The following is a 144,179-nucleotide window of genomic DNA, read 5'->3' as shown; positions in this document are numbered from 1 at the left end:
CCCCAATTTCCCAAATTCTTCCATTAGAGAAGAATTGTAAAGTTTTAAATTGAAATAAGGGTTGGCATTCAGCCTTCAAAGTCTAGAACTAGCTCCATTAGGACAAAAAATTATAGAGTCTAGATGTATCTATAAACATAACAGCAAAGACAAAGATATTAAACAAAGATCATATCTACATTGCATACAATTCAAGAAGTCTTAAACATGATCCTCAGCCCGAGTATGACCCCTACCTCTGAGACAGCCACAACCCTTGTTTTGCATTGGAAGATTTTCGCGACCATGACCCCTTACGTTCATAGTTCTTCGACCATTAGCAACCCTCCCATTTCATTCTAATTTTGGAGGGATAAGGCCATTCAACCAGGAAAAGTCAAGGAATTCATCTTCTCTGTTTGCATTGTCTTGTTCATCCCCCAGAAATCTCCATTCTAAAAACCTAGTTGTCATTGTTGTGTACACCCTGTGACGTCCAAGAGCAGGGCCCTTTAAGTCCAATAAAAAGGGGTAGTAGTTAATGGTCTCACTCGGGACCGAAAACAATATTAGATCACCCAGGCGAGGCATTCATGTGCCAATAATGGCACGATTTAGGGCAGTATCCAATCCCACTAGAACATTTTGGTCAAAAAGATGCGTGGTGAGAGCATGCACCTTCTCTTTGGAATACTGGCAGTCTAACATAGAGGCAAAAAATCATGAAGATATGTTGGAATTACCCCTAGGATACTCTATCCTTCTCAGAAAACCAGACCCTAAGATTAGCTTAATTGACAAAATGACTAAAAGCTCATAATTACAGAGCAACCTTTTGAGCCTTAGGTCTGAAATATCATGGAAAGAGACTTGACGATAGTTGCAGGAAAGAGAGATGGGCGTATCCGCCCCAATACAAAAAATTGGTTCATAATGCTTTTTGATAATAAAGCTAAACAGAGCTTCCTCCATCCTTTGGCTAACTAGGGAAAACAAATTCTCTACAATTTTGAGCAGATGACCTTCAACCTTCAAGATGAACAAGCGATAATGCAAGGACAAGACTTAGATTTTCTTTCTTTTAAAATTCTTCCAACATTCTTGTGCATATCTTCGCTCTTAAACATGCAAAGTGCCTGGAGTTGTTAAGCCTAGAGAAGAGGTGGCGAAAGGAATTGCTTCCAACATCATAGTATTAACTAATTGGAATTTAGAGTGTTGCTAACACATCACCACAAGCCTCGACCACCAAATACAGTATACTTTTCCACCTATGTAATGCCTCGCTAGGAACCCTAAAGGAAAACAACACAACTAGGCAACTAAAGGGTGAAATAAATTTTTTTTTTTAAAAGACTAAGTGCACTAACTATAACCATTGCATGTTTAATAACACAGCGAAAGTCTAACATATGATTTCCTAAGGGTTACCAACAAAGATTAATTCGTAGATTATATTAACACCTCAGTTAATCCAATTTGTCCATTTAATTAGATAAATTAAATGCTTAACTTTAAAACTACACATACATCTAAATTCCATAATGAAGAAATGAAAGTATTCTAATGTATCCAATTTCCATAAAACATTTATACATAAGATCAAAGCAACTGAATTAACATACATTCCACTGACATACTATTACAATATCCATAAATACATGGCTTCCAATAATACCACAGATTACAAAGTTACAATATCAAGGTTACATAAAAGTCTGATACAATGACCACAATGTCTCAACTGAACAATGATCTTGAACAAGAGCTGGTACATGAACCACGAACCAAGAACACCAGCGAAGCCTTTCCTTGCTTGAAGATACAATCCAGAACATCCAATGGGAAGTGGCACTACCACCCAACCATGTGATCCCGAAATGGAACCACCCCACTGTGCTAGGAGATAGTAGAAAACCCTCAAGCAAGCAAAGTAAGACAAGCACGAAAGGGCTACAAGACCCACAAACATCCATGTGACTCAACTCACAAAACAATAGTGACCCTAAGGAGAGAGTGTCATCGCATGTCTTATGGTGGATACCATGGTACAGCCTCCATAGGTCCCAGCCCCCATCCTGGGTTTCTCCTGGTAACCTCTCCCGAGCCTCTGGTTCCAACTAAGTCTCATGCGGACCCTACCAATCCTTTCGTGATGAAGACAAGGTGGTAAGTTTGCCATTCCAGGCCTTCTCGTAACATTATGAGCCCTGTACAAGCACTCACCTATGCACGAGGTACATTATCTTAATTAATATTTATTCTACCCAACCCCTAATCAATTATTAGGTTATCACTTTTTAACTGACTTCCGATGGGTTATCCTGTCATCCACTTCGGGCACGGCCCCCACTCGAAAGCCACTCTCTCTCATAGGACACTAACAGAAAATGTCTCTCTATGAGAACTCTATGGCAAAACAGACAACCATAACCAATCCTGACAAAGTACAGGTGAAGGATACACAATCACTAACCCAAGATTGACCATTTGGACAAAACACACAACGGTTCATATCAACAAGGTTATACAACAACACCTGACCAAGGAGAAATAATAACATAGGACACAATGACAATTCAACCAAAATTGCAATGAAATTAAGCTTGACTACAAATACCATTTACACAAGATCCTAATACAGGCAATCTTTTCTTAAAATAGCCAAAAGCATAAATAACTTGCAATTTAAGAATTTCCAGATAATAAGGATTTACAACTATTTTAATACAAAGAAATCAAACTTGTCATTTGTCCAATAAAGTTAAATAAATTCACATATGAATTAATCTCCTGATGTGTTTACAAACATAAATATGGCAACAACCGCTACCGTTAGGTAACTGTTGCATGGGTAGAGGCATTGCCTCCCCACAATTTTTTTTATAAATTTTTATTTTTTAGAACATAGAAAAATAAATTCCAGCAAAATAAATACCCTATTCAATAAAATTCTTTCACAGAATTTTATTCCAAATTTAAAAAAAAAAATTAAAAAAAATTAGATATTCCAATAAATTTAATTCACAATTAAATTTATTTCTAACATGATCAACAATTTTCATAGAGATACCATTATTTGAAAAAACTATCAGAACAAATCAAACAAGAGGGATAATTACCTTTTTTCACAAATCTTGCAATTTCCATGCATCATAAAATCTTGACAAATTTTCCATAATAATTTTTCTAATTTTCTCAAAATTAAATTCTTCCCATGAACTAGAAATAATCATCAGGCATGAATTTTAAATCAAAACCTGAATTAACCAGAAGAGGGTTTTGAATCTGACAAATAATTCACACACACGTCATTCAGAGAAAAATAGAATATTTTCTAAAAACCCACAATTAAGAAGTCATCCAACCTGGTATAGCTTTCCTAGAAGAAATCCGTAGAAGAGCCCTAATCTTTTCAATAAGCTTCCAATAAATTTCTTCACCTAAATTCTTGACCTATTTCCTGTGTATCTAAAATAAAGACCTATTCCCCTATTTAAACTAAAATTCCAGCTTCAATAGTTTTTTCTCAAAAACCTAAATTTAGAATAAAAGTAATTTAATTTAATTTTCTAATTTTATAACAAAAGATAAGCTAATATGCAATAATTAAAAATCATTATTCTTTCTTTACTTTTCTCATGCAAATTAATTAATTTTCTAAATAAATAATTAAAACAATACTTTAATTCTAATTAATTCCTTTATTCATTTATTTATTTAAAATTCTAGGAAACAATAAATATAATTAATCTAATTCATTTTTCCACTAAAATTTAAATAAAAATATATTTCTAATATCATGCAGCTTGCAACTTAATTTAATAATTTTTTTTAATTAACTAAATTTATAATCTCAATGCATAAACAATTCAACTATGAGATAATTCCATAAACTTAATTAATTAATTAAATCCACTAAAACACTCAAATTGAACAAATCTCAAGCAAATACTCATAAAAAGATCAAACGACAAAATACGAAGGCCGAACAAACTGACAAGACGACCAACTGACGACACTCACACGAGTGTAACTGAGTAAAATAGGGTCAACTACTATCTCCTCCACTTCCATCAGAAAATATAAGGCACGCTCAGACCTATGAAGCCAGGTGGAGATGATACCCCGTACCTACTCGGTACTTGTACTTGCAATATCCTGCATCACCAAACCACACATGCATATATATACAAAATAGAAAACACGACATACACATCAATGAAGGAGAATCATGACGTTCCCTGTCTCACTGAAATGAGTGAAGGAAAATCGTCCCCTTGCATCCAATACACTCGCAAACACACAACATATAATTACACATTGCATAGATAAAGTAAAATGTCAGTACATAGCAATAATCCATCAAATGCCATAAATCACAAGTACTAAAATATTGCAAATAAATTATACATCTCATCTCCAGATAAAGCATAATGTCATACAAATCTGAATAACATATCATGGTAATGTATCCACTGAAAACAAACAATAATAAAATATGAGTCTAATGAGTTCAAACAAGTAGGGGTACTACAACCTGCTTGAAGATTTGACGGGTTTGCTAACTTCAACAACCTTTCTAAGCAAGGTGCAAAGAATGAGAAAGTTGTTACTCATCTAGTACTCCGCAACCAAGAAACGGTCATTTATGACATGGCATTATTTCAAGATTGAAGGCATCCAAATTAGCTACCTTAGTGGAGGCTGTAGTTATCTATTCCTATTCAGCATACAATAGAATGAAGGGCCCACAAAATCAAAAACACGATTACTTAGCAAACTTACTTGTCGAGAGAAAAGAAGACCATTGACAATTAACTGCCTCTCTTCATTTGAATTCCAAGGTAGCCCAACTATTTTCACATATCAATTTAATTATTTTTTATTAAAAAAGCAACGTTAACTAGGGTGTTGACCCTTAACAAAAAGCAACATCAAGAGACATGATGTTGGAAGAGAACCACAACCCAAAGGCGGAAAGGAACAAACACGAGAACCTAACCAACTAGGGATCAAACCCCACTCAAGGTGGGGATGAGCCACCCAAACCCCTGTGAGGGGGGGTATGGGGAGAATATTTCCCCTTGTGCCTACGAGCAAGCACAGAGCAGGCAATGCTAAGATTCACCGGAAGGGCCCTCGCAGGGTCAACAACAGAGGAGACAACAAAAGGCTGGAAGAGGGTCGTAGGGGGCTGTAGAACATCAACAACAACAGGTTGTGACAGAACAACAGTAGCAGGAGCAGATCTAGCAGTAGGGGAGGGTTGTAGGACAGGAGAAGCAGAAGTGGGGGCTTCCGAAGATGAGGGCACAAAAACATCAGTAGGAGCAACAAGAGTTGTGGGGAGCATGACATCATCCCCATGGGAGGAGCCAGCAGACGCAGAATCCGTAACATGTACTGTTAAGTGGTTAGTAGTTGCATTCATCCACCAGGTAGAAACCCCTTTATGTTGTGGAGAAGAGCAACCCGAAGGAAGATGGCCAGTAGAGAAGCATCTTCTGTAGTGAAAGGGGAGGCCTTCAAAATCTAGCGGTTGTGACCAAGGCCTATCCCCCACCATAAGAACCACATCACCCGAGAGAGGAGCAGAGATGTCGATATCAACAAGAATTCGGGAAAAGGTAGTGTGTTCCATTTCAATTTAATTGTTATTAATTAAATTCACATTTATTTATTAGGTCATTTCATCTTTGATGATTTAATGAAGTCACAATTGTAATCCAAATTTAAATCTGAAAATGTGACTATCAACAACCTTTCTTATTTCATATTGTAAATTATTCTTAAACACTCTTTATTCTATATAATTATAAATGACAATAAAGTATAGTGTAATGATATAAACATGCCAACGAAAACTAAAATTCTAAAATCACTCATAAATAGATAAAACAAAATAAAATATCATTTTAGTCTCTTCAAACGTAAATAAACAGTATAAATAAAATAAAAATAAAATAATTTTAAAACAATTTTAAAGTTGATGGAAATAACTTTTAAATGTGCATAATCACTTAAGATCGATCTCTCTCTAAAATCTTATAAATAGATGTATTCAAGATATCTCAGGAATATAATTAATAATAGTTAATTAAAAAATAGGAAATTGTCATAATGTTTTGTCCATACGGTAACTCAAAATTAAACATCCTATTAATAGATGTGTTTAAGATATCTCGCAAACAAAATTGACAATAATTCATTAGGAAATAGATTACAATAGTATTTATAGGTACTGTAAAGAATATGGGCTGAAGCTATTCTGGCTCCAAAACAGACCTTCCGTACAGCGTGTTAGCGACAGGTTAGTCAATCGTAGCTGTTTATTGCAAAACCGACGGTGTAAAACACGCGACTAACACGTGTGTTAGTTAATCCATACTGCCGTTTTGAAACCAGAATAGATGCGTCCAAGAATATGTGGCTCTTCTTATATGCTGTTCCTGCCACCATTAACAACTTGTATTCGGCTAAGTTAAAATATGAAAGAAACAGACCTTCCGTACAGCTTGTTAGCGACAGGTTAGTCAATCGTAGCTGTTTATTGCAAAACCGACGGTGTAAAACGCGCGACTAACACGTGTGTTAGTTAATCCGTACTGCCGTTTTGAAACCAGAATAGACACGTCCAAGAATATGTGGCTCTTCTTATATGCTGTTCCTGCCACCATTAACAACTTGTACTCGGCTAAGTTAAAATATGAAAGAAATGGTACTGTTGCATTTATTGGAGGTGACCAAAATCTTACAATATGATGTTAACGGCTATCATAAACTCAAATGAATAAAACAGATGAAGTCCTGCAGAAGAGCCAGAGGCACAAACGTTAAAATTAGAATGGTCCATGCCACAAGAACACAAGGACCCACAAACCATTGTCAACCGTATCATGTGCTTTTCATTAGTTTATAAAATGTAGACCTGAAATGAATCACACCCACATGAAAAAAAAATTCAAACAATGGCTGGCCACCAGTGAAATCCAATGGAGGGCCATTATAGAAAAGGGCATGGTATAAGGATCTAGGCACCCAAGCAACAAAACATGGTATAAGGTTTGAGAACTTGTGGAGACAACTAGCAAATCACTTAGACAAATTTGACCACATGAACACTTCCAACTAAATTTCACTGATGATCATTTGAAAAAACACATTAATTTAGCATCTCTAGGCAAGATTTAGCAGGGAGAAACTAATTGAAGATTTCTAATACCAATTATGGATGATGAAAAAATGGGTTTAAAATGCACAAGAAGGATGGCAATCATTGGTATTGTAGGATTGAATCTCAAAACTTCTATCATTATGTCATTTTTATTTAATCTTTTACATAACTACTATACACATTTCATTTCTAGAGCTTATTTTTCATCTTATTTTTCAGTTGGCAACATTTTCTATCATAAGAATTATGTAATAATATTTTATTAAAATTTGGAGAAAGTAATTTAACAATCGATGAAAGTCACAACATCTAAATGTCGTAATATAAACATCATGCTTCACATATAGCATGGAATATTATTGTCATACCATGAAAACAAAATCATGATACAATGAGTGAATGATTTATTTATCAAATTGAAATATTAATGATTTATTTTTTAATATATATTTTTAAAAACTTACAAAACTTTACAAAATATATACTTTGAAATGTGGTGACTACCTCTCCTCTCCACCAAGTTGAGGTGTAATCTACACCAAGTCTATCATGATACAATGAGTGAATGATTTTATACAAATAACTTCAAACGACACTATAGAATCTTAAATTTTAAAGATGAAATGAAATTATCACTTATTTCAAATATTGATTTTTCTTTTACACCTAAAAGAATCTCACATTTGTTTATGCTTTCCAATTCAATGAACAAATTAGATATAAGATTAAGTTAAAAATGTAAAAGCTAATTATTGTGTGATATACAAAACCTTCAATATGATGTGAAAATTATTATTGTTCCAAAAAATTTAATTATAATTACTACAAGATATAAAATATAATAACATGAACCTATTAACAAAAACAAAACCTATTCTTTAACTAACTAAAATAATTTTCAAATCTCTTCAAATTATAAATAAAATAATTCTTAAATAAAAATAACTCCAAGTTTAATATCTCCTTAAATATATTTTAAGATATCATATAGTGTTTGCACGTAAAGCACTAATATTTTGTTCTTCATTATGTGCTGTTTCAATCGACCATTAAACATGGCCACCATATCTACGAAAAAACATTTTTTTTTCAGTTTTGCTGTAAAAGGATCTGCAATAACAGTCAATAGACATTATTCCATAAGTTTTAGATAGCTCAAATAACTGCTCTTCAAATTCCTACTTTACTTAAAATCACAAAATAAAAAACAGTAAAGTTTTCAGCAGTCCTGCAACATTGGAGAGAGTATGGAAGCTTGAAGCTCACATTGGAACATTGGAGAGAGTATGGAAGCTTGAAGCTCACACCAATCCAATGTGTAGGTTTGCAGGTTACAATTATTGTGACTTGTACAAAAGACTAATAACTATTTTCTAATAAGGGAGGCAACAGTACAGGTGACAAATCTTGAAGGTGGACAAGTGTGGAAAAGTGCTTCAGCTCTCTGGTGAAACCTCTTAAATAAGTCATCTGCACACTTGATGCCAATATGGGCCTCAACTAAACACCCTATAAAACTTTTAACCAGATTAACCTTATCCTTTGCAAACATAGCTGGATCTTTAGTCCACTCTACAAATTCCTCCTCAGACATGCATGGCACCCCTTCACACACTTCCAATCTCTCAATATCAAAACTGCCACTTTTCTCTACTGCTTCTCTCAACTCAATTGCATTTGGGAAATACCATGGAAGATTGAAGGAGTCTCTCAAATCCATACTGATAATGCCCTGCATATAAACAAAACCAGATTAGTCACCACTGCTATACAAATCTATCATAGCATTATAATATCAATAATAAGATGGGCATGTAGAATATATGCCTCTTTGACAAGATCATCCCATGCATCTTCAAAGTCCTGACCACAAAACTCACTGCCCATTGAAACTTGTTGTGCAGGGTGGGAAGTGTCTGGTCTTCCCATCAAGCATAAAAACAGCACACCTCCTGCTGCCATCTCCTCTGCTCTGCATCTCATGAAAGCTGAGAGATCTTTCTGAGATTGCTTATAATAGATATCTGCAACCTCCTCTCTCCCTCTGTTGATCCACACTCTTCCTCTGTTGTAAAAGGGAGAATCTTTAAGCAGCACAGCCTCAGGAACCTGCAACAACAATCATAATCAACTCTTGCCTTAAAAATTGAACCATGCCATAAGAATCCATTGACTCAAGGACCCACAAACCTTTGTCAACAGTACCACCAACTTCCCATGAGTTTATAGCATATAGACCTCAAATGAATTGCACCCACATGCAAAAAAACATAAGACAGTAGCTACCTGTGAAATCCAATGGAGGGCCATTATAGAGAAGCATACATGAATGCTTGAGCTGGGAAAAAGGACATGGTAGAAGGATCCAGGCACCCCAGCAACAAAATATGGTTGTTTGGGTCCTTCCATCAGATTGAACAGCCCATTGAAATCATTGGATGGCAAATCAGAGAAGAAAGCTTGGAATTCTGGCACTGTTGTTCCATTGCAGAGATTTCTCAGTGTCCTCACAACAAAATTTACATTTAATATGGTGTTGAGACCAGTAGCACACCCAAGATCTGCAATCCTAATAGGACCCTCCTTGGGGAATGTGAGCTTCTCAGTGGCTGCTTGAAACAATGGTTGCAGTACATGGAAAACATACCTCTGTCTTGTAGAGTTTGCTGCATAACTTTCATCACCATTTCCTGGATACATATGGAGAATTTCATGTTGTTGGGCAAAAGAATTCTCATTTTCTCTCTCACCTGGCTTGACCTCATTCTCCATTGTAAGAAACACTAGCACAGAATAAGCTCTTTATAAAAGAGAATAGAAATGGAAGTAGCTCAAGAATCTTGGAGCTATTAAACCTTCAGCTCAGCCAGTAATATTTTTATTTCTTCTTACAATGAAGTTGTTTTGGGCACTCATAGGATTGATGGATACGCACCCTTACATTATCTACATCCACTAACGTTTGTGGCCACAATATCACATTCACCTACATAATACGCTAGTGTTGGTGTGCAATTAATTTCACAATAATATGCATGTGACGATTTTGTGACAATAATTAACAAGGACGCAAAGCGTCAAGTTCCTGCCAATAGTGTTACATATGTATTTAGAGTTAGGAATAGTGTTACGATATGTATTTAGAGTTAAGATTAGGTGAGATTAGTAGTTTGATATTGAATTGTGAATTGATATATTTTGATATTAAACTAAAATAATAGTTAATTGAGATTAGTAGTTTGATATTGAATTGTGAATTGATATATTTTGATATTAAACTAAAATAATAGTTAATTAGTAAAAAGTTATAGTGTTACGCAGTTTGTAAACTCAATAGTTGAAAGATAAATTCAATTTTAGAAAATTATAACTAATAGAAAGTTGAACCTAATTAAATAAAATAGTAAAAATAAAATTAAACTATATTAAATATGTTAATAGTAAAATATTAACTCTTACATTAAAACTTACAAATAGAATCAAATTTAAAAAGTTAAAAATAAAATAAAACCTATTAAAAATGTAAAAAGTAAATTTTCAATTCTTTTGAAATTTTAAATTTATTAAAAATAAACAAATATTTATATTTATCAAATTTATATTTTCTATTTTAATGATAATTATAAAAAATACTCAATCATTAATATTTTAATATTCATCAAAAAATTATTTGTGATTGTATTGTATGCATAAATAAAATACTATGAGAGATGAGGTTAGAATCATTGGTCAAATGACATTGATTGAATAATTTTTTCCATTTCAACTTCTTAATCAAAGAAATATTAGCTTACACTTATATTTCTAAGTTTAAAATAAAAATAATTTAAATTTATTGAACCTGTGATATTAAAAATAAAAAATAATAATTCCACTACTATATAATATACATTAAATTTGATTTTACATTAACTTTAATTTCACCTAAAATTTATTTCTAATTATTTTTATATTCTTTCACTATTAAAATTATTGTATAAATTTTCTTCATTTTTCATATAATAAAATTAAAAAATTCTCTTCAGTAATATAATTAATTAAATTTTAATCAAATTAAAACTATCAACATTTTCAAGGAACATATTGTTCAATTTGTCTATTTTTAATTTAAAAATAATAATGTTTGAAATGGTTAAGATATTAAAAATTTATTTAATTAATATTTGAATTTTATTATCTCCTATTACGCATAATAGAAAATATCATAGAACAATGAAGAAATTAAGAGAACATTATCAAAATTTTGAATCCACAGCATAGTGTTTAATGAATTTAATATTGGCTCTTAAATTCAAAAATAGTTGAAAAATATCATAAAGTTTTTCAGATTTTGTACATATAAGCTATTGAATCCGCTCGTGTGAGAATGATTATCTATTTTAATCATCGAGTAAGTAAATTTCCTTAGCTTAGCCTTTGTAAAAGAGGGAAAATATACTTATATAAACAAACTGACCCTAAATAAAATCTCTCTTTAGTTTTATGGTGATTTAAATGGGTTCTCCTTAAATTCTTAAAGTAAAACTAGTTTAGTTCCTTATGTTTAATTTCCTTCTTTCTTACACAGAAACTACGACACTCTTATTTTCTTAGCTTTTTCTTTGTAAACAAGCATATTCTAAGCTCCTTAATTATCTCCTCAGGAAGAGCGCCTTCATAAAAATAACTTTTTTATTTCCTTTTCAAGACAAGAATTTAATCCACCAACTTTTAAGTAAACGTTCATTCTAAAAATATCAATGACACATAAGAGGGCCTTCTTGAACATGAAATAAATGGAAAATAAATCTAAATCTATGGTAATTAAAGTATGGATGGGAAATGCGAGTATGGAATAGTACGTCCAACTAGGACAGAATTCTTTTAACCCTAGGTGTAGTTGTTTTTCTCACATGGCCCACCAAATGAGGCATTAAAACTGAATAGATTTTTGCGTCCGTGTTTTGAAAAGAAAATCCAAAACCTTAATCGCTCTGAGTTGGGTCGGAGAGCACGGAAGAGAATAGCTCTCTGATGTGCAATTAAATCCACTGATATGATGACATTGCGGTTTAATTTTTGCGCATGAATGATAGTTGTTGCGGTTTAATTTTTTCGTACGAATGATAGTTGTAATAAAACTCATTTTTTGTTTTAAGAAAATTATTTTTCTACTTACACAAATTGATATTGACCAATCACATAATCAATAAATCTTATTTTACATAACTTTTGTTAAAAGTTGTGCATGTTAACTTTTGAAAAAACAATAATTTATTTTAGTTTCAAAAATTTGAAAAGCTCATTGGTTGTCAAGGACAATAATTAATAACCATTTAACACCATGGTGGATGCATAAGTATTCCTGCCATGGGCAGGAACTAATAATTGATAGCAATTGAAGTCAACAATAACATCATTGTTCATTATAAACAAGTAGAGAAACCATAATGAAATAAAATTAGAACAGACATAAAAACATAATAATGCATAAATCGATAGTTTATTGTGGTTTATTAATTAATGGACATGATTTGGAATGTGAAGTCAATTAGGACGTTGCTTCCATGTGTCCTACAAGTTATCTTCAATTAGGACTTTTCTCTTGTATGTGTCATACATGTAGTTGTGTGAGTCGTACTTACTATATTTAGTAAGTTGTCTCAAACTAGGAATCTGCAACTCAGTTGTGTTGACTTAGTAAATTATTAAGTGATTCATAGGATAATCAAGTTGGATTCTATATGTGTCAATCTTGTAGACAATTGAGAGCCACATATAGGCTTAGTCAATAATATGGCTCTAGTGGTGGCATTTGAAGACTTAGAGGTGGCAAATTTGAGAACTTAATTATTGCATTAAGTTTCTCAAATTTGTATATATATAGAGTAGCTCTTCCTCCTTTGAAATAAAAGGTGAGAATGGCTTTGAGATTGTTGTAACTCTGTAATTCCTGAGAATCAATATGAAAGACAAAATTTGTCCGTGGTTTTTTACTGGTATATTTTTACCAGGTTTTTCCACGTAAATCTGTGAGTTATGTGCTATTGTTCTTCTTTGCAAAATTCCTGCACTTGTTATTTTTCTCACAATTGGTATCAGAGCTTAGGTTATTTGTGTAGAAGTTGTTTGTTTTTTGAAGTGAGCAATGGCTGGAAATAGTGTTACCAGATTTGAGGTACATAAGTTTGATGGTTCAAATTTTTCTCTATGGAAGCTTAAGTTTCAAGCTTTGTTGGTAAATGATTGATGTGATAGAGCTCTTAAAGGAGTATCATCAAAACCTACAAATATGAGCATAGCAGATTGGAATACCATGGATAGCATGGCTAGAGCAACAATCCAATTATCTCTAGCAGATCTAGTTCCGTTCAATGTTGCAAAGGAGAAATTTTCTCATGACTTGTGGAATAAGCTTGCAAAGCTATATGAGACGAAGTCATTAGCAAACATAATTCTTCTAAGGAGACAGGTGTATAATTTGAGGATGCATGACAATTCATCTATCACAGATCATCTGAATGATTTCAACACACTGACAAGCAAATTGGTTTCAGTGGGTGTGAAAATCGATGAAGAAGATAAGGCAACAATATTACTTTGCTCCTTGCCAGATAGTTGGGATTAGTTGGTTATGGCTCTCAGTAATTCTGCACTGAGTGAGAAGCTGGTCTTTGAGGATGTGGTGGCTTCTTTAATCTCTGAAGATTCAAGATGGAAGACATCTCAAGGATCTTCTTCTAATGAAGCCCTTGTTGCAAGAGGCAGAACTTAGGAAAGAGCAAATACTGAGCATGGACAAACCAGGTTCAAATCAAAGGGGCGGAAAAGGGTGAAATGTTGGAACTGTGGAAAGAATGGACATGTCAAGAAGGATTGCAAGTTGCCAAAAGCAACCAAGGAGAATCCTAGTACACCTACATTTGAGGCAAACACTGCTGAAGTTCAGAAACCATTAGAAGATGGAGAGGTATTAACTGCTAATTTGAGAAGTTCTTTACTTCATGTTTGGATTCTTGATTCTGGTGCTTCTTTTCATATGAAACCACATAGAGATTTGTTTACTACTTATCAGTCTTGTGATGGTGGTATGGTCTACATGGGAAATGACAACCCATGTGAAGTTGTTGGTGAAGGAGAGGTAAGAATCAAGATGTTTGATGGAGTAATTAGAACTATTCAGTATGTTAGGCATGTACCTAGTTTTAAAAAAAATTACTTTCACTTGGAGTGTTTGATGAACAAGGTTATAGATTCAATGGTGAAAATAGGTGTCTCAAGGTAACAAAGAGAGTTTTGGTTGTGCTGAAGGGAGAGAAGATAGACAATCTCTATAGGTTTGTTGGACAAACTAACATTGGAGAGACTAATGTGGTATCTGATGTAGAGATGGACTCATTATCAACCTGGCATCAAAGGCTAGGCCATATGAGTGAACGAGGTCTCAAGGTACTGCTAGATAGAAATCTTCTCCCAGGTGCAAAATCTAAAGATTTAAGTTTTTGTGAACATTGTTTGTTTGGAAAACAGAATAGATTGAGTTTTTCTAGAAGTACTACCAGAAGCAAAGATGTATTAAATCTAATTCATTCAGATACTTGGGAAGCTCCTATAACATCTATTGGAGGTTCATCATATTGTGTTTCATTTATAGATGATTATTCTCGCAAGGTGTGGATTTATCTTCTCAAGAAGAGATCTAAAGTGTTTTCTTGTTTTAAGAGATTTAGAGCTCTGGTAGAGAATCAGAAAGGTAAGACAATAAAATGTCTTAGAACTGACAACAGAGGTGAGTTTTGTTTAGCAAAATTTAATCAATTTCGTAGTGAGTATGGAATTGCGAGGTAGTTGATGGTTGCTGAAACACCACAACAAAATGGTGTTGCTGAATGCATGAACCACACAATCATGGAGCGAGCCAGATGCATGTTGAGTACTACTAGTTTGGAGCAGAAATTTTGGGGTGAGGCTATAAATACAACTTGTTACCTGATCAATATATCTCCCACTACTGTTCTTGATAATATAATTCTAAAAGAAATGTGGAAAGGTAAACTAGTTGATTACTCATTCCTCTATATTTTTGGTTGCAATGCTTATGTACATATTCCTAAAGAGAATAGAAATAAGCTGGACAAGAAATCAACAAAATGTATTTTTCTTGGCTGTGTAGAAGGTACAAAGGGGTACAGATTGTGGGATACTACTACTCACAAGATTATTGTTAGTCGAGATGTGTATTTTAATGAAAATTCAATGCAAAGAGGTAAAGAACAACAAGGTATGAAAGTTATTACAGTAGAGGATGAAAAACATGATGATCATCTAGATGTGCTTGATGAAGAACAACTAAATGGAGAGAAACTAGATGAGGATCAACCAGAAGAACAACAACTAGTTGAGCCACAGGGTGAATCATCGCCTGTTTTAAGAAGATCCAATAGAGTAATCAAACCACCAATAAGGCATTCTCTTACTTGCAATTCTCTTTATGCATTACTTACTGATGTTGGTGAACCTAGTTCATATCAGGAGGCTTGTGAAGTTGAATGTGCAAGCAAATGGAGAGTTGCTATGGAAGAGGATATGGAAGCTCTGCATAAGAACAAAACATGGGAGATTGTGCCATTTCCTAAGGGGGGAAAAGCTATTGGGAACAAGTGGGTCTTCAAGTTGAAGAGAGATTTAAATGATAATTTGGAGAGATAAAAATCTCAGTTGGTGGCCAAGGGGTATGCATAGAAATTTGGTATAATACTGTTAGAGTTGTTTTAGCTCTTGTTGCTAATCATGATTTGGAGTTAGAACAATTAGATGTCAAAACAACCTTCCTGCATGGTGATCTCTTTGATGAGATTTATATGCAACAATTAGAAGGTTTTGAGGAAAGAGGCAATGAGAATCTTGTTTGCAGGCTGAGAAAATTGTTGTATGGTTTGAAATAGGCGCCAAGGTGTTGGTACAAGCAGTTTGATTCCTTCATGTTGATTTTGGGTTTTAGTAGATGTGAGGTTGATCATTGTGCCTATTTTCAAAGGTATGGTGATGGTAGTTTTATTATTATACTACTGTATTTTGATGAAATGTTGGTAGTAGGGTCCCAACATGTATAAAATCATCCATTTGAAAACCCAGCTTGCTAGGGAATTTGAGATGAAGGACTTAGGCAATGCAAATCAGATTCTTGGATTGAGGATACATAGAGATAGAAAAACCAGGAAATTATGGTTGTCACAAAAAACTTATGTGGAGAAGGTTCTATATCGCTTCAATATGTAGAAAGCACAACTAGTTTGTACTCCATTTCCTGTTCATAGTAAATTGTCTTCTGAACAGTGCCCTAGCATAGAAGCAGAGAAGACACGGATGTCTCATCTACCATACTCATCAGTAGTAGGATGTCTTATGTTCGCCATGGTGTGCACCAGACTAGATAATGCACAAGTAGTGAGAGTTGTCAGTAGGTACATGGCGAATCCTAGTACTGATCATTTAACAACTGTGAAGTGGGTTCTCAGATATTAGAGAGGCACTTCACATGCTGCTATTTGTTACAGTTGGAGTAGTCTTCAAGTTAATGGGTATGTGGATGCAGATTTTGGTGGAGATAGAGATAAGAGAAAGTCTACAATAGGTTATTTTTTCTCTTTAGCTGGAGGTGTTCTTAGTTGGTACAAGCAGTTTGATTCCTTCATGTTGATTTTGGGTTTTAGTAGATGTGAGGTTGATCATTGTGCCTATTTTCAAAGGTATGGTGATGGTAGTTTTATTATTCTACTACTATATTTTGATGAAATGTTGGTAGTAGGGTCCCAACATGTATAAAATCATCCATTTGAAAACCCAGCTTGCTAGGGAATTTGAGATGAAGGACTTAGGCAGTGCAAATCAGATTCTTGGATTGAGGATACATAGAGATAGAAACAACAGGAAATTATGGTTGTCACAAAAAACTTATGTGGAGAAGGTTCTGTATCGCTTCAATATGCAGAAAGCACAACCAGTTTGTACTCCATTTCCTATTCATAGTAAATTGTCTTCTGAACAGTGCCCTAGCATAGAAGCAGAGAAGACATGGATGTCTCATGTACCATACTCATCAGTAGTAGGATGTCTTATGTTCTCCATGGTGTGCACCAGACTAGATAATGCACAAGCAGTGAGAGTTGTTAGTAGGTACATGGCGAATCCTAGTACTGATCATTTAACAACTGTGAAGTGGGCTCTCAGATATTAGAGAGGCACTTCACATGCTGCTATCTGTTACAGTTGGAGTAGTCTTCAAGTTAATGGTTATGTGGATGCAGATTTTGGTGGAGACAGAGATAAGAGAAAGTCTACAATAGGTTATTCATTCAGATACTTGGGAAGCTCCTATAACATCTATTGGAGGTTCATCATATTGTGTTTCATTTATAGATGATTATTCTCGCAAGGTGTGGATTTATGGCGAATCCTAGTACTGATCATTTAACAACTGTGAAGTGGGTTCTCAGATATTAGAGAGGCACTTCATATGCTGCTATCTGTTACAGTTGGAGTAGTCTTCAAGTTAATGGGTATGTGGATGCAGATTTTGGTGGAGACAGAGATAAGAGAAAGTCTACAATAATGCACAAGCAGTGAGAGTTGTCATGTACCATACTGATCAGTAGTAGGATGTCTTATGTTCACCATGGTGTGCACTAGACTAGATAATGCACAAGCAGTGAGAGTTGTCAGTAGGTACATGGCGAATCCTAGTACTGATCATTTAACAACTGTGAAGTGGGTTCTCAGATATTAGAGAGGCACTTCACATGTTGCTATCTGTTACAGTTGGAGTAGTCTTCAAGTTAATGGGTATGTGGATGCAGATTTTGGTGGAGACAGAGATAAGAGAAAGTCTACAATAGGTTATTTTTTCTCTTTAGCTGGAGGTGTTCTTAGTTGGTACAAGTGGTTTGATTCCTTCATGTTGATTTTGGGTTTTAGTAGATGTGAGGTTGATCATTGTGCCAATTTTAAAAGGTATGGTGATGGTAGTTTTATTATTCTACTACTGTATTTTGATGAAATGTTGGTAGTAGGGTCCCAACATGTATAAAATCATCCATTTGAAAACCCAGCTTGCTAGGGAATTTGAGATGAAGGACTTAGGCAGTGCAAATCAGATTCTTGGATTGAGGATACATAGAGATAGAAATAACAGGAAATTATGGTTGTCACAAAAATCTTATGTGGAGAAGGTTCTGTATCGCTTCAATATGCAGAAAGCACAACCATAAGAGAGGCACTTCATATGGATGATTTCAAATAATCCTAGTACTGATCATTTAACAACTATGAAGTGGGTTCTCAGATATTAGAGTGGCACTTCACATGCTGCTATCTGTTATAGTTGGAGTAGTCTTCAAGTTAATGGGTATGTGGATGCAGATTTTGGTGGAGACAGAGATAAGAGAAAGTCTACAATAGGTTATTTTTTCTCTTTAGCTGGAGGTGTTCTTAGTACATGGCGAATCCTAGTACTGATCATTTAACAACTGTGAAGTGGGTTCTCAGATATTAAAGAGGCACTTCACATGTTGCTATCTGTTACAGTTGGAGTAGTCTTCAAGTTAATGGGTATGTGGATGCAGATTTTGGTGGAGACAGAGATAAGAGAAAGTCCACAATAATGCACAAGTAGTGAGAGTTGTCATGTACCATACTCATCAGTAGTAGGATTTCTTATGTTCGCCATGGTGTGCACCAGACTAGATAATGCACAAGCAGTGAGAGTTGTCAGTAGGTACATGGCGAATCCTAGTACTGATCATTTAACAACTGTGAAGTGGGTTCTCAGATATTAGAGAGGCACTTCACATGCTGCTATCTGTTACAGTTGGAGTAGTCTTCAACTGTATAAAATCATCCATTTGAAAACCCAGCTTGCTAGGGAATTTGAGATGAAGGACTTAGGCAGTGCAAATTAGATTCTTGGATCGAGGATACATAGAGATAGAAACAACAGGAAATTATGGTTGTCACAAAAAACTTATGTGGAGAAGGTTATGTATCGCTTCAATATGCAGAAAGCACAACCATTAGTTAAATGTTATTGAAGCGATACAGAACCTTCTCCACATAAGATTTTTGTGACAACCATAATTTCCTGTTGTTTCTATCTCTATGTATCCTCAATCCAAGAATCTGATTTGCACTGCCTAAGTCCTTCATCTCAAATTCCCTAGCAAGCTAGGTTTTCAAATGGATGATTTTATACATGTTGGGACCCTACTACCAACATTTCATCAAAATACAGTAGTAGAATAATAAAACTACCATCACCATACCTTTGAAAATAGGCACAATGATCAACCTCACATCTACTAAAACCCAAAATGAACATGAAGGAATCAAACCACTTGTACCAACTAAGAACACCTCCAGCTAAAAAGAAAAAATAACCTATTGTAGACTTTCTCTTATCTCTGTCTCCACCAAGATCTGCATCCACATACCCATTAACTTGAAGACTACTCCAACTGTAACAGATAGCAGCATGTGAAGTGCCTCTCTAATATCTAAGAACCCACTTCACAGTTGTTAAATGATCAGTACTAGGATTCGCCATGTACCTACTGACAACTCTCACTGCTTGTGCATTATCTAGTCTGGTGCACACCATGGCGAACATAAGACATCCTACTACTGATGAGTATGGTACATGACAACTCTCACTACTTGTGCATTATCTGTCCCAACATGTATAAAATCATCCATTTGAAAACCCAGCTTGCTAGGGAATTTGAGATGAAGGACATAGGCAGTGCAAATCAGATTCTTGGATTGAGGATACATAGAGATAGAAACAATAGGAAATTATGGTTGTCACAAAAAACTTATGTGGAGAAGGTTCTGTATCACTTCAATATGCAGAAAGCACAACCATTAGTTAAATGTTATTGAAGCGATACAGAACCTTCTCCACATAAGTTTTTTGTGACAACCATAATTTCCTGTTGTTTCTATCTCTATGTATCCTCAATCCAAGAATCTGATTTGCACTGCCTAAGTCCTTCATCTCAAATTCCCTAGCAAGCTGGGTTTTCAATAGTAAATTATCTTCTGAACAGTGCCCTAGCATAGAAGCAGAGAAGACATAGATGTCTCATGTACCATACTCATCAGTAGTAGGATGTCTTATGTTCACCATGGTGTGCACCAAACTAGATAATGCACAAGCAGTGAGAGTTGTCAGTAGGTACATGGCGAATCCTAGTACTGATCATTTAACAACTGTGAAGTGGGTTCTCAGATATTAGAAAGGCACTTCACATGCTGCTATCTATTACAGTTGGAGTAGTCTTCAAGTTAATGGGTATGTGGATGCAGATTTTGGTGGAGACAGAGATAAGAGAAAGTCTACAATAGGTTATTTTTTCTCTTTAGTTGGAGGTGTTCTTAGTTGGGTGTCAAAGCTACAGGTAGTGGTGGCATTGCCTACTACTGAGGCTGAATATATTGCAGCTACACAAGCTAGCAAGGAGGCGATTTGGCTTCATATACTTTTGGGTGAATTGCAAGTGAAGCAAGATAACATGGTACTACATTGTGATAGTCAAAGTGCTTTACACTTTGCATGAAACTTAGCTTACCATTCCAGAACAAAGCATATTGATATACAATATCACTTTTTTTGTGAAGTGGTGGAAGGAGGACAAATCTCTTTAGCCAAGATTCACACTAATGTAAACCCCACAAATATTATGACGAAACCTATTAGTAGAGAGTTCATTTGGTGCAGAACTTCTCTTGGTCTATAGATTATGTGATGATATGCAACATTGGCAATGGTCTTTCAGTAGAGGAATTATTCAGAGATTGAAATTTGACTTCAAGTGGGAGAATGTTGGAATGTGAAGTCAATTAGGACTTGTCTTCCATATGTGCCCTACAAGTTATCTTCAATTAGGACTTTTCTTTTGTATGTGTCATACATGTAGTTGTGTGAGTTGTACTTACTATATTTAGTAAGCTATCTCAAACTAGGACTCTGCAACTCGGTTGTGTTGACTTAGTAAATTATTAAGTTATTCATAGGAGAATCAAGTTGGACTCTACATGTGTCAGCCTTGTAGACGATTGAGAGCCACATACAGACTTAGTCAATAATATGACTCTAGTGGTGGCATTCGAAGAGTTAGAGGTGGCAAATTTGAGAACTTAATTATTGCATTAAGTTTCTCAAATTTGTATATATATAGAGTATCTCTTCCTCCTTTGAAATAAAAGGTGAGGATGGCTTTGAGATTGTTGTAACTCTATAATTCCTGAGAATCAATACGAAAGAAAAAAATTTCCCGTGATTTTTTGCTAGTATGTTTTTACCAGGTTTTTCCACGTAAATATGTGTGTTATGTGATATTGTTCTTCTTTGCAAAATTTTTACACTTGTTATTTTTCTCACATGGAACACACTGTAACACTGGTGATCACTATCTTTCTTACTAGCAACTGGACCAAACAAGGGATGATTTGAAACTTCTTCACTTTGAGTCGATTTCTATGGAATAGCATTGTTCTTTGTACAATATTCAAATTATTTAAATTGCTTCAGCAAGCGTGTTAGCTATTGTAAGAGCTATGCTTCTGGTTTGCAACTGATTTTAACTACTTTTATTTCTGGTTTTTCTTATAGGAGTGTACTATTGGTGTTACAACTACACAACAAACTTGTTGCTACTATAATGGCTACTTCTTTGTTTCTTGTAAATTATATTTTATACTTTACTTCTTTCAATAAAAAAATAACAACAACAACAAGTATATTAGAAAATATCAATCCACAACTAGACTTCCTAGCGAAGATTACTTTCTTAAATCAAGACAAGAAGATAACGAAACTTTTCCAGCCTACCTTTCAATAACATTCTAGACATTACAACATGCAATAATTGTAACTATAATTTTTAAGGACTGGTCTTGAATTTAAGAAAATTAAATACGTTACAATATAATAATTGAAATTACAAATTATAAATTTTATAAGAGGTACTACTTTCTTAATAAAAATAAGGAGATAGTGAACTTTTAAAATATTGTACATTAATTATTTTTAGTTTTAAGATTGTAGAGGTTCTATAAAGGTTTTGTAGAATTAAAAATTATACTACTAACAAGAACACAATGTCCATAGATATATTAAGGGCAAAGATAAAGAGTATATTCTATAAGAGAAATAGAATTAAATGAGACATCACACAAAATTCAACATCATAATAATAGAGAAGAACCATCCACTATCACCCAAATAGCCACAATCAACCATAGAAAATGAGAATATGATCTATAATTCTTCTACTCTGAAACACTTCATACCAACATCCCAAGGAAAAGTCTTCTATCACTTGTATGCATTAGGTGGAACCTTTGAGCTAGAGATATTGGCCATCTAAACCAATAACATTTGAGGTCTTATTATATTCTTTACCCATACAACCATGATATCTTTATGAATCCATGTGTATTGCAGTGCCTTCATGGTTTGATTATTCTATAATATTAAAAGAGCATACCCTTTGTTTACTTCTAAATTCCTTTTATGGTGGGAGATGAATAGTCACCTTGACATAGAAATAATATATTTTTATATTCTCATCCCACATACATGTTAAAGTAATACAATTATTCTTGGGTTCATAAGATATATATCAATTCCCTTTCAGTCAATAAATAAATATTTGCTACGCTCCCAAAACATAATCTATGGTGTGCAATCCTTCACTAGTTCCTCTAACTCATCACTAATCAAAATGAACTTAGTCATTAGGCTCTCCTAGCCTTTGGCTCATGAACAAGGGTGAAAGTTCAAATTCTTATCACACTTTAATAAGGAAATGGTCAATACTATGTCACGTGTACTCAAAGATCCACTTAAACCACCTTTAGCATCTAATTTAACTTGTTGATTTTTTTTTATGGACTATAATTTGAGATGCTTTCTTGATTATTTTGGTATATCTATTGACATGAACTAACCATTGTATTTAAAGGTAGCTTTGAGATGATGCCACTATAAGTAGTATAGAAAATTTCTAACCAAGTCTAGAAGCATCATAACACCTATTAGCCATCTCCATCTACAAGATAAAGACCATTTGGCTATCCTTTCACACATAGTGAAAATGATGACTATGAAGAAGGATGGGAAATATATAGACCTAATATGCGAAATATTGGTTAAGGGTTTATGTTGTAGCAGAGCTTAAACCGGTACTGAATCTAGCATAGCAGATGTTGATCTAAAGTAGTACAAGACATTCGATTAGTATAATCCATATTTGTAAGTCAGTGTGACTTCTTTTGTAATTGAGCAGTCAGCTCTAGGCACTTGGCCTTCCTGCATGTGCAGGCCCCTTTTGTAAGAGTAATATTCCCTAATTGGCCAGTAAGTGAATATTGTGGGTCAAAAATCCCACTGAGGTTTTTCCCACACCGAGTTTCCTCATTAAAACACTATGTTATGGTGTGCTTCTCATGTTTTTGTTATTGTTCTTAGTTACTACATTATTTCTGGTTTACCGGTACACAGTTTTAATATGCTTTTCATGTTTTAAGTCAAGTAAATTTATATACCAGTTAGATACTAATTCACCCCCCTCCCTCCCCCCCCCTCTCAGTATCTTTGGGAATCCTAACAATTGGTATCAGAGCCTGGTCCTCTATTTTCAAAAGCCTAACAACTCGAGGAAGATCTTGTCACCGGTAGAGATGGAAAACTTGAGAAAGCAATTGGAAACAGCTCATATAGACTATGATGCAGAAAAAGTGAAGAATATCAAACTTGAGGATGATCTGAAGGCTGCTCAGGATATTATTCAAGCACTTGAAGAGAATTTTACTATTGCAAGGAACAAGAGGAAAGAACTTTGTGAAAAGATGTAGAATGAGGAAAATGAAAAGGAAAATCTTAATGATTTGGTAAACAAGCTAAGACAAGAAATCAATACAACAAAGAATGAGATGCAAGATATGACTATGAGATTTTGTAAAGAAATTGAAGACATAAAGAAGAATGAAGAAGACTTGGTTAGAAGACTAAATGATGCTGAAAATGAAAACAGAAGACTCAGTCATGAAAATGATATGTTGAAGACAGATCTTATGCACACACAAAATGACTAAACTAAACTCATGAGACAGAAAGGAATCTTGGAGAATGAACTGATTGTTGCAAATCAACACAAGGAGAAATTCAAGAAAAGTTTAGAAGAACTTGGTGACATGCTGAAGAATCAGAAACCTAATGGTGATACAAATGGCCTTGGCTTTGAAGTTGGTGAAATCTTTGGTACTGCAAACAATCATGATCATAACAAACCAGTAAGTCAACCTACTGCTTACAAATTTAATGGAAAATGCTTTAACTATAACAAGTATGGTCATAGAGAAAATCAGTGTAGATCTAGAAATCATCAGAATACTAATACACCCACCGGTCAATGTTCTAAATGCAACAAAGTTGATCATAATTCAGAAAATTGTAGAATGAATGTAAGGTCTTATGTTTGTGGAAGATTTGGACACTTATCTAATCAATGCAGAACACATACCGGCATAGGATATGGGAAAGCTATTCAGAAGAACAATGTGACTTGTTTGCCTGTAACAAAATTGGACATATTGCAAAATTTTGTAGAAGTAAGGCATCATCGGCAAATAACAAAGGTCCTAGTTTGAAAGGTAAAGAAAATGTTGAAAAGGTAAAGCAAGAATTCTCAAAACAATGGATCAGAAAGTCAGATTTGAATGTTGATAGGAATACTCCTCCACCGGTAGAACATAGTAACACTCCACCGGAAGGAGACTCTTCATCTAACTAAAGAAAAATCCTTTGGGGGTTTAGCAACAAAATAAAAAACTTGCTATTATTCCCTCGGTTGATGGTGATAAGTTGAAATTAGTTCTATAGCGGCAGATGAGTTAAGTTGTGACTTAACCGATGAACATTAAATATGGTAGTTGGAGAAAATAACATTATAAAGCAAGTGTTTTGGCTCCTTTTTCATTCACCGAGCATTCAAATCTTCAAGAGCGTGAAAATTCCCGAGTGAAGGCAATCAAGGAAGATGTTTTGAGACAAACTAGTATAAGTGAAAGTGAGTTGGAAGCACCTCAACCAGAAACTCATCTTTCACCGGTTGGAACTTCTTCTGAGAGTGATATATCGGCACTATTTAAAAGGGTTGAAAGAAAAAGAAAACCCTCACCGATATGCTCTCCTACACCAAAAAGAACCAGACAAAAACAACAAGTAGTAAGGCCTCCAGCAAAGAAAATGACTCCTAAGAAGAAGAAGTTGAAACAGACTATTGCTCCTCTAGACAAACTTCTTAGCAAAATTGCAGAGGATGGTAAGCTGAAGAACATAAACAAAATATACAATACACTATCAGTTGATGATAAGGAAAGCATAGAGAACAGTGTAATTCTACACTTAGATATATACAGGAAATTTTTGATGCAAATTGTTGATGAAATTCCAAATGATTTGTATAGGAGACTTGAAGCTATAAGATTAGTCATTGTTGAGCTGGATAAGAAATGTAAGATTGAAAAACTACTTGCAGTGCATCCAATTAACTCACCTGATGAAATAGATAAATTAATCAGTGAGGCTAACCAGACAGTATTCTCCATTGCTCACTGACATTTAGCACTAATGGTTGGTAGATTAAATGAAGTATCTGAGGAAACAACAGATGGATGAGATATATTCTTTGTGGAAAAGGAAAAAGAGGAAGAATTACTTAGGCCAAAAAATATCAAAGTATACCAAAAGGATAGAGATAAGGGGAAAGGTAAGGTAGGTGGATCACCAAGCCTGAAAATAACTGACAATGTGTCCCCACCTCTTTCAGATACTCCATCGGTAGACACTACTGATAGACAACTAGCCACAAAGAGTATGGAAACTCTGGTAGAGGATACAAATCCTATTTCTGAAATTTTGTATATGGTAAATGTAGACACATAGGAAGTTAATGTTGTGGTTGACAGAGAAACCACTGAGGATAAGGTGAAAAATGTGACTACTGAGTCACTGGCTGTAGAGGTTGAGATGAACATAGAAAAACCTACACAAACATAGCAACCGACAGAGGATACCACAAAGAAACTAATAGATACAATAGAAAAACCATATGAAGAACTGGCAAAAGAGAGTTCAGAGGTACAAACTGAGATTACATCTGAGAAACCAATAGTTAAAATCTCAGAGAAACCCTCTGAGACACAGATAGAGAAACCAAAATAGGTATAGGTTGATCAGACAGACACAATGCCACCAGCCCAAACTGAAAAGCAAAAACCTTTGTTTGTAGAAATGCAAACATAGACTAACCTACCAGAGGTCGAATCAAGTAAAATAATTACCACAACTAGTAGCATGGCTATTATACAGACTATTGGAAAAACATCTAGTACATCTATGGCAAAATTCAGACCTACAAATGTAACAGAGGTCTTGTTAGATTCAATAAAGAAGATCACAGAATGCAATGCACAAGCCTATAAGGCTATTGATGATACAATTCCAATTTTTAAATTGATTGCACCAAAGTGCATAGTTGATAATAAGGCTATTGTCTAAGTTTATCACCGGTAACTTATTGACTATTGATCAAATAAATGAGGATACATTTAAGGAAAGGATGATAAAGGAAAAAGAGAAATTCTTTGAGGATATTGTAAATAAGAACATGGAGGAAATGGATACCCTATTACCGGAACTTGGAGAAATAATTCTTGACTCCAAGAAACTGTACAGGGAAACTTGTAAAACAAATATTTTGACAGAGGATCTTGACAAGGAGATCAGCAAAGCACAAGATAAGATAAACAAGATTGCTGACAATCTGATATGTGCATTGGATTCATTTTTGGAGTTAGAGAAAAAGATTGCAAAACAAGAAGAGAAAATCAAGAAGCTAGAAAATGACAAACAGGGAATAAAGGATAAAGCAAAGGACTTGAAATGCAGACTTAGTCCAAGACTAGAATACCTTATTTCTTTGAGAAAAGAAATATCTGAGGCTCTGGTTCCCAGACTAAAGACACCAGAAGAGAAAATGCACATACTCACCAGTACAGTGTAGAGAACACAAGAGGTAATAAACGACAGCAAAACATTCAGTAACGGTATAAATTTTATTTTGATAGATATCTTTCAGATTGTAACCCACTGGTTACAAGAATCCAGAAAGGACTCCACTAACACCGAATGACAAGCTTTGTCATTGATGTCAAAGGGGGAGTAGTGGGATGAGAAAAATGGTCAAAAGAAAGGACATCATCTGCTCAGGGGGAGCATACTTTTTTTGGCACATAGTTTTGGTAAGACAATTTTGGCAGACTATTTTTGGATATCATTTTGGACACTTTTGATTTTTCTCATGAGTGTTGCCATCAATGCCAAAGGGGGAGATTGTTGGCAAATGCACACTCCAATGACAAATTGTAGGTGATTGAAGGTTTTGTCATTGATGGCAACCTTGCAATCATATGACCCTAGCAAGACAAAGATACCGGCACCGACACCGACAGACTCTACACCAACATATAGAACACCGGCAGTGAAAGGAAGGATACCGACAGCTTGGCTGACTTCAATTTTGTTTAGAATATATTTTGTAATTAATTGTAAAATCATTGTAAGCTGACATGGTGAGTTGTAATATGACTCATATATGTATGAGATCATTTTATAATAGGAAATGTGTGAAGAAGGATGCGAAATATACAAACCTAATATGCAAAATATTGGTTAAGGGTTTATGTTGTAGCAGAGCTTAAACTGGTACTGAATCTGGCATAGCAAATGCTGATTTGAAGCAGTACAAGACATTGGATTAGTATAATCCATTTTTGTAAGTTAGTGTGACTTCTTTTGTAATTGAGTAGTAAGCTCTAAGCACTTGGCCTTCCCCTATTGTAAGAGTAATATTCCCTTATTGGCCAGTAAGAGAATATTGTGGGTCACAAATCCCACCGAGGTTTTTCCCACACCAGGTTTCCTCGTTAAAACACTGTGTTATGGTGTTCTTCTCATGTTTTTGTTATTGTTCTTAGTTACTGCATTATTTATGGTTTACCGGTACACATTTTTAATATGCTTTTCATGTTTTAAGTCAAGTAAATTTATATACCGGTTAGATACTGATTCACCCCCCCCCCCCCCCCCCCTCTCGGTATCTTTGGGAATCCTAACACATACAACTTCTCCTTATCATAACTATCATTTTTTCCAAGCGAGGCATAGATGTAGAGAGAACCTGTAATTTGCTTGAAAATTAGTTTTGATTTTTTTTAAATCAATTAATGTGAGCAAGGAAAATATGAAAAGTGGTGGGGTGTGATTTATTCATTCTAAAGAAAGTGACAACTAGATTTCTCAAACTTTAATCTAGCTTATTGTTATAATCTTTTCTTTTATCTAACAACCTTTGAATAGAGAGTTATAGAACTTTCTTTATTTTATAGCATTAATTTTTTAAAACATTTTTTTTTGTGTAATTATAAATGACAACAAACTATGATGTAGTGACACAAACATGTTAATGAAAACTAAAACTATAAAATAATTCTTAAATGAATAAAATTTAAATAATTTTAAAGTCCAATGAATAACTTTTAAATGTGTATAATCACTCAAAGTCAAATATCCTAAAAATATATGTATTTGAGATACATAACGAATAGAAATAATCATTCAAAATCGAACATCTTATAAATAAATATATCTAACATATCTGACAAATATAATTAATAATAACTAATTAGAAAATAGATTTAAAGTACTATTTGGAATATGTGGCTCTTTTATTTTTGATTAAGTAAAAACAGGTTTTAGGGGACCCGAAACTCGATTACAATTTGAAAGATGAGCATTAAAGAGACGAAACAAAACAGCTACAAAACACTAGCACAAAAACCAGCAGCTAAGAAAAAAACAGCAAGAAGCCAACAAGAAGTTGGCTTCAAACCCAACATTACAAATTAATTGAAAATTTAAATAGATTCCTCAGCATTCTGGACCAAGAGCATCATTGCCTTGGCCGCTTCCCTCAGGTCGTTGCTTTCCTCTCTCAGTTGGCTATCTTTCGTATTGATCTCCATCCTAGTAGTGTTCTACCTTGTTCTGCGCCTAGGAGTCTGGTGAGTGGTGTTGGAAGTTGGAATATCATCAATGATAACCAGATTCTTTTCCTGATTTTTCCTTTCTAGATGATCCACCAAAACATCCATGTTGTGTGATGAGACTTTGAGGACCTGGAGACTATGGTTCATGAAGTTTTTTAGAGCCTTCTCGGTACGGGCAACCCGACTATTGATGTTGTCTTTATCCTCTTCAGCCTATTCTTTCAAGGTTCTTATAACATCCTCCAGGTGTTTCAAATCCCCTTTGATCAAATCTTTTTCCAGCCAATCCTCCATCTCGATTTCCTCTTCAGCTTCACTGGTTTCCATCTCATCATTCTTTTTCCTAGAGTCCTTAATCAACTTATTAATCTTGTTTTCCAACTCCCTCTGTTTACTTTGCATGCTAGTAATGTTGTCGACACCCCATTTCTAGAAGTTGAAGGACTCCAGAGTACACTTATGGGCGGTATTCAAGATGGTGTTCACAGAATCCCTACCCTGTTCAGTGCCCACAGAGTTAGGATTGTCATCCTCCTTAGAATTCAGAGCAACATTCCTGTTGTCCGAGCCCATAGGGTTAGAGTGAGGGTTTTCAGAGTTACCCCCTTCATCCTCTTCACCAATGTTCTCATCCTTTTCATACTCCATATCAGTTTAAAAATCCTTACCCTTTTCCTCCTCCACCTCACAATGCACCTCCGTATCCACATTATATGTGTCAGCTCTCCTTTTTTTGTGGGTAGATGCATTAGGTTGTTCCTCATCTGAATCCGAATCTTTGCCGCTCTTAGAGATATGAGCATTCATGATCAGAGGGTCATCTTTGGTCACCCTAGCCTTGTCCTTCAGATGTTCATAAATGAGCAATATAAGCCAATCAGGGATGAAAGAGTCACTGAGTTCCATGTTAGGAGACCATTTTCTCACAGATAAAGAAGATTTACCAAACATCCAGGGGCCACCACTTAAAGCAGCTTCCATATCTTCCCCATAAGAGAATGAGAATACAAAAACGCCTCTAGGAAAGGCAGAGACATCAACCTGACCTTTCATTCTCCATTTTCTCTTAACAAAAAACCTAACATCCTCAATATTAGGTTGAGGTCCAACAAACTTCCCCACCAGAGAAAAAGCCATTAAAGAGATGCTATGATCGATAACTAAATCAGGAATCTCAATAGCAAGTTTACCCATTTTATTATCTGATATATCTTTCACAAAGGGGAAAGATGATTTACCAGTCAGTTTTCTAGATGCTTTCCTTGCAAAAAGACTACTCCAGGGTTTGGAAACTTGCCCCTCCTTGATATTTTCTGAGTCAACTTTCACCGCCTCGGGGCTCAATTCTTGGGAATCTTTCAACTTTTTGTGGTCAGGAGGAGGGTCCCGTAGCCATGGGTCCCCATCTTGTCTCCCATCCTCATCATCCATTGCTTGTCCTTGAGCCACAGTGGATTCAGAACTAGAGGATCCAACCTCGTTGTTCCCTCCATTTCCCGATTTCAAATTTCCACATGCAAACGTTGTTCCCTCCATTTCGCTATGTGGCTCTTTTGTTATCTGTTATTTCAATGGACCATTATTCTACCAACCATTACAGGTTAAAATATAAAAGAAATTATCATAAACTTTGATGGATAAAATGGCTAAAGACCTGAAGAATAGCCTGAAGATAGAATTGTAATTAAAAAGTCACAAAGAATTTTAGTAAAGCTAAGAAAATTAAATATGTTATAATAAAGCAGTCTGGGATTACGTATCAAAAATAAAGTAGTCTGAGGTTAATATTGAGAAAAGATGTGAAGATAGAAAATAATATAGAAGTAATATGCATTAAAAATTTAGGTTTAAAAGGTTATAAAGATTTAAAAGGTTCCTATCTTTCTAATAAGTTAGAATAGATAATATTATATAAGTAATTTATTATTACAATAAATATATAGAATTTATTGTAAAATAACAAGTCATAATATATTTTATTTTCTATAGATGAAAAATCATGTCAGCAATAACTAAATGTTCATGTATATTAAGGTCAAAAGCAAATATCAAAGCTCGTAAGATGTAATAGAATCTAATGAGAAATAAACAAAAAGTGAAACCTAACATCATAATAATGGAGGAAAACTATCTATTACCACAAAAATAGCCACCATCAACCATAGAATATGAGGACATGATCTATAATTCTTCCATTCCCTAATTCTCCATACCAGCACCAGAGATTACTTTAGTGGTGAATATTCGCCAATGGCGAATTTTTCACGTTGGCGACCTGGGAAATGGGGAATATTTTGTACTGACTGGGGGTGGCCATGTCGCCAGAACATTATCAATTTTTGTCAAAGTCATGGCTCGGTCGCCATATGTTTTATGCAATTAAATGTTTCTATGCGATGATTTCCCCAATACAATATATGGTGTACACACGGTAAATTTAATTTTTTCGCCTACACTCTCCGAGGTTGCCTTAATAGATGACCTTAATTCGCCTATAGGCATGTGAAGATTTGTTAGCCAGGGGGACCCAATTTGCCCAACATCTTGCCGACGCGTGTCTACATTCATCCCAACTTTCGCCAACTATATTGTATTTGCCAATTATTAGGACGACCTATAATCACCTCAAAAATTACATAAGTCATGTTATAGTTACGCGGGATTCGCCAAATATTTGTATACCATATAAAATTCCCACGGAATTCGCCATATAAGGATTGGTATAATTACATGCAAAGATCAAATCTATCTCAACACAATCTAGTGGGTTCTAGGCTTTGAATTTTGATCAATAGCGAAGTTTCAGACCAAGGAAAATCATTGTTGTTGACTGCATTGGCGACTGCTAGTGACCTAAAGCCTAAAGGTGAGTGATCATATTTTTGAAGTATATTATATATTATAGTCTATTATTGCTTCTTCAACAAATTGATATTTTCTTGGCAGCCTTTATTTCGTTGGAGATGTTGAACAGGAAGAGGGGTAGGATACCTGAATGTGGGGAAGGCCAGGAGAGGCCAACAAAAAGCATAACATTGTCTTCGTACTTTGGCATTGGAAAAGATTGTGGTGAAAATCAGGAAGGTACATCATCACAAGTACAAGTACAAAATTTGCCATCTACACCGCATGTTGAAGACGACGACAAACCTGATATCTCAGATCAGGATGATCTTGAAGAAGATTATCTGGTAGATACCCAAGTTAGCCGGAATGATGTAATCGACTTGGGTGATAATGCCATTGATGATAATGCACAAAAGGGGAAAAGAAAAGCCATATCAAAAAAGGATCAGGAGTGGGATATGTCAGTGAGGAATTTTCAAATTAATTGGGCATCAAAGTATTCATTCATTGAACCAGTGGAGAATCCAATTGAAGGCAAGCCTCCAATACAATGTAGGTGTAAGATTTGCACTTGGAAACATAACAAGGAAATTAGGTTGCAGCTAAAATTTGACACCACAGAAAAGCATATGGGTAAAATTTATGAAAAATAAATGATAGACGGGGCTGAAAAATCAGTGATAAGATGGAAAACAAAGGAGGAATGTAAGCATGTGAGGAATGCCGAAGAGTATTATTTTCATGAGAAAATACAGACGAAGCCTGTTGAAGTTAAAGGTTCTATTGAAGCTATTTTTTGAAAAGAAATGTAAATAGAACAACTAGGAAAAGTTGTTCAGTTAAGCGTTGTTTATTATATTTTGAGTAGAAGGCGTGCTATGACAGATTTCCCATCAATTAGTGGTTTATTACACTTTTTGAAAGTTCCTAACTATCCTAATAGATACTAGTCAGTAAACAGTGGATGGGAATGGGCAAGTTGTCTTGCTGAGGTTGAAAAAGAAGATGTAAAGGAAAAAATAAGAGAGTCAAACTTTATTGCATTTTCTTTAGACGAAGTTACAGCAGTAGACAATACTTCATGGGTATGCATGCATGTTTATACTAGAGAATCATACCCGCCAACCTCATCTACTATTTGTTGCTAAAATGAAGGAGAGTGCGACAACAGAAAATTTATTTCAACTAGTAAAGAGAAGTTTAATTGAATATGGAGGTATGGATGACATGACGGTAGCCAAAAAATTGGTTTGTGTTGGAGCAGATGGAGCTTCAGTAATGCAAGGTCATAGGAACGGTCTTTGTACAAAGATTGAAACTTCATTTGCACCATACATTACTGCAATTCACTGCATGGCTCACATAATGAATCGAGATTTTGGAATTGTGAGCAAGTTTGCTTCGGTTAAAAAAATTGAAATTTTAATCAGAGAGCTCTACTCACACTTTTGTCGAAGTCCCAAGCGATTTATGGAATTTAAACACTTTGCTAATGGAATAACTGATGGGAACAAGCTTCTCAAGGATAATGATATTAGATGGATCTCTTTGGATGGTCCAGCACATCGAGTGTTTTTGGAATATCCATCTTTGATTGGACTATTTCACACAACTCGCGACGAATCAGATCAACCAAAATTTCCTGAACTTCTTCACAGGTTAAGTAATTTAGAGACACTCTTAACTTTAGCAGCTCTTCTACCCATGCTAGAGGAAATGAGGAATATTATGAAGGCTACCCAAAAAAGAGCTCTGTATATTGCAGAATATGCTACACTGCATAAGATGACATGCATGACCCTCGACAATCTCTATCGAAATCAACCAACACTATCTGATGAAAAATTTGTTAAGTGGTGGACACTCACAGATTTGAACAATCTTGATAAATTTTTACAAATCAGTGCAGATGGGGAGGTATGTGCCAATTTACAGGGAGTTGAGATACCAATGCACTTCTATGCCATGGTCGACCCCGAGGAACCAGGAAAGCGCCCCAGGAAGCAACTAGCAAGAGTTACAAGGGAAGATTTCGACAAGATTGTTGAGACTATAACTACTTCTGTGAAGAAAATTGCATATGATCTTTCCTCACAAATTAGAAGTAGATTCTCTCTTGACAACCTTCTCGAAGCCATGTCTATTGTGTTTCCTCATTATTGGAGCCTCAACATTGTATCTAGTTTTTGAAGTAAGCTATTGATTTTGATAAAACAATTTTGCACATCCAGAGAATTGAATGGAGTAACTATAAATGGAATATTAGACGAAACTCATCTTCGAGAGCAATCATCTTGTTTTGCATACACTATGAGAGAACAATATGCCAAAGTGGAGAATCCCTGCGAAGAGGGATCGGTAACAAGGCTTTGGAAAACTATAGTTGAGAACCAAATGTTGCATGATTCAATGCCAGAATATGTGAAGCTTGTTGATTTATGTCTTACCATGATATTGGGTTCGGTGGAAGATGAGATAGTTTTCAGTGCTTTGGGGTTCCTAAAATCTAAGCTAAGAAACAAACAAGACAAAAATTTGGAAAATTGCTTGAGGCTTTATACATCTAGGTATGATGTCCACACTTTTCCTTACGATAGGGCACTGCAAATCTAGAGGTCCAAATGTGAAAGAAGAGGTTTGGGCAACACTTCAAACCAAAGTACCAATGGGATTATTGCCCCATGTACTGGAAGTGGATCTACTGGTAGCATTGAGATGCAGTTCAGCGAAGGTATGCAGACTCAAAGTGAAGAAACTCAAACCACAGACAAGAATCAAGAAAGCTCTGAATTTGATGAGGATGAATGGCAACTGTAAGAGATTGGTATTTATTAATCTTATTACTATATCTCATCATTCATATTACAAAAGCATATTAATTTTTGCAATTAGAATTTAATATTGATTTGTAATTGTATTTTTCAACTTTCTATTTCCAAATTTAAAATAGCATAATAAAAAAAAAACCATAATGTGTTTATTGATACAGAGATGTTTATTGTTTATTTATACATGTTTGAGTCTCAAATCTGTGTGATGCATTTCAGAACCATATGATACAATTCATCCAATAGTAATACACATGTCGAGAACTTAGATTTTCATTAATTCTTTCAAAATATAGCCATATGATACAATTCATTCAATAGTAATACACCAACCTGTGTGATTCTCCATGCAAATTGCAAAAGTGAATATAAAGTTTTAGAACCCTTTGCAAATGACCCTGAATTCCCTTTTATAGAAACAAGAGAGCAACAACAGCTCCTGTGCGATTCTCCAATGTCCATGCAAAAGTAAATACAAAGTTTCAGTTACCTTTGCAAATGACCTTGAATTCTCTTTTATAGAAACAAGGGAGCAACAACAACTTCAGGTCGAATTGCAAGTTTGCAATGTGTGAAGACTGAACATCAAAATCACAAACTCAGCATAGATTTATATGGCCATCATAGACCGTATTAGCAATTTAACATCTGCTACATGTTTGATGTCTCCTTTTCAAAAAATAGAGCTCAAAATTAAATATTAATTCATGCCATGACAAATTAAACATAGATAATAGCAGTGCCTAAAACCTACTAATCATAAATAGAGAAATGCATAAATGTTAAAGCAAGAGAGAATTTGAGAATACAAATTTACTGGCTGAAGTTTAGCACTGTGCATCATAGATTCATAGGTTGGATTAGCAAAATAGCAAACAAAAAAAACATAAAACCTTGAAATTAAGAGTAAAAGAAGAAAATTGTGCAATACATACTATGATTCTTAAGATTTTTGTGCCAGATTTTGTAGGGCGCTCCACTCTTCGTCTGATGGAAGGTCAATATTTTGTAAACTATGGAAAGTCAACTCCAACTTCGTCAACATTCCATATTTAGAAGATTTACTTGACATCACTGTTTCATCCAATACCGAATTTAGAGTTGTAAATGGTTAGATGAATTCCAGAAAGCTTTAGGGAGTTGTGTCCTTTGGAAGCAAGTCTAAATCAGACTTGATTTTTATCTCCATGCTTTTTTTGTAAGCTTCTTCTCTAATGAATTTATTTTATGGGTCAACAGTCTTAGGCAAACCAAATTTAATCAAATTATTTTTCTTTTCTCGAAGCTTAAAGATCTTTTTTCCATAATTTTTCATAACTTCTGATGTTTCCCTTAGCTTCTGGCCTTTTTGAATGATAGATGATGTCTTAACTGTGGCATCAATGCGGCTCTTAATTCCCTTGGATGCCAAGTAGTTGTCATTGGAACTGTAAACTACTTTCAGAATATTTTTTGCCATATCCTCTTTTGAATAAACATGCGTGTTCTTCTCATAGTGCCCTTTGATTTTCATATAAATTAGTCTCAGACTTTCAGTCAATTGAAACCATTCACACAACTTGTCACTCCTCTGCATTATTTGCCGCCAAATGTTTTCTTGTATATACTTCGTTGTATTTTTCATATTACCTTTCAATCTATCCTCCAAAGTTTTTATTTTATCATTTGCATTGTGCAGGTCTTCTTTCATTTGTGCACATTTTTTTCTTTCTTCCTCTACTTCCTCTTGCAAATGTTTTTCTTTTTCCTTCCCATGATCCAATAAGTCCTATAATTTTCTCATTTCGGCAGCAGCAGACTCATAACTTTTGTATAATTTTTGAAAACTGGCTCTTTCCTCATCAAATTTTTTACTGCTTTTAGCCAGTTTTTTTGTCAGGTCCTTCAATTTTGCATCCATCTTCTCCCGCTCTACAATTTCTACTGCAGAGCCTGAATTTTTTATCCTTTTCTATAATCATTGCACTTGCTATCTATTGCTTTCCTCCTTGATTTTTCATTTTCCAAGTCTACCTATAACTTTTCTATGTGTTTCTCCAGTTTATTTTTTTCTCTCTCCACCTTTAGCAATGAAGTGTAGACCACTTCGTTAGTCCTTTTTGACACACTAATTTTGTTCACATTATGTACTTTGGAAAAATCCATTTGGAGGGTGCTAACTTGAAATTCAGAGGGATCGATCTAACTGTGTGGTGGATTTTTATCTTTAGTTGGGGCCAGGGGCATAACAACCATGAACTCCATCATATCTTTCTGTGGGTCATATGTTGGAAATACCCTGTTCCTTGCAGGTTGTTCGTTTACAACTTCAGTCAGGGAAACCCTATGAAATGCTTTCTTTTTTTCTTTATTTTCTTTTGTTGTGTGTTCATATTTTTCATAATAATCACAAAATTGAAAATCTAGGCTTGCTAAAGCAATTGAATGTTTGAAAGGTGACATAGGAATACCATAGGCTCCAGTTCCACTTATTCTTGTGGTTTTAACTAATGCTTGACTAGGATTACCAACAACAGTTCATGATCCTGTCCTACTCCCACTGACACTTTCATGTGTAGTTTTCATAATTTTTTGAGGTGTGTGATCTGAAGCTACAAATGATTGATTTGTAGTGTCAGTGGCACTTGATATAGGATTCTCAATAGTATGAGATTGAGTATCTACCACTAGTGGCCTCTTGCGGGAGATTTTTTGTTGTTTCCCTTGTCCAACACCAAGACAACTAGTATCAGTAGTAGTACCCATGCCAACCTCACCAATCACAATGACACTTGATTGAACAATAATAGGAATACTATCCCCAGATTCCCCACCAATGGTAGTGGCACTTGATTCACCACCAATGGGAATACCATGATGTGATGGTGGTTGTAGATTTGAACCTGAAACAAATGTAGGTGGACCCTGAGGGTAATGAGTAGTGCCTATCAGTGATGAATCTAAAGAATCAAGTCCAATGACTTGCTTAACAGGACCTTTTAATTTTGACCCTAATGGAAGTTGTACCTGAAGTGGATACCAAATGCCCTCTCCTCTGGGACCTAGACCACCACCTTCAAAACCCATTTTTTCCACAATGCTTGCCCCTTTGCTATATTTATCTTTCATTGCCTCATGGACTGCACCTAATATTTTAGGGACTGTAGTATTTGTTTGAGTGGGCTCAACCTCATACTGATCATCATCTTCACTTCTATCATGTATTGTTGTGGGATGCTCCATATTCCTTAATTTGCTAAACTCTCCATCCTCATTGATGGTCTCAAATTTTGCACTTGTCTTTGGTCCATTGAGATTCCTCCTCATAGTCCAAAAATCATTTATTTTGGTTTGAGTCCAATAATTCTCTTTACATTCATGCAAAATTGATTTGGGAATAATTTTCTTAGATGGATTAGCAGATTTTAGGTAGAAACTATAGGACCTCCTATTTTGGATGCCCTGGCCCTCCTTTGTTGTCCTCTATGTGTACAAGGCCTTAATTTGTGATGAAATTTCTTCTGTTGAAATGTTATTGTCAGATGCAATTTTCTCCATCTCTTTTTTAACCTCATCCCAGGAGTCCATGTTTCTAAGCTTTTCTAGCAATGGTTTACTTTCATGTTGACATAACGCTGAAGAGTTCCCATTTTTCTTAAGCCTTGCTTGAACTAAACTGATTGGATCATACTGCCAGAGACCCTCATCACCAAAGTTAAAAATTGTCAAAAAATCATGTGCCACATTGAATGCTTTTCTCTCAAATGTGAACCCTCCACATGAGAAAGGAAAGGAAGGAAATATGCTCTTCTTTTGCTGACCATGGAAGTGCCTATCTATGCTCTCCAATTGTCGTACATACTCTAATGCAAACACCCTCTCTGTCACATGTATTGGAAGTCTGTATGGTTTTACTGTCGATCCGTAAAACCTTAACACAATGAATTCTTCCATGAAGAACCAATCAGCCAATTCTATTTGACTTTCGAGTTGAATGTAATCTCTACAAGACACAAGCAACCTGGGCATTGGAGTGCTTGTAATTTCATTATGCATTGGTGCCAAAAAGAAGTCTACAAAATGGTTGTAGTTCTTTTTGTTATCATGCATCCTTATCTTTGGTGTCCAATCATATATTGGACAATCTGTTCTCTTCCCAGTCTTCTCATCAATCTTATAGCTCACAATTTGAAGCTTGTTGGTCTCCAATATTGCACGATACTTGCATAGAAGGAGATAGAACAAGTAGGATGAGAACCTAAATGTCTTACAAGAACCTTTTTTGATCATTAGTAATTATTTTTGCATGGATTTTACGATGTGCTCAATAAAATTATATCTTACTGGCTGACCTACACAATGGATAATATTAATCATTTCAAGAAGGTTTGCACCCACTTCCCTATCATTTTCCAATCCCAAGCAAACTGACAACAAGGAAAAAGTATCCCCAACCCATGGAACAAAAATCTTAGAATCATAAGGAGGCTTATGATTCTGATCCAACACAATACCAGTACCACTCTTTATTAGACCTTTGATAAATGAATCTCTGCGACTTGGATCGAGACTCTCATAATTCCCTACCAGCTTTTCAAGGTCAATTTGGACGTTTGAGTTTTGGGCTTCAAATCCTAGGTTCAACAAACAAGCAAATTCTTCCTCGTTTATGGATAGAATTTCCTCTTTTGTATTTTTATTGACAATTGATTTTTTATCTTCATCATAATTTTTAGCACAGACCATGACAAAATCAAGGCAAGGGAATACTTTAGGTAACACCATGCTTCCCAATCCAACATCCCACGATGCGATTTTATATGTTCTTTGTTGTAACATTGGGTTGAAAACAATAAATTTTGCCCTGCATGGATCTACCGCCTTACTAGACAATGCATATCTAATATGTATGATACGCTTTTCACCATGGATAGCAGGGTCATAAATATCATGGTATTCATCAGTGAAACCTAGTGTTTTAACCAGTTCGGTTAGGTATTTTTTTCTCTTGGCTTCTTGTTGAACTACTGCTTCCCATTTTCCCCATCACTATCATTGTTAATAGTTCAAAATAATGCTAGATAAAAACCTGAAAAAGCTAACCCTCAAATTGGACCATGAGATTACCAAAAGCAAAAAAGGCAGGATGTAGGTGTTCTAGATTTTACCCATAATTTCTATTTCACTAGATTGGCGCAGACAGTCTCTGTTGCAACTTGCATTCCTCAATCTAGTAGTTGTTTCTGAATCTCCCTCAATTTATAGGTTTGTCCATGAAATGAAATATGATTATGATTTACGAGTCTCTTATTTTGAAAACTCTGAAAAGTAGAAAAGTAATACCTAAAGGGCAAAATATCTAGAATCATGTTGTAATTTTATTAATTATTATTAACAACTATTCCATGCTGAAGGACAAAACATTCATTACTTCAGTATAAATTCTGAGGACAATAAATGTAAAACGTTCAATTCTGAGTGAAGTTCTCACAAATGTGTTCACTTCCCACATTCGGGCCGAAATCCACCCTAAGTCATTGATCTTAACTCATCCAACGGACGATGGCAATTGGCAAAATATCTAGAATCATGTTGTAATTTTATTAATTATTATTAATAACTATTCCATGCCGAAGGACAAAATACTCATTACTTCAGTATAAATTCTGAGGATATTAGACTTAATTATATTTAATTAAATTTAAAACGTTTCAATTCTGGGTGAAGTTCTCACAAATGTGTTCACTTCCCGGATTTGGGCCGAAATCCACCCTAAGTCGTTGATCTTTGCTCATCCAACAGACGATTGTACCTGTTGTCAGATGTCGTGGATCCCATGACTTCAGCCATTTTTCTGGCATGTCACCATCCTCGTGTCACTTTTCGGGTCTATTTTTTAAGTCTATTTAATCATTTAAACTTCCACCCGAAAAAGATCTTTTTAAACATAAATATACTTAATTATATTTAATTAAATTTAAAACGTTTCAATTTCGGGTGAAGTTCTCACAAATGTGTTTATTTCCCACATTTGGGCCAAAATCCACCCTAAGTCGTTGATCTTTGCTCATCCAACGGATGATGGTACCTATTGTCAAATGTTGTGGGTCCCATGGCTTATGCCATTTTTCTGGCACGTCACCATACTCTGTCACTTTTCGGGCCTGTTTTTTAAGTCTATTTAATCATTTAAACTTCCACCTGAAAAAGATCTTTATAGACTTAAATTTTAATTATATTTAATTAAATTTAAAATGTTAAATTTCGGGCGAAGTTCTCACAAATGCGTTCATTTCCCACATTTGGGCCAAAATCCACCCTAACTCATTGATCTTTGCTCATCCAAGGGACGATGGTACATGTTGTCAGATGTTGTGGGTCCCATGACTTTTGCCATTTTTCTGGCACGTCACCATACTTTGTCACTTTTCGGGTTTGTTTTTTAAGTCTATTTAATCATTTTAAAATTCCGCTCAAAAAAGAGCTTTATAGACTTAATTATATTTAATTAAACCTAAAATGTTAAATTCCAGATGAAGTTCTCACAAATGTGTTCACTTCCCACATTTGGGCCGAAATCCATCCTGAGACATTGATCTTTGCTCATCCAACGGATGATGGTACCTATTGTCAGATGTCATGGGTCCCATGACTTCTGTCATTTTTCTGGCACGTCACCATACTCGTGTCACTTTTTGGGTCTGTTTTTTAAGTCTATTTAATCATTTTAAAATTCCACCCGAAAAAGAGCTTTATAGACTTAAATTTTAATTATATTTAATTAAATTTAAAATGTTAAATTCTGGGTGAAGTTCTCACAAATGTGTTCACTTCCCACATTTGGGCCGAAATCTACCCTAAGTCGTTGATCTTTGATCATTCAACAAACGATGGTACCTGTTGAGTGTTGTCAGATGTTGTCGGTCCCATAATAAGAGACATTTAAATTTTAAAGATGTGCAATAGTTTGAGATAGCTATTAAATCTAATGTTAATATTGTTTGTAAAAATATGAAATTGAAAAATACTATGAAACATGAAACTTAGTTTCTAGAATAAAACAAATAACTAAATATAAATATAAATTTTTGAATTTTTAAAATACAATTTGAAAGGTAAACGTTAAATATAAAAAAGAAAACATTCAATATTAAATCTAAAATATTAATTTAAAGTTTAACAAAATTCTTTAAAAATATGTTTACGATATATAATTTTAAAAAATAGTTTAAAAATATATATATATAAGTTCAACATAAATTTAGTGTATTAATTTAAAATTTAACAAAATTCTTTAAAAATATGTTTACAATATATAATTTTAAAAAATAGTTTAAAAATATATATAAAAGTTCAACATAAATTTAGTGTAATATAAATTTTAATTTAATAAATAAATAAAGACTAAATATATATAAGTTCACTGTTCAACATAAATTTAGTTTAATATAGATTTTAATTTAATATAATTAAAATAAGTAAGTTTAATATAATTATAATAAGTAAACTTAATATAATTAAATTTAGTTTAATATAAGTAAGTTGGAGTTTTAGTTCAAATCTTAACTATATATTTATAAAATTATAATCAACCATAATCAATGTACAAATAATTAATAGAACGAACTAAATTTAGAGGAAGAAGCATTAAATATAGGCGAAGAAGCATTACATAAAAAAGATCATAGTATTAAATTTATTTCCATTGCTTAACAAATAATTGAAATAGCGTAGCTCATATACAAAAAGCATTTGAAAAACTTTAATTAATAAAAATGAAATAGAATTATAGAAAGCATTTTTAATATTTATATCCATAAGACTCTAAGAGGCAAACTGAAACAAACTAGAATTTGGAAAATTATCATTAATATGTATGCTTTGTAAATTTACAATTTTTACGTTTGAGACTTGAGTCCCTCAAAAACTTAAAAGCCAAAATGAGTGAGCCACTGGCACTGAGCCTGTTAGGGTTCGAGGACATAGGAAAACAAAACTACTAGGGGCCCAGGGGGCAGGGCTAGGGCACAAGTAGTGGAATTGTTTACAATTTTGCCCTAAGAATCTGGCCCTCCTTCCATGTGGGATTCTTCAGATAGCATAAGTTGAAAGAATTCTTCAAGCCACATGTAGTTTGGAAATTCATCCAGGAGCAACCATTTCCGGAGGAACTCCCTGCCAATCTGTGCCCATTTCTTGTGATACGTCAACTGCTCCGCATTCAGGTTTAGGAGAAACAGTTGCCTGGCCACTAGCACTATTTGGTCAGGGAGGAGAAGCTTGGATAATTCACTCACCCAAGGGATCCCCACCCCTACTTCTGCAAGGACGACAACAATAATGTCATCTCCAAGGAAGTCTTCCTTAAAAACCTTCCTCAACAACATCAGCATATCCACCTTGTCTCCTCCAAGGTCCACAAGAGATGCGAAGAAACGAGATGTAATGTCCATGTTAACACGGTACCTATTTTTGTTTCGCAGAAACTCTCTGCCCATCACCATCCGTACAACCTCATTGCTGAACAACCCAACTTGCTTGCAAATTGATTGGAGGTTGGGTCTCTAACGGAGCCTAGAAAGGCCCTCTGGTCCTCTGCAAAACTGCTTCTCAAGTGGATGGGAGTGTCCATCTTGAGAAAATAGATTAACAAATTAAACAACCTAAGTCTATAAACCTAAACTAGAGGAAGAATTTAAATGTAGCTCCAACGATTTATCTACCAAATGACAAAGGCTAATTGAAGATGAAAGAAGCAGAGATCGTATATAAATAGTTGAAGCTCTTGACTGTAATAATTACTTCTTTAACCGTATTAATTGCTTTAAATTTTTTAAAATCTTTCTTATCTCTACAAATCTTTCCCATAAATGCACTATTGTGCGAAAATGGAAACAACTATAAACTAGTACCAAGTTGGCAAGTATCACATTGGAAGTCATGGGGATAGAGTGGATTGCAATTACTGAAAAGATATTTATTAAATGAACGAAATTATCGATTGTGATTCATGACATTTGATATGTGTTTATTAAATTCAATTCCATTCCGGGCACTTTCTGGTGAGCTATGTTCTCTTCAGAAAATTGGGCCAAAATAAAACTTCAGCCATTGATCTACGATCATCGAACGGTTTAAAATCATTGATAGATTTTAGGTATGTGTCACCCTTCACGTGTCAAAGAGGTCACTCTTATTGATACATTGTGCAGAGTTCAGACTCATTGTATTATGAATTTATGTGATGTGATGTGCCTTGTCTATTAATGGCAATGAATTCAAGAAATCGCCAATAAATTATATATTTTTCTATAAATAACAAAATATTCACGAAAACAAATTAAATAATTTTCAAGCGGTGGATAAAAATCACCAATACATTTAAATAATTTTTCCTTCGGAGTAAAATTTTTCACTCATACAATTATATATTTGTTCTTTTTAACAAAAATTATTTGCCTTCCACAATAAATATTTTTCCCATACAACAAGGTATTATTCGCCAAGAATTTATGGAATTTTCGTACCCTAGAAAAAAATTGCCAATACAAAATAATTTTTTTCCCCCTTTTAAAAAAAATTTCGCCATCAATATGAAAATTTCCCCCCGAAAATAATGTCCGATTCGCCAGGATTTTACACAGTTGCCCAGGGGGTGGTTTCTTAAAATTATCCTTGACCAGCACACAAAGGCAAAGTATTTGATCACTTATATGCCTTTAGATGGAACCCATGAGTGAGAGATATTGGGTAACTCAACAAACAAAATTTGAGGCCTTGTTATATTCTCTATCCCTACAAACTTGATACCTTTAAGAAATATTTACTCACTACAATGCCTTCATGACTTTGTCATACTATAAAATTAGAAGAGCATACCCTTGGATAACGTCATATTCATTTTATGGTGTGATACTACCAGCCACCTTAAATTATAATAATTATCCTTGTAGTATATGGCCATCTCATATACATGCTCATAATGATGTTGATACTCTTGATTTCATATCTCAAATATCAATGTCCTTTGAGCCAATAAACAACTTCTTACTAGGCTCCCAAGCCATATTTCAAAGTGCAAAATCCTTCGTTGACTCCTCTAACTCTTTAAGAATCATAAGGAACATAATTACTAAGCTCTCCTTCACCTCTACATCATGTACAAGTCCCTTAGTATTGGGTATAGAATCATTTACATTAGATTTTGTAGTTCTTGTATTATGTACTTTTTTCATCCACTCCAAGATCCACTTTAACTACCTTTATCATCAAATTCAACTTGTCGTTTAAAATTTTCTTAGGCTATAATTTGAGGCACTCATAGCTTCAAGATAATGACACTACAACCAACATAAAGAATTGATAATCAAGCCCAATAAAATCATAAAATCCATTTTCCATTTCCATATAAAGAATAAAAAGCCTCTACCTATACTTTCACTGACATAAAAAAGGATGAATAACTACATAATCATTCACTAATACATGCTCCAATGCTTATAGAATATCAATACCACTAGCACCAACATTTAATAAAAAAACCTAAGAGCTCTCCCTAACATGAGTTCATAAAAAATCTCCTAATAATAACTATACTTGCTTCTAATAGAAGCATAGATCTAAAGAACTTTTGAAATTTGGTTGCCACTATTCTCTCTATAAATTTGAGCAAGGAAAATATGAATCAATATTGAAAGTAGAGATGAAACTTCATTGATATACACTCTCGTTTAATCCTCATAAAGAGAATTTAATTTTACCTTATTGTTTAGCTTGATAAAAAATGATTTTTCCCTACCATTTTAATTCTCTACACTTGTCCCTTAAGATTTGCCATATTCATACCAACCCCTAGTTTCCCTTTTGAGAACCATGAAAACTTTATTTTATTTTAAAGGTGGGGTATCATTTATCCTTTCTTTCTAGAGAAAGAAACACACAAATTTCTCAAACTTGAATTTAAATTATTTTTAAATTATCTTTCCCTTTATATAATAACCGTTGAATAGGGAATTGTGATATTAAACATATAAGTGGTTAATAATTCAAATAGTCAACTAATTAATTTTTTTTCTACCAATTTTAGATATTTTGAAATGTGTTGAATGTTTACTTTCAACTTACAAAATTAAATTATGCACTGATATTATGCATAATGTGTCAAATGTTTTGGTAATTAAAAAAGTAAATAATCAACCAAGCAAGTTTTTTTCAATAAAAAATTTGAATATCAGAAATAAAATAAACTACTAAAAATTTACTTCCCGATTTTATAACTATAAGCTAATAACATATAAAATGTGAAAAATGTGTACTTTTAACTTATATAATTCAAATAAAGAAATAATAATATTATGAATGACATCAAAAACATAAGTTTTGACAAATGACACTTAGTTTAATGACAAAGTCCATGTTGTAGGCACCTCAATGGTCCTAAGTTCGAATTTTCTATAGTTAAAAATAATGCTTCTTTTCCAACATAATAAAGAAAACTTATGTATTGTAGTTGACAAGTAGTGATAAATTAAATTCATTCTTGATGTACAAGACTAGACTTGAACTACTTTTTTGACTTGAACTAATTTTTTAACAAGTGTTGTTTAATAATGTCTCTTGTATTTCCATTGCACATCCAAGAATTATTTGTCATGATTTCATATAGAAATGATTCTTGATGGATAGGAGCAACCCTTGCTACATATTAGTCAAAATATTTTTATGAATATTTCACACCCCTCTAATTGGTCACAACTTGTACAGGGAATATTTAAGATCTAATGTTCCATTTTAAAAAAGGAATGAAAAATTGAAAAAGAGCATTGCTAGAGCCAACAATCGGGAAAATATCATTGCAAACCCTAGGGTTCTAATTTTCAATTTTAGCCACTATCTTTTTGGTATCTTATTGATGTGGGTGTACTCAACATTTGTAATGCAAACTCCTTATGAACTTTGCCTAATAAATATAAAGTATAGATTTGACCTTGACTGAGTGTATTCTAGGTGTATCATGTTCATTTGTAAATGTATTTTTGATTAATTGATAATCTATAGGATTATAAATCTTCACAATACTTTTATGAAGTATCACTTTTGAATAATAAAAGAAGTGTTCATATTTTTGCAAGGAATACTAAGCATTATTCATGTACTGATTTACAATTTCAAATATATTTCTAAATGTATGTCAACAATTTAATTTTCTTATATATTTTAAAATGACATAGTATTTTGTGAGATGTTTATTAAGATGCCACTATTGGTTTCAATTGTTGCATCTTTTGAGCGAATTCAATAATTTTGTGTCCATCTAGATACAAATATTGGTTTTTTATTTACTTCATATTCCATCACCTCAACAAATTAAACAAACTAAGAATTACAATCATTTGTATTTCATATTATTATAGATTCTTGCCAACTTCCATGTGTAAGGGCATAACATCAATATGATTTGTTAAATCAATATCCTCAAAAACTTGTCATTTTAAGCTTTCATCTCTTTGTATGAATGTTCTTGACCTTTCATGATCAAAACAACACATAGGTATATTGTGACAATTGAAGTAGGGGTATAGTGTGTAGTGGGAATGCTTTATGGCAAGGGAAATATTCATACCCTACAATTTCATTCAATTGTAGAACCTTAGGGAGTCTCCCTTGGGCTAAATGAGCTAGTGGTGAAGGAGGTCCTACCCATCTAAATATTTGTTCCTCGCTTATTCAAGATTGATTTTAAGTATATGGTATTCTCTCCAAATTTGGCACTCCTATAATTTGGAGGGAGATTTAGCTCTAGGCATTTGTAGATACAACTACAATCACCATCACTTATAACATTCTTCCATCAAAGAAAATTGACAAAGTATTTCTGGTATTTCCTGTTTTACTGCAATATCAATTTGGCATTCTAGAATCCATTTTTATTGCTAGTTGGTACTAAATATGAAAGTGAAAGTTTGTGTAAAAGTATCATATAATATATTGTATTATATACTGTATTGATCATGATACGATTATAAAAAGATTTGATATTATGACTAATTAATTTCAATATTGATATGATAAACAATTCTATTATATATGTGTGTGTCTATGAATGATGTACTTTTATAGTATCAAAACTATATAACCTACCAACAAATTAAAATCTAAGAATCTCGTTCTTATTTGACAATAAACATTAAATAAAGAAGTGAAAAAATATATCTTTATATTTTATTACAATAATAATTTAATAGATTGTAGTATATAAAATAGTTATTGAATTTAAAATAAATTGAAAATGGTATTCTTCATCATGATCAGTTGTATAAAAACATTTAATTTTACAGCGACAATTCAATTTTATTATGCATATATTTTTGAATGACTTTTAGTTGATATTATTATGAACTATATCAAAATTATAACATTCGACTATGTTTGTAAAAGACTTTTTATCTATATAAATTTGACTCATAAAAAATATAATGTATGCCAGCAACTTAAATTGAACAATAGAACTTTCATCATTGTGGCTACCAAATGAAAAAGTGAATAAGTTTTTTGTTTGTATTTTTTTGGATTATTCTATCTAAGAAATTATGATGTACAAATTTGATGCAAAAACTTTCCTCTTGCTTCCAAAATACACATTCACATGGCCAATTCACCAAACTCAAATAATTATGACACAATGATTATAACAAAATTATTTAATTTTATTCAATTTCAATTCAAAGAAAACCATAGAACTACAACAAATTAATTACAAAGTTTGGCTTTCCATCAATCTCTCTCTCTTTCTACACACTATCCTTTTATACAAATTTCAACTATGAAAACTCTAATCTACACTCATCCTTACATAAGCCTTAATTGAAATCTATAATGCTTTACATCCTTAGTTGGCTCTTCTTATTCTCACAACTCCCCACTTCCATCTCTAGCCAAACCCAATTTTTGCTTATTGTGCTAATACCCCTCATAACTCCACCTCTTGGTTGTAACCCACACTCCCTTGGCCAATACCACTCAATCTCCTCATATATCACATATTTTAGAAGTATCCTCTTATATTTCATATTCTACAATTTATATCAATTGTTCTACATTGAATCATTTCTACCAATCAATAGCTCAAGTGACTCTTTATTGGACAACTTCCTATTTTTCCTAATTGATGTTTGTGTCGTTTCAATTTTCTAACTTCTCATCTACATTGACCTTTTTTCTTCACTCTATATAATTTGTCTTAAATGGGCTTCAAAACCATGTTTTAATTTAAAAAAGAGGCACTCAATTTTAAACTATTCATATCTCATTTCAAAATTATTTCATATGACAAATGGACACTAATCAATTGCATTTGTTCAAAAGTTTCTAAGTCTAACCCACAACCATTATTGTCCATATTTGTGGTGAACAAGACTTGATTTGTACTAGCACAAAATCTATTCATAATTACACCATGTCACAAGCCCAAACACTAGCTCTAGGTTTGGAGATTGCTCCATTCCCAAAAACCCAAATCAACCTTGCTTACCCAATTATGTACGTTAATAAGGAATATAAAATAGTTCATAAGCCTTGTTTATGTTTTCACATTTTGTATTCATATCCTCTAGGGCAATTGCAATTCGAACATTTGGCTCATCTTGTATTCTTCGATGGATAATTGTGCCATATTCCAAGACTCCCACAAGTTGTGAGGATGCTAGCAAAGGTTGTAGAGATTGATTTTACAACAAGCAATTGCATTTGCTTAAAATTTTCTCATCATCACTCTCTATGAGACAATGTCAACCATTATAATAGCCCACCATACTTAACTCAACAAAATGCGACCTCTTTTTTTTTTTATTTATTTAATCATTGTGTTTGATTCAATTGCATACTCTGGGCATCCATCCATTTGGATTAGGCATTCATCCATCCGGGATGAGCATCTAACCATACGGGTTAGGCATCTATCCATACGGGACATAAGATTTCATCCATCCAATATAGGATAGGCATCTACCCATACGGGTTAGGCATCTATCCAATCGGGATAGGAGGTGCTATGGCCAGAGACTTAGACTCATCAGGACCATTCAGCTCCTAAGCCACTCACTAAGTACTACACTCTTCTAACAGAAGTGCACCGAGGTTGCCGTCCTTAGGAGTAATTAAATAACATAATACAAGCTTGAATTCCACCTCAAAATTTCGCTTACAGCCTCAAGAAGTCAAGTGAATCCATACGGGATTCCTTCCGAGTATGCATTGAATTACTTTTTCCATTTTATTATACTTATCTTTCAAATTAGGATTCTACTCAATCCTTCTTTACCAAGCCTAGACCCTACCCACGAATGCCTGAGTACTAGGGACAACTCCATCCCAAGACTGCCTACATACCCTTTTCAGCACAGGATCAAGGCATAAATTATGTAGTTCTATTTTCTAATCTATGGTTTGATGTAAACTGATTAGTGGGTACGCAACCCTTTCTAGGGTCAATGTCTCAGATAGTTTCTCTGCGGTTGCTACCCACGGTGGTAGCACTTAAAGAAAGGCTCAAGATGGCCTATTGTTTGTGACCTAAACAACCACATCCTAATACCTATCATAAACGTCACCCTCGACCAATTGTCAATCGTCAACAACTCTTGAAGATTATATCAATTTCATAAAAGTATTTCACTCAAATAACCTTAAGGGGGTTTACTGTGGTTTAACTCAGCAGATGAAAAATCATTTAAGGGTTATCTTATTAGATTATCGATCCAAGGGGGATTACCCGCCCCTTGGATTTTAACTTCCAAGTGTCCCTTATTACTCCCCGACGATTTATAGGAACGATGCCACATACGTCGTTGATGCAGCTTTATTAGGTGTTAAGTGCAGTAGTTCAACATGACGACATTACTCGTAAGCGTGACCCAGAGGCACTGTATATACCAAACACTGCTAGGTTTTGGTTTTTCTGACTTCCTTTATTTAGTTTTCTTAACTAAGAAACTTACGAAAAATGTATGCTTGGAAACAATTATGAATTGAACATGCATGATTAAACATTGAAAAGCTCAATTAATTGAAATAACTACTTGATGAACTATATAGAATAAAAACCATAACTAAATTATTTAATATTCAAAACTAGAATATATGACTTGCATGAAGATGAAGAAAAAAATAAATGCAATTAAGTAATTCGCATGAAGCAAGGATAGAGTAAGTTACATGCAAGGTTGAGAAATGCGTTGATTTCTATCATGAGAATAATCACTTATAGAGTCACTAGACTCGAAAATAGTAATTAGCTTAGACATTTGGTTCGAATCATACTAATATGAATTAATTGCCAAAATGCCAACTAAGTGCCCCAATGGATCTTAAATGATTTGAACAACTCTAATTATATAATTTACAAATATAAAATTTACTTAAGATAAATTAATTATGAATTTACTACACATTAATCCCCGATATTTATAAATTTTTCTAAGTTAAATTTAATAACTTAAAATTTATACTAAGAAAAGAATTAACAATTCCTAAATTGAAATTTATACATTTATATTTATATAAAAAAAAACTTTAATAAAAATAAATATTTAAAAAAAAAGAAGATAGCGAATCTTTGTTTAAGGGTTAGTGGGGAGTGGGGCCCACGAGTCCCATCACCACTGCGGGTCTACGGAAGCAAGCCTGCAGTGATGAGGGGACCCCGTGGTCCCCTCCACTACCCTGTAGCCACTGCCGTGATAGTGACCGCAGGGGAAGTGGAGGGTACCGCTTCCCCAGTGGTTACATTAACCGCCTCCACTACCCTGCACACTGCCCGATACCCATTCGAAATAGATTTCGAAGGACATGATTATTTTACATTAAGTTTACTTGCAATATTAAATATATTCATTTTCATTTGGAATATATATATATATATATATATATATATATATATATATATATATATATATATATGGTTACATTCTCATATTTCTTTCAATGTATATAAAAAAGAGTATTTATGAAAATGAGAACAAGAATTTATTCATAGGAATGAATTAAAATAGAGAGATTTGCTTCAGAACTGAAATAGATAATTAAGTTATCACAAAGGTAGGCAAATTGTTTAAAACAGTAATCAGAAAATTAATATTCACAGAGAGAGGGCTTTCTGAGAGGAAAAAAATAATATTTCCCACAGTGAATAATGAACACGGCAAGGTTTATATTTTATTATCAGACTTTTCTGTTCACAGAGAAGTAAAATTTAATTAAAGGATGAGATTTTACTTTCAGATTTCCATGCGAAGAGCCAGAGAAAAGAATTCAAGAGAAGAATAAATATTAAGATTCATATCATTTAATCACACGGGGAAGATTTTTTTAATCTCAGAAAAAGAATTTTAAATAAGGGAAATATGATTTTTGGATAGATCTAAATCTTTGGAAAAGCATAAAGCAAGATCATGTGCATATTTCCTAAGGGAAATAAATAAATAATAAAACTATCTTTTACATGCATTATGTGAAAGTATTTTATCAATATTTATTCCTAAATAAGAAGAGAAGATCTAGAAATTATATTTTGGATAATACCATTTCTCATATGTGAATGTGAAATGACAAGAAGAGAACCTGGCTTATCAAAGCTTGATGTTGAATCCTCTAGCTATCCTTTTGATCCTTCCTTGCAACTTGAGAGAAATCCTTCAAACAACAACTTAAAAATCCTGCAACGAAAATGAGACTACCAAAGAAGATCCTACTACTATAAACTTGGGAAATTTTATTCAAAACATAATCAACTCCCTTCTTTGAAACTTGCATACAATTTTATAAGAAAAATCCCTCAATTCCACTATCTAGAGAATTTAATTAAAAAAGAGATTCTTTTCCAATATTGGACTCATGCAAATTGATTAAAAACTTAGTGGGGGAGTTACATGCAAGGTGGTGGAGATTCCTCTAGAAGCTTCTAATTCCTCCTACAACATGTGCCATAATTGGGAGTGGGAAAAATAAATAAAATAAAAATAATGCCTTTGAATTATACTCTCCAAGTGTGTGTGTGTGTGCTTATTATTATTTTTATTCTTTTATAACATTTATTCAATCAGTTTTAATAGCTTAACCAAAAAAGCATAATAGAATTGTATTTAAATCAAAAGTGATAAAGGAGGGTTGTGACATCCTCCCCCCCTTAATTTGTGCATCATCCCAATGCACTTATTGAATGAATCCAAAAGAGTCTATAGTTCATGATTAGTTTAAAACAAAAAAAGGGAACAACTGTTGCATTTCCTTAGTATCTTCCCATGTGGCATTCTTTTCATCATACTGGTTCCATTGCACTTTGCATTGATCAACCTCTCTGTTGCGGAATTAGCACTGGCGCCTCTCCAAGATTTTGAATGGCTCTCTCATTATTCCTCCCATTTCCTGGACCTGTAAAGCATCCCAATTCAAAATATGTTTCTCATCAGGTACAAACTTTTTAAGAAGAGATACATGGAAGACATCATGGATTCGGCTCAACTAGGGAGGTAAGGCCAACCGGTATGCAACTGGATTAATCCTTTCCAATATTTCAAAGGGTCCAACATAATGAGGTGCAAGCTTAGTCTTTTTCCCAAACCTTATGGAACTCTTGTGTGGCCTAAGCCTTAGGAAGACTTTCTCTCCCACCTCAAACTCCCTTGGTGTCTTGTTCTTGTCTGCATAACTTTTTTGCCTATCTGAGGCTTCTTTCAATCTCTATCTAATTTCCTTAGTTTTCCTTTCCATCTCCTTCAACATATCTGGCCCAACAATTACTCTATCTTCAAGACTATCCCAACTCAAAGGTGTTCGACATGGTCTACCATACAATGCTTCAAAAGGTGCCATTCCCAAGGATGTTTGATATGTATTATTGTAAGCAAACTCTACCAGAGGTAGGTACTCTTCCCATTTCTTCTATTGGTCCATGCAGTACATGCGAAGTAGGTCTTCCAAAATCTGATTTGTCCTTTCTGTTTGACTGTCGGTTTCAGGATGGTATGCAGTGCTAAAATTTAGCTAAGTTCCCAGAGCTGATTGAAGAGTTGTCCAAAACCTTGAAGTGAATCTATCATCTCTATCTGATATGATTTTCTCTAGCATTCCATGTAACCTAAATATTTCCTTAACAAAGCGCCTAGCCAAGGTAGGTGCGTCATTCGTTAGATTCCCTGGTATAAAGTGTACCACCTTAGTGAGTTTGTCAATTACCACCATTATTGTATCATGCCTAGAAGGTGACATGGGTAACCCTTGCACAAAATCCATGCTAATAACTTGCCACTTGTGTTGAGATACATCATGTAACAGTAATAATCTAGTTGGATGTCTATGTTCTGCCTTTACTCTTTGACACTCCAAATATTTAGCCACATACTTGACTAAGTCATTCTTCATCCCTTGCCAAAAGTATAACTTCTTTAGGTCTGCATAAAGTTCGTTAACTCCCGGGTGCCCTGAATAAGGGGCATTGTGAGCCTCTGACAAGACTACTTCCCTTAAGCCTCCTGAATTTGGAATATAGATTCTATTGTTGTATCTGAGCAACCCATCTTCGTCTAATGATACCCTTCAACCTTAGGATTGGTTGGATTGTATTCTAAAGTCAATTTGACTTGCTCATACCATGGGTCATGTTCCTACTCATCCTTTAATTGTCTTTTGAAAGAAGTTTTGAAAGTTGCTATAGTCATCAAGTGTCTCCTCCTACTCAAAGCATCTGCCACCCTATTTTCCTTCCCCTTAATATATTCAATTTCAAAGTCATATTCACTTAGAAACTCTAACCACCTTCTTTGTCTATCATTTAAGTGGGGTTGGGTGAAGATGTACTTTAGTCCCTGGTTATCTGACTTTAACTCAAAGGGCTTCCCTAGTAAGAAGTGTCTCCATTTCTATAGGGCATGCACAATCACTGCTAACTCTAAGTCGTGGGGTGCATAATTGACTTCATGAGTCTTCATCTTCTTGGATTTGTAAGCTACTACCCCTTCATCTTGGACAAGTACTCCTAAACCTTCGATAGAAGCATCAGTTACGACTGTGAAGTGTCCATTCGGATCTCGTACTTTTAGAATGGGTGTTGAAGTTAGTTTTCCCTTCAAGATCTGGAATGCCTTATCACTTTGTTCTGTCCACACAAACCTTTTACCCTTCCTCTGTAATGAGGTGATGGGGTTTGCTATCTTAGAGAATTCTTCCACAAACCTCCTATAGTAACCTGCTAGCCCCATAAAGCTTCTTACCTCTGAAACTTTTTTAGGGATAGGCCATTCTACTATTGCCTTTATCTTGTCTAGATCAACTGCTATTCCTTCCTTTGATATTATATGCCCAAGGTAGTGAATCTTTTCCTCGAAGCAGGCACATTTTGACAATTTCCCATATAACTTATGTTCTCTCAACCTTTGCAAAACAATTTGTAGGTGTACTAAATGTTCCTCTTCATTCCTAGAGTAAATCAATATGTCATCCAGAAATACCAAAACAAATTTGTCCAAGTAGTCATGGAGTACACTATTCATTAGGTTCATAAATGCAGCTGGGGCATTGGTTACACCAAAAGGAACTACTATGAACTCATAATGCCCATATCTAGTCCTGAAAGTTGTCTTTGGAATGTCCTCCTCCTTAATTCTGAGTTGATGGTACCCTGACCAAAGGTCTATCTTTGAGAAAACTACTGCTCCTTTCATTTGGTCAAAAAGATCCTCTATGTGAGGTAAGGGATACATATTCTTTATTGTGACCTTGTTCAACATCCTATAGTCGATGCATAGTCTTAAGGTTCCATCCTTGTTCTTAACAAATAATACTGGCACTCCCCATGGTGATACACTTGGCCTTATTAATCCCTTAGCTAAGAGTTCCTCTAATTGCATCTTGAGTTCTTGTAATTCAGTTATGTTCATTCGGTAAGGTGCCCTTGACACTAGTTCAGCTCCCAGTAGTACGCCGATAGAAAAGTCAAACTTCCTTTTAGGAGGTAAGCCGGATAATTCTTTTGGAAATACATCCTTGAATTATTTTAAGAAAGGGGTATTTTCAAAGGTTGGGGTATTTTCCTCTTTTCCTTCATCAATTTCAACTATATAGATTAGGCCTCCTCTTCTTCTTTCCTTCTTTAATTGCATGGCTGATATGGTTTCTATACTAATGGGGTTAAACTTTCCTTGGATTTTGACCCTTTTCCCCCCGTCATCCAAGCATTCAACAACTTTGTTATAGCAATCTACATTAGCTCGATGGTCTGTTAACCAACTCATTCCAATAATTACATCATATAATCATAGGGGTGCCACATAGAGATCTACCCTTGTTTCAAACTCAGGAAATTGTACCCTTGCCCTCGACAAACACTTAGTTACTTCCCTAGTTGCCTTATCCCCATATTGAACTGTCCATGATGACTCCATTTGATTAACCTTTATTGTATATTTGCTTACTAATTCAGGTGAGATGAAACATTCAGATGACCCAGTGTCAATTAGAATTGAAATTGGTTGTTCAAATAGTGTACCTGTAGTTTCCATGGGAACATTCTGGAATCTTCCTCTTCGGTTCCTAACTGCTACATGAATCTATTTTTGGGGCCCTTGTTGGGGTTGATTGTCCCTAATCCGACCTTGCATCCTGGGACACTCTCTAGCAAAATGGTTTCCCCCACAAATGAAGCATCCACCTAGAGGACCCCTCCTGCCTTGATTCCTAGGGGGATCATTCCTTGTTTCATTGGCCCTGGGTGGATAAGTTATCCTGTTCTGCTGGTTATTCCTATTATAGTTGCCCATGTTATTGTTATTATTTCCATTCCTCTGATATTGATTAGGGGGTGGTCTTCTTTCGAAAGAATTATCCCTTTGACTCTTGTTGAAGTTAGTGTTCCCCTTGAATTCCTACTTCCTTTTAAAAGAGTGGTTCCCATTATGGTTCTGCCCTGCTAGTATTTGAATCTTCCTCTCTTGCCTTAGGGACTTTTCAAGCACTTTGTTCATGTTTTTGGGTCCATGCATGTCAACCTCTGCCCCTATGTTGGTATTTAGTCCCAAAATGAACTTCCTCGCTTGGCCTTCTTCATCTTTCTGGTACATAGGTACATACTTAAGCAATTTGGTGAGCTTATCCCAATATTGTTGGACTAATAGGGGCCCTTGATGTAGATTATGGAATTTTGTCACCTTCTCATCAAAGAACAATTGAGGGAGCCACCTCTCTCGGAAGTGGTGAACAAATTGATCCCATGTGATCGTATCCCTGCTATACCCATTTTGCTCCTTGGTGTTGGTCCACCAACTAGCTGCCTCCCCTGTGAGTTGATAGGAACCCCATAAGGCCTTGGTTGTTTTGCTAAAATCTCTTAGTTCAAAATACTTTTCCATTTCATTTAACCAATTCTTAGCTCCTTCACCAATTTGCCTCCCATCGAACTTAGGAGGGGTGATTTTCTTTAAATTCTTGGAGAGTTCCAATATGTTATTTTCTTTTCTATTACTCATCATATTCCCTTGATTGCTACCAAGGTTTCCATTTTTAGTACCACTTTGATTTTCAATGTCATTATGCCTTGCCCTAAGGTCCTGCATTGATTGTTCCAAGAAGTTGATTTTATCTCTTTGTTCGGTTAGAAGGTTGATTATAGCCTCGACCCCATCTTCATTATTTCCTGGGTTATGTTGATCCCCTTCATGGTCTTCTTCATGGTTTTCTTCATGGTTTTCTTCATGGTTTTCCTCATGGTTAGCTTCCCTTTGTCTCCTAGTGGTAGTACGTCTTCCTCTTCCCCTTCCTCTAGCCATTCTAGGGTTTTACCTAAAAGTTAAATTATGTAGTTAGTTTTTGATTTAGGATTTTAAAATTTAATTTCTACCATTGCAAAACATTCCCTTAGTTGTATAAATTGAAGTGAGCACAAGGCCTAGATTTGAACCTTTGCTCTAATACCACATGTAATAACCCACCATACTTAACTCAAGAAAATGTGACCTCTTTTTTCTTTTTTTTGTTTAATTTAATCATTGTGTTTGATTCAATCACATACTTTGGGCATCCATCCATTTGGATTAGGCATTCATCAATCCGGGATGAGCATCTAACCATACGGGTTAGGCATCTATCCATACGAGACATAAGATTTCATCTATCCAATACGGGATAGGCATCTACCCATACGAGGTAGGCATCTATCCAATCGGGATAGGAGGTGCTCTGGCCAGAGACTTAGACTCATCAGGACCATTCAGGTCCTGAGCCACTCACTAAGTACTACACTCTTCTAACAAAAGTGCACCGAGGTTGTCTTCCTTAGGAGTAATTAAATAACATAATACAAGCTTGAATTCTGCCTTGGAATTTCGCTTACAACCTCGGGAAGTCAAGCGAATCCATACGAGATTCCTTCCGAGTATGCATTGAATTACTTTTTCCATTTTATTATACTTATCTTTCAAATTAGGATTCTACTCAATCCTTCTTTACCAAGCCTATACCCCACCCACGAACGCCTGAGTACTGGGGACAACTTCGTCCCAAGACTGCCTACATACCCGTTTCGGCATGGGATCAAGGTGTAAAGTATGTAATTCTATTTTCTAATCTATGGTTTGATGTAAACTGATTAGTGGGTACGCAATCCTTTCTAGGGTCAATTTCCCAGACAGTTTCTTTGCGGTTGCTACCCACGGTGGTAGCACTTAAAGAAAGGCTCAAGATGGCCTATTGTTTGTGACCTAAAGAACTACATCCTAATACCTATCATAAGCGTCACCCTTGACCAATTGTCAATCGTCAACAACTCTTCGAGATTATATCAATTTCATAAAAGTATTTCACTCAAATAACCTTAAGGGGGTTTACTATGGTTTAACTCAATGGATGAAAAATCATTTAAGGGTTATCTTATTAGATTATCTATCCAAGGGGGATTACCCACCCCTTGGATTTTAACTTCCAAGTGTCCCTTATTACTCCTCGACGATTTATAGGGATGATGCCACAGACGTTGTTGATGCAACTTTATTAGGTGTTAAGTGCAGTAGTTCAACACGACGGCATTACCCGTAAGCGTGACCCAGAGGCACTGTATATACCGAACACTGCTAGGTTTTGGTTTTTCCGACTTCCTTTATTTATTTTTCTTAACTAAGAAACTTACGAAAAATATGCTTGGAAACAATTATGAATGGAACATGCATAATTAAACATTGAAAAGCTCAATTAATTGAAATAACTACTTGATGAACTACATAGAATAAAAACCATAACTAAATTATTTAATATTCAAAACTAGAATATATGACTTGCATGAAGATGAAGAAAAAAATAAATGCAATTAAGTAATTCGCATGAAGCAAGGATAGAGTAAGTTACATGCAAGGTTGAGAAACGCATTGATTTCTATCATGAGAATAATCACTTATAGAGTCATTGGACCCGAAAATAGTAATTAGCTTAGACATTTGGTTCAAATCATACTAATATGTATTAATTGCCAAAATGCCAACTAAGTGCCCCAATGGATCTTAAATGGTTTGAACAACTCTAATTATATAATTTACAAATATAAAATTTACTTAAGATAAATTAATTATGAATTTACTACACATTAATCCCCGATATTTATAAATTTTTCTAAGTTAAATTTAATAACTTAAAATTTATACTAAGAAAAGAATTAACAATTCCTAAATTGAAATTTATACATTTATATTTATATAAAAAAAATTTAAATAAAAATAAATATATATAAAAAAAAAAGATAGGCGGATCTTTGTTTAAGGATTAGTGGGGAGTGGGGCCCATGGGTCCCATCACCACTGCGCGTCTGCAGAAGCAGGCCCGCAGTGATGAGGGGACCCCATGGTCCCCTCCACTACCCTGCAGCCACTGCCGTGACAGTGACCACAAGGGAAGTGGAGGGTACCACTTCCCCGGCGGTTACGTTAACTGCCTCCACTACCCTACATGCCGCCCGATACCCATTCGAAATAGTTTTCGAAGGACATGATTTTTTTACATTAAGTTTACTTGCAATATTAAATATATTCATTTTCATTTGGAATAAATTATATATATATATGGTTACATTCTCAGATTTTTTTCAATGTATATAAAAAAGAGTATTTATGAAAATGAGAACAAGAATTTATTCATGGGAATGAATTAAAATAGAGAGATTTGCTTCAGAATTGAAATAGATAATTAAGTTATCACAAAGGTAGGCAAATTGTTTAAAACAGTAATCAGAAAATTAATATTCGCAGAGAGAGGGCTTTCTGAGAGGAAAAGAATAATATTACTCACAGTGAATAATGAACACAACAATTATTATTAGACTTTTATGTTCACAGAGAAGTAAAATTTAATTAAAGGATGAGATTTTACTTTCAGATTTCCATTCGAAGAGCCAGAGAAAAGAATTCAAGAGAAGAATAAATATTAAAATTCATATCATTTAATCACACAGGGAAGATTTTTTTAATCTCAGAAAAAGAATTTTAAATAAGGGAAATATGATTTTTGGATAGATCTAAAATCTTTGGAAAAGCAAAAAGCAAGATCATGTGCATATTTCTTAAGGGAAATAAATAAATAATAAAACTATCTTTTACATGCATTATGTGAAAGTATTTTATCAATATTTATTCCTAAATAAGAAGAGAAGATCTAGAAACTATATTTTGGATAATACCATTTCTCATATGTGAATGTGAAATAACAAGAAGAGAACCTGGCTTATCGAAGCTTGATGTTGAATCCTCTAGCTATCCTTTTGATCCTTCCTTGCAACTTGAGAGAAATCCTTCAAACAACAACTTAAAAATCCTACAACGAAAATGAGACTACCAAAGAAGATCCTACTACTAAAAACTTGGGAAATTTTCTTCAAAACATAATCAACTCCCTTCTTTGAAACTTGCATACAATTTTATAAGAAAAATCCCTCAATTCCACTATCTAGAGAATTTAATTAAAAAAGAGATTCTTTTCCAATATTCAACTCATGCAAATGGATTAAAAACTTAGTGGGGGAGTTACATGGAAGGTGGTGGAGATTCCTCTAGAAGCTTCTAATTCCTCCTACAACATGTGCCATAATTGGGAGTGGGAAAAATAAAAAAAAATAATGCCTTTGAATTATACTCTCCAAGTGTGTGTGTGCTTATGATTATTTTTATTCTTTTATAACATTTATTCAATCATTTTTAATAGATTAACCAAAAAAACATAATAGAATTGTATTTAAATCAAAAGTGATAAAGGAGGGTTGTGACAACCATGTTACATATATCCTCAAAAATATTTGGGTGATGCCAATTGTGTGTTTGTCGAGTCACTCTTGCATCAAAATTTCTTATTGTTTGTTGAACTTATAAATTTTTTTTGTTTAAATAAACTATTCCATAAATAATTTCAAAACAAGAAATTTCTTGCAACGCAAATTTTTCTAACTATTTAACTTCCATTTCTAGACTATTTTTCTATTAGAATATTGTTTGCATGGGTTTTCTTACATACATGGTTATCTAGAAGGTATATCATTCTTTTTAAAATGGATATCTATCAGTATATTTTAGCTAATTTTAAAATTAATATAGTTACGCTATTAATAATTAAAAGAAATAATCAAATAAAGAAATAAATAGTTTATTAAAATAGCATCATTCTCTTTACTCATCCATGCAAGTAAATCATTGTTGGCAATCATGAGTATTTGTTTGGAAATATTTTCAAATTTCAATTTAATTGGTATTGATTAAATTCACATTTAATTATTAGATTATTTTCATCCTTGATGATTTATCAAAGTCACAATTGTAATGAAAATTTAAATTGGAGAATGCCACTATTATACAACTTTCTTTATTTTATAACATAAATTATTTTAACATTTTTTTTTTTTAATAATTATAAACCACAACAAAGTGTGGTGTAATGACACAAACATGCTAATGAAAACTAAAAATATTAAATTACTCTTAAAAAAATTAATACTTTTTAAATAATTTTGAAGTCTAATGAATACCTTTTAAATGTGTATAATCACTCAAGATTAAACATAAATAGATGCATATTTAAATAATCACTCAAAATTGAACATATTATTACCTCAGGAACATAAATAATCACTCAAAATTAAACATCTTGTTACGCGGAAGGTGTCTCCTTATATGAGATGGACAACCTAATTGAAACGATCTATGGTTGAGAATATTTCTTAGCCTTAAAAGATGATTGAAGACTTTTGATCTGTCCATTTTTGTCTCTTGTTGTCCATACATAATATTAAAAAATATATATAAGAGTAAACAATAATATTTTTTAATAAATATAACTTTTTTGAAATGTTAATATTTTAGTCATATTTGGATCCTTGTGAGTGGACACATAGTTGATTTGAAGCTATTACTTATTCATTGAGACCTATTTTATACAAACAATATCATTTGGTAATTGACCTACCAATTCACATGATGAATTACACAAATGTATGCAAACAATAGACAACAATCTTCCCTCTCTCTATCGATCCATATCTCTCCCTATCTCTCACCCTTTCCATCTTCCTAGACCTCTATACCTAGATTTCTTCACCTCATTATCTCCATCTCTTCCTTTATTTGTATATTGTTATCCCTCTACCCATCATATCTCTTCCTCTCCCTTCATCTCTTTATATATAACTTCCTATCTCTATCTTTATCTATGTCTCCCTCTCTCTCTCCCCCTCTCGTAAGTGTAACATCATTTTTTTGGAAATGAAGCCTGATCTTAAACGAGATCTCCCGCTATCTATATATCCCTCTTGCTATCTCTATATATGTTTCTTTCTATATCTTTATCTATGTCTCCAACTCCCCCCTCTCTCTATACATATTACCCCCTCTATCTCTCTATATCTCCACAATCTATATCACTCCCTCTCTATCTATTAAATTATCTCTCTTGCTCCTTCTCCCCCTCTATATCTTCTTATATCTCGATCACTCCATCTCACTATCTCTATCTCTCCCTTCCCTTCCCCCTCCTCTATATCTCCCCATATTTATCTGTATCTCTACCTTTGAATCTCTCTATCTCTTTATCTATTCCAATCCCTCTTCCCCTCTACCTCCATCTTTCTCTCTCCCCTTTTATATCTAGACATGCCTCTCTCTCTCTCTCTCTCTCTCTCTCTCTCTCTCTCTCTCTCTCTCTCTCTCTCTCTCTCTCTCTCTCTCTCTCTCTCTCTCTCCCTATTCCTAGACTTCTATATCTATAACTCTTTGCCCCTCTATTTTCATCCCTCCATATTTATTCTTTTATCTCTTCCCTTATCTCTATCTTACTATATCCTAATTCAAATATTTTATTTGAATCATGTTTGGATCTACTTGAGTGGATACATATCTAGTTTGAAGCTATCACTTCTCCACTGAGACCATTATTGAACAAACAACATCATTTTCTAAAGGTCCTACCAATTGGCCTCACGTATTACATATGTGTATTAAAAATAGACAAAAAATAATAATTGAATTGACCTCCCATACCTTTTTGGTGTACCCATTGCACACCAAGATGCAACTGCTAGTAAATAAATGTATTTAAGAAGAACTGACTATGCAGCCAATTCCTGATGTGATCATTTTGTGTTTTTAAAAATAATTTATTAAATAAATTTGAAAACACAATACAATTGTTTGAAAAAATATTACATTCAATAAATCATTTTGAAAAACACAAAATAGTCACATCTACTGACTACATAACCAGTTCCATATTTAAGATGTAGATAATGTAAGGAATATGTGGCTCATCCTTATCTGTTGTTGTTTCAGGGGACCATTAACAGCTTTAATTTTCTGCCAACCATTACAGGTTAAAATATAATAGACGTGACAAAATAGTACCATATTTTTTGTTCACCACGATGTCAACAACTCTCATAAACTCTGTGATAGAAACTATCATATAAACTTAGATGAATAAAATAGCTGAAAATCTGCAGAACAGCCAGCAGTTGAAATTTTTTTATCTTACAATGAAGTTGTTTTAGCCATTCAAAACGCCAATGCAGCTGTAACCATAGGATCAGCGATCAGACCAGAAGATTGCCCAATACTTACCCTCGTTTACATTCGTAAATCATATAGAAGTATTAAGGATTAATTTTTTTATTGTTAAGGTTATAAAGGTTCGAAAGGATCCCATCTTCATAATAAGCTAGAATAGATAGTATTATATAGAAAATCTATTACTACTATTGATCTATAAAACTTCAAAAGAAAACTTTTTAAAATAACAAGTCAAATAGATTTTACTTCTCATAGACCAAAAATCATGCTAACATACAATGTTTGTCTACAAAGCGCAAAGGCAAAGATCATAGTTCATAAGATGAAATAGAATCTAATGAGAAATGAATAAAAAGTGAAACTTAGTTCATCATAATAATAGGCGAAAGGAGTCAGTAGTGGACATAGAATTTTGTCAATTTCTTCCCCATTAATAGATATAGTAGGAGCCCGAGAAGGTCCATTAATAAATATCACATATACCAATAGTGGATAATTTTTTAGCTTTTTTGACCATAATTAGCCCATTACTAGGACATTTGTGCACCACGACTGGGTCATTTGTGTTTAACTACTCGAACATTTGTCCACTACTACTGGCTATTTTGAGTTATCTACTAATGGTGCAAAAGTAAATATGTATTGGACCACCTTTGTGCACATAACAAATTCCACAACATGCATCGTTACTACCCACAAGCCAAAACAATAGCTTTAAGTAGTTAAGTCGCATATGGAAAGAACAAAAAAAAATCGTCGAAATCGGATGAACCATTTAGGAGCTTAAGATGCACGAAATTAGCTATGTCCACTAGTGACTCCTTTCCCTAGATTGCTCTGGAACATTTGTCCACTACTACTGGCTATTTTGAGTTATCTACTATTGGTGCAAAAGTGAATATGTATTGGACCACTTTGAAATTTCTACTTTTTGACCTTTGTGCACATAACGAATTCCAGAGCATGCATCGTTACTACCCACAAGCCAAAACAATAGCTTTAAGCAGTTAAGTCGCATACAGAATGAACAAAAAAAAATCGTCGAAATCGGATGAACCGTTTAAGAGCTTAAGATGCGCGAAATTAGCTATGTCCACTAATGACTCCTTTCCCTAGATTACAAGTAATTCAATGTTGACAATAATAAGTGTTAGAAAATAGATTGCAGGTACTGTAAGTAAAATACACCATGGCTCATCCTTATCCGTTGTTTCAGGGGAACATTAATAACAACTTTAATTTTCTGCCAACCATTACATGAAGTTAAAATATGAAAGAAATGGTACCACTGCAATTACTAGACGTGACAAAATAGTACAATGTTTTCTGCTCACCACAATGTTAACGGCTCTTATAAATCCTCTGGTACAAACTGTAATAAACTTAGATGGATAAAACAGCTAAAGACCTGCAGAACACCCTGAGACACAGACTAGAACTTTAAACAAGAGGAGATTGACCATAACATCACCTTCGCCACCATAAAGTATTTGTGTTCATGAGTTATTGATTTCACAATAAAATATAGACAGTTTTTCATGTGATGATTACAGTTCCTAAGGGAGCTTGCTTTCTTAAGACAAGAAGACAGCTAACTTTCTCAATTTAGACAGCACAACATGCAAGAATTGTAATTAAAATCTACAAAGAAGTTTATTAAAGCTAAGCAATTTAAATATTTTATGATAAAGAAGTCTGAGATTACGTATCAAAAATAAAGCAGTCTGAGATTAATATTGAGAGAAGATGTGAAGATAGCACATAATATAGAAGTATTATGCATTAAATTTTTTTAGTTTTAAGGTTATAAAGATTTGAAAGGGTTTCATGTTTCTAATAAATTAGAATAAATAATATAATATAAGATATATATTATTACGATTAATATATTAAATTTATTGTAAAATAACAAGTTATAATATATTATATTTTCTAACAACAACAAAATGCTTATACACATTAAGATCAAAGGCAAACATCATAGCTCGTAAGATGAAATATAACTCAATCAGAAATAAACAGAAAGTGAAACCTACCATCATAATAATAGAAGAAAACCATCTATTACCATCAAGATAGCCACCATCAACCATAGAATATGAGGACATGATGTATAATTCTTCCATAGAATATGAGGACATGATGTATAATTCTTCCACTCTCTAATGCTCCATACCAGCACATCAAGGGAAAGTCTTTGATCAATTATATGCCCTAGATAGAACCCATGAATGAGATATATTGAACAACTTGCTCAACAAAATTTGAGGCCCTATTATATTCTCTATCCCTACAAAACAAGATACGTTTAAGAATCTATTCTCACTGCAATGCCTTCATGACTTTGTCATCCTTGGATAACCTCATATTCATTTTATGGTGTGATACTACTACCTACCTTAACATATAATAATTATCCTTGTAGTATGTGTCCATCTCATATACATTCTCATAATGATGTTGATGATCTTGACTTCATATCTAAAATATCAATGATCTTTGAGCCAATAAACAACTTCTTACTAGTCTCCCACGCCATATTCCAAATCTTTCATTGACTCCTCTAGGTCTTTGAGAATCATAAGGAATATAATCACTAAGCTCTCCTTCACCTCTACACGTACAATTCCCTTAGCATTGGGCATAAAATCATTGCTCTTAGTTTTTGTAGTTCTTATTGCACAACTACACATGTACAACTCCCCTAGAATTAGGCAGAGAAACATTTCTATTAGATTTTTTTAGTTCTTATTGCACTTGCACTATGCACACTTTTCATCCACTCCAAGATCCACTTTAACCACCTTTACCATCAAATTCATCTTGTAGTTTAAATTTTTATTTAGCCTATAATTTGATATACTCATAAATTCAAGTTATTGACACTACAACCAACATATAGAGAATTAATAATCAAGCCCCAAAAAATCATAAAATCCATTATATCCATTTTCATATGGAGGATAAAATCCCCTACCTATACTTTCACTGGCGTAATTTAAACAATGAGTAGCTATGGTATCATTCACTAATACATGGTCCAATGCCGAATAGAATATCAATACCACTAGCACCACAATTTAATAAAAAAATCTAAGTAGGACTCTCTAACATGAGTTCATACAACTTCTCCTAATCATAACTATCATTACTTTCAATAGAGACATAGATCTAAAGAAAGAGCCCATAATTCACTTCAAATTTGATTGTTGCTATTCTCTCTATAAATGTGAGCAAGGAAAATATGAGTCAATATTGAAACTAGAGTTGAAACTTCATCAAGATACACTCTCATAGAATGTTACCACTACCTTAAATCCTCATAAAAATAATTTCATTTTATCCTATTTTTTAGTTTGATACCAAAATGATTTTTCTCAAATATTGTAATTCTCTACATTTGTCCCTTAAGATTTACCACATTCATAGCAACCCCTAGTTCCCCTTTTGAACACCATCAAATTTTTTATTTTAAAGTTAGGGTACCATTTATCCTTCCTAGAGAAAGAAACACTCGAATTTTTCAAACTTGAATTTAGATTATTTTTATTCTCTTTCCCATTATATAATAACCCTTGAATACATAATCATGACATTAAATATATTTAAGTGATTAATAATTCAATTAGTGAACTAATTTATTTCTGGTAATAATTTTAGATATTCTAAAATGTATTGAATGTTTACTTTCAACTTTCAACATCCAAAATCAATCTTTAAAACAATACTACATAATATGTCAAATATTTTGATAATTACAAAAGTAAATAATCGACTAAACAAATTATTTTTTAAAAGAATATCATAAATAAATTTAAATTGAAAATTTACTTCCTAATTTTATAATTGTAAGCTAAGAGCATATACAATGTGTCAAATATTTACTTTCGACTTATGCAATTCAGATATATCAATAGTAATATTATGAATGATATCAAAGCCACAAGTTTTACCAAAGGGTGTTTAGTTTAATGGGAAAGTCCATATTATAGACACCTAGATGGTGCTAAGTCAAATCTTTTACAATATATAATAATAATTAAGAAAGAAAAAAAACACAAATTATGTCTTACTTACAAAAAATAAAAAATGATATTTAATCTTTATAAATGTCAACGTTGTCTTTCATAAAGAAGTGTACGATAGTTTAAATAAAGTTTTTATAAATAATAATTATATTTTGAGAATTAGAGTATGCTTGTAGTAAGACAATAATACTTATTTTCCAACATAATAAAAAAAACTTGTGTAATGTAGTTGACAAGTAGCAATAAATTAAATTCATTGTTGATGTACTTGTTTAACAAATGTTGATTAATAATTGTAGACATATAAAAATAACTACTTTCTTAAGTGAATATTTCATGTTCATTTTATTCTCATTCCTCTATTTAATTAAATCTAATTTAATTAAATCACTCACATTCATCTATTTGATTAAATAAGTTATTCAAATTATTTAATTAAATTCACCTAGGCCTTTCATATCATTTAATTGAATAAATCACTTTATTTAATTAAATCCCATTTCTACTTTTTTTAATTAAATTTACATTTAATGAAATTGTTCACCTCAAATAAAAAATATAATCCCCCACTTGCATCTATTTTGTTGAAATAAAGAAATTTCTTTTAATTAAAATTACCCTCCATCCACTTGCATTCTCCTACATCTCCCACTTGCTTCTCTAAAACCCCTTCTAGATTCTTCTAATCCCCTCTAAATTAGCCTAACCCATCTACTAAATATTGTCACATTCCTAAGTAAAGGGAAGTCACTTCTCAAACCCTTAAAGTCTTCAATAACCATTAAAGGCTATATGTCTTCAACAAGTTAACCTTGAAAGTCTTCCAAACCATTAATGGTTAACTAACCCTTCTTACATGGTTATAGACTTTTTGCCTAACTCAAACCTCATCTAACCCAGGGGTCTCATCAAGCATTGATGGCTTTAACTTTGGTTATCCCTTTAACCCTTGCATAAGAGTTTATCCTTTGGGTAAAAGCTTTATCCAATGGATGACCCTAACCTAACCTTAACCCTTACCTTCTAAGGTAACCATGAGGTCTTCTCAAGCATTTAATGCTTCTTACATATCCTCTCAAGCAATGTGATGTTGTCAATTGTGACCATTTCATTGGTGAGAATTGTAAACATGGATTGATAGATTTCAATCCTAACCCTTGATAGGATCATCCAATCTTGACCCTTCATTGCCCTATTTTCCCTATAAATAGAGTCATTCTTCTATCATTCAAGAATCCAAGTTTTATGCATCTAATCTATATTCATTTTTATCAAGCATTTCAATCCCTCTTTGAATAGAAATAATCTAATAAGCATTTTAGAAGTATTTCTCTTTATCATAATAATCATATTAAGCTAGTGTATCATGTTAGGATAGTTCTTTACTAATCCTTTCATCTTATCATCATATACATGCTAGTTTAGTTCATCTTTTGTTAATATCATGCACATTAGGATTGCATTCATGTTAGATTGATCAAACATCCCTCATTCTCATGATTGTCATCCCTAAGCCACTTTGATCAGTGATCTGAGAGCAAAGGCATTGGCTTAAGGGGTCTTGTGAGATAGAGAACAATGGAACATCCCTTGGGAAGTGAGCTATTCCATATAGCTCCATAACTTGCACCAAGAGTCCCATTGGTGTGTGGACCAGTCCTGAATTCGTAATATTCGTTTCATCGCACCACTTTTCCCGCATACATTTCTGGTGCCCACCATGGGGCATAACCCCATTTATCAAATCGTTTTTGATGTAGGACTAACTTTGCAAGTACACAGAAAACTTGAATCAACGCGTAGATACTATTCTCTAGCGCATTCGGTCTTTCCTTTGGCGCATCTTGCTGACTGTTTAGTGCGTTCATACCATACCTTAGTGCATCCCGATTTAACTTTAGCGCATAATATTTATGTTATTTCCTGTAGGTCTCGATGCTTTAAAACATCAATGTAGTGCATTAAGACAACAACATAGTGCATCTAGACTTTTTGCTAGCGCATTGGTTCCATTCTGTAGTGCATCTGGTCTGTAGATTAGCACATGATAGACACAAAAAGAAAAAGAAAATTGCAACAGAGATAGAAAATTTAGACTTGTAGAAGTCCACCTTAAAAATTTTGTTTTCTAACTGGTTTTTATTGCAGGTAACTAACGTTTGTTTGCAAGATCGGGAGATTTTCCTTTTACTAAGTTTAGGCTTGTGATTAAATTTTTATTTCTAACTTGGTTAAGTTAGTTATCGAAAGTTTTCTTCATTTCCTCATTAGTAAAATTGAACTAATTTCCTTTTGGAGTACTTAAAAAGAACAACAAACAAAACCTTACTTTTCTTTCATAGGATGAGAAAACATTTCATTTTTGGGTTTTAAAAAGAGCAAGACAAACCTTTATTTATGCAAAATCTTAAAAAGAACTTCACCATCATTTGGTGTCTAAAAGGATCCATTACTTTTTCAGCATAAGTTAAAGAACCTCACTTGTTTTCAAGTTCTAGATAGAACAAAAGGGAAATCTTTCCCCTATCGAATTCATTTTGTTGACCATCTCAAAAATTTGCTTTGTTGACTAGGATTTCATTTACTTAGCTTACAAAATCACTGATTTGGGAGTTAAAAAGAACACCATGTTGTTTTGGAGCAACATCTCCAAATAGAAATTAAATAAATCATTGCTTTGAAGGATAAAAAGAACTTTGTGTGCCTTGTCTTGAAAGTGGAAGGTATATGCTCTCCCCTTAACTGGATGATTAGAAAAGCCAAACCACTCTTACGCTTTCAGTGTTTCAAGCATTTACAACCTTTAGCAGGCCTGCCCTCCTGAGTTTCTCTTAGAGCGTCATTTAAATGGTCAGTGAGAGGGGAATGACCTAAGTGGGAAATGACTTTATCGCCAAGTGTTCCAACCCACTATAATCAAAAGTGGAGGGTGATGAAAGTCCCTTTCAACAGTTTCGCGCAGTGATTAGTCTTCCCCCAGTATCTTTACGGTACGTAAAGTCTTTGCTCTAAATGTTGGGAAGCCTCCCGAGGGATTTTATCACTGACGACCGAACATGAAGCTTGATTACAAACCTTAAAAATAGAAACCTTGAGCCAAGTCAGTATCCAGACATCTTCAATATCATAGTGCAAGGGTGGGGAAGAATCTGCCCCCAAGATTACTCACCATATATCTCTCAAGATAGCTACTCAATTGTGAATCAATTCACTTTGGGTTAATTTCTGGCAAAAGGCAAAAAAATGGGCGCCCCCTAGGGGGTGACACGGTTGTTTGAGCTGATGGAGTATTGAGACTAGTGGGCTATGGTATTGTTGATGACCCTTGAATAAAGAGTTTGCCTGAATTGTATTATTTGTATCAAAACCTGTGAAAACATTGGGGATTTGAATACATCCTTGCAGAACATACACTCTTTGTTTAGAATAGGCAAAATGGTTGTCTTTTTCGTGTTGTGTTTGCAGTTTATACTTCAGAAAATCATCTATCAAAATTGAGAAAGTGTTAAAATTTCTAGAAAAACCCAAAAACAAAACAGAGCAAAGCAGTTTAGTGCATAGGAGCAACATCCTAGCGCATCTGAAGCAAACTTTGGTGCGTCAAAGCTAAAACTTAGCGCATTCATCTTCAAAAACAGTGCATAACAGTCTGAATATTTGGCAACTAAACATTAGCGCTTCTTAAGGACATATTAGTGCATTAAAGCATCAGCCTAGAGTATTGGGGGAAGACTATAGCGCTTTGAGTCTAAACCTTAGCACATACTCAAGACAAATTAGCTCATAACCATTCCTGAAATAGAAGAAATCAAAACACTAGTTTAGCACGTAGCACGGGCAACTTAGCGCATTGGTGGTTTTAAATAGTGCATTTGAGTCAAACTTTAGTGCATCCAGTCTTTGTCTTAGCGCATAGATAAAACTGTGAAAAATAGGGAGCAAAACTGAGCATTCTTGAAAAAATTTAACATCAGTTTCAAACACCCTTTTGGATCTTCAGTCGACCTCATCAGGCAAAACTTGAGTCAGAACATCAGAAACTATTCCAAACAACCAAACAATCAAACAAGTCATTCTTAGAACAAAAGTTGTCAAAAATCTAAAACAAGCTAAGGATAACACTTTCTCCTATCCAAATAGGGGAACATCATCATACTGATCAAAAGGTCCGCCAATTAAACAGATTCCATCATCAAAACATACCTAGTTTAAACCTAAGTTGTCAAATTGAGTTTCCATATCAGGAAGGCTCTTATTCCATATCATTTGACGCACTTTTTCGTGAGGGGGCATCTAAACCTTCATTTGATAAAAGTAGGCTTAAGTTTTCAAACAAAGTATCGTAATCCAACCAAATGAAAGGAAACCATTGATCACCTGTGTATGACCACTCCTCATATTTTGAGAAGGAAAAGTCTTCTTCACAACACTAAGTTGAAGAAACGACAACCTAGTTCCTAGAAACATTCTAAAAGAAATAGATTTCTCTACATCAATCACCAAATCTTCAAATCTAATTGCACATTTCTCCATCATATGTGCTTATATCTTCAAGATAAGTCAAACAAATTTGACGAAGAGCCATTGAGAAGTAGAACTTTTTGCCAAAAATCAGCATTCAGCCAATGCTTAAATCGTGGAGGAAAGATCAATCCATCTTTCTTCCTGAAAGTTTGCATCACTTATAACATACATCGATTTGAACCACCAACTCTCGAACAACACGAAGAAGAGGAATTCATCCCCTTTGTCACAGAAAGCTTCTATTAGATGCCTGTTGTCACTCGCTCTCAACGAAACAAGCAAAGCGAACCACAACCAGAATCCAGTATGGGTTGAAGATTAGCAAATTCTTTTGAGTATCCAAATCTAGAAGACACAAAGATTTTTGAGGAGCTCCTACAAGAATGCCAAGAAAGCGCCTCATTTCAAAAACTTATGGAAAGACTCATAGAGGCCAACAAAGAAAAATACTTACTCATGCTAACAAGCAAAGGAGTTAGGATCCCTGAAGAGTTCGATACTGAAATCTTTAAGACAAGGTCTTGAAATTATACTTATCAAGAACAACAAAGAGAAGAGGAAGCATGTGACACTGAGAAAAACATACCTGATCCCAACATACCAGAACACACACATACCCGAACTAGGGATAATGAAAGGGAAGAACTCTTCCCTCTACAAACAAATGCAAATGCTACAAAGACAAATGCAGGACATGCAATAAGGGACCACAATATGGTATTCCTTAAATGAAATTTGTCCTTACCCTTTTGACAGGAGGTTAAACATGATACCTTTTCCCTAGAATTTAGATATTCCCAAATTTGACAAATATGATGGTAAGAGCGATCCTCGCGATCATGTTCGGGCGTTTTGTACCACGAGCCTTGAATTTGCCCACGATGACACCTATTTGATGAGGCTATTCCCAAGAAGCTTGGGAGGACAAACAATGGAGTGATTATCCAAACTCACACCTCCTGTCAGATCCTTTGATGAGTTAGTCAATAAATTTATCACTCAATACTCCTACAATATTCAACATGCAATCACCATGCTAGATGTCTGCAATACCAAATAGAAAAACAATGAAACATTCACGGTGTGTCTTCAACGTTGGAGACGGATGGTTTCGAGATATCCTCAAGATGTGCTCGAAAAGAAAAAGATGGAAATTTTCATCGACAATCTGAATAGTGAGATGAGTTACATACTCAAGCTCCAATGCATACCATCTTTTTCCAAGTTGATAAAAAACGGAATCCAAGTAGAGGAGGCATGTATTAAGAAAGGAACATTGAAGTTCTTCAAAGAAGGAACTAATTCATCCAACTCTCCTTTCAACAACTAGAACAACAACAACAACTTAGACAAATCCAGGTTCTGGACCAGAAACAAAAATGATGGAAATGAGGGAGGAAACAACGGTAATGATATAAAGTCCAAACAACCAGTATTGGATTTATCAGGTAATCCTCGAGCTACCAAGAATCAAAAGGGCGCTAACCAAAACACTAACTCTTATGCACCAAATACCAATCCAGGAACTTCAAATGCGAACAACCCCAACAATACCCAAAACAACAACAGAAATCGAGGACCTAATCCGAATTCAAGGGGTAACACCAACAACTTTCCAAATAAACGCATTTACACACCATTGGGGCAATCCTTAGAATCAGCATTCCGAGAACTCCCGACAAACAAGATTATCATATTACCAGCTATAAACAACTTTGAACCCCAGGTCAAACCACCTTGGTGGAATGACTCACACTTCTAAGTTCTATGATTTTCATTGAAACAAAGGACATCAAACAAATGATTGCATTACACTTAAAAACATTGTTCAAGATATGATTGATAGAGGTGATTTAACGATCGATGGTCTCAAGACAAATGGTGATCATGACGCCTTTAAAAATCCTCTTCCAAATCACAAGAAGGATGGAGCTTCATCATCAAACAATACACGAGGAGCTCGCATTAATCACATATACAATAACACCATCAATCATATATCAACAGATGACAATCAAGTAAATGTCATTAAAATCAAAGACAAACATGAACATGAATCGATCAATGTAACCACCAGAGCTCAAAAATATGTCTTGAAAGGGCATACATAAACAACAACCACTATCCCCAAGACTCAATATGATTTGGTAAGTCAACTGCGGAGAACCCCTGCTCAAATATCCATACTTGAGTTGTTAAAACTTTCGCCAAAACATAAAGACATCCTGGAACAAGCACTATTGGAAACAAATGTACCTCAAGATCTGGATATCGACAAATTTCAAGCCATGGTGGCTCACATGACAGGGCCTCATAATCTCACATTTTCTGAACATGATAATATATCATTGAGCCATCCACATAATACTCCTCTTCACATTGAAGTCTTAGTCTACAAACATCGAGTTAAAAGAGTATTAATAGATGGAGGAGATGGGCTCAATATATGTACCTTAAAACTTATCTGTGCATTAGGCTTCTTTGAGAAGACTATTGATCCACACAAAAAGATCACCATCAAAGCATATGATGATGAAGAGAGATCATCCAAGGGAACAGTTATATTACCTATTCAGGTAGGACCAATTCAAAGGGACACTATGTGCCAAGTCTTAGACATAGACCTCACATATAATATTTTATTGGGTCGTCCTTGGATATATGAAATGCAAGCGGTACCATCAACCTACCACCAGTGTGCCAAATTCCCATATAATGGGCAGGAGATTTCTATATTAGTAGATAATAACCCCTTTCAACATTGCAATGCTATGGGGGCAGCCCAAGACAGCTTGGTTCCACATAACAGGGAAAAACAAACTTCCTCAACATTAGCTCATCAACAAGAAAATCTCAAATCCTTATCCATGGATTTCAAACAAAAGATGAAAATCAAATAGCAAGGCATGAGAGAATACTCTTTTGAACCCATGTGTCTCACTAACTTACCAGCATCATCAAAAACTCACAGGCAGCCTTCTGCATCAACACATCAAGAAACACAACCCATCACCAAGTTTGATGGCAAATTTATCCAATTAGGCACACTAGCACATGAATTAGAAGAAAAGGACATCCTTAGTTGGCTATACAAGGATGAGGAAGAAGTTAGAGCTGCTACTATGGAGGTAGCTATACCAACACAACAGTATGGAAAAGGATACCTGATCATGCAACGGATGGGGTACAATGGCAAAGGACCTATAGACAAGCGTCAAGAAGGCATCACAGAACCATTGGATCCTCCTTCACGGTTTTCTAGAGACAAAACAAGATTGGGCTATGGACACACTCTACCCCCAAAGTAGAAACAAAATAAATATCAAAAACCTCAATGGAAAGCAAATAAGAAATACAAGGAGGACTCATGGTAGGAGGTACTACACGAATCAACAGAAATGATAAGGAAAGAGCAAGAACACCAGAAAAAAGAGAAACAACAAGAAGAGTTGGTAATTCAAAGAGAAGAAGCATCTTATGCAGAAGTACACCACGTTCAGGAACCTATTCCAAACAAGGCAGAATGACCCCTTGAAGACATCACTACTCCCCGAGGAGAAATAGTATATGAATAAATGCAAAGAGTACACGTAGGTTCTGATACAGAATCAGAGAAAAAAATCAGACTAGTATCAATTATTAGGGATCTCTTTTCACCTTAAAACATACCTATTAGCAACACTGAAAAAATTTGGGACAATACTTCTGAGACTGATTCTAATGACTATGAATGGGGCAGTTGTTCAAATATTACTGAAGATATTCCTGAGAGTACTATTCATACACCCCTTTCTCAAGAAGGACAAGGCACATAGTCTAGACTGCTTGAATTTGGTCCACAACATATCTATGAAGCCAAAGAAAATGAGAAGTGACATTATAAGCAAGTCTACACGAAAGATGATACCATCGAAGACCTCGACAATATCATTAACTTATCCAATATCCCAGCCAACCTTAATGATACCTCTATCATAACATTTACCACAGTCAAACTCGACCCACCCAATGACTCTTTACCTCTTGTATTTACTGATCTCATAGACTGGGATGAACCTGAAAACCATGACATACCTATTTTCCTAGATGATGACTCCATTATCCATTACCTATGTATGGTCAACCCAGAAACAAACTCTACTAGCAAACAAAGTAACGACATCTGCAATCTGGAGAGTGCCAAGTCTCTCAGGACAGCAAAAATGAAAGAAATAAAGGATCTACTGCTGAAAACCAGTCAATGGCAACACTAGATCACAAAAAAGTAAAATAAAAGGACGCATCTGAGGGTGAAAACCTTTTTAAGGCACCTGAGGGTGGGAGACTTGACACTCTTCCTGAACACTATCAAGAGCGATCACCCATATTGATTGAGCCCACTCAATCAATCAACATTGGTACAAAAGAAGCAGCCAAAAACATACACCTAGCAACCTCTAACAAATGAAGAAAAACCAGTTTATCAAATTCTTCAAAGAAAAGAAAATCAATTTTGCTTGGTCCTATGCAGATATGCCCGGGATTGATCCACACTTAATCATGTATCACTTTTCTATTGCTCCAGGAGCTAAGCCAGTCAAGAAAAAATTGAGAAAGATGAATCCGCATGTAGCACTAATGGTCAAAGCGGAACTAAAGAAGTTATTAGATGTCGGATTTATTCGACCTATAGGCAATGCTGAATGGATTTCAAACATTGTGCCAGTTTCAAAACCAGACGGAAGCATCTGGATATGCACATATTTTAGGGATGTTAACAAAGCCTGTCCAAAGGATGACTTTCCTTTGTCCAACATCAACATAATTGTAGACCTCACAACAAGCCATGCAATGCTATCATTAATGGACGATTTTTCTGGCTATAATCAAATCAAAATAGCTCCAGAGGATCAAGATAAAACAACGTTCACCTGTCCTTGAGGAACGTATTGTTGGAATTCCATGTCTTTTGGCTTAAATAATGTTTGGGCAACTTATCAAAGAGCAATGACGACAATCTTTCATGATATGATGCATACCTTCATGGAAGACTATGTGGATGATTTATTGGCTAAGTCATTTACCCAAGCAGAACATCTGGGCATATTAGAGAAAATATTTGAAAGATTGGAGAAATTCCAAGTCAAACTCAACCCTAAGAAGTGTGTCTTTGGGGTCACATCAGGAAAATTATCAGGCTACATCGTGTCAGCAAAAGGCATTGAAGTAGATCCAACGAAGGTACAGGCCATCATGGAGATGCCACCTCCCAAGAACATTAGCCAACTCAGATCTTTACAAGGACGACTCCAGTCAATCAGGCGATTCATCGCCCAACTAACAGATAAAAGTCTACCATTCAATCATTTTCTACATAAGAATGTACCATTAAGATGGGAAGCCAAATCTGCAAAATCGTTTTATCAAATCAAGCAATATCTAATGAACCCACTAGTTCTGGTACCACCAATAGTAGGAAAGCCACTTATTCTCTACATATCAACAATAGACATATCATTGGGGGCACTATTAGTACAAGAAGATCAAGAAGGCAAGGAACGAGCTACCTATTACATCAGGAGAACTTTAAATGGATATGATCTGAATTACACATTCATTGAGAAGGTTTGTTTAGCTATGGTATTCACCTCTCAAAATTTTTAACATTACATGCTAGCTCACACATTCAAGCTAGTAGAAAAAATTGGTCCTCTCAAGTATTTACTTAGCAAAGCAGCTCTCACAGGCAGACTAGTTAAATGGGTCATGATTCTCAGCGAATTTGATATCCACTACACAGAGCATCGAGCTATCAAAGGACAAGTAATTTTTGATCAATTAGCTGAAGCACCACTACCATATAAGCAACCAATGGAGGTCGAATTCCCAGATAGGGATGTCCTTACTATTACCACCAAGAAATGGACCTTGTACGTTAATGGTTTTTACACTCAACATGGCTTAGGTGCCGACATCTTGTTCGTCACTCTTGAAGGAAACACCATACCAAGATCATATAGACTCATGTTTCCATGCACCAATAATATTGCTGAGTATGAGGCACTGGTCACAAGAATCAAAATGGTTGTGGAATGGAGAATCATGGAACAGAAATTCTATGGAGATTCCCAACTAATCATAAATCATATCAACAATGACTATCAAACATAAGATGGCAAGTTGCTGCCATACAAAAGAATGGTGGATGACTTCAAACAGTATTTTGTACACATCACCTTTGAGCAAATACCCAGGTTTGACAACAGAGCAGCCAATGCAATGGCTACTATCGCTTCACTACTACAAATTCCAAAACAACAGAGTCGTTATGAGTTTCTGGTAGAGCAACTGTTTTCCCCAGCCTATGACAAATCTGCATCCCAGGTTATCTATGCCTTAACCAGTTCAGACTCTCCTTTATACAAGACAATCTATGAGTATCTTAAAACCAATACCTTGCTCATTGACCTATCTTAGAACGAAAAAATGCAATTTTATCCGGCAAGCTGCCCGTTATACCCTAACTATCGATACTCTTTATCGTCGAGGTCTAGATGGTACTCTTCTTTGTTGCCTTGATCGTAATGAATCTGAATCTACTTTACACAAACTTCACAAAGGTATATGTGGAACACATTCAAGTGGTCCTACCCTTGCTAAAAAACTTCTGAGAATGGGATAATACTGGCCAACAATGGAGAAAGACTCTTATCAATTTACAAAGAAATGTCCTAAGTGCCAAATCCATGGCAATCTTATCCATGCACCAGCACAGGAATTGCAGCCATTTACAACATCTTGGCCTTTCTATCAATGAGGACTTGACTTAGTAGGCAAAATACACCCTTCCTCTTCAAATGGACACAAGTTCATTATCACGGCAACATAATATTTTACAAAATGGATTGAAGTAGTCCCAATGACCACAGTAACTAGAAAACAAATTGCCTCTTTTATTCTCAATTATCTGATTTGTAGATACAACATTCCCAGTTCCATCATCATAGATAACGGACGTCCCTTCAAAAACTAGGATGTGCGAGAACTATGTGAACGATTCAAAATCCAACATCGCTTCTCTACACCTTACTACCCACGGGGGAATGGTCAAGCGGAGGCATCAAATAAAACAATATTGAAAATCCTAAAGAAAATAGTAAATGATGTAGAAAAGGATTGGCATGTGCAACTCAATCCGGCACTTTGGGCATATAGAACTAGCATCAGGACGCCTACATGAGCTACGCCATATTCATTGGTGTATGGATTAGAAGCAATTTTACCTCTTGAGGTAGAAATTCCATCACTCAGAGTATCTTTGAAAGGCCTCATTCCAGATGAGGAGTATCGAGTAAACAGATTGCAAGAACTAGAACTTCAAGATGGAAAACGACAACATGCCTATAATCACCTCAAAGCATACCAGCAGGGCATGTGCAAACGCTACAACCACAAAGTCATCCCTCAGAATTTTAAAGTCGGTGATCTAATACTCAAAGAAAATCCCAAAAATCAATAGGATCGAGAAATGAAGGGGAAGTTTGAACCTAACTGGTTGGGTCCCTATGTCATCATCTCAGCCTATGGATCGGGCGCTTATCAGCTGATAACTTCAGAAGGAGATGTGCTTGATGAACCAACCAACAACATCCATCTGAATAAATACTATACTTGAGTAGTCTAATGCATGGAAAAAGAAAAAAATAAAATAAAATAAAAAAATCAAAAAAAATCAAAACAACAAAAAGGTGCAATAAAAACAAATGGTGAAAACATAGCAATAGGCGCTACTTGTGAGAGAACAGCTCCTCTATCTATCTTTGCTCATATCTTTTTGTATCCGAAGTCAAAAACCACTGGCCATCGCCCAACACTTAAAACAACATTATCCTGGACATACTTAGCATAGTCATTGTCCTTGCTTATCTAAATATTCACTTCATCATATCCCACCATGGCTTGATAATTATTGTACATATCCACATCAATTAGTATCTATAACTAGGGGCAACATTCCTCTAACTTCAAGCATTTCAACAAACAAGCAAACAAGAATCATAGCATTCCAAGAAAATCCTGTTAAGCAAAAACTCCAGCCAAGAAAACAAAACACTGATCCAATTAACAACTTCAAAACACATGATGGATGATTTTCTAAAGTATAATTTGCTTGCATCTTGCATGAATTTTGGACTATTTTTGCACTTGAATTTTTTGTTTGTTTGAATTATTGGATCCCCTAAAATTTTCTCAATGATGCATCAAGCTAGAGAAAGTGGTTGGAGACTCTGATATTTTTTAGTTTTTTGTCTGTGAGGCGATCACTTGTACTGTGCAAATACTTATCTCGAGACGTGATTCGACGCATATCACTGAAGACATGATTCCACTTTGCGCATACAAATGGTTCAATCTTGTCTGTTTATATGCAAGCAACACTCAAGTCACCTTGGTTCAATTATACCTTGATGCTTGTGCCATCTTGCAATATCAAAATCCATGTAATTTTTTCTCAGGTCATTATAGTTCAATTATACCATTATGCTTGTATAAATTTTCAACATATCAACAGCTCAATGATGATAAAAACAAAGAAAGCAAAAACATGTGACTATACATGAATGACAAAACAACAGAATGGGGATGATCAATTAGTTGCATATCATTTTACAATTATTTGCATATCATTATCATACATCTCATTTTCAAGATACATCTCACAACATATCATTATCATACATCTCATTTTCAAGATACATCTCACAACATATCATTATCATACATCTCATTTTCAAGATACATCTCACAGCATATCAATATCATACATCTAATTTTCAAGATACATCTCACAACATATCATTATCACACATCTCATTTTCAAGATACATCTCACAAATCATATCAATCAATATCAAATCAAAAACATTTATCTAAGAATTGCATCATCATCATAGAACCATCACATCAATGCATAAATCATCATCCATAAAAATACATCACATGTGGATCGGAAAATCGATGTCGTATATATATCTCAAAAATGATCAAATATACAAAAGATGTCATGTCTGTCAAAATACAACACAATGATAAAAAATAAAATGGAGACAAGTCTCTCGGGGTATGACTATCTCCTAAGGCTGATGGTCTCGTAGCAGATGTCCCAGCACCTGGATCTCCAAGTGGATCATGTCGAGACGGCTCGGTCACACCTTTTCTCTCTGTCCTCGAATGAGTCTGCATGGATCGACTGGATCTCACCGCAGCATAGCTAGGAACTTTGTGATCTCTAGGAACCACCTCCTCATATAAAATCCTGTAGTACTCAGCCTCCTTGGATGCATATTGCATCTCTCTTAGTGTGTCTCTCACAGAACCAACCAGCCGCCACTCTCCAAGCTATCTGCCCGAGCCTCTGCTCGACCTAAGCGCTCTATCATTGTATCCCACTCTGCAGTAATCTGTGTAATCTGACGTTGTTGAGCCAGTACCTGTGCCTGAAGTTGTTGCACTGACAACTATAGGGACCTAATCTATGCATCCTCTATGTGGGTGGGTACCCGAACCTGAATGGGTACCTATGTTGTGGCACCCCCTCTCCCTGTCCCTGTCCTAGGCGTTGGTGGAGGTAATACATCCGATCTCCTCCTTTGAGTCAACTGCCTAAACTCAACCATCCCACCCACAGCTGTTATAACCTCGTCCGCCCAACCAACTCCACCAGCTCCAACCACCAAACCTCCCCTCCCTCCCTCACCAACTGCTCACCTCACTAATCCACCTCCTCTCCTCCCTCTATCTCCTCCATCCCCTCTATCTTCTCCAATCCTCCCTCTATCTCCTCCATCCCCTCCTCTATCTCCTCATCTCCATCTACCACCTCCCCTCCCATCTCCCCCGTCATCTCCTCCACCATTCCCATATCCCTCCTCCAACTTCTCTCCCTCATCTCTCCGTCTCCCTAGCCTCTTGGGCTGCTCATCCTCATCATCATCAAAAGCGAGAATCATCTCCACTGGATCTGATATCCATGCTATGGCATGGGCCATAAAGAACACTGCAAACTCCTCCATCATCCTTGCATCTACCACCTTGAACCCGTAGTCCCATATCTGTCCGGCCAAATGCATGTACTCCTCCACCGCTGCTGCACTATCAATAGTCGGACCCCACTTTGGCACTTCTTGTCTCCGACGAGCATATAAGCATGCTCCCTGCGGTACACCCTTTTGTCGACCATACTGCTGCTGAACTCGGTTGTGCAATAACCTCTCAATGATAAAAGGCGTCTGCCCTATCAAGTATTGTGACATATATACATAGGGCATCTCTAGCCCATCCTCCGCCCACACCTCACACTCAATATACAGTCTCCAAATGACCGAATCAATGTCATCCAACACCCTCCTCCAATGCTCTAGCTTGCCCAACTTCTGCTAGACAACTATCCCCGTGTACCCATATGCATATGCCCGATCAACTATCCTATCTCTGTCTACAAGTGGCCTCGCTGCGAGAATGTGCTCCCAAGCCCACAGCTGTAATAATGTGATCCCGGTTGATAAACTGTTGTATCCTAAATACACCACCTGATGCAGATCTTTGTACAGATGGACCAACATGCAGGACCCCCATGCAAACCTATGACCCTGTGTCACCATATCCTCAAGAACCAATCCCCATCCCACTGCTAATCCCTTTGACATACAGTCGAGACACAAAAAGCTACCTACAAAACCTTCCAGTACGGAAGGTAGTGGGGCATAATCGAAATCTATGAACTCCTACTAAGGGATCTCATATCCACAAATCTAATCATCATGGAAAATCCGATGAAGCACCTCTATCCCATCCTCCTTGGTCTTCTCATAAGGCAATAGTGCCCCTACCACAGGAATCCGTAGAATCCGATAAAAGTCCTCTGGAGTGACTATAATCTCACCAGTTGCCAAGTGAAAGGTGTTTGTGTCACTCTGCCACCTCTCTGCCAACGCTGTCAACAAACCCTGATTAATGATATACCAAGGCATGTCCAACAAAGAGGACAACCCACACCTCTCAATAATATCCCTATCTGGTTGTGTCAATTGAGGAATCAAAGACCATGGTCTTAGGAATCGCTCTCGCGACTAAAGAACACCAAGACGTTCCTATAACAAGCAAAACATGTCCAAATATCAGTTCCCACATCTATCCGATATATCCAATCAAAATTCCATATCAACTTGAAACAAATCCATATCAAATCAAGTTTCATATTGAAAATCAAATCCATATCGAAATCAAATTCCATATCAACTTGAAACAAATCCATATCAAATCAAGTTTCATATCGAAATCAAAATTCCATATCAACTTGAAACAACAAAAAATTAAATCAAGTTTCATATCGAATATGAAATCCATATCAAGAAATCACATCACATCCATATCGAGAAATCACATCAAATCCATATCAAGAATTTACATCAAAGATCCATAACACAAACAACTCAACAATCCATATCGCAAGACTCATATTAGGAACCATATTGGAAATCATAAATTGGAACTCATATCGGACATCACATTCACAACAAAAATCAAATATCTAAATCAACAGAAAATCAGGATCATCATTCAATCAATTAGCTTGGAACTTCAACAGCAAAAGCAATTTCAAAAATCTATCAAACAATCACACATCAGCACAACAGGCACAAAATTGGCTAAAACACTCATCCCGAAACACTTGGCAGACACCTACCTACCCCAACTCATCTTCCTTCATCTATTTTTCCTCCGCAGTATCACCTTTCCTCTCCTTTCTAGCTACATTTTCTAGTCACGCGCTAAGAAATCTCTCCCATGTGCTAAGCTACCACCTATGCGCTAGCTAAACTCAGCTACGTGCTACGAACTTTACCCTATGCGCTACCCTATTACCCACATGCGCTACCCTGTTAGCCCTATGCGCTAGGTTACGCTATGCGCTAGGTTACGCTATGCGCTACCTTGTTCCCGACATGCGCTACCCTTTTAGCCCTATGCGCTACCCTAAACCTGTGATGTGCTATCCAACGACACCTAGACGCTACCATAGTTCACTAACCCTATGCGCTAACTGTTTTATCATATGTGCTATGCAAATGACCGGACGTGCTAAACTATAAAAATCTGACACAAAAAATTAAAAACGTGATCAAAATCGACAAAACAAAAAGCAAAAGGGGCAAAATTTAGATGAATTATAGGTGGACCATACATGGCGGGCCTCTGGTATCGATGAATATGCTCGAATCGGTGTGAAGCATAGGGAACCGACATTCTGTCACTCTCCAAATGTCACTCTCACCAAAAGTCAAAAGGCACAAATGGTACAAATAAAATCACTTTTTACCTTTTTATAGGGTAAAAGTAAATTAGGGTTAGTAGGTGGGGCATGTATTTTACTCGTGCTCTCGCTTGTAACCCTAGCAAACATCATTTTTAGGGAGATGAATCAATAAACACTGCATTCAACACATTCAAAATTTCAAAATGTGATCAAACCTATAAACAATTATCTAATCAACCAAATTTTCAATTTTTTTGATTCATCTCCCAAGGGGGCATTATCAATATCATTTATCAAATCTGGGGCATGACATCAACATCATCACGCTGATCAAATTTTGGAGACACATCAATTTTCTTTGAATCAACATGTGCACACACGTCACTTCAAAGAGGGGCAAAATGTAGATGTATAAAAATGACCACTTTCCTAAGTGAATATTTCATGTTCATTTTATTCTCATTACTCTATTTAGTTAAATCTAATTTAATTCAATCACTCACATTCATCTATTTGATTAAATAAGTTATTCAAATTATTTAATTAAATTCACCTAGGCCTTTCATATCATTTAATTGAATAAATCACTTTATTTAATTAAACCCCCTTTCTACTCTTTTTAATTAAATTTACATTTAATTAAATTGTTCACTTCAAATAAATAAATCTAATCCCCCACTTGCATCTATTTTGTTGAAATAAAGCAATTTATTTTAATTAAAATTACCCTCCATCCACTTGCATTCTCCTACATCCCCCACTTGCTTCTCTAAAACCCCTTCTAGATTCTTCTAATCCCCTCTAAATTAGCCTAACCCATCTACTAAATATTGTCACATCCCTAAGTAAAGGGAAGTCACTTCTCAAACCCTTAAAGTCTTCAATAACCATTAAAAGCTTTATGTCTTCAACAAGTTAGCCTTGAAAGTCTTCCAAACCATTAATGGTTAACTAACCCTTCTTACATGGTTAGAGAATTTTTGCCTAACTCAACCCTCATCTAACCCAAGGGTCTCATCAAGCATTGATGGCTTTAACTTTGGTTATCCCTTTAACCCTTGCACAAGATTTTATCCTTTGGGTAAAAGCTTTATCCAATGGATGAACCTAACCTAACCTTAACCCTTACCTTCTAAGGTAACCATGAGGTCTTCTCAAGCATTTAATGCTTCTTACATCTCCTCTTAAGCAGTCTTATGTTGACAATTGTCACCATTTCATTGGTGAGAATTGTAAACATGGATTGATAGATTTCAATCCTGGCCTTTGATAGGATCATCCAATCTTGACCCTTCATTGCCCTATTTTCCCTATAAATAGAGTCATTCTTCTATCATTCAATAATCCAAGTTTTATGCATCTAATCTATACTCATTTTTATCAAGAATTTCAATCCCTCTTTGAATAGAAATAATCTAATACGTATTTTAGAAGTATTTCTCTTTATCATAATAATCATATTAAGCTAGTGTATCATGTTAGGATAGTTATTTTACTAATCCTTTCATCTTATCATCATATACATGCTAGTTTAGTTCATCTTTTGTTAATATCATGCACATTAGGATTGCATTCATGTTAGATTGGTCAAACATCCCTCATTCTCATGATTGTCATCCCTAAGTCACTTTGCTCAGTGATCTGAGAGCAAAGGCATTGGCTTAAGGGGTCTTGTGAGATAGAGAACAATGGAACATCCCTTGGGAGGTGAGCTATTCCATATAGCTCCATAACTTGCACCAAGAGTCCCATTGGTGTGTGGACTAGTCCTGAATTCGTAATATTCGTTTCATCGCACCAATTTTCCCACATACAATAATGTCTCATGTTTCCAATGTACATCCAAGCATATTTGTCATGATTTCATGGATGTTTCATAGAGAAATAATTCTCGATGGATAGGAGTGCTCCTTGCTACATATTAGTCATAATATTTTTTATATTTATATTTTCTGAATATTTCACACCCTCCTGATGTTTAGTTCATCTTTGCAGTTTCAACACTTTTTTTTGTGTTTTGTCACATTTGTTCATTGGATCTTGTGGAGCTAGATTTTGTTCATTGACATGTTCATCTACCTTATCTTAAGTTTGCAGGTCATTTGAATCTTTTTTCGACAAGTTATTGCTTCCGGAATGTGATACAGTTTTCTGACCTGTGCACTTGAGCCGCTTAGACCTATCTACTAGTGAAGAATCTTGCAGATCATTTATGTAGCTTACAGAGCTTAATTTCATATCCTCCAATGTTCCTTGGTTTGTGGCCAACCTTCCCCTAGGTCCGCACATCATTCTATGTTATTTTCAAAGGAATTATTTTGGTGAAGGCCAACCTTGTGGTTCTACATGTTACACCTTCTCCATCGACATTTGTTTTCATCTGGACCGACACGGATCATCCTAGATCTATGAATATCATATAAATCGATGTAACTAAGTATATGGAAGAGACATCTTTAGATAAGGAAGGATAATCAGAGGATTAGGAGATCTGGAGTTGGCTTGCATTCTTGCTTGAGCTCGAATATTGTATTTTGAGCATGTTTGTAATCAGATTTGTGTGTCAAATTTGAAAGCCGACATGTTGCCAACCAATTTGCATTTGAATTCCCTAATATAACATAATATGATTGTGCATTGCCTCCATCACAGTGTGTTTCTTTTGTTGTGTTTACTCTTGTTGCACGGTTTAGAGTGTTCTCCTTGAGGACTCTCTTGTCGTGACTGCTTCAATGTAGCTTTGAGATAATGAAAATAAAACCAACATAGAGATTTGCTAACCAATCCAAAGAATCATAACATCCATTTTCTATCTTTATATAAAAGATAAAGGCCATTTGCTATCCTTTCACACACACAAAAAAATTTACTATTGAAATTTTTGTATATTTCTATTTTAAATGACACATTTTTTATACATGTAATATTTTTAAAAAAATATTATTTTACTCTTAAATAAGTAAGATAAACATTTACAAATATTTGCTGATTAAATTATGTACTTTACTTTACAAATAAAATTATACATATTAAATCAACAAGTTTGATCACATAAATTCAATTTTAGATTGTATTATTGCTATTAGTTGGTCTTTGCTTACTTTATTAATTTACCTTTAATTTTTTTGGGGGTTGTCATCTATGGTTTTTTAATATTTTATTCTTGATCTTTTAAATAAAATTTTGTTTTTAATTTGTTGTTTATTTTAGGCTCTTATTTCTTTATTGTTAATTATTTATTTCTCATTAAATATTTAAATAGTTAGTATTAATTTGCTTGGTTTTATTTATTTATTCTTTTATGTGTATCTTTCCCCTCTCTCTCTTCTCTCTAGTAGATTCTTGTAATGTTTGATGAAGAACATTGATAACAAAAAATATTCTAACAAAATTCTGCAACAATCAACTATGAACTGCAGAAATTGCACGTTTTTTATTATTCATGTTATATTTTTATTTTTTAATTTATTTTTCTGCTCTGAACAATGCATGGATATGTGTGCAACCCCTCACTCCTCTTCTTCCTCTCCCACCTCAAATTTTCTACTTCCTTAACCCTCTAACATCATAATGATGGATCGCAAAGTATGATCTATCTGAAACATTGATACAAATAAACATACAATAGAATTAAAAAATAACAGTAACTGATCACATACATTCATAAAATCCTAATTGAATTCTAAAATTATATAACAACGAGAATGGTAGATAATTCATAAACCCAGACCTCACCGCCCGTATTCATTTCTGACATTTTTAGTACGGTATTACCAGTTTGAGCAGAGTAAAAGAATTGAATCACTCTGAAACTTCCTGTGGAGAAAACAATGGAGGAGATGAAACGCTGCCCTGCAATTACCCTCCATTGACTCCCATTTCCTTCATTGAAAGAGCTGCCATAGTCTTTGGGGACAGTACTTCTGTTGTCTACAACAATACTCGCTTCACCTGGTCTCAGACGTTCCAGAGATGCCGCAGACTGGCCTCTGCTCTCTCTTCTCGCAATATCTCTCGCGGGGATGTGGTAAGAATGAAGTATCATAGTTGTAGAAACAATTGAAACTTGAATTACAGTTATTCTTTTCTCTTTTTCTTTTTGTGTTTGTCCAAATTTTTGTCAGCAACATCTTAGTAATCATTGTTGTTTTTGGATTCGATTGTAAGATTTTTTAGCATGGATAATTCAGAGTGTCCATGAGCTATAATCAGTCATTGCTGTTTTTGGATTCGATTGTGAGATTTTTTAGCATGGATAATTCGGAGTGTCCATGAGCTATAATCAGGACCAACACTTTGGATCACTCTACGATCTACCATCAAGATATTAAAGTGGGATACATTAATAGTGTTTTTTTACATCAATATTTTGATTTGTGTTCTATGATCTATCATCTCCTTGAGCTTGCATCATCTTAGTAATCACTGCTATTTTTGGATTCGATTATGAGATTTTTTAGTATCAATAATTTGGAATGTCCATGAAATATAGAGAGGATCAACACTTTGGACCACTGTTTGGATCACTCTGCGTTCCACCATCAGAATATTAAAGTGAGATACACTAATCGTATTTTTTTACATCAATATTTTGATTCATGTTCTATGATCTATCATTTATTTGATTTTTCTTATATTCCGATGTTATTCTGGTGTTAGATTATAGAATATGATCTGAAATATTTATTATGCCAAGAGGCATAATAAAATGACATCAAAATGTCCGTAAACAAAATTCCATTTTTGAAACGATTTGACATGCAAATGACAGGTAAATGCATGAAATATGCCATGTTTCAGCTTTCAGGAAGGTGTTATTTTATTACTCCAAATTAAATAGAACCTTCGCCACTTGTCTCCAGCTAGATTCACTGCTTTTTGCATGCAGTGCTTTAGTGGATTTGTATTCTTGGTGTTTAGTATTTTAGAAAAACATTTATTTTACAGATGATTCTCTTCTATTACTATTATAAGATATCTCTCGACATATTTTACATTTATTTTTTAAATATAAGTATACTAGTATTGCAAATCTCACACAAATGAATCCAAAAATAGTAGCTACAAAATCCATAACATCACTCCTCACTTTTAATGGCAATCAATAATTAGGCTTTGTCTGTATCTATTTTTTGGTTGTAACTGTCTAGTGTCCATTTTTGACATGCTATTTTTGGCTTTTCCTCTCTGTTTAAGGTGGGCAGTCTGTTTTCCTTTAGAAGAAAAAATTTGTTTGACGTGAAAAAAATCTTTGTTTTGGTGTCTTTGTTCGGACAACTTAAATCACACACTAAATTTTGACTTTTAGACTTAAAAAGTGTTAAACACTCAATATTGACTGATATTAGTTTAGCTTATCTTTATCTTATGATAGACAAACTATTCTATATTGTTTGTTTTCATTTTCAGAAGCATGGTTTATTCCAAAGGTTTTGTATCTATGACTTATGTTGCAGCCTGTTTGAGAGCCAAGGTCAGAGGAGATTCTCGAATCTCTCTGCATCAACCTTTCTGCAATTTTGATGTCCACTCTGAGTAAATGTCATTACAGTGAAGAATTTGATTGTGCAGATCTCCATAGTGGCGCCCAACATCCCTGCCATGTACGAAATGCGACCCAAAGTTCATCTTTATAGACTACCAGTTCCTGCCCCTGGTAACAGAAGCCATGAAAATAGAAGAACCAAAACCACCTCTGTAGTACTGATCGAAGATCTGGAACAGGGGAAAAAAGATCCCAATCCCACACCCGGGGGTCTTCTGACATACGAAACCATGATCCAACAGGGCGACCCAGAGTTCGAAATCCGGTGGCCAGAGGACGAGTGGGATTCCATAGTACTAAACTACACCTCAGGCACAACATCGGTCCCCAAAGGTGTAGTCCAGTCACAGAGGACTCTACGCCATGGCCATGGATACTCTGGTCCTATACGGACTCAGGCCAGGCACAATCTACCTGTGGACTCTGCCCATGTTCCACTCCAAGGGGTGGTGCTTCCCCTGGGCACTGGCGGCCATTGGAGGCATTAACATTTGCCTGAGAAAATTCAATGCCAAGATAATCTTCGATTCAATTGCAGATCACAATGTCACCCATCTCTGTGGAGCACCCGTGATGCTGAGCATGATGGCAAATGCTGCCCCTTTCGAGACCCGGCCCCTCCCTGGCCGGGTCGACATCATAACCAGCGGAGCCCCTCCACCCCCGTCGATCTTGTTCAAGATGGAAGAGCTCGGATTCTCTATAACACACTGGTGTGGCTTCACAGAGACCTCTGGTACAGTCATTTCCTGTGTCTGGAAGCCCGAGTGGGACAGTCTTCAGGGGAATGAAAGGGCCCGATTGAAGGCCCGGCAGGGCATCCGAAGCCTGAGTGCAGTTCAGGTCGATGTGAAGGACCCAGTGACCATGACCAGTGTGGCCAGAGATGGGGTTCAAATGGGGGAAATAATGATCCGGGCTGCCAGTGTAATGAAAGGGTATCTCAAGAATGAGGAGGCCACAGACCAGGCTTTTGCTGGCGGGTGGTTTCGAACCGGTGACGTCGCGGTGGTTCACCCTGACGGGTACTTGGAGATCAAGGACCGGTCGAAGGATGTGATTATCTCAGGTGGGGAAAATATCAGTTCTGTGGAAGTTGAATCTGTTCTGTATTCTCATCCTCTGATCGCTGAGGCGGCTGTTGTGGGGATGCCTGATCCGTTTTGGGGAGAAACGCCCTGTGCTTTTGTGAGTGTGAAGAGTAGTGATCATGGTGATGGGCATGGGCAGGGGTAGAAGTTTGAGTTGTCTGCATCAGAGATTATTTCCTTCTGCAGAGAGCGCATGGCGCATTTCATGGCGCCCAAATCTGTGTTGTTTGTGCTTGAGCTCCCGAAGACTTCTACTGGTAAAATCCAAAAAGTTGTCCTTCGAGAAATGGCCAAGAAAGTTCAGATTCCACGCCCTGTTTCGCAACTGTAGGTGAGTGAATGGTACGGAAATTAATTCAAGATCTTCTCAAAGTCTTTAGGTGGGTCAACTGGAATTCTATTGCACTCTTAGGAATATCTCAGCTTAATCAAAGTCTTATATCTCTCTCAGCTTTCTATTATTGGGATGATGGAACAGTGAGTCAATGGTACGGGAATCAATTCAAGGTCTTCTTAGGTCTTTAGGTGGGTCAATTGAAATTTTATTGCATTCTTTTGGAACATCTCAACTTAATCAACATCTTAACTGGTGGAACATCTCAACTTAATCAACATTGTGTTTAATCAAATCCATTTTGTTTAATCAAGTCTGATTGGAGTAAAAGGTTTTCATATTATAATTAAATTTGTCTTGTTTGATAAAGTCTGATCGATTATAAATCATCATAATAATATTATTAATCAACATAGTATTATGGCTTCTCCCTCTTTAATCATTACCTTCAGAAAGTAGGCAATACAAAGCTCTACGACCAACATGATTTTGTTCCACTTAGAGATAGAGAAAATCTAGAAATAGAACTAGAGTCCTCCTTTCTCTAGCCTCAAAGACAAAATAATTCTGAGTTAGTCACATAAGGTAATGGAAAAGGTAGAAACTATTGGACTCTATCAAAAAAGTGAAGATAATGATAGATGAATGGGAGGATGTTACTAGCCTCAACGAGCTCAATTCTATATAAGGTGGTAACTAATGTTTCCATCTCTTCATGGTTAGTGGTTCTTGTCTTTGTTTTTCTTTCTTTTCTTTTTTTTTATTTCTCTATTTTTATAGGTTATACTTCTTATGAAACATTATTTAATTACCTTTTAAGTGTTTTGTAAGGGGAATGACCAATGTAACCTCTTTTTACTTTACCAAAAAAAAGAAGAGAGTGGTGTACCATAATTGACAAGTAACAATAAAGTAAATTCAATGTTGGTGTACAAGACTTCACATCGACTAGTACTTTATTAAGTGTTGTGTAGTGAGTATTCCCTAGCATGCAACATGTTTGAAAGTAGAGATGATACTAAGTATAGCTAATAATAAGTATATTTTGTGAAATTCATAAAATATTGTTCTGAAAAGAATCATAATGTAAAGAAGGTATTTTACAAATTTTTGTAACCGTTAATAGTTGACCGTTGGACCATTGAAATTTCTTTAAAAAATTTTTTTGTGTTGTATTATAAGTCCTTTAGAACTATAATTTTTTTTAAAAATCTATAGAAATAAAATTATTAGTAAGAAAAATACTAAGATTTTCTTGATTATGAAAACCTCTTATAATCTAACAAAATGAAGCCACCAAAGCAAGTGCACAAGTAAATATTAACATAATGAAATATGTTTTTTATTTCAAAACAATGGATGTTGTACACTAAAATTCTCATAAAAAATATTCATATACATAGGATATATACTACCAAGAGATGTGAACATGGATCATGTAATCACACATGCAGTAAATATACACCAAATAAGGAATAGAGAAGTCACATGATACAATTACTACCTACCCCAAGTAGATATGAACATTTGTAAGCTTATTTTAAATACGCTCTAATACAATAAATAAATAAATAAAGAAAAGAAAGAAAAAATATGTGTGCCAATACCCTATAACTGTAGGTTATGTAGGTAGGGTAAATGAGTAGGTCCCAACAAATGTGTGGCCATGTTAGGAATCAATGCACAAAATATTTCTCTATTGAAGGAGTTAGAAAGATAAAATACCATGAAAGGAACTAATCCTCCATACAAGAAAGAAAATATCAAGAACTATGTAGTCCCCCCAAAGTGCAGTCTCTTGCATCGGTAGTATATTCTTAGTATTGAATTTGAATGCTAAAAATGATTAAAGATCACGAAATAATATTTTCCTTCTTGGGAATTAAAAAAACAATAAGAAATGTAGAAGATCTTCTCATTCCTAAAATAAATGAGGCTATAAAATAATGATCAATAGAAACTTTACAAATGTATGCTAGTGCTACTAGAAAGTGTCACAATTGAATTAATAGTCCTGTGCCTAACTAAAAAAATGGCATCCCAACACTATTGGGAGATGGATAAATAATTGATACAAAAGATGTGGAGGAAACAACTTTAATAAAAAAATTATCAAAGATAAATATCAAGTACTTATTAGTTTCCTAAAAAAACAAACTTCAACTACTCATTCAATTTGATATGTTTAGAATAGAAGGATAGTCCCACTGAATTGTATCATTTGAAGCGCTCTCTCTAAATAATATTTTAAATTTATAGATGTAGGATATACTTTTATAATTTCAACACATCTTTATAACCTTAATCAATGAAAGTAATTGAAGGTTTTGATAATTATGTTACAACTTATGAAAGTTGTCCATACTAGATTCTTGATTATGAACATTAAAAAAGGATCATTACGAGTAAAATGTGAGATGGTATAAGATATGGATTGATCATCTACCTTCCCAACTATAATGAGATATTTTTCCTATAAGTTCTAAATGACCATAAAATTAGGAGTGAATTCAACACTCTTACTTGTCCCATTGTGTGTAATTTAAGCACAACATTTGTAACTCCCATCCAAAGCTTGTGGGTGTGCAAGAGAGAAACAAATACTAAATTATGTTAGGACTAAGCTTAGATATAATAATTAGAACCATTATAAACACTCTTTATCAATCTTAAAATATCTTAGCTATGTTATAAATTTCTTAACCTTAAATAAGTAGTCCTATATGTAGTAAGAAATATTAGGAACCATATTTATCAAATAATTATCTATCTTATATCACCTAACCTTATTAGTTTTACCATACAATAAAGAAATTTGAATGTGTTAATATACTTCGATGTTCTACAATTTTCAAGATGAAATTATAAATCAAGAGACACAAATACATGAAAATGTAACCAAAATCTTGCTCATTTTTCTTTTGTAAACTTCTCATTTTTTAAGAATAAATAGGTTTAGGCTTTGTTTCATCTATATACTTATTATAATAAATGTGTTAGATAATTAAATGTTGATTCTTTGCATGAAAAATAATTAAGTATAGTTATTGGATGAACTTCAATTTTATCCATTTCAAGAACAAAATTAAAAAGAATAAAAAGTAAACATAATCAAGTAAACACACTTCTTAAGAATCACTATCATAAGAACCTCTTAGAAAAATATGATGATGGCAATTTATACATACTGTTTTTATATGTTTCACTTTCCAAATATGCATTATTAGTCTTGATCTCGATGAACACAAATTTCTCAACTGCAAAAAATATTGAAACTACAACTATGCTATAGAATATGAGATAACTAACATGATAATTATGAAGTATGAGAAAAATCATGAAATTTAAAAAAAAATGGTAGCTAAAAAGAAGCCAATATGAGCACAAAAGGAGCCTCAAAAACTCCTAAAATGCTAATGAGATAGAAATGTGTCTATAATATTTGAATTCTATAAATCTAGATACTAAAATAACAAAACATCTACATCTCTATGAAGCTCTTAAAAATGATCCCAATTCAAAAATATTGCTCAAAAACCACAACTATTTGATAATATTACATAGAATAAGTGCCAACTAAAAAAAACAAATATGAAGGGGGTTGAGTTGGATTGATGGGATAGTAATTTTTAGCATGATATTAGCTTAGCCTAATAAAATATGCATAATAATGAAATGTTTTATCTTGATTCAAAAATTACCATCCTTTTGACCCAAAGTCACTATGAGTTATAAATCATTGCCTTGAAGTCTCAAAACCAACTTACAGTGGTATTAAATAGTATAATAGTAGAAATTTTTAGTTTATGGTATCTAGAGGCTAGTTTGTTATATCATCAATAGAGAGGTATTTTCTATTGTAAGTCATGTCAATTGCTAATAGCTATGATTAACTAGATCTCTAGCTATAGGTTACCAAAAAGTGGATCCTACTAGTTAACGTTGATGTATGTGATTGAGAAATAGGATTGATAATAATATCAATAATACTAAAAGTATTTATAAGGTTATGTAGGGTACCCTATGTAGTATCTTATAATGAAATTGTATAGGTATTTTCCTATTAAATAAATCTCCCTGTACGAAAGTTGTATCGTACAATGACACTATACAAAGATCTACCACAATGATACACACATAGATAAATTCTCATTAACACCACATGATATATAATTATTCTATATACCCTATATGGAATATGGGATTCTTTTGTAAAGGCATTTAGACAAAGTTTAAAAAAAAAATGAACCAACAATTGATCCTTTTACTTTTGGGCCTTCTAGATGCAATGGTAGGGTCAATTATGGTAAAAAAGTTCTAAATTCCGATTAATCTATTGGTGTCTAATAGAAAAATAGTCCTTAGAACCCTTGCAAGACTACCAATTTTAAATATAATCTAGACATAATGATATCCTCTAAGAGCTACTCCAACGTTCACTTAGCATTCCTTGAAAACAATGCCACTACTATGAAACTCAAGATCCCAATCTCTCCTATAGCCTAATTTCAAACTCTCTAGATAATCCAAGTATGCATGAGCAGACCATATTAATATATTAAATAGTATTTTTTACCCTTAATGTAAATTCTCAAGGTATAATCACCAATCACTCTAATTCTAGATGAGATTTATTGGTCAAGAAATCTTTCTATATATAATTGTCTCTATATATGTCTCTCCCTCTCTCTATCTCCTTATATTTATCACTCTCTCTTTGTTTCTCTCCCTTCCTTCTCTACTATCAATCTTTAGATTCTCTCTATCATCCCCTCCCCCACCCCCTTCTCTCTCTCTCTCTCTCTCTCTCTCTCTCTCTCTCTCTCTCTCTCTCTCTCTCTCTCTCTCTCTCTCACACACACACACACACACACACACACACACACACACACACAATTTCTTTATATTTTATCTCTCCCTTTCACACACTCTCTCTCACTCTCCATGTTTATCTTTTTTATTTATCCGTCCCCCCCTCCCTCTCTCTTTCTCTATCTCTCCCTCTCTATTCTCACTTACATCACTCACACTATTTATTTCTCTATCTCTCCCTCTCCCTATATCTTTCCCTCTCTAGATCACTATCCTTGTATGTATCGAGCCCTCTCCCTCTCTATCTCTCCATCTCTTTATATACTACACACATGTCATTTGTATCTACCTAGTGCCCCTATCTAGACACTTGCATCATATATGCATCACTCCTTTGGTAGATGACACCTCTTGTAGCTTTTAATTTGGGCAACATATATCCATATGCTTTGTCAAGGTCCATATAGTTGGTAAATTTTGTATCCCAATGATATGATTTTTCTTATACTTCAAAATTTTAGATCTCTTCTTGTGCTAGTTCATGTTTGTTTTCTTCCATTTTCTAAATTTATGTTTTTGAGTTATGTCTCGCATATTTTTTAGACTCATCTCTATTATATGTTAACTTAGTTTTAGATTAGACTAATTATATTGACTCTAAAATGATTTAAATTTTGTTGTATTTTAATATTAATACACTAGAAAAGCACTTAAAGTCATAAACCAGGTTTCTTAATTTACTCAATTAGACTTATTTTTGTTCTTCGATTTGGTGAATCTAACATACCATGTAATTATAAACTTTTAATTTTAAATGTTCTATTAATTCATAATTTGTTTCTTTCATTGTATATTATCTTTTTGAGAACTTACTTCTTGCATATATTAGTATGGATTCGTTTTTATATTCATTTTTTTATAGTATTTATTTTTCTGAGATTTTCTCTTTTAATCTCAACTTTGTTTCAATCCTTCATTCTTTTCTATTTTTTCCATCCTTATTGGATGTGCCTTTACCTTTATCATCTTAGCATTATTTGCACTGTCATGTTATACTTTTCCCACCCTATATTTGATCTATATCCTTAATATTGTGGCCTCTTCTTCTTCGGGTAAGTGTACCAAGTTGCGGTACCAAAAAGGTGCCACTTTTTATCTTTTCATAAAAATGCGTCATTGGCATGAAAAGGTCATCCAAACCTATAGGTTGGATGCCCAAGGTAAATCCAACCCAAAGGGTTAGTATTCCCCCAAGAAAACCATTTGGCGAGCACCAAATATGGCGCTCGCCAAATGTAAAATTTTGAATTTTCACATTTGGCACTCGTCAAATGTGAAAAGTCATTTTTTTGCATTTGGCGAGCACCAAATGTACCGCATTGTCCAATGTGAAGGTTTTGTGAGTGTGTAGATTTTCCAATCTGGGCACAAGCTATATCCACCCCCGAAGGAGAATATATACATGAAATATAACATTTAAGTACAGCTCTATAGGAATTATAATGTAGATTCTAGATTTTAGAGGATCATACAAAATTTCAGACAGTTAAATTTCAATTAAGCATGTCAAATTTCAGTAATCAACATGCTCCTATTAGCATTCTTTAGCTATGTATCTCACTCGCTTTATCTTCCCCAAACTCTAGACCTATCCCTCTCTTGTCTCTCTCACTTCTCTATCCTTGACTCTCTCCCTCTCTCTTCTCTCTCACTCTCTTATTGTTTCTCTCCCCTCCCACTCCTTTCTCTTGGTCACTACCTATCCCTTTTTTTCTCTCTCACCCCATATCTATGGTTGTCCCTCCCTCCCTGTTCACCTCACTGCCTCTCCCTCCCTATATTATTACCCACCTTTTTCTCCCCCTCTCGATTTCTCACTTATCTAATTGTCCACCCTCTATTTCTCTCCCTCCCTCTCCACCTTTATCTCCATTCTCCTTACCTCTATCTATTTATGAACTCTCTCCCTCTCTTCTCTCTCTCTCTCTCCAAACCTATCTATCTCCTCATTCTCTAGGTCTCTCACTCCCTCCATGTCTACCTCTCTATCCATATCCTCTTACTCATCTCTTTGTTCTTCTATCTCTTCTATTCTCCCTCCCTCCCCTCTCCAGGTCTCTACCTTCCTTTCTTCCTCTCTCCCTCTATATCTCCCTCTCCCACTCTCTCGTCTTCTCTCGTCCTCTCTTATTCTCTATCTTCATTGTCTAGGTCATTACCTCTCCATCCCACCCTCTCTCCCCTCTCTAGGTTTCTCCCTCCCTTCCTCTCCACCTATCTACCTCTACATATAGGTCTCATTACCCACCTCTCTTTATCCCCCTCTATCTATCTCACTCATCTTTGGCCATCTAGGTCTCTCACCTATCTACATGCCCCCTCTATAGTTCTCTTTGTCCCTATCTACCTCTCTCTCCCTCCTCCTTAACCCTATCCCTTTATGAACTCCCTCATTTTCTCTTCCTCCCCTAACCTCTTTATCTCCTCCTTCCATAGGCCTCTCACTCCCTCCATGTCTACCTCTCCATCCATCACCTCTTACTCCTCTCTTTGTTCTTCTATCTCTTATCTTCTCCCTCCCTCCCCTCTCTAGGTCTATCCCTTCCTTCTTCCCCTCTCCCTCTCTACCTCCCCATCCTTACATACCTCCATATATATCTGACTCCCCCACTTTTCTATTCTCTCTTCCTCTTTTATTCTCTCTCTCTCTCTCTACATTCTAGGTCATCAACTCTCTCTCACCTCTCTAGGTTTATCACTTCCTTCTTCTCCACCTATCTACCTTTGCATCATGTTTCATTACTCACCTCTCTCTCCCCCCCTCTATCTATCTCATTCCTCTCTCTTGTCATCTAGGTCTCTCATCTTTCTTTACCAATATAGTTCTCTCCCTCTCTCTTCCCCTCTATCTTCCTCCCCCTTTACCCCTATTCTTTTTTTAACTCTCTCCTCCTCTTCTCCCTTTCCCCCCACCTCTCTATGTTCTCCTTCCCTAGGTCTTGTAGTCCCTCCTGTTGGCATATGATAAAGCGGTGACAATGTATATTGTCATTGATATCAATAAGTACTCAAGAAGGTGTACTGGTATGAAGACTGGAAGCGGTTATGGTCAACCAAGATGGAGTGGACCAGTGTTGGGGTTCACTAAGTGTGACTACTAGTTGGTAGTCTCAGTTCAGCTCTAGGGTTTCCAGTGTGGCTTGTGCGGTGCAACCGATGGTATTTTGTGAATGATAAGGATAAGAATTAGGATGCCATGTTAGCTGTATGCATGTGAAGGATTTCCTTGAGGATATTGTGCATGAAGACCGAATGCATTGAATGCCTACCTCGGGAATGCACGATTTTTTGAGCGGTGTGTGAAGAGTGTGTGATGGGTTACTGTTTTCCAGATGCAGTGAAGGCTGGACAATGCAAAATGTCTTGAGATTTGTCTTAGATCATTTCATTCTATGTAATGTGTTTGGATGGTCAGGATTGGACCGCTTGTAATTGTAAACCTAAAATATTTAGGGTATAGGGTTTATGCTACTGGCCTAAATTTTGTCTATAAGGTCGATGAGTTTTGTTATTGTAGGGGTTGGCAAAAGTTGTGTGTGTGTCCGCGTGTTGGAGATTGGATAATTGCCAAACTAGAGTGAGGAATATACAGAGTGTGATTGCAGAAGAGAGGAACTAAAAAGGATTTGCCTTAGCAAGGAGTGTTGTTATCAGATCAGAGTTTTACTTGTTGTCTTCTAACCACTTCAACAGAAGGTAAATCCCTTGATCGGGTAGCTTTAATAGGCTTTATTGTAAATCCTCTAACTAGGTGGCTCAAGTTCATTGAGTTATTTAAATCCTCTAGCGAGGTAACCCTTAATAGAGTTTCAACCTTTAACAGGGTATATAGCCATCCCTTAACCGGGTGATCCCTAACATGATCGGTTCCTAACAGAATCTTTATTGTAAGTCTTTAACCAGACTAGGCTCCTAATAGAGCAGATTTCAAAAGAGTTCACAAACAAGCTTGTGGGTATTCATCCCCACCGTGGTTTTTCCCATTTGGGTTTCCACATGAAAAATCTATGTGTTATGGGTTGTGAGTTTTTCATGTGATGATTGTGTGTTTCTAACTAAGTTAGATATATATGCAGTGTTAAATGGTTATGGTATTGTTGTTACAACTCATGCATGATAATATCGGTGAAGTAGTCATCAAGATTTGAGATCTGTTAAATATTGTCTGAAGTACTTTTGTTTAACCAGTTTAGTTGTCTGAAGCATCCGTGTTTAACCAGTTTAGCCATGATTAAGTTCAGTGGTGAAGACAACCAGTTAGCTGTGTTTTAATATGATAAAGTGTCGAAAAGTTTTTGTGTGTACTGATTCACCCCCTCCTCTCAGTACTGGTTAGGACCTTAGTAGCTCATCATTATTCATCAATTGGTATCAGAGCACATCTAGGTGCTCGATGATATAAGCTTAACCGCTTGAGTCAAAAGATCCTATTGTGATGATGAAGATGGAAGGTCCTAAGTTCAACAGGGACAAATTTACAATACGGAAGGACAAGATGAAGATATATATCAAAATTTTGGGTGGACAACACTGGAGCTATGTTGAGAATGCCTATGTAATCCCCACTGCCACTCTAACCGATGATCAGAAAAGAGAGATACAAGAAAATGGGCAAGTCATGGAAGCCCTTATTGGTAGCTTGTCTGACATAGAGTTCATTGATGTACAAGATAAGGACAATCTGAAAGATGTATGGGACAAACTGGAATCCATCTATGGTGGTGATGAACATGCCAAGCAGGCTAAGAAAGAAAGCCTTAGAGGAAAGTTTGAAGATATGAGGATGGTTGAAGGAGAGACCATTCAACAGTATGGCATAAGAATCAAGATAGTGGTTGGAGAAATCAAGAGCACTGGTGGAACAATTGATGATGCCACTATTGTCAGTAAAGTTTTGAGATCACTTTTACCGGTCTATGCAATCAGGGTTGCTGCTATTCAAGAGCTAAGGTCTATCGACAAAACAAAGGTATCCTTAGACTCTATTATTGCTAAATTGAATAGCTATGATGGTAGTGTTCAAAAGACCGAGTCAGCCTTTAGAGCGTGTGTTTCCTCCGCACCGACCAGAAAAGGAAAAGAGGTCAGTGCTAGTTATGAATCCAAGCCAAGCAAAGATATGGACGATGAGGAGATTCTGATGGAGTTTGAAGCTCTTCTATCCAAGAGACTTCTGAAAGGCACCGGTAAATATAGAGGTAAGCTTCCTCTAAAGTGTTTTTCCTACAATAATATAGGACATATAGTTGTTAACTGTCCTAACAATGACAATAAGGATAAACCGGAAAGGTTTAGAAAGTATAAAGGAGGAGGTAGGAGAAATTGTCTTGTTGCAGTGGATGAAGGTGTTACTGATGAAGAATCCGATGATGAAGAGAGTGAGGACATAGTGTTTGTAGCTGTCAAGGAAGAGGTGTTTGACCAGAAAGCCCTTGTCTCTCACATTGACAACTCTAACGAGTGGATCATTGATAGCAGGTGTTCTCACCACATGACTGGTGACCAAAGAAAGTTTCTAACTCTGGAAGAATATGATGGAGGTGTTGTCCGGTTTCACAACAATGCACCTTGCATGGTGAAAGGAAAAGGATCCATCTCACTGAATGGAAAGAGTAGTGTGGATGATGTCTATTGGGTGGAAGGCCTTAAGCACAACATTTTGAGTGTTGCTCAGCTAAACGACAAAGGACTTATTCTGGAGTTCAAAGGTGGAGTCTGCAGAATAATTGGAAAGAGTGGCGAGTTTATTGCCACCAATAAGCAGACCGGAGCAACCTTGTTTTAGCTGAATGCCAAGATTAGTCAGTGCCTGATGGAAAAATTTGATGACAGTTGGATATGGCATAGGAGACTTTGTCATATGAGTTTTGACAATATTGTAAAGGCGAGTCAAATCAAGGCAGTAAGAGGATTGCCTTTGCTGAATAAACCGGAGAATGCTTTGTGCAGAGAATGCCAACTTGGGAAGATGTCTTCCTCAACATTCAAAGGTAATTCTTTTTCCTTAGAGAACTTACTTGATCTAGTGCACACTGATCTATGTGGTCCAATGAAAACTAGAAGCATTCAAGGAGATCGGTACTTCATGATTCTTATTGATAATTGCTCAAGAATGATGTGGGTCACATTCTTGAAAGATAAATCTGAGGCATTTGGAAAGTTCAAATTCTTTAGGGCATTGGTGGAGAAGGAGAGCGGTAGAAGGATAAAATGCCTTAGAACCAATCAAGGAGGTGAATTCACTTTTGATGAATTCAACAAGTACTGTGAAGAAAACGACATCAAGAGGCAGTTGTCTGCCCCAAGGACACCACAATAGAATGACATAGTAGAGAGGAATAATAGGACCATAGTTGAAGCAGCCAAAACTATGTTAATCCAAGGAAATGTCGCTCACACATTTTGGAGAGAAGCGGTGAACACTACATTCTATACCATGAGCTGAGTACTCATTAAGAAAGGTAAAGACAAAACCCTCTATGAGTACTAGAATGGAAGAACTCCCAATGTGAGTTATTTCAAAGTGTTTGGGAGTAAATGCTATATCAGGAGAGGTGAGCATCTGAGTAAGTTTGATGCTAAGTCTGATGAAGGAATATTTCTAGGATATTCCACTAAAAGAAAATCTCTCAAGTGCTACAATAGAAGGACCCAGAAGATTGTTGAGAGTATTAATGTCAGGGTTGATGAATCCCCTGAGAAGGCTGAGGAAACCTGCAACAAGGAAACAAAAGATGAACTGGGTTTAGCCTTTTGGGAACTGGTTAAGAAAGAAATAAGTGGCAAACATTGCAAAGACCTCAGTGTTTCTATACCGGTAGAAGCTTCATCAGGTGAAGAAGAAGATCAAGCAAAAAAAGAAGAGGAAAAGCAAGCGGAACCTGCTACATTCATTCCTAGGTATGTAAGACTACATCATGATTTGAAGCAGATCATAGGAGACAAAGATGCAAGAATACTTACAAGGAGAAACGTGAAAGATAACTCTTGCATGATTTCAGAATTTGAGCCTAAGACCACTAAAGAGGCACTTACCGATGAATACTAGATAAAGGCAATGGAGGAGGAGTTGGACCAGATAGAGAAGAATGCAACATGGTCCTTGGTACCCAGACTGGAACACAAGAATGTCATTGGTACCTAATGCTCTGCAAAAAGGGTTAGAAAATATGTTCGATGACAACACACACACGAGCAAAACATTAGTGTTAGCAACAAAAGATTATCCTAAACAGGCATATCAAAAGAGATACCAAAAGCATGAGAGAATATTTAACTAGGAAAGTAAATATGATGAGACATCTCCAAATGCCTCCTAACATGCTCTTAGCTCCTTCTCCTTTGTTCCTCTCCTCTCCAAGTTCCAAACTAGTGTAGCTCTCAATAGCTTTTTGCATTATGGATGCTTATGGAGGTTTGAGATTGAAGTATTTACTCTAAATGTGAATAAAAAGCTAATACTAGATGATATGATGCTAAAATGATTTATTTTAAACCAAAATGACAAGATATTAGTGATTTATGCTAAATGCTCTCTAAAATTCTCTATAACTTAGATGCATACAAGTTTTTAGGATGTGGATTATGAAGAAATGAGCTCTATTTATAGGAAAAATGGAACAATGGATGGTTGAGATTGAGTAATCTCAACAAGGGTCAAGATTGAATGATATTAAATCCATGTGAGGGCTTTCAATCCAATCCCATGATGACAAGTGTTAACGTGAGATAGGTTGAGAGGAGAGGGAATAAGCATTAAATGTTTGACATGACCTGAGAGTTAACTTGGGAGTTAAGGTCAAGGTTAGGTTGAATGAATAAATTCTTTATTCAAAGAATAAAGCTTTTATCCAATGGATAAACTCTTGTACAAAGGTAAAAAGGGATAACCATGGTCAAAGCAATAAATGCTTGAGGAGACACTTGAGTGCAAGTTGAATAAACCATAAATGGTTATGTAAGAGTCATTAATGGTCATGTAAGAGCCATTAGTGGTTTTGGAAGACTTTAGAGGTTAAATTGTTGAACACACAAAGCATTAAATGCTTTTCAAAGACTTTGAAGTCTTTGAGAAGTGACTCCTGTAATACCCTAAAATTGGTCATCTAAACCATGGGCCCCTAATCTCGACAACATCACCAAGGTCCTAACCAAAGGCAATTAAATTAATCTTGAGCACATTATTAATTCTTTAATTATCAAAAATCACATGGCAAATCAACTACTCAATATTAATTAAATATTTATTTAATTAATTGAATCATTTCCAATAATATCATTTTGATCAATTATCCCATTTTAATTTATTAAATATCCTTGCATATTTAATTAATTAATAAATTTTCCATTCAATCATGCAAAAAGGATTAATTTATTACAAAAGATGAATTAATTTATTACAAAGAGTTGAATTGAAAATAAAACAAAAAAAAGAATTGAATTGAGAGAGAAATCAAACTTGAGATATTATTTCTTTTTCTAAATTTAGAACTTGAAATCAGAAAAGCCATTTAATTGAATTATTGAATTATTCTCTAAAATTGGAACTCAAAGCTTTTCAAAATAGAAAAAGAAGTTCAGTTGCATTGAAAAGACCTTTTTCTTGAATAAATTAAAGAATTATCTATTTTTATCCTATATGCATGGAATTAGTTTATTATTATTTCCCAATGCAACTTGGACTTCTAATTTGAATGCATTTCAATTAAATTATAATTGGAATCTATCTCAAGGTTAACTAAACATGATTTCTCAATTATTTTCAATTAATCCTAAATTGAGCTTTTTCTCTTGTGATTCTCTATAAATTCAGTCTTCAGCTCTCATTCCAATTCACCCCAGAGATTTTTGAGAACACGCTCGGAGATTATTATCACTCTAATTTCGCTCTGGAGTCATTGAAGATTATTGTGCTTTTTAGATTATTTGCATCCATTTTCCATTCATTATTGCTTGCATCCATAGTTGCTTGAATTGATTATTATTGCTTGAATTATTCATCCATCTTGCATCCATATAGCTTAATATCATTGTAGCGTCCTAAAATTGCGACACTTGCAATTTCGACTGCATTTCGGTCTTCACGATGGCGACGCAACACGCAACCTGAATGGAGACCCCAAAACTTGCTCACGACACTGAAAACTGCATTTTTCAAGCACCCTGGCCTGAACCTCCTTGCATCCTGATGTCCCGGGAGGTGGGACCAGAGCGCCCAGCGCCCTGGTCCCTGGGTCCTATTTTGGGCCCGGTTTCCTAAGTGATATCGGGTCTTTTTGATTGCAATTTGGAAATATACTTCCCTGGTCGGCCTAAGGTCGGGAAAATCAGTCTATCAGCCCTAAATGACAAGTATATAAGCTACATTTTCTCTCTCATTTGAGAGATGAGAAGGACATATGTGAAAAGCGTGGAAACTATACTCAAGCATTCAAGCATTCAAGCAATTGATCATTCCAAGTCTCCATTCAAGGCTAAGTGTTGCATTCAAGACAAGGATTCAACCATTGAAGAGGAGATCACTTATTACATACTACATACTACAACATACAACATCTAAACCTTCGCACATAAGGATACCAACATCCTTAGAACAAGGTATTAGTACTTGTTTGTCATTACAGTCATTTACATTTACAGCTCTTGCTCATTTCTTGGTTAATTCCAAAACCGGGGTTTGACCTAAAGGCAAACCCCTAATCCCTAACCCCCCAATCGTCTTCGCTTTTCTGTGTGTAGGTTGCAGGTACGTGGCTGAAATTGAAGATCTGGAATCCTTGTGCAGAGACAAACAGATCCCCCTTCGTTTCGCAGATTTTTCGGAGGACCGTGGCGCCGGGCGCCATCGTCCCGACAACTTTTTCTCAAATTTGCAGGACAGCGCTGTATTGACATTCTACTGCTAATTCCAGGTCCGCAGCTTCATCCTATAACCTAAACTCAGTTTATAAGCGAATCTTTATGACTTTCTATGCATCCTTAGCTTAATTTCCTTAATCAACATTCTTTACAAAAGAGGGTAGCTTTGCTTTCCAAACCCTTGAAATTCATTTAGCATCCAATCTTACATTGTGTGGGATTGAATCTTATGAGTTTCAACCCCTCTTTTGAATGTAAAGTCTTCCTCCTAAGTGAAAACCCATCGAATCCTAGCGAACCTCCCTTCTCTCTCCTCGGAGTTAGAAGAGGGGAGACCAACTAGGGTTCGACCGCGATTTTCCGCTTTACATTTTGGTGAACCCGACGTGAACATCCTTTCTGATTATTCAGGATTAGATCTGAAAATTGATTCCTTGATTACATTTCCATGTTTGATCTTTTGCAAAATTTTAGAGGTGATTGCATAAAAACCCTAAATTTTCTTTTTTTTTGAACATTGAACTTGCGAAATGTTTAATTATTAATGCTGGCTTCAGATCTGCTTTTCTATTATAAATTATCAATTCATATCTGTACTTTAATTTTGAAAATTAAGTGGTTAAATGTCAAAACCCTAATTTTTGAAACCCTCTTAATTCAACCTTTGTTTGACAATTTGATCGATCAAAACATCTCCAAATCAGCTGTAACTTTAGATTCTGTAATAAAATCACAATATCTTTCATCCCTGAAAATTTGGAAAAAAGTTGCGAGGACCGTGTTGCACTCCGAGCGCCATCGTCCCCGACATTTTTTCCAAAATTTCGGGAGCGAGATCTTGCTGTATTTTCCTGCTAAAATCCAGAATTTTGGCTGATTTTGTCAATTATAATACTTTCAAAATTACAGTCAAAGTTGGTCTTGTGATTGCTTGGTTTAAGGCTCCTAATCATTCAAAAATTGTTGAAATTGAAATTTTGTGTCAAAATTGTGTTCTTACTGTCCTAAATCTGAAAATTGTGTTTGCATTCATTCAAAATTTCAGTGCTTTATTCAAATTCTTGCATTTTTGTGACTTTTGAAATTAAGTGCTTAATTACAACAACTTTGATTTCCGCTTTCAAAGTTGAATTTTGCGTGAAATTGAATCAATTTTTAAATTTCAAAACTTGCACTGCTTTTGACATTCCCTCTAAAATCATAAAATTCAAAATTTCAGTTTCCCTCTCTTTTTCAAAATTCAAATTTTGCATTTTTCGACAATCTTGATAGGGTTCAATTTTGAGATTGCAACTTTAATTTGGCCTATCTACAGATCGTAAAATCCCTCAATTTTTTCAGATTAGCTCTAAAGTCATCATACCTTTCATCCCTGCAAATTTTGAAAAAAGTTGCAAGGACCGTGTTGCACTCCGAGCGCCACGGTCCCGAACATTTTTTTCTGAAATTTCGGGAGACTGTTGTGATTGCATTTAACAGCTTAAATCTGGAAGATTGGCTGTTTTTACTGAAAATTGCTACCTCTAAAATCAAAATCTTCTCTCTCTCTCTAGTGCATGAGTTTTACAACAGTAAGCCCTACTTACACTATTCCCGTTAGACGAAGCCGTAGAATTAAGTCCTTCCGAGGTTTAACTACCGAGGAGATGGAACCTAATTTGAGTAGCCTTTTTAACGAGGACATGGGTAATTCCTCTAATCCTCCGAGTGATGAAGAAGCTCTCCATGGAGTTTCTGTTGAACAACTTTCCAAATTGGATAACCAATTTGATGATTTTCACCAATGGATGTCTCATGAGTATCCCGATAGTCAAGCTCTTCCTTTAATTGAGGGTCTAAAACGCATGCTTCAAAGTGATAAGAATGGAATTGATGTTTTGTGTGGTATTTCACACATTGTGAATTCGAATGTGATGCCTATGAAGAGTTGTGCTGAATCTTTAGGTTATACACAACCTCCTACACAAGTCAATCATTCTATTCCTTTGACCACTTCTATTGCTAGTATACCTACCTTTACATCGAACATCATGGCTACCTCTATACAAGACATTCCTCCTGTGATTACCAGTCATGGGGGCAATCCTCCTTCTTAAATTAACCCTATTCCTTCATTTAATCCGACTTCTTCATTCATTCCTTCAATAAGTGTTCCTATTACATCTTCACAAATGAACATGACACAAGGGGGCAATTCATTTAACCATTCCATTCCTCCTTGTAGTGTTCCTCCTATCCAATCATCCCCTATGGTTGACTATCATAGGGTCCCACCACCTTACTCTTTACCATCTTTCAATAACATCACACCTCCATCTCAATCCAACACACCTAATATGAACTCTTCGACTGAAGCTACCATTAATAATCTAGCACAAACTGTCTCTTCTTTACAGCAACAAATTGCCTCTATGAATCAATCTAAGTTTAGTGTGCCCACATTTGACGTTGCGAGCCCACTTTCTCTTGACATTGTTCGAGCTATCCCTCCTAAACATGTTGAAATCCCGCATTTGGAACTTTATAATGGTAAAGGAGATCCTCTAACACATGTTAAGACTTTTCAAACAATATGTACTGATTTTGCTTATGACCAAAGGTTGCTTGCAAAACTATTCACCAGAACATTAAGAGACAAAGCCCTACAATGGTATTGCTCGTTGCCTTCTTATTCTATTACTTCTTTCGAACAACTTGCAAATGCTTTCATTCAACAATTTCAAAATAATATAAGTCCTAAAGTTACTTTGATTGATTTAATGCATTGTAAACAAGGTGTTAAAGAAAAAGTGACTGATTTCATTGGTAGATATAAGCATTTGTATGCTCAAATTTCTTTTCCAGTGCTTGACAATGATATTCAAAGAATCTTTATTTCTAATTTACAAAAAGATATTCGAGACAAACTTCTGTTTTCTGAGTTTACTTCTTTCCAACAGTTGTGCGCCACTCTTCACAATTATCAACTGACTGTGAGTCAAATGGAACAATCATATCCTATGGCTCCGAGTGATAAGGGTGATAGCAGTCAACAACCATTTGGGAAGTTTAAACCGAACAGAGATTCCATCAAATTCAATGAAAACATCATCAACAACAATGTGAATGCAGCATCAGGTGTGCCTCCTATTTCTAAATTTTTCAAGAAAGAAAGAAAGTATACTCCTTTGAATGAATCATTGCATGATATTATGAATAAGTTATTGGGACAAAATGTGCTTACTCTTCCTCCTATACGACAAATTGATCCTGCAAAGATTACTTCACCTTATTTTGATCACAAAACTTTTTGTCACTTTCATCGTCAGCCTGGGCATGATACTGAAAAATGTTTTTCTTTAAAGGGTAAAATTCAAGATTTGATTGATAATAATACTATTTCTGTTTCTGGAATGAATGATAAAGGCAACACATCTGTAGCTCCTCCTAACCAAAATCTTCAGATTTTTACTGATCCATTACCTTCTCATACCTCTCATACCTCTAATGCGATTGAGGCTAATGATTCCTCTTTCTCATCTGATGGTCTTGTGTCTATGACTCCGAATGTGATTAACTTTGTAGAGCAGCAATAAATCCCTAAAGAACCTTCCATCACATTTGATTCTAGTGAAACCATTAGAGCACCTGATGGTCCTTTATACATAGTTGCAAAAGTCAAAAATACACCTTGCCGTGGAGTGCTTATTGATCCTTCGTGCATGGTTAATGTTATTACTGAAGAATTTCTTTTTACTTTGCAATTGAATCAAGTGATCTATGACAAAACAGATGTGATTGTGAAACTATTTGATGCATTTTCTTCTCCTGCAATTGGTTCTATTACATTGCCTATTGAGGTTCATAAAAAATCTCTTGATGTGAACTTTGCTATTATTCCATCTTCCGAACAATTTCGTGTGAAGCTTGGCTATCCTTGGCTATCTTCCATGAAAGCTATTGCTTCTCCTATTCATAAGTGTTTGAAATTTCCCCATAATGGTGAAGTTGTTACTGTCAATCATAGTCTCTTTAAACCAGCTGAAAGAACCTCTAGTGTTCCTATTGATTACTTTTGGCCCAAACAATTCCAATCTCTTCCTCCGCGAAGTGATCATCTTTTTAAATCTTATCAAAAGTGGAAAACAGATCTGATCCTATCTCTAAGTGAACCTAGAACACCTAAACTTGACATTCCTATCATTCTTGAGAAGGAAATTCTTCCTTTGAAAGACAAAACTAATGTCTTTCCTCAAGAAGATTCCCAACCCGTCCCCATGGATGTGACTATGTCTATGCCTAATAAATCTTCTAAAAGTAGACCTATACCTCCTCATCATGATGGACTTGGTCTTCTTCCTAAACCAAAAATTCTTCCTTTATATGGAGCAGTTCCTCCTCCTGCCTTTTATAGAGAGAAGAGACCTTCTTCTTCTCCTATTATCCAGCCTAAGAGACCACAACCTAAACAACCAAGTGATAAGGATGAGAACATTCCTCCTCCTCTATCTTCTACACTTCCTACTAAGACTAGACGTAATCGTTCTGCACGGGAACGCCGACGAAAGCGTCGTCTTAGGGCTGAAGCAGCTGCTTCTCAAACTTCACAATCTCCAAAAACACCTTCAACAAGCATTATTCCATTTTCTCCTCAGCCGGATATTGAGCCTAAATCTCCTAAACATAAGATGCATGATGGTCTTGATCCTGTGCGAGTTAAAGATCCTATTTTTATAAATCTTGATGATGATATAGATGAAAATGTTATGCATGATGAAAATGTTACTCCTCTTGCTTCTGATAGTGAATATGAACTTGCTGATGTTGATAACCATTTATCTAATGAATTTTCTAAAGCACTTATCCTAGCTCCTAGACAAGAACAATGTGGCTTGGAACATGAACATAGCCCTTGTTTGGATCTTGTGATAGCTCCATCTGTTGTGTTGGATGTTCCTCCTCTAGCGTGTTCCCTGCCTTCCCGAAACATTGATCAGCAAGATCGGGGGGTAGATGACATGCTAGACTAGTTACATTAGCATAGCAGACTCTCTCCCCCTCTCTTTTGTTACTTCTTCTATATGTTATTCTCATTCTTCTATTTGTCGTCCTTAGTGTTGTCTACTTGAGGACGATGCAAAGCATTGAGATCTCTCGATCTCTCTCATGTTGACTCAAAAGACACATGTGTTCCCTTCTTCTAGGTGACCTTCCTTGATTGGGGAATGAAGAACAATTATGCATACATACATATGATATATATACATGACTTATCATACAGCATACTGACCCCAAGGAAAGCGAAGTCACCTCGTGCTTTGTGTTTTGTGTCTATTATCCTTGGGCTTATCTCACACTTGGGGGCTAAATCCTTGCGATAACGTGCTCCTTTTCCCTTTCTCATTTCTTATGTGTATCACTACGTTAAAACAATCACTCCCGTTGAGGCGTGTGCGATCGCTTTAACGTAGGGGGGCATACACCCTGTCTATCCTTTCAAAGATACTTGAAAATTTCTTGGCAAACTTAGCTTTGTCTTGAAGATTTTTGGTGTTTCTTTTGCATGACTCATAGCGAGGGAACCTTACTACTGACAGTCATGGTTCTTCCTCGTGATCTTCCCTTTTACTTTTTCAATCGAAGTTGTAAGATCCTTTGTCCACTGGGGGCTTGGTGTATCTTGCCTCCTTGACGTGGTGAAAGTCTTTCAACGTTGTTTCCTTGTACTTTACCAGAAGTATGAGCATACATACTCCCGCTAAAGTGGGGGCTAAATGTAGCATCCTAAAATTGCGACACTTGCAATTTTGACTGCATTTCGGTCTTCACGATGGCGACGCAACACGCAACCTGAATGGAGACCCCAAAACTTGCTCACGACACTGAAAACTGCATTTTTCAAGCACCCTGGCCTGAACCTCCTTGCATCCTGATGTCCCGGGAGGTGGGACCAGAGCGCCCAGTGCCCTGGTCCCTCAGGACCAGGGCGCCCAGCGCCCTGGTCCCTGGGTCCTATTTTGGGCCTGGTTTCCTAAGTGATATCGGGTCTTTTTGATTGCAATTTGGAAATATACTTCCCTGGTCGGCCTAAGGTCGGGAAAATCAGTCTATCAGCCCTAAGTGACAAGTATATAAGCTACATTTTCTCTCTCATTTGAGAGATGAGAAGGACATATGTGAAAAGCGTGGAAACTATACTCAAGCATTCAAGCATTCAAGCAATTGATCATTCCAAGTCTCCATTCAAGGCTAAGTGTTGCATTCAAGACAAGGATTCAACCATTGAAGAGGAGATCACTTATTACATACTACATACTACAACATACAACATCTAAACCTTCGCACATAAGGATACCAACATCCTTAGAACAAGGTATTAGTACTTGTTTGTCATTACAATCATTTACATTTACAGCTCTTGCTCATTTCTTGGTTAATTCCAAAACCGGGGTTTGACCTAAAGGCAAACCCCTAATCCCTAACCCCCCAATCGTCTTCGCTTTTCTGTGTGTAGGTTGCAGGTACACGGCTGAAATTGAAGATCTGGAATCCTTGTGCAGAGACGAACAGATCCCCCTTCGTTTCGCAGATTTTTCGGAGGACCGTGGCGCCGGGCGCCATCGTCCCGACAACTTTTTCTCAAATTTGCAGGACAGCACTGTATCGACATTCTACTGCTAATTCCAGGTCCGCAGCTTCATCCTATAACCTAAACTCAGTTTATAAGCGAATCTTTATGACTTTCTATGCATCCTTAGCTTAATTTCCTTAATCAACATTCTTTACAAAAGAGGGTAGCTTTGCTTTCCAAACCCTTGAAATTCATTTAGCATCCAATCTTACATTGTGTGGGATTGAATCTTATGAGTTTCAACCCCTCTTTTGAATGTAAAGTCTTCCTCCTAAGTGAAAACCCATCGAATCCTAGCGAACCTCCCTTCTCTCTCCTCGGAGTTAGAAGAGGGGAGACCAACTAGGGTTCGACCGCGATTTTCCGCTTTACAATCATATAGATTAAATCCTTCGTCTTGGTGTAGTCTAGTCACTGGTATTGCTTATAAAAATCGTAGAGCAATCTTATACTCGCATCTTTTAGAAGGCAATTGGTTGCTTTGCTATGGTTTATTTCTTATTGATTATTGATCACTAACCATGCATATAATGACTTAATTGAAGTGTTGTGCTTGCAGCTACAGGTTCACTTTTTCACACACACATCTTTGGCACCCACCGTGGGGCCTGAAAGACTACATTTTTTTGGCCTCCAAGACTGACTGCTTTATTTTTTGTTATTTTCTAGGTTTTAGATTTTTTGGTTTTTCGTCCGTACATCTCGTATGACAATTTTTACAGGCTGAAATGACAAACTGCAGGTGTCACACGAATTACAAATATCCTATCATACAAGCAAATCCTCTGTCGTACGAGCAAAAATCCTCTATTGTACAAGCAAAAATCATTAGCAATCTTATTTCGTATGATACTGCATCCTGTCTCGTACGACTCAAGTGTCTATTGTACAATTTTGTATTTTCTGGTAAAAGAGGCAACTTTCATAATTTTCTCATTTCTGATTAATTATTCTGACGATTGACCCTGACTGTTTATTTGTCTATCTTAGAATTTTTCACAGCCTAACTAATTTTTGCAAAATGCTTGTCGAAGAATATGCTTGTCACACAAAGACAATATGACTACTGATTCGTTCTCTTTGCAGGTTGCCTAAGAAGAATCAACTAAACATCGTGTATTCTTTAAATTCATTTTTAAGAACCTAACTTGCTATCTGATTAAAGAACAAATTTGTCTTTCATGCTTTTAGAAGATTCTGAGAGGTAGGAGAGTATGCTCTTGTCTTTTTCTAGACAATCAGAAATCCAGACCCTTGAAGCTTTTTCTTTGTTTGAGATTTGTACATCTTTAGCAGGCCTGCCCTCTCGAGGGGTTGAAAAACTCTTAAAGATATTATGGCCAGTGTGAGGGGAACGACCTAAGTGGGAACGACTAGATGCCAAGTACTCCAACCCACTATAAAATAAATGTGGTTTGATGAAAATCAAGTCAATGACAGTGCTCGGGAATAGCTCTCCTCCGTACCTTCGAGTATATTAAACCTTGGTTTTCAAGGCTGGGAGACCTCTTAATTGAGTTTATACCTCGACGTGCTGAACGGATCCCTGACTAAATCCAATTTAAAATTAGAAGCTACCTAGTTGATCTCCGAAAGGGGGATAATCTTTGTGCAAGAGAGATAGTAACTCTCCCAAGATACTTGTCATTTTGTGCCCCCATTAGTGTTTGGAGTCAGATAATACGACGTTGAGAATTCATTGCGTGAGACTTAGCGGCCGTATTATGATTAGCTATTGGGTGTGTACCTAAGTCTACAAGCAAAGGTTTTCTTTCCTCACCAAATTCCTTAGGGTTTGCATGCTGTGATTGGAGTCACTTTACATACTACTTGTTTTCTGTGTTTTCATCCCTAAAATAAAAACTGAAATACCAAAAATTAGTGAAGACCAGAAACAAATTCATAAGTCAAAACTTTGTCCATGTTAGAAACTAGTCCATTCCTAAGTCGAAACTCTGTCCGTGTCAGAAACTAGTCGAAACTTTGTCCGTGTCAGAAACTAGTCCATTCCTAAGTCGAAACTTTGTCTGTGTCAGAAACTAGTCCATCCTAAGTCAAAGCTCTATCTGTGTCAGAAAACTAGTCCATTTTAAGTCGAAACTCTATCTGAGTCAGAAACTAGTCTATCCTAGTCAAAAATCAGTCCATCTCAGAATTGGTCATAATCAGTTATCATACTCAGCAATCGGAAAAACTCAAAATTCCTATGCTCTGTCCTGTGAACAATCATACGAGTCTGATAATTCATCATCCTATAACACATCCTGTGTCATACGAGTTTTCTGGTTTGTCGTCCTAGATATAATCCTATGTCGTATGAGTTATTTTATTCTGTCGTCTGGCTCTGTATCCTGTCTCATACAAGGCAGAATTTCCCTCAGCCTTTTGTCGTCCTGCACATACCCATTTGTCATACGGTACGAGGCAACAACTCATACAAAACAAAACTATTATCGTCTGGTCCAGAAAATACTGTCGTACGAGTCTCTGGTTTTGTCAGAACAGAACAGTCAAACTTGCCTAAAAACATCTTACAACAAACATAATACTGGTTATCATTTTCCTGAGCATAAACAGATCAAGACAGTGTACCTCTGCCATTTGCGTTGCACGATTTGGTCGATCACCTTTCAGCTAGTCCAATCAAACTACCTATCAAATTTTAGTCACTTAGATAACATCTTATATAGGATAGATCATTCCTGAAACCAGACTGAATCTTACACTATGCTTAGAATCAACTTAGATAATGTCTTAAACAGGATAGATCGTTCCTGAAATAAGACTAAATCTCGGTTGTTTCTCCTAAACAATACTCTAAACAGAACAACTAGCTCTGAAATTGATCTTGACCTCTGCATCACAAAATGACTTTAGGTCACAGTAATCCATAAAAATGCCTATTCAAACTAGGAGTTCTCATAAGAAACAAGCCAAAGGCAAAGAACAAACCTTCACCTATCAAGATAATCCATTCTACGTGAAGGATCCACTCACCGACATGCCGTCGTCATCGGGCGGGCCAATTTTTGATGAACCGAAATCTCCCACTATACATGAGACAGAATACAATGATGGAAACAAAAACAACCGTAATATTCCTGAAAATCATAATGACTCCTCATCATCAAGTGAGATTGACGAAGATGCTGAACCTCCAGAAAAAGAAATCCTTTACTGTCAGAAAGACAAAGACTTTAGAAAAATGATGAAAACAATCATGACCCGAGAGAAGGAAGACTATTTCTTAGAACTAGCAAAACAAGGTGCCAAACTTCCTATTGGATATGATGTTCAGACACTTGTTACTAAAAGGGAAGATTCACCTATAATCATGGTACACAAACAAGTACTAGCTTTGCGAATGGAGGTCACAGAACTGAAGAATAAGGACAAGTCCCCGAAACAATATTCTTTGGAAACAATATGTCCCTTTCCATTTGACAAGAATCTACACATGCCTCCATTTCCTTCACGAGTGGAAATCCCAAAATTTGATAAATATGACGATACTTCAGATCCTCAAGATCATGTTAGGGAATTTAGTGTTGCTTGTATGGAATTCATGCACGATCAAATGTACCTCATGCGTCTCTTCCCAAGGAGTTTAGGGGGTCAAGCAATGGAATGGTTCTCAAGTCTACCCAAAGGAATAAAAACATTCGAAGAACTAATCCAACTATTTTTACAACAATACTCATACAACATTCTACATCCTGTAACTATGATCGATCTTTGTAATACTCAACAGAAAACAAGGGAACCTCTTCTTACTTTTCTCCAACGCTGGAGAAAGATGTTCTCTAGGTACCCACGACCTATTCCAGACTCTGAGAAAATGGATATATTTGTCAATAACTTAGTCCCCGAACTGAAATATAGCGTACAAATGCAAGTACACCCATCATTTAACACAATGGTAGATAATGCCATTCGAATGGAGGATGTGCTCATAAAGAAGGGAGATATCACACCTTGGAAAGAAACACAAACAGGATCTAGCTCTAAAGAGAAGAACAAGTATTGGAAATTTGCCAAAGATAACAATAAGAATGTTGTTAATGATGGAGTAGTAGACACTGTCAAAACCAACTCAAAATCCACAATATTCAACTTGGCTAGTGGTACACAAGCACTTAAAGCTGCTGAGATTGCAGCAGAGAATCTGCCAAAGAAAACAAAGGAATGGTTCAAAGAAAAGCCTTGGCTTTCCAAACCTAAGCGTGATTTCACTCCTCTTGAAGAATCATATGAATCTGCTTTCAAAACTCTATTGGCAAACAACTTGATAACACTACCAGATAACTCTAGACCATATGATCCAGATGTCAAACCAAGATGGTGGAGAGAAAATGAATACTATGACTTCCATCAGAATAAGGGTCATAACATAAACAATTGCATGAAGCTAAAACATGAGATTCAGGATCTCATAGATACTGGTAAAGTTGTTGTTGGGAATCATCCAACCAATGCTGATCATAAAGCATTTAAAGACCCTTTGCCTACTTATGAACAAGGTGATTCCTCAAAGACCAAAGGAGTTGCCAAGGTAAATTATACTTATGCCAGCCAAGACAACGTTATCAACATGATTGAACCTTCACACTCAGAATATTGCAATGTGATTATAGTTCAAGATAAACCAAATGAATCACGATATGCAAGAGCTCTGACCTGATCTCAAAAGAAAGTTACCCTCCAAGGAGCTAGTTCTTCCAACCCGACTCAAGAAACGTCAAATCCAACAGCCTTGCCAAACAAACAAAAGGAATCAACCTTGGACAAATTTAAAAGATTAACCTCATCATCATCCTCTGGATACAGCGTGGTTGAACAGTTAAAAAGGACAAATGCTCAAATTTTAATTTTTGAATTGCTACAGCTCTCATCTGCTCACAAGGAAATCCTAGACAAAGCATTGCTCACTACCAACGTTCCAAAAGATTTAGACATTGATCGGTTTCAGTCTATGGTGGGTCATCTGACTTCACCTCACTATTTAACCTTCTCTGAAGAAGATGACAATTCATTAAATCGTCCACATAACCAGCCATTGCATATTGAAGCCATGATCCACAAACACAAAGTTAAATGTGTTTTGATAGATGGAGGCGCAAGGTTGAATATCTGTACTTATCATCTGCTTACACAACTAGGATTCTCTGAAAATGTCATTTGTTGGGAAATGGTGTTGTACACCTTGCATAATAATGGTTTATTATTGCATTATTTTATTATTGTGTGAGGTGGACAAAGAATTAAATTGTAATATCATTGTATTGTTGCACCTAGGAGCACCTAGATGGATGTGCAACATGTAGAGATCCTTTTGGATATTCTTGTAACCACTTGATGAGTTGTATTGACACATTGGTATTGTTATTTTATATTGGGGAATGTAATTGTGATAAAGTACCCAATATTAAATGCGGGTCATGGGTAGGTAAGGAAAATATTATTTTATTGTCACATGGTTTTGGGCACATGGTTTTGATGTAATACCACTTAGTGGTTTTGTGGTTGTTTGTTTCTATAAAAGCACCACAAGGGTAGTTGTTTGGGATAAGAAGCCAGGTTAGCATTTGTGAAGAAGGAAGCATGGCATGGGATGTGTGGATTCATGCTTGATCACATGGAGTGCTTGGTTATGGCTGGGTTTTGAAGGCTTTCCATAGTTGTATTGTAATGGACACATTGCTGATAATACATGGTGGATGATGCTTTTGGAGGCTGGGTTTTTCCCTCATGAGGGTTTTCCCAGGGTATATCTTGTGTCACATTTTGTGAGTATGTTGTCTATTCTTTGCATGTGGATCTTATGTGTTGATTTGGTTAAAATCTGAATTTGGGTTATGTGGAAATTGTCATAAATTTGGCTGCGAATTTCCTTTCAAGTGGTATCAGAGCTATATGGTTTTAATGGTGTTTATAACCCTATGTGGAATCCATGAATGCATGAAGGAATGAAAAGACAAGACAAGATGTATGATTTTGCAGGTTGTTATTGCAGATCTATGTTGTTTGGATTTGCTGTTGTGATGGGTTGTTTGCAGATTTAGGGTTGGAAGATTTTTGGTCAATCCAGGGCATCATTGAAAAATGCTTCGAATGAGGGTTTTGGGGGTGAGATTTCATAGAAGACCCCGTGGCACAAAATGGACCTCATGGATGGATTCAGGTTGGCCGAGAGACGAATTTTGATATATAATTTGCCCTATTTCGGTGAAGTTGGCCCAGGTTCGAAAAAATTTTAGACGGTACGGCCGTACGGCCGTACCGCCTGCATATTTCGTCAAAAAATATTATTTCCTGCAAAATGTTTTTCAATTTGTTTCTTTTCTGAAAAATTAAAAAATCAAAAAAAAAAGTGAAAAGGCGAATTGAAAAAGTGATTTGAAATTGAAAATTAAAAAAAAATTAAAAAAATTAATGTTTTAAGTGGTGGGGGGTCCGCAGACTCCCCCTCCCACTGTCTGCCGACAGTACTGGCAGTGGTACCAGTGACGGTACCACTGTCGGTACCGTTGACGGTGCCGGCAGTGGTACCGGCCACTGTACCTGCTGGTACCGTGGGGGCCCCGCAAGGGGTAACCCCCGTGGGGTTTAAACCCACGTTAAAACAAACTTTTAAAATTTTAAAAACCTTTTTCAATAAACAATAAAAAAAAAATCCGCCCAGTTTTAAATTCGGATTTTTGAAATTCGAATTTTAATAAAGTTTTTAAAACTATATTTGCCATGTAATATATGCCATGTTATATATTTAATATGCCATGCAATGAGATGAATTATTTTGGTGAGTTCGGCCAGGGGCCGACTTGGGGCTATTTTGGAAAATTATTTTTTGGCATATTGGAGAGAAAATTTGTGAAATTATTTTTATGGCATATTGTTGAAACTTTTGGAGTCCAGGCTTGCATTTATAGCTGAATTGGCTGTTTTTCTTCAACTGAGCATAACTCGGGCATATGATGTCAGTTTTTGGACTTCTTACAGTCATTGGAAAGGTGGTTGAATGAACTTCATGTTTTTATCATTAGTTTTTCCAGATTTTGCTGTTTGGACAGTGAAATGTCAGCTGGAAGTGACAGGTACCTTTATGGCTTTGAGAGGTCATAACTTGAGCATACGGAGTCATACTTTGGACTTCGAATAGTCGATGGAAAGCTCTTGGAGAGCACTACAGTTTGACTCAGGTTTGGGGCAGATTTGAGATGATTTATATGCTGTTATTTTGACTTGAGTTGATTATGGGTTCTTTTGACTATGGTGACATGATGAGTTTATGGCATGCTACATAATGGAAATTTGGATTTGATGTCATTGTATACTCGATGTTGTATCTTGATTACTCTTGTGGTGACATGGATATCAATTTTGGTTTGAGTATGTATGTTGCATTGATTGGTCTACAAGTTGTGCAGTTTTGTGAGCTGTCTTTACTTACAGGATTTCACCTATGACTTGGATATGGGTTGTCTATGCCCATAGATCCTTCATTGTTTATGCATATTCAGATTTGGTGGCTTGTTTTAGTCATTGGTTTGTTGATTTGTTATCATGTTGAGGAGGAGAGATGTTGTTACCAGGTACAGTCATGATGAGGGACCTACATGGTTGACTATGTGATGCTGACAGGTTGGACACATTGAGAGTTAGATGCTTGTTTTCATGGAGATGATCATGATGCCATGGTTGTTCCTTGTGTTTAGGGACATTGGCATGACATGGTTGATTTTGCAGGTGCTTTAATTGATGATCTTTTGATTTGGATTCCTGATTGATATGGCAGTTTATCTTCTTGTTTGAGGATCATGGTTTATTTGGCTTTTAGGGAGCTCATGATGTGCACTTTGAGTTCTTTGATTGTTAGTTGTTCTTGGTTGATTCTCATGGTTAGAGGATGGTTTAATCATATTGTCATGGATAGCTTGGTTACACTTTCAGTGGGAGCTTTTGACAGTGGTGATGTGGCGGTGTAGGATTTGATCCTGATTGTTTGTTGGTGGTTTTGTATCTTCTTGAGATGGAGTTCATGGTTTACTTAATGTTATTGACTTTTCAGTTGTATGTGTGTAGACCTGGATGATCTTCATTTAGGAGATGGTTATCACGATGCTTTGGAGAGCTTGATACCACAGTTTAGTGGGAGCTTGTGGCAGTGATGTGTATTCACCATTGGATGGTGGATGATCTTCTTAGTGTGCAGATGTTTGGAGGATGCCTTAGATCCTATTGCTGCAGAAGGGTCTTTCACATTTGCTGGATCACTAGTAGGAGATGATGATCTTCATGACATTTGAGGATGTTTGCATCTTGAGGGCTCAAGGAGTCCTTGGTTGAGATGTGGTTTTATGCTTTCATTTGACATGTTGTCCTTTCTTGATTGGATGGTTGATATTATGTCATGGTGCACTCTTGATACTAGTTTAGAGTTTGGGCATGATATGGTTATTTTTATATGTTCATATGGAGCATGTTATCTCTTTGGTTGAGATGGATTAGATCATGTTGTCATGTTATGTTCCTGATTCTGCGGTTGGAGCTTTGACATTGATCTTGATAGTTCTCTTTGTATTGGGTACATGATCATTTGCTTGATTACTTCATGGTGATGCTATGTTGCATTTGGAGTTTGGCATGGATTGATTGGATATAGGTACTCATGGATACTTGGAGGATGTTGGTGATGCTAGTAGTCTTTTGTGATTAGAGACATATATTGGAATGGTTTATGGTTTCAGCAGGAAGTCCAAGGAGCATTCACCTGGTTTATGGACTTGAGAGGAGAGTGTTCCTAGTATGAGTCATGATGACTTGGTGAGCATTCTCATTCCCCACTCTTGGTCTACTTGGCAGTTTTCTACTTGAGAGGTATTGCCCATTGTTCTTTTCAGGTACATTATGTTTATGCTATCTTTCATAGATATGGATCTTGAGCTATGGATTAATGGTTAGTTTTGGAGGATTCATTTGAGAGATGTATGGCATTGATTATCTCCTTGTGCATTTGAGTTATTATTATGATGGTGGCAGTCATTGATATTTGTTTGGAGATGGTTTATTGGGCATATTCCTATGGTTTGGGAATGGATATTTAGTTTGATCTTCTTGGTTATGGGAGGCTTACATCCATGTTGTTTACATGATATATATGTTTGTTTGGTCCAAGGGATTGAATGGTGTTTTGGGTGTTGTTATGCTTCTCATTTTGGGGTTCTATGGAGGAGATCATACTTGACTCATTTAGAGGTGTTTGTAGAAGGACATACTACAGAATTTGGTTTGCAGTGTTTCTCTCTTTGTTTCGGTTATCTTCCTGGATGTTTGTATTCACATTACATTGGTTGGAGATTGTTTGGAGCTATATGCTTATTGGTTTGTATTTATGATATGTCATGTGGGAGATGACATGGTGGTTCCTTTATCTCTTTCTTTTGTTGGTGTGGAGAACATGGGAGAATGTTGGAGACATGGTGTGAGAGTGGTACTTGTAGTTTTGATGTGGATGTTCTTGATACTACATGGTTACACTTCTATGATGTGTTTTTAGTGGATTCATTTCTGATATTGACATTACCTATGCAGTGGGAGTTCTTTGGTATACATACGTGGCAGGTATTGCACTTGGGATTTGTGGTTGCATGTTACAGGTTGCATATGTTGATGAAATGTTATTCACTTGATTGTATGCCTAGGAGGCATGTATAGTTGATGTGTTAGCACTTGATATGGGTGTTGTTTCAGCTATGTAAAAGAGCTACTCTTGCATTGGATACCTCTGGATTAGTGTTTGTGTTCAGATATCAGTTGGTGCAGGACTTATCATTTGTTGCGACAGGTTGTGTGGCTTTCTCTTTGGATGGCCTTTTTCATGTCCAGTGGCAGTGGCATGATGGAGGGTGGGAGCATTCATGTATGAGATGGTGGTCACTTTGTTCTTGTTGCAGGTATCTTGGTTGAGCACATGGAGCACTTGGATTCCATGATGGTATATGTGCGTGGAGAGATCAATCTCTTGTTCATGTGGCAGATTACTTCTTGGCCCTTATGCAATGTATACAACAAGTGGGAGAATGTTGGGAAATGGTGTTGTACACCTTGCATAATAATGGTTTATTATTGCATTATTTTATTATTGTGTGAGGTGGACAAAGAATTAAATTGTAATATCATTGTATTGTTGCACCTAGGAGCACCTAGATGGACGTGCAACATGTAGAGATCCTTTTGGATATTCTTGTAACCACTTGATGAGTTGTATTGACACATTGGTATTGTTATTTTATATTGGGGAATGTAATTGTGATAAAGTACCCAATATTAAATGCGGGTCATGGGTAGGTAAGGAAAATATTATTTTATTGTCACATGGTTTTGGGCACATGGTTTTGATGTAATACCACTTAGTGGTTTTGTGGTTGTTTGTTTCTATAAAAGCACCACAAGGGTAGCTGTTTGGGATAAGAAGCCAGGTTAGCATTTGTGAAGAAGGAAGCATGGCATGGGATGTGTGGATTCATGCTTGATCACATGGAGTGCTTGGTTATGGCTGGGTTTTGAAGGCTTTCCATAGTTGTATTGTAATGGACGCATTGCTGATAATACATGGTGGATGATGCTTTTGGAGGCTAGGTTTTTCCCTCATGAGGGTTTTCCTAGGGTATATCTTGTGTCACATTTTGTGAGTATGTTGTCTATTCTTTGCATGTGGATCTTATGTGTTGATTTGGTTAAAATCTGAATTTGGGTTATGTGGAAATTTTCATAAATTTGGCTGCGAATTTCCTTTCATCATTGATCCAGGAAAGAAAATAACAATTAAAGCCTATGATGAAGAAGAGAGGACCTCCAAATTTCTAGTATCATTACCAATCAGAGTGGGACCGATAGAGAGAGATGTCCTTTTCCAGGTTCTTGATATTCCATTATCATACAATATATTACTGGGCAGGTCGTGGATTCATGAAATGAAGGCAATACCATCAACATATCACCAATGCTTAAAGTTTCCTTATAATGGAGTTGAAGTCAGTATTCCTGCTGATCCAAATGTCATCTGTAATGCATTGACAAAAGGTGCAGATACTTTTGTGCCTCATAATAGGGTAGCCTCTCCTAATGAAGATCCAGAAACATTGATGAAAGACTTAGAAAAGAGATTGAAGATTACAGATACTGACATGGATGGCTACAAGATAGAACCGGTACTATCTTTAGTTTCTCTCCCTCCATCACCAAAACAGTTGGGCAAGCCATCAGAGGCTATGAGAACACAAACTTCAGCTCCAAATACTATATATGATGGTCTCTTTATACAGTCTTCTACCTCCTTGGTGGATGAAATAGAAGAGGATGTTGTGCTTAACTGGCTTTTTAAGGAAGATAGTCCAAATGAGGAGGTACGACATTGTGAGGTTTCCTCAAACCAATATGGTCATGGTTACAAAATGATTCAACACATGGGGTACTCAGGTACTGGTCCTTTGGGAAAACAAAAAGAAGGTATTACCGAACCAATTTAGCTACAAACCAAATCCACACATGATAAGGCTAGACTGGGATATAATCCAAAAAAGACATCAGACCAAAAACATGTATCTAAGTCTAAGTGCTCGAAAAAGATATCGCCTTTAACATTACATGAAGCAGACACTAAACAAACAAAAGTAGAGTGTAGATAAGAGAAAGAGGAATCAATAGTCAAGAAAGAAGAAATAGTCAGTGCTCAAGCTTTGGTGGTATCAGCTACGATAATACAAGAAGTTGAGGTACCTGAGGATATAAGAGATGAAGTCGTAAGAATCAAAGAATTGTTTGCACCATTAAAAGTTCCAGTCACATATACTGGTAGGCAACAAGTAGATGATTTAGAGACTGATTCAAATGAGTATGAATGGGGTCCGAACTATCTTTCAGACACATCCACTACGAAAACTCTAGAAGGATCTAGTGGTGTCATAGATGATACTCAAGAGCTGATGTGCGTAAAAATAAAGAGGGAAATACAAGAAATTAGACAAAAGAGGCAAGCAAATTATGAACAAGGATTGAAAGAAGGAACAATACCAGAAAGCTTCTCATCTATGTGTCCTTATCCTAAAATAGAACAAATCAGTTATGGAACTACATAGGAAGAGTTGGAAGCTATAGAACAAGAACCATTCATTAGTCCAGAAGAAGCTGAATGGAGTAGACAACAAAAAATCACAAAAACAATGAGATCATGTCAACAGGTGTGTCAGATACAAATGACAAATGAACCACAACATGAAGGAACTTGTAGCATTAAAGATGTTAGTATTGATACCATACATATGCTTACTAAATCACCTAAAAGAGACTTGGAAACTCCATTTGATGACTCTGATGACTCTGATGATAGTCCTGTTCATGATGATACCCACCCAGCCTCAAATTCTGAATCATCTGATACAAATAATGAAAAGTTGTCTACTAGTCTTATTGTTGTTAAACCACGATATGATGTCCAGTCCGACGTAGTAAATGACGTTACAAGTATGTCTATTGGATTAGATCGATTAAATATTAACGTGAACTTTAATAATCATGATCTGACTCTTCCTGGTCTCGAGACACTTACGCAAGGTATTATTCTGGAACTCAACTTTTCGATCTGCAGCTATGATAACAATACCGTGAACGCTCTTGAACCTATCCAAAATTTGTCCTTAGTACATCCCGAATTGATTGACTGTACTTTACAAAATCAACCCATGGATATACCTACTTTTGCCAATGACTATACATTATCCTATTATCTCAATGCAGTCGAACCTATAAACTCTTCCACTAGTGAACAAAGTGAAAATATGACTGAAGTGGATATCAAGTATCTCAGTCGTAAAAACAAGAAAAATAAAAATAAAAGATCTGATGGCGAAAACCATATTGTGGCGGTGTCAGAATCTAAAAAAGAGAAAATAAAGAACGTACCTAAAGGTGAAAATCTCTTTGAGGCACCTGAAGGTGAGATACTTGGTATATTGCCCAGTCATTTTCAAGAGTGGTCTTCCATATTGATCGAGCCAACTCAACTAGTGAATATCGAGAATCAAGAGACACCACAAATCATTCACGTAGCTCAATCACTATCACCAGAAGAATTGAAGGAGTTCACTCAACTATTCCTAGAAAAGAAAATAAACTTTGCATGGATGTACTTTGATATGCCAGGCTTGGATCCTGATCTCATTATGCACCATCTCTCAATCACACCAGGAGTAAAACTAGTTAAACAAAAACTCTGTAAGATGCACCCACATGTCGCACTATTAGTCAAAGCTGAACTAGAGAAACTACTCAAAGCTGGATTTATCATAGCAATAGATTATGCTGAATGGATTTCCAACATAGTGCCTGTGTCGAAGGCAGATAAATCTATCAGAGTTTGTACAAATTTTAGAGATCTCAACAAAGCATGTCCGAAAGATGACTTTCCATTGCCAAATATTGATATGATAGTCGACATGACTACTGGGTATGAGATGTACTCACTAATGGATGGATTTTCCAGTTACAATCAGATTAAAATCGCTCCTGGAGATCAAGAAAAGACAGCTTTCACCTATGCATGGGGAACCTTTTGTTGGAAGGTTATGCCATTTGGGTTAAAGAATGCAGGGGCAACCTATCAAAGAGTAGTTACAACTATCTTTCATGACATGATGCATAAGAATATGGAAGATTATGTTGATTACACCTTAGTGAAGACTATGAAAAGATCAACGCATATTCAAGAGTTAGGTCCTATACTTGACAGAATGGAAAAGTTTAAGCTCTGATTAAATCCAAAGAAGTGTGCATTCAGAGTGACATCTGGTAAACTACTTGGCTACATCATTTCAAAGAAGGGAATTGAGGTTGATTCTGAGAAGGTCCAAGCTATAATGGAAATGCCGCCTCCAAAGAACATCAATCAAATGAGAAGTCTACAGGGACGTCTCCAATCCATTAGAAGATTCATTTCTCAACTAGCAGACAAAGCTCAACCTTTTACAAAAGTATTGAGAAAAGGAATAATATACAACTCGGATCAGTAGTGTGAACAACATCTTCAACAGATAAAAGAGTACCTGTCTAATCCACCGATATTGATGCCACCTATTCAAGGTGAGCCACTAATCTTATATATATCAGCAACTGATTCATCACTAGGGGCACTTCTAGCACAACAGGATGACAACAAAAAGGAAAGAGCTATTAATTACATCAGCAGGACATTAGTGTCTTATGAAATGAGCTACAGTATAATAGAAAAAAGCATGCTTGGCATTAGTCTTTGCATCATAGAAACTGAGGCATTATATGCTAGCACATTCAGTCAAGTTGGTGGCCAAAATCGATCCACTCAAGTATCTTCTTAATAAAGCAACACTCACCGAAAGATTGGCAAAGTGGGTAATGATCCGTACAGAGTTTGACATTGAATATGTGGAACACAAAGCCATAAAAGGACAGGTAATTACTGATCAACTTGTTGAAGCTACACTTGAGGATACTCAACCACCACACATCGAGTTCCCAGATGAATCAATAATGCATCTTACTCAACAACCCTGGAAGATGTTCTTCGATGGTTCCTTTACTCAAAATGGTTCAGGTGTTGGCATACTATTCATTACTCCTCAAAAGTATTCAATTCCCAAGTCTTATAAGATTTTGTTTCCCTGCACAAACAACATTTCAGAATATGAAGCTTTGGTGAATGGAATAAAACTAGCCATTGAATGGAAGGTTGTTGAATTACATGTCTATGGAGATTCTCAGCTGGTCATCAATCAGATCAACGATACATATCAGACTTGAAATGAGAAATTGATGCCTTACAAGAGGATGGTGGACGATATCAAGAAGTACTTTGCTTTTGTATCATTCCAATAGATTCCTAGATCAACGAATAGAGCAGCAGATACTATGGCTACCTTGGCATCTATACCTAAGCTACAGGAGTCCAATTTTCGCTTTGATTTCCTGGTGGAAGAGTTATATTACCCTGCTTATGATTCTCTTAAGACCCAAATAGTCTATTCTATTATTGGACATGACTCATCCTGATATAGCCACATCTATTCCTATCTATGCGATCAAATTATCCCTAAAAACCTTACTCGTAATGAGAAAAGAAACCTAACTTGAAACACTTCGCGGTATGTTATCATAGCTAACTATTTATGTAGACGAGGTTTGAATGGTACATTGCTTAGATGTCTAGAAACTGAAGAATCTAAACGTGCATTATCAGAAGTCCATGAAGGTATTTGTGGATCTCATTCAAATGGTTTTACTTTAGCTCGGAAACTATTATGGGATGGCTACTACTGGCCAGACATGGAAAAAGACGCCATAAAATTTGCTAAGACTTGTGAGAAATGTCAGCTTCATAGAAATCTCATACATGCCCTAGCAAGGGACCTCATACCATTTATAACACACTGGCCTTTTCAGCAATGGGCCTTTGATCTCATTGGTCAGATATATCCAACTTCATCCAATGGACATAAATTCATTATAACTGCCACTGAGTATTTCACCAAGTGGGTAGAGGCAGTTCCGCTCATCAAAGTAACTGGTAAACAAGTCGCCTTGTTCATCCTAAACTATATAATTTGCAGGTATGGGATACCTTCGTCCATCGTGACTGATAATGGAGGACAATTCAAGAATAAAGATCTGGATGAGCTTTGTGAGAAATTCAAAATAAAGCAACACTGATCATCAGTATATTACCCTCAAGGTAATGGACAAGTTGAGGCGTCTGACAAAAACCTACTGACTATCTTGCACAGAACAATGAACAAGTTTGGGAAGGATTGGCATCTGTAGCTCAATCCTGCACTATGGGCTTACAAAACCAGTATCAGAACACCTACTGGGGCTACACCTTTTTCTTTGGTGTACGGGTCCGAAGCAGTATTACCTATTGAAGTAGAAATACCATCTCTTAGAGTTTCGTTGTGAGGTCTTGTTACTGATGAAGATCATAGAGTATCTAGATTGCAAGAACTCGAATTGCTGGATGAGCATCGACAAGTGGTGTTTGATCATCTCAGAGTGTATCAGAAGAGAATGTCCAGAGGGTATAACAAGAAAGTTCAACAAAGAGAATTTCAAGTTGGTGACCTAGTTCTGAGAGAGAATCCAAAAAATCAACAATTTCGCGACAATAAAGGGAAGTTTGAACCCAACTGGCTGGGTCCCTACATTGTTACTGTAGTGTTCAGCTCTAGTGCCTATCAACTCTCAAACTTAGAGGGAGAACAACTCCATGAACCGATTAACACCATCCACTTGAAGAAATTTTTCGCTTAGCACTCTTTGCTCCAGCAAACTTGTACAGTTGGAAAAAGTCCTCAAAAAAATCCTAAAAATCAGAAAAAGTCCTAAAGAAATCCAAAAAAAAAAAGAAAAAAGAGAAAAGAAAGAAAAAAAATAAAAAAGAGAGAAATTGCCCTGGTGAAAACCTGGTAAACAGGCACCTTGGTAAAAAAAAATGAATCTCTACCAAGCAGGTGAAAACCTAGCAAACAGGCACCTCTTGTACTCAAGCGCTCCATCTATCAATGCAACGTTGACATTTCCCGCTTTCAAGCATTTTTTGCTTTCACTTGTACATATTTTTAGTCACTTTTGTGACATCCTAGTTCATTGGAACCCTCATGACTTGAAACTGATCAACATCCTAGTCTTAGGTTACTCGATAGAGCACATTACATATCCTAAGTAGTGTCAACCAAGTCATTCTTCTGTCAGTGAAACCTAGTCGTCCACTCTGAGTCAATTACCTGTCTCCTAACTACCAAAGAGTTTATCACTGAGTTCACAAGCAAAACAACATAATGGAAAACAATCACTAAACAGTTTGAGCTATGAATGAAAATTTTCTTTGTATGTTGTCTTTTATATTGATTTTTGATTATTGTCCCTTTGAGTAACTCGAGGAAGTCTATTGTGACTAAGAGAAGCAAGGATAGGGGGCATAATATTTTCTTTGTTTCCTTATTGGAGGAATGATCCCGATGATCTGGAAACATATAAATTAGTTGGGTGTCTGTGATAAGAGCCTTCACATTAAGGTGAAATCACCTCACATACCTCGACTCTGCTTATTTGTATGCTACAGGGAGGTCCATATCATTTCTTTGTTTGTTTTGAGGGAATTTCTTTATGATGCAATTCGGGTCTCTATGAAACCTGTCTAAGGATATGAATGAAAAAAGGGTCATTGCGAACAAGATAATTAAAATTGCACATTGAAAAAGAAAGGAACTCTAACCTGCCTGTTGTGTTCGTTATGCTCAATGATGAATCTTAAGTATTTTTAATCCAGTGACTAGGTTTAGGTTTCATTTCGCATATCATTTTGCATTTCATTTTGCATTTTGTGAATCTAGAGTGATTTTGGTATGGTAATAATCTCTTTATCTTCTGAATGAGAGCTGAAAGCATCATCATTTCTTACGCTAAGTGGTCTATTTATCATTATTTCTTCGATCGAGTACTTGTGTTTTGAGATGTTTAGCTGCATACATAACATTCATATAGATTCATTCATTTCATTATTATTCATTTACATTGATCTTATTGCATAGAAAAACAAAAAATTGCATTACTCATTACTCATTTTTCATTCATTTATTTGCATATAAAAAGAAACCAAAACATAAGCATCCATATTCATTTGCATTACATACATTCATGCTGAAATAAATGCATACATATAGAATAAAACATATAGAAACATCTCATAGTCGATTGACACAAATACAATGAAGTCAAAACAGATCTCGTATATATATCATATCAAGTATAAGGGTACAAAATGATGTCCAATGACATGTACAAACTCCCATCAGAGCAAGAATCGTATCGGCTAAAAAAAAGGGGTGTGTCTACAAAAAATATACCAACTACAAAAAGAATCATCTAGCTGGCACCCTCTCTCTCATCGCCTGGTGGGGGAGGAGGAGCCTGATGCCCTGGATCCTGTCGAGGCGCTCGTGCTCCCTCTGATCTAGCCATATACTGTGAATAGGGTTGCACCTGCTATGCAACAGGAACTGTGACACTATATGCCACCACATAATATGCAGCCCTACTGTTCTGGAGAAGTACCTCCTATCGTAGAGACTCTATCTCTGCTCTCGACTCGGCTCTCAATGATGTGATCTGGCGATCACACTTGGCCCTAACCTCGACTAGCTGTCGGTCTTGCTCTGCTAGCTGAGTCTGAGCCACTATCAACTGTGACTGCAGCTCTGCAAGGTGTGCTCTCCTTGACCATCTCGTGTCAGCCCCCTACTCTCTCGCAGGCTCTTCGCCACCATCTCCACTGCCATCTCCACCGGTGGCTCCACCCTACTCATCCCGCCGCTGCCGGACCTGCCTCGGAGCTTCTCGCTCCTCCTCTCCACCACCCAACCTCATGCCTACTCTCCCAAGGGATCCACCCTCACCCCTCTACTATCCAACATCAGCTCGCACTTCACTGCTGCTAGCACCAGGATCACTACCAATCCGTCGTGGAGCATCTAGTCTATGGCCTTGTCCCTGCCTATGGCCCTATCTCTATGCCTGTCCCTGTGCCAGTACGGGGGCATCATCCTCCACATCCTCAATATGAGGAGCATGCTCTCCTGGATTTGTAAATCGAGGGAATGGATGTTGCTAAAAGTAATTCTTGTACTGGGGCAATACCCCCGCATTTGCTATATCATCCAGGTAATCCCACCTTAGACGGTGTAAACCTGTCAGCTTCTGCATCACTAAAGCATAGGATAGCCTAGGTGACCATCCTTGTCTCTCCTCATCAGCGTATCGAGCATATGCTGTATACTCCTGAGAGATCCCCTGAGGCCAGTCATATTGCCTCATCACTCATGAAACGACGAATCACTCCACAATAGTCTGTGATCTCCTAATCAATGGGCGTGTAACAAACAGGTCTCTCCAAACTGCCTGCCAGTCATCCCATGACTCCAACCCTCTGTACAGTCTCCATATGACAGCTATCAGATCATCGAGCTGCCATCGTTAGAAGTCTATCTTGCCCAGATGGGGTTGTGTAATATATCCGGCATACCTGTAAATAATCGGCAGCCCTGGCTCTCTACTGTCATCAACTATCGCCCGACAAACGGGAAGGTGCTCCCAAGCCCACACTTGTAAAATGTATACCCCTACAGCCATGCTCTGCCCATCTCTATAGACAATCTCATGCATCTCCCGATACATGTGGGCCAACAAACAAGAGCCCCAGCCAAGTCTCTGAGGGGTCTCTATCAACCTCTCCAACATCCATCCCCATCCACTCTGGAAACCTTGTTGCCCTCTGTCTGGCATCAAAAATCAACCAATGAAACCTACTAGGACACATGCCAGCAGATACTCCTCACTGTACTTGCCCATCAATATATCCCAACTCATGGAACGAGTCAAGATATCAGGATCCCTGAATACGTTCCTAAGAGCCTGTAGTCCATGTAACAATGCAGTATCATAATCCACCTTATCCCTAGCAAAAGGGATACGAAGGATCTTGTACACATCCTCGGGAGTGATAGTCAACTCCCCAACTGGAAAATGAAAGGTATTATGCTCTGAATGAAACCGCTCTACCAATGTTGTGAGCATTTCGTGGTTCACACGAATATCAGGTAACCTCATCAGATGAGTCAAGCCACACATATCAACATGAGCTTGCTCAACCTCAGACAAATCATGAACTAAAGCCATAGTAAGAGGATATACGCATCTAAAGAGCACAAGAGGTAAGCACACCTGCAAAAAAAAACCCAACAACAATCATCAGAAAACATTCCAAATGAGCCTACAAGAGAAGTTAAACATCACACAAATCCAAATAAGTCAAATGCAAAAGCAAAATTTCATGTTTACACTTTCAAAAATGATCACTGTCTTTCGAACGACAAAACACAGTCAAGCAGCATATCGTACGAGTCAAGAATGGCTTTCGTACGAGAAAAATCAACTTCGAACGACAAACTTTTACACATCGCATGACAAAATGGTCTTTTAACAAACCTGTCATATGACATAAGGGTGAATCCCGTACGACAAATCTAATGGCTTCAAACGATAAAAGAAAATTTGTCAGTTTCTCATATGAGACAGGATCCAGTCTCGCACGATAAACCATGACACCCGACCCAAAAACCATGAAAAACGTGAAAAATAAACAAAAAAATTCAAAATTGGAAACATAAAGAGGCTAAAGATCGATCACTTACCGCTAGCTCGTAGTTTTGGGGTTGATTGTGACGTCTATGGTGCTCAAATTGATGCTAACAAGTAGGGCTCACCATTTTTCTTCACATAAGGCTTTTTGAATTTTCAAACTTGGAGGGTTAAAATGATTTGAAAATGACACTTTCGTCCTATATATAGCCTAAAACCTAATTTTTCAACTTGCTCCGATGGTTATGGAGATTGTACCCTTAGCTAATGTGCCTACTCTGATTCCATTTTCGGGATCGAAATCGAAATTCAAGATCATCTTGCTAGTCAATTTTAGAATTTGGACCACTTAGCGCTCTTTTCATCAAATGCTCATTTTTTCTTTGATTTGCGCTCAATTTCTCAATTTCAACATTGAATCTCAATTTCAAATTTATGAATCAATTTTGCAATCAATTCAATCTTCAAAATTCTTCAAAATCAATTTGTGCTCACATTACTTATCATTGCTCAAAATTGCCTAAAATCAAACACTCTCGCTATCTTTCGATTTCGCTCCCGAGGGGGCATACTAGTGACCTTATGACCTCACATCTTTAAATGTCGAGATAATTTTTCAAATCTTCATCAAAAGTCGAGAAAAATCTTTTCAATTAAAGAAAATCAATTCTTATTGCTAAGGGGCATCTCAGCTTCATCGCTTCACATCAAGTTGAGATCTCTCGATCATCTGAATCAAATCAATCGCTAGGGGCATATCAGTTTCATCACTTCAAATCAAGCTGATATTTGTCTTTCATCTGAATTAATCTCTTAACATTAATCAGTTTCATCGCTTGAAATCAAACTGATTATTCGTTTAAACTCAATCAAAAGTTTAAAGAGTTTCTTTGATCACACTTAATCTAAGCAGGTGTTCAATATTCATTTCTTGATCAAGCTGAACGGTTCATTCTTCGCTCATCGTGTCTTGATCAATCAAGTTCAAGATCGATTTTTATCATCACTCACTGCATCTAAGATCAATCGAGTTCTAGATCAGTAAGATCCGCTTCTTGATCAATCAAGTTCAAGTTTGGTATCTTTGTTTTCTATCGTTTCTCAGTTCAATCAAGTTCGGGATTGGTATCACTTTAATCAGTCTTCATTCAGCTTTGTCGCTTCAAGTAAGCTAAACACCTTGCTTTTCATCTAGTTCGTGATCAATCAAGTTCAGAACTGACATCTCCTAGATATCACACATTCTTTGAATCAACGCGCTGTTCACACATTAATTCAAAGAGGGGCAAATGTAATACCCTAAAATTGGTCATCTAAACCATGGGCCCCTAATCTCGACAACATCACCAAGGTCCTAACCAAAGGCAATTAAATTAATCTTGAGCACATTATTAATTCTTTAATTATCAAAAATCACATGGCAAATCAACTACTCAATATTAATTAAATATTTATTTAATTAATTGAATCATTTCCAATAATATCATTTTGATCAATTATCCCATCTTAATTTATTAAATATCCTTGCATATTTAATTAATAAATTTGCCAATCAATCATGCAAAAAGGATTAATTTATTACAAAAGATGAATTAATTTATTACAAAGAGTTGAATTGAAAATAAAACAAAAAAAAAGAATTGAATTGAGAGAGAAATCAAACTTGAGATATTATTTCTTTTTCTAAATTTAGAACTTGAAATCAGAAAAACAATTTAATTGAATTATTGAATTATTCTCTAAAATCGGAACTCAAATATTTTCAAAACAGAAAAAGAAGTTCAGTTGCATTGAAAAGACCTTTTATTTGAATAAATTAAAGAATTATCTATTTTTATCCTATATGCATGGAATTAATTTATTATTTTTTCCCAATGCAACTTGGACTTCTAATTTGAATGCATTTCAATTAAATTATAATTGGAATCTATCTCAAGGTTAACTAAACATTATTTCTCAATTATTTTCAATTAATCCTAAATCGAGCTTTTTCTCTTGTGATTCTCTATAAATTCAGTCTTCAACTCTCATTCCAATTCACCCCAGAGATTTTTGAGAACACGCTTGGAGATTATTATCACTCTAATTTCGCTCTGGAGTCATTGAAGATTATTGTGCTTTTTAGATTATTTGCATCCATTTTCCATTCATTATTGCTTGCATCCATTGTTGCTTGAATTGATTATTATTGCTTGAATTATTCATCCATCTTGCATCCATATAGCTTAATATCATATAGATTAAATCTTTCGTCTTGGTGTAGTCTAGTCACTGGTATTGCTTATAAAAATCTGAGAGTAATCTTATACTCGCATCTTTTAGAAGGCAATTGGTCGCTTTGCTATGGTTTATTTTTTATTGATTATTGATTACTAACCATGCATATAATGACTTAATTGAAGTGTTGTGCTTGCAACTACAGGTTCACTTTTTTACACACACAACTCCAAGTTGCTTAGGAATGTGACAGTAATTAGGGGATGGATTAGGTTAATTAGGAAGGGGTTAGAAGAATCTAGAAGGGGGTTTAGGAATGCAAGTGGATTTGGTGGGTGAGAGAAAATATAATTTTTATTTAAAATAAATTAATTTATTTCAATAAATGTGTGCAAATGGCATTTGTTAGGAAAATGCAAGTGGGGGGGATAAATGATTTAAATAAATGTTTTATTTAATTTATTTAAAAGAGGAAAAGAGGATTAAATGAAATAAATATGATTTATTCATTTAATTGTGAATTTGGTTTAATGAATAAAATAAAATAAATTGAATAATTTATTTAATTAATTAAAGAATGTTTGAAGATGAATTAATTAAATATTAATTTAATTAATTGATGGCTTAGTGGATTTTTAATCAAATAAATATGAAATATTTATTTAATTAAAATGGACATATTTATGTGACTACATTTGCCCCTCTTTGAGATAGTGTGGTTTATCGCGTCATTTCAAAGAAAGAAAAAAAATAAGTGTGAAGAAATGCCCCATAAAATATTAATTTTAATGGGTGGTATGCTCCCTTGAGGGATGGGCCGAGAAATTTCAAAAAATCGGGCGATCTCTCGAAAAAGAATGAAAATTGGTAGGGTGATAGAAGAGAAGAAGTTAGCAATACTGGTGAAAAATAGAAGTAACGGAGATAAAATGAAGAAATGGGAGACTCGGGAAGTTCATGGGGACAATGGCGGTGAGCGGGGAAAAGTTACAGTGACGACGAAGGGTTTATATGGGGAGAAAGGGGTGAAAATAGACTCATTTGTATTCGCAACCATAGTAAAATTATAGCTCTGATAGTGACGTTTTGGAGGAGCAAGCAGCAGTCAGGATGCCATTACCAGTAGCAGAGCACAGATTTGAGCGAGTCCGACAATTCCAGCGGCCAGATTACTACAGACCAATAGTATGCAAATTTGAAAATTTGAATTTTATGCATTTTTTATGTGTTTTTTGCTGAGTCCAAGTTGAGTCGTGACAATAGTGCTGAAACTGCGTTTTGGCGCTTTTGTCCAATGAATTAGCGCTATTGTGCCGCAATGGTGCTATTGTGTAGTCTTTTGAACGCTTTTGTTAATTTTAGTGCTTTTGAATAGTTGTTTTGGCGCTTTCTCTTGTTGAGCGCTTGTGTATGATTGATTGAGCGCTTTTGTTATGGAGTAGCGCTTTTGCATAGTTAGTATAGCGTTATTGTTGTTTGAGCGCTATTGCCTAGTTGGTTGAACGCTTTTGATGTCAAGTAGCGCTATTGCCTATATGTTGTAGCATTGTTGTAGTTTAAATGTTGTTGGATAGATGATTGAGCACTTTTGTTAGGCGATTAGCTCTTTTGGATGGAATGAACGTTTTTGTGTGCGAAATAGTGTGTTTGTGTAGAAAAATAGATGCCCCAGTGTTTTGATTAGATAATCTTCGGATGCCAATGATGAATGGATGGAGATGTGGAGTGAGAGTTATTTTGAACCATAGCAGCCCTGATGAGACTTAGGTCATTAGGATAAATGCCTGTTGAAGTCTAGGTGTGCCATGATTGCTTACCTATTGAGACCCAAAGATACTTGATCAAAGTATCTCTTGAAAGTCTAGGTTTAAACTTTAGAAAGTTTGAAACAAAATAACTAATGGTGATGTTTGATGCACTTGTGTAAGAGGATCTGCACGTCTTACAATTGCACGAGAGGCATCTTGCCACACAGGGGTTGCATGATCGGCTGATAGAGGCTGAGATTGATTGCATTGCAGCGATTGGGCTATACGATATTATGTATATGCCCGTGATTCGGATGAATCACGGTTTGATGTTAGCCTTGGCAGAGCGCTAGCACAGTGAGACATGCACGTTTCACTTGGCGTAGGGGGAGATGACAGTGACACTAGAGGATGTATGGCGCATCCTGCATATTCCGATTCGAGGGGAGCTAGTCACCTATGACAGAGCATGGGGTACCTTGGCGATACAAAGATTTTTTGATGAGGATGTCTATATTGATGATAGCTCCATAGCCTGGGAGGATATCGCTGCTTTGTACGAGCCATTACCAGTAGTGTTGTCGGGGATTGTTGGGGGGCTACTATGCCCTGATAGACAATCACATGGTTTGGCCATTGGTTGGGGGCAGGTTATTGAGCAGATGATGATAGAGGGGACCCAATTTGGCTAGGGATCGTGTGTGTTAGCACACCTGTATCAGGAGCTGCATGAGGTAGTGTACCGCGGGAGGGGCTCCTTGGCAGTGGGAGTGACGTTGCTGCATATATGGGCGTGGGAGCACTTACCAGTTACTCGACCAGTGAGTCTTAGATTTCAGGCAGTTGACCAGCCCTATGTATTTATGTACAATGGTATGATGTGTCAGCCCCACCTGGGGAAGTCAGAGTGGTGGTAGTGGGAGCTGGATGACATGGATATAGTTATTTGGAGACCGTATATAGAGTGCGAGCCCTGGGAGGATGATGTGGAGGCATTGCCGTATGTATTCATGACCCGATTCCTCATTGGGAGGACATGCTACCATGTAGAGAGGCAGGTGTCGGGCAGAGTTATGAGGCAGTTTGGACGTGAGCAGGGATTGCCTAGGGGATCAGGGGAGTATGCTAGGGTGGTACGAGAGAGATATGCATGGGGGCCAGTACTACCCTATGATTAGGCATTGGCGGAGTTTCAGATGTTACAGGCGAGGCCATGGGATATACGACCGAGGGTGGTAGATGCAGGGGTATCAGAGGAGTATATGCAGTATATGGCGGCTCATCCGATTTCGTGAGTATCAGATCTGGTAGAGCCGATTCTCGATTTTGAGGAGGAGAGGGGACATAGATGGAGGAGGAGAGGAGGTTGAGGACTGATAGGAGGTGGACGAGGGAGAGGGGATGGTGCAGGTGGAGGAGGAGGAGGGGATGGTGGAAGTGGGGGAGGTGGCGGAGGAGGAGGGGATGGTGGAGGTGGTGGCTTAGGTGGTCCAGTCCAGCAGAGAGGGAGAGGCGGTTTGCCATTGCGGATATCATAGGGACCGTTGATGCCGGGAGGAGTCAAATTAGGTGGCCGAGGTATGGGGAGGGAGATACCGATGGATAGAGGGGAGGGAGCCACTAGAGAGGGAGCTACAAGTGATGCACCTATGGATACAGGGGAGGGAGCCACTGGAGATCTTCAGGATCATATGCTAGTATATTTGTAGACTCGACTTACAGTGGCTGAGACACAAGTGGAGGATCTGGAGGTGGAGGTTGCAGCTATTTACACGGGAGTCAGAGCTGACTGTAGTTTTGCAAGAGAGAGATCAGGTCGTTGATAGGGTGATCCAGTTGCAGGAGAGAGTGAGGGTTTTGGAGGGAGTACAGGGACATGGGTCGTCTGTGGAGGCATTGGCGAGGGAGGTACAAAGAGTAGGTGGAGAGGTTGATTACTGGTGGGGTCTATATGAGCAGGTGATTCCAGCTAGTTAGCGAGCACTGAGCTATTCACAGATGCAGCAGGTCAAATTAGAGCGATCTCAGAGGATGCAGAGTAGTGGGGGTGTGATGGGTCCACTACGGAGAGATAGGTCAGGTGGTACAGGAGCTAGTGGGAGTTTGATGGGGCCTCCATGGAGAGATAGATCGGATGGTGCAGGGACTAGTGGTGGAGCAGGTGGAGAGAGTGGTGCAACATCTGGTCAGAGTGGCATCTGAGAGAGCATTTTGTATGCATGTATTTATATTGTCATTTTTGGACTATGTCTTGGATGGCTCTTGGTAGCCGATTTTGTAGACTTCATTGTACTTTGATACATGAGATGATATATATGAGATCCCCTATTTTGATGATATGCATTTTGATATGTATGGAGTTTATGCTTTGATGGTGATTTCATGATTTATGCTTAGATGGATATTTGTTCTATGCTATATGTATGTGTTTATGAGATGATTCCTATATGCATGTTTTTATGATGATTTAGCTTTACATGATGTCTATATGCATTCGTTGTATGATGTTGGATGATAATTATGTGGATGTAGGTTTATATATGCATGCATTTTTTATGTTTTTGGGATAAAAAATGTCGGATGTATGCAATGTCATGATGTTTATGCATGCATAATAAAATGATAATGTATGACGGTATAGATAGTAGTTTGTACTTTATATTAGCACAATGATGTGATAATGATATGTAATGATGTTAATGCAAATGTTTTTGGAATGATTGATTTATGTATATGTATCTAGATGGTTTAAAAATAAATGTAACATGGATAAACAAATATAAAGTACAAATGTTTAAATGATGATTTCTAAATGAATGCATATGCTATAATGTATGAACCAATGTTTGAGACAAATAGTTTTATGATTCTTAAGTGCCCCAAATATGATGAAGTAAAATGATAATGTGATGATAAGGCAACTCATGTTTAATGAATAACTGCACCTTAATGTAATTAAGAAGGGAGAATGAATGCAATCTAAATGAATCCTAAGTGAGATAAAATGGATGAATGAATGCACTTTAACTAATGAATAGATAAATGAATGTATGCAATTTATGGAAACCTAAACAAATGTATGATACATAAGTGTGGAAATGATGATAAATGATGATAACTAACAGATGTTTAAATGAATGTATAGTAATGAGTAATCATGGTAGGAATAAGTATAATTATCTATGCAAGTGAATCTAAATGTCATGAGTGTAATGATGAAATGATATAATGATACTAATGCAAGTAAATGAGAATGAACTATATGTGGTAAGTGCAACTAAATGAGAATAAATGCATGTTAATGAATGGCTAAAGAATAATGCAAAATGTGACTAAAATGAAATGAAATGATGATGGGATGAATGCAAGGTTGTTTAGACTTTGCATGATGCACGTGATGATGTATCAGAGTACTTTGTCGCGATTGTATCCAAAAAACAGCTCAATTTTCGCATAACTGCTCATTTTTAACTTTGTTCACACTTGCATGCAAAATTATGTAAATAAACGAGTAAATGGATGGACGGTATGCAATAGAATGCAATATAAACAGATGAGATGAAATGATGATCCATAGTGCTTTATTTTTTCATCATCGAGCTTTAAAATGTTGTAAGAAAATACAAGCAACTTGACATAATGATTCAAGATGACCTGAGTATTTCTTACATGGATTTTGATATAGCAAGTCAATACAAACAACTTGATATAATGGGTCAAGTTGACCTGAGTATTGCTTGCGGAATAGACAAGGATCATCTCCTTTCATGCATGACTTGGATTGTCCTCCTTGATCTTGGGCTGATCATATCCTAAGACAAGTTCATACCGTAATAAGAGACAAAAACCTTTATCCAATTTGGATGAGGTAAGAGGAACCAAAGAAAGAGCATTGGACCAGTAAGTAAACAACATACATAAAGAATAAAGAATATGGATCCTTGGTAATGGTTCATGCTCATATGGTCGAGGTATACGTTGTAGTCAGCAAGTTGTAGTGATCTATGACTGTATTTTTCCTATGATCACATGGCTTAGTGAACTTCTCATGTAGACACCATTAGTACATGCCCCAGAACTTCATCGGAATAATGCACCGAAGATACACAAACAATGCTGTAGGAACCTAATATGAATAAATAACCCACAAATCAACCAAGTATGTGATAGCTTTAAATGGAATTTTCTTGTCAAAGAAAAGGTCATTTTGTCTTTGTTTTGATAAGGAAGGATGCATCCTTGTTAAGACAGTTTGCGTGTTTGATGTTGATTGTTTGGTTGATTGGATAAGTGGTCATCGTTTGGAGTTTTTCACAATGTTTGTTTGGTATATGCTCAGATGAGTATGTACAATGTGTTGCCATGTTTTTTGGTATTTTCGATGTTGTCCGATTTTTTGGGATTTTGATGATTGTTTTTGAATGTTTTTGGATTTTTGTGAGATATTTTTGAATGTTTTTGGATTTTGTGAGATATTTTTTGAATGTTTTTGGTATTTTGTGAGATAGTTTTGAAATGAAGAACTTAGTGAATCACAAAACAATGTAGAATCCACTTCCATCAATAGGCTAAGGGCATTGCCCCCAGTTTAGACTTGACTATGAAAAAGCGGGATGCAAGATGCATGAAGTACTATCTTGGATTGCAGATCAATAAGAAGCCATGGTTTGATGGATGTGTGTATGAAATAAATGTGATCACAACAAGCCTGAAAGATAATGGAGTCATAGCCTTTACGAGTGGCACCTATTTGCTAGGTTTTCACCATCATACTTATCCAAGGTGCCACCAGAGTGGTTGTTACTGTTTGGATGTATGATTTTTCTTTACTATTTTGATGTTTTTGTATTTTCTTCAGGTCATTTATCTGAATGTTTTTGGTGTTTTTCTAGTATGTATGGGAGCTGGATGCTCTATGCAGCTTATGTATAAAACCATTTGAGGTGCATGTTGTTGATCAGATCTGCTAGTGGTTCTCCTTCTGATGTAGCCAACTAATATGCCTCGGACCCAAATACAACAGTGATAACGTATGGACCCAGCCAGTTCGATTCAAACTTTCCCTGATGTTCTCTGTTTGGTTGGTTACAAGGATTCTCTTGAAGAACAAGATCACCTACCTCAAATGTACGAGGTCTAACTCGATGATTATAGCTTCTGCTCATGTGTTGTTGATAGGCTTTGAGGTGATTGTATGTAGCTTGTCGTTTCTCATCAAGTAGCTCTAAGTCTTGAAGATGAGATACTCTGTATGCTTCATCATCGATGAGATTGTGCAAGGAAACCCACAGTGATGGTATCTCAACCTCAATAGGTAAGATAACTTTTGCACATAGACCAATGAGTAGGGAGTTGCACCTGTAGGGGTTCGAATGCTAGTTTGATACGCCCATAGTGCTGGATTCAATTGAACATGCCAATCACAACCGACATCATTGACTATCTTCTTTAGGATTCTCAATATGTTCTTGTTTGATGCTTCAGCCTGACCATTGCCTTGTGGGTAATAGGGAGTGGAAAAGCGGTGTTGGATGTGAAATTTCTCACAGAGTTCACGGACATCCTGATTTTTGAAAGGAAGACTGTTATCTATGATGATGGACATGGGTACACCATACTGACAGATGATGTAATTGAGGATGAATGAGGTGATTTTCTTGCCTGTGACTTGGGTAAGTGGAACAACTTCGATCCACTTTGTGAAGTATTCGGTGGCAGTAATAATGAATTTGTGGCTGTTGGATGAAGATGGATGGATTTTACCCACAAGGTCAAGACCCCATTGACAAAAGGGCCATGGTGTTGTGATTGGTTGCAATTCCTGTGCTGGTGCATGTATCAAGTCTCCATGAACCTGGCATTTCTTGCACTTTCTGACAAAATAGTAGGAGTCTTTTTCCATAGATGGCCAATAGTATCCAGTGCGCAAGAGTTTCTTGGCTAGTTGCGGACCGCTTGCATGAGTTCCACAAATTCCTTCATGTGCCTCTTCCAAGGCCTTTGTTATCTCATCCTATTCTAGACATCGAAGGAGAGTACCATCAAGATTGCATCGGTATAAGGTTTCAATGATAATGGTATATCAAGTGGTTTGGCGAATGAAGGTTTTATGTTGGTTATTCGATTGGTTAGGAGGAAGGGTGTGATCATGGAGGTAGGTGTAGAATTCACCATACCACGAGGATTCAGAACCGATAAGGTGACATATCATCTTGGATTCGGGGATATCATAAGTGGGAATCCAAAGTTGTTCCACCAAGAACTCGTAACGTGTTGAATTATGTGGAAGATCTAGGAGAGATGCAATGGTAGCCATAGCGTCAGCAGCTTGATTCTGATCTCTAGGTATCTGCTCAAAGGTGATAGTAGTAAAGGATGCCTTTAGACTATCCACCATTTGCTTGTATGGCATGAGTTTGTCATCCTTAGTCTGATATTCATCAGTTGCTTGTCAAATGACTAGTTAAGAGTCTCCATATACTTGTAGTTCTTGTAACTTCCATTGTATGGCTAGCTTGAGTCCCGTGATCAAGGCCTCATACTCGGCTATGTTGTTTGTGCATGGAAATGTGAGCCTTTTTCAGACTTCGGGATGCTGTCACCTTAAGGTGTGATAAACAGAATGTTTGCCCCTGAACCATGCCTAGTGTATGAACCATCAAAGTATAGTTTCCATAGTTGTGTTGTTGTGATCATGAATATCTCTTCATCTAGAAAATTAGAAATGAGAGGATGATTGCCTATGAGTGGAGCATCGACCGACTGATTTGCAATGACTTGTCCTTTGATAGCTTTATGGTCCACATACT

At 35.9% G+C, this 144,179-nt stretch overlaps 1 protein-coding gene and 1 pseudogene across 1 annotated transcript; one reads left to right on the top strand and one right to left on the bottom strand.

The window, feature by feature from the left end:
• Positions 1 to 8,307: 8,307 nt before the first annotated feature.
• LOC131040438 (gibberellic acid methyltransferase 2) lies at positions 8,308 to 10,090 on the bottom strand. The gene is made up of 3 exons (XM_057973360.2): positions 9,443 to 10,090; positions 8,984 to 9,265; positions 8,308 to 8,888 (listed from the first exon to the last, which is right to left on the bottom strand). Exons 1-3 carry the CDS (start codon positions 9,926 to 9,928, stop codon positions 8,523 to 8,525), a joined length of 1,134 nt encoding a protein of 377 aa, XP_057829343.2. The 5' UTR covers positions 9,929 to 10,090; the 3' UTR covers positions 8,308 to 8,522.
• A 20,854-nt stretch (positions 10,091 to 30,944) lies between these two features.
• Positions 30,945 to 92,109, top strand: LOC131040452 (probable acyl-activating enzyme 6; annotated as a pseudogene).
• Positions 92,110 to 144,179: the final 52,070 nt, after the last annotated feature.

This window comes from Cryptomeria japonica, chromosome 6 (assembly GCF_030272615.1).
Source record: "Cryptomeria japonica chromosome 6, Sugi_1.0, whole genome shotgun sequence".
In the NCBI taxonomy this organism is placed as follows: domain Eukaryota; kingdom Viridiplantae; phylum Streptophyta; class Pinopsida; order Cupressales; family Cupressaceae; genus Cryptomeria; species Cryptomeria japonica.
This window is presented reverse-complemented; position numbering and strand designations above follow the sequence as displayed.

Coding starts and splice junctions, on each gene's coding strand:
- LOC131040438 (XM_057973360.2), bottom strand. CDS start 9,928: ATGGAGAATGAGGTCAAGCCAGGTGAGAGAGAAAATGAGAATTCTTTT. Junction 9,266..9,442: donor CCCTCCATTGGATTTCACAG/GTAGCTACTGTC, acceptor TTGTTGTTGCAG/GTTCCTGAGGCTGTGCTGCT. Junction 8,889..8,983: donor GGGATGATCTTGTCAAAGAG/GCATATATTCTA, acceptor GTTTATATGCAG/GGCATTATCAGTATGGATTT.